We start from the raw sequence: 144,179 nt of genomic DNA on the forward strand, positions 1-144,179 counted from the left end.
GAAAGTATAAATTGATCCATCAATATGAAAAAATTCTGTTTGGTGAAAGACAATTCTGTTAAGAGAATTAAAAGACAAGCCACAGTCTGAGAAAAAACATTGGCAAATTACATATCTGATAAAGAACTTCTATCCAGAATATAGAAAGAACTCTCCAAACTCAATAAAAAAGAAAATAAGTATCTCAATTAAAATAACGGGCAAAAAATCTGAATAGATACTTCACCAATGAAGATATGTGAATAGCATATAAGCACATGAAAATATGCTCAACATAATTTGCCACTAGGGAAATGCAAATTAAAACTCCAATTAGATATCACTACACATCTAGAGCAGTGGCTAAAATTAAAAAGCCTCACATCCCTACCAAGTGTTGTTAAAAAGGTGGAGGAAGTGGAACTCTCATACACTGTTGGTGAGAATGTAAAATGGTACATCAACTTTGGAAAACAGTTCAACAGTTTTTTAAATGCCAGACATCCATCTACCAAAAAATTCAGCCATTCTACTCGTAAGCATTTATCCAAGAGAAATGAAAGCATATGTCCATTTGAAGAATTTATACAAATATTCATAGATTTATTTGTAATAATCAAATACAGGAAACAGCCCAACTGTTCATCAACAGGTGAGTGAAAAAAACCCCACAACACTGTGGTATACCCATGCAATAAAATGCCACTCAGCAATAAAAAGGAATAAACTATTAGTACAAACTACAACATGGATGAATCTCAAAATAATTATATTGAGTGAAAGAAATCAGACAAAGAAAGCGAGTACATGATATACAACTGCAATTGTATAAAAGTGTTGATAATGCAATCTGTCGTGACAGAAAGCAGATTGGTGGTCGCCTGGGAATGGGAGCTGCAGGGAGAGTCAGGGGAGGGGATTGCAAAGGGACATGGAGAAACTTTTGGAGTGATGGAGATGTTGTTATCTTGTAGTGATGGATTCATGGATATATATGCCAAAACATCAAATTATACACTTTAAATATGTGCATTTTTATGTCAATTATACCTCTAATAAAGCTATTTTTTTAAAAAAAATCTTATGATTCGGCTTCAGGCACCTAGAGCAAAATATGTTTGGGAGCTGCAAAAATCACAGAACATCAAGATATTAACTATACTTGGTTCTAAAATGTGACTTTGTCTTTAGGTGTGAAATAAAATATCAATTGTTCATACAGTCCATAATGAGGCTCTCTCTGCACACGCAGATCGAGTGGAGCAAGTCATTTAAAACATGTTTCACCATCCCCTTTTTTCTCTTTCCTCAGCTCGGGGGAAGGAGAAGGTGGGAATGTGAAAACAGATTCAATATAGTACAAGATACACAACAGGTTGTTGGAAATTTATGATGTAAAACCAGAAAACGAGTATCGATAACCAAAAAATAAATTCAAGCAAAGATTTTTCTTTACGTCTGCTCTCTACTTTTTCCTTCTTTCCTTACCATCCCTCTCTACTGTTCTTTTTTTGCATACTCCCTTCCTTCCTTTCCCTTCCTTCCTTTTTTCCCTGCTCTCTTTCTACCTTGTGTATTTTACTTCCTACCTCCCGACTCCCATTTGCTGGCAGGATTGCACAGTGCTTCACATACCGCATGGACTCTGCAGCAGACTGCTCAAATTCAAATCTCATCCTGTGTTAGGCATGATATTTAATATTTTGTGCTTTAGGTCCGCTAGCTGTAAACAGAGTAACGAGGTACCTGTAAACAGGGTTGCTGTGAGGATTAAATGAGTTAAAATAGGTAAAGCACTTACAACAGGTAGAACTGTGCAAGGGGTACCGCTCTCAGAGCCCCCAGTCTACGCCAGGCGTACTGGACTCCAATCAGTTAAATGTAAAAAGCCCTGGGCTCAAAGAAGAGTGCAGAAGACATGAGATTCCAAGACCTGGAACCCATTCCTGGGGCGGCCAGTCTCCAATTCTCTGACCCTGTCCGTGTTATTTACGCATCAGAGTTTAAACTGTTTATTCGTAAAATGAGAAGGTTGGTTTCTAGGGTCCCATCCAGCTGTTAACACTGCTTTTTATAATCCAAAAGAATACAAATACTATCAAATGAAAAGCTTTTTGAAGCAATTTATACAATCAAGACTTACATGTTACAATGAAGGTCATTTGTTATTAAGGAAGGTAATTAACACTGTATTTGTGTGGCACAATTGTTAAAATTTTAGTGGAACACTAAGTTACTTCTTTAACATTTTATGAGAAATTTTAACATACAGTTTATTATCTTCTGAAATTGAACATATCCAAAGTTCTGGATGAGAACTCCCCCTTTCCAAAGTTGTGCATAAAGTCTCTTGAAAAGTTAGCAGTTTGTGTACTTTGTCCGTGGTGGAGGGTGTACCATTAGTGACCCACTGGAGAAATCATTTCAGAAACACTCTGCAGCTGTTCTGTTTTCTACCCGGTCAGCAGCATGAGGGGTGAGAGAAGTAACCATGGAAAGCTACAGTCACACGGTTCACTTTGTGAGATACTCACTGAAGCAAGTATAATAAGCGACGTACAGTGCTGCCATCCAAGAAAAACATTCAGCTTCCAGAATGGGGGAGATTTAATGTGGACACTGTCTTTAGTTGGTCTCATCACACATCGACCCTTTGATTATATAACGACAAAGACTAGATCTGACCAGGCGTGACCCTGGGAGGGAGCACATGGCAGGGCTTTAACGTTAATTTGAAGGGGACAGACTATTACCATGATGAGGAGGGAGATCTCCCGTGTTAACATCCTGCTGGAGAAATTGTCAGATGTGTCAGAAATTTCTAACACTTCAAAGATTCAAATAATTTTTAGGAGAGTTACACTCCTATTGGGTCAACTCGTTATCCAGAAACTGATCACTCAATCAAGCGACATCAACTTGTCCAATGAAGACATACTGACTACAGGGACCAAATAGGAATTTTGTTAAAACAAATAAGATTGATTAGATCTTATGTCATATTCTGGTCATGAGTACCAAGTCCCAACATTACCCATGAAGAACATTCTGGATGTTCCTCATAATTCCTAGCGGAAGTCTGTGTACTGCTCTCTGCCAGAATGAGCTGCTCCCACAAAGCCTACAATGTGGTTGATTCTATGACATTTGCCGCTAGCTGGAATTGCCTGTTTCAATTTGCACATTCTTTTAGCTGTTTAGAGATAGTCAGAGGTATCCATAGCCTTGCAGACACTGTGTTTCTGTGAGGATACCTGCAAGACTCTTGCCCCTTTTAGCTAGTAGTTTCAATGTCAGACCAGTTGTCAGAGTTTGGGCAAGAATCAGTTGGACCGATTCAGGTATCCTGATTGGATAGCTCAGTTTGATTAACTGGCTTCACTAGGTCAGGGCTTGAAATTTTGAGTTGTATAGATGTGTGTGTGTTCATCTATTTCAGATAGCAAACGGGAAATCCAAGTTTTGACCTGACTTCCAGGATGAGGCTGGTTAAAGTGTAGCAGAGAATCTTTATAGATCATTGCCAGCTAAGCTTAACTTTAAAAAAAATCTAGGGGGCCAGCCTGGTGGTGTAGTGGTTAAGTTTGTGTGCTCCCCTTCGGTGGCCCATGGTTTGCTGGTTCAGATCCTGATCGCCAAACTATACACTGCTTATCAAACCACGCTGTGGCGGCATCCCGCAAAGAAGAACTAGAAGGACTTACAAATAGGATATACAACTATGTACTCGGGCTCTGGGGAGAAGAAAAAAGAAAAGCCTGGCAACAGATGTTAGCTCAGGTGCCAATCTTTAAAAACAAATCCTTTTAGTTTATTGTTAAAAATTGGAAAATAAAAGAAATAACACACAGCTCCACAGAAATATGTTCTACTACCATTTTAGTGTATTTCCAATAGATGCTTTTCTGTCATATTTTCATAAAGTTGAGGTCATATGTATATACTATTTTGTCTTATACTTACACTTAAGATGCTCTGTGTTTCCCTATATCATTTCTGTAATTATTTTTAATGTCAAAATAATATCCTATTATAGTTATATTCTAATATGGTTAACTGCTTTCTTAATGTTAGATATAGTGTTTTGCTGGAATAAATAATGCTGCCAGGAACATTTGTGCATAATTAATAGTACTTTTTCTCTTTAGGACTATTCCATGAAATGAAATGACAAGATTAAAGACAATACATTTTGAAGGCTCTGGATACCTTTTACCAAACATTGTTGTCAAAATCCCCTCCCCTGTGTATGTATGAGAATGTTCCACCTCATGGCATCATTGCTAGCATTGAATGTTTCTTGAAAGAAAAAAAATTCTTGCTAATTTGATGGTAAAACAGAATCTTATTGTAATTTTATTCCCAGTGCTCTGATCACTAGTTACAATATACTTCCTCTTCTGTTTTTTCTCTTCTATCAACAACTTAGCCAGCCTTGGTGGTCTAGTGGTTAAGATTCAGCACTCTCACTGCCGCAGCCTGGGTTCATTTCCGGGTCAGGGAACCACACCATCTGTCTGTCGCTGTCATACTGTGGTGGCAGCACATTACTGTGATGCTGAAAGCTATGCCACCAGTATTTCAAGTACCAGCAGGGTCACCCGTAGTGTACAGGTTTCAGTGGAGCTTCCAGGCTAAGACAGACTAATAAGAAGGACCTGGCCACCCAGTTCTGAAAAAATTGGCCATGAAAACCCTGTGAATAGCACAGAGCACTGGCTGATACCGCATCAGAAGGTGAGAGGATGGTGCAAAAAGACCAGGCAGGTTTCTGCTCTGCTGTGCACAGGGTCACTGGGAGTTGGAATAGACTGGATGGCACTAACAATCAACAACTTATTCATGTCCTTCATTTTTTCCCATTTTTCATCCACATTAATGAAATTATCTTGTTTTGTAGTCTCCATTGAAGCAACAACAGAATACTTACTAGAGTTCATTTTATTGGATTAAATATTTTATTTAAAGAAATATTCTGAAGACCATAGTTTACTGATAGGAAAAATATAAAGCATACATGTTTAAAGATCGTTTTGTACTGACATTATAGGAAATAGATTTCTCCAAACAACATGATTACTTTCGTAGTGCTACTAGTGGAAGGCATTCTGCAGAAATGTGGTTTTACTTTCAAATCTGAGCACATTTACCCTTACATCAAAAAAGAAAAAAATAATAAAAAAAAACACAACTTTGATTAGTTTAAATTTTAGGAGACCACATCTGATTTGTTGAAGAGCAAGTTCTTTATTTACCTCTTCAAGAAAGTGCTTATTTTCTTCACCTCTTTCTGTGCTTCTCTATCCTGTAAAGAAAGTACAAATACACAGTGAAATTTCATTCATACACATTCAACCTGACACTCTAGGTACTTTGAAACAGATTTTTGTGGAGTGAGGGGATACTTTTTGGAAGACCATTGTACAGAAACTGTGGATTTCTTAGGGCCAGGCATGATTCAGATCTCTGACAATGTGGGTAACGTGGAGAGCTATTTTCAGGCTCTTCCTCCATCAGGTCTGGGGCGGTGGGATAGGAAGCAGAGCCTTCCATGTAAGCTGACACATGGGATCCCACCAGCGTGTAATGACAACACTGTTTTCTTCCTCAACTATAAGATGTGGAAGAAGTCCTAGCCCGAGCAGCAGGATTTGAAAAAATGTGAGATTCCACTGTAAGATCCAGACAAGCAAACACACATTTCATTATTGACTTTATCAGGTAGTTGACATTTAAGATTAAAAATCATGTAATATACTTTATAGGACTCCGCATGTATTGTTATTTCATTAAAACAAGCGTGGAAGTTAAAAATAGTATAGGATACTCCTGTGCATTTTTCCACTTAACCAACATTTACTGAGCACCTGTCAGAAAGGATTTAAGGAATGTAACAAATTTAAAATAAACAGAAGAGGAAAACTGGACAAAGCAGATTTTGGAAGTAGCCGTTAGCTAGATTTTTTTTTAAACTGGAAGTTCTTCAATAGTTTTAATCATAAAATTTAATACACGATTCTATTGTAGAGTCTGGTCAACTAGAAGTCTACCTCCCATCAAATCAATAGTTTTTGAAGGTTGTAAGAAAATACGATTAACGAATCTAGGATGTTAATGTATTATTTAAAAGAACTTATAAAAAAGCCATAATTCATATTTATCTTTGTAACCCCAGGGCTAGCTCAGGGCCTGGCACCTAGAAGGCCCTAAATAAATGCCTGCTAAAGAAATGGTTAGATGCTGGACACAGTAACAGTTCCCATATCCAGGAATCAATTTCTCACTGAAGAACAATGTAGATAAGAGAATTATTTCAATGAGATGGCTAAAGAAATGAATATGCACAAACTATAATAAAAGATTTAAAATTAAGATCATGGCTTAGTAATATTTGCACTCATGCACCACAGAGAAGAATTCCCCCACCCCTCACCCCAATCCAACTGCCAACACACACACACACACACACACACACACACACACACACGCGCACCTTCTTTCCAGGCCGTCTGCCTGAGGATTTCATTTTTTTATGTATAGAGAGCGCTGGCAGGGCTTTTTAGCTCAAAAAGCCAGCTAAAATCCCCACCTCCAATCATTTCCTCTGTCATTGTCCAAAATGTGCATCTTTCAGACCGTAAATCCTCTTTGCTATTCACCCAATACTGCTCTTCTCTGCCTTCTCTGCCTTGACTCAACCTCCCTCTCCTCCTCTCTCTCTCAGGCACTTCTACGGAGCTCCCTGGAACTCCTGTTAGGAGATTTGTTTTAAACTCACTTTTGCGTAACAAGTAATATATTTGCTAAGAGAATATTTCTTAGGGGGTAGGGGAGAAGATGAGGGATATTATTGCGGCGGGGGGGGCGATTAGAGCTAATGGAGAATAATTGCCTTCCACCATTTCTTACAGCTGTTAAACTCCTGGTCACTCTCTTTTTATTTTTACTTATTTTTTATGACTTGGCACCTGGGTCACTCTCTCCACACCAAGTTCTGCCACCACTGTTGGAAACTTCATTGTTCCCACAGACCGTGTATCCTAGGCTTTTGGAAGACTGGGTCCATCCCAACATGGACCGTGTATGCCAGCCTTTTAGAAGGTCATCCCCTCACCTCTCATGTCCTTTCCCACCACCCCCGTGAGCACCCCCTGGGCTGTGTGGTGATCTAAAATTGCTCTACCTCTGAAATAGGCATCCTGTTCCTTGAACATAACTGTCTATCTTTTTGGGTCATTTATCCAATTACTCTCAACATGCCAATTTTTCAACTTCAAGAAGTTCATTAAGTGACTTTTTCCTTAAGGTTCTCTATCAGCTTTCTCCTGCTTTGACTTACTTTCTATCCACCTTCGGTTCCCCATCCAAACACCCTCTAAAACCCTTTCTCCCTCTGTGGTACCTACCTAGTTCACTACAAATTCACAAATCTACAAACCCACTGACTTCTCTATCTAGCCTGTGATGAAGAAGAGGACTCTAATGTGCTCTGGATCCCATTCTCTCTGGCTTCCTCAGGACCTCAGTCTGTCAATCATCTCTCTCCAGTCTTTCTTGAACCCTTCCTTCTTTGCTGGTCATTTCTCATTATCATTTAAATATGCTTCTGTAGTTCCCATCCAAAATAAAACTATTTCTCAACTCAAGAACCCCTTTAACTTCCACCTTACATCTCTCCTCTCTTCACTATCAAGTTATTGGAAGAGTGTCTCCTCATACTGACTGCATTTTCTGACCTCTGGTGCCCTGCCCTCTCTCCACCTCTACTGCTCCACTGAAACAGTCTGGGTTAAGATCACCAATGAATATACACCATTAAATTCAACAGACTCATTCCAGTCCTGACTTCTCCAGACTGTCTGACCACTTCCACTGTCCCTTGGCTTTTGAAGCCTCATCCTCTCTGGCCACTTCTTTCACCCTCACTTGTAAGTTCCTTTTCCTTGCCCATTCCATCATGTTGGCATTTCTCAGAGGTTGATCCTTTTGGCCCTCTGCTTTTCACATACTACATAACCTCACTGGGTGATCTCTGCCGTACTTGTATCTCCAGACATCATTTACATGCCAAATATCCAATCACTTTATGGATTTGAAAATCTCACAAACAGAAACTCAAAATGTCCAAAACTGAGCTCACCTTCTCCACTAAACCTGGTTCTCCAATATTGTCTGTGTCCATAAAGGGTACCTCCATTTACCCTGGTCAGTTTCCCAAGCCAGAAACTGACATGTCATTCCTGAGTCCACCAACTCCCGGATATTCAATCTCCGAGTCTTGTAAAGAACCTGTTAAATCTGTCCTCTCCTCTTCATTCCTCACTGCCATCCTCTTAGTCCAGGTCAACATCTCATCTCTGTGTGATTGCAGTAGTTACCTAAATGGTATTCTTACTTCCAATTTTGCTCCCCTCCAATCCAAATCAGTCTCTACATGGTAGCTACTGTGCCCTTCTAAAAAGCTCATTGTGTTACTTGTTGCTTAAGACCCTATGATGGTTTTCCCTTGCCTTTAAGAAAAAGGAATACAAGGGTCTCATCTCTTTTCTCCCTCTAGAACCCAACATTTCAGCCATGTTGTACACTTGACTCAGTGCTTTTATGTGTTATATTTCTTAACTCCAAGCCTTTGTTTTCTAGTGTTTCATAAAGTATGGTGTGTATACCACCCACGTCAGTTATCACCTGGGATATCTGAGTCATTTACAAAGTATGTGCTTATCTGTCCGTGTTTCCCTTCACCCTTCCCATGTAGATATATATTTCAACACTAATAATTAGAGCACATTATTTTGTGCTCTATATTTTTTCTGTTACATTAAAAGTTGTTTTCTGATTGAGCAAAGTCTTTGCAAATACGTTTAGAGCTGCACAAAAAATAGAAACTGATCAACAGTTATGTAATACAGGAAAAATGCCCCAATTACTAGCATGTTTCCTGATTTTTAAACACAAATACCAATGTGTCAGATTTTTTATCAACAACTTTTATTCATCCACTGAAGAGAGAGGTTATCTTATTGCTTACTAAGTTTTATTAAATTCTGCATTCAACATTTCCAAGAATGTATACAGTTCTACATCTTTACACTACGTTGTTTTCAGTTATATGCCCTTTGGCAAAAGTCTCAATTATATGTTGAAATGTGTTCTAAAGGGCTCTTGATAGAGTATTTTCCCCCCAGTATGAGTTTTCTTATATAAATTCCAGATGAAGGCATTTCTACACTGACGAGGCCTGAGGAACATACCAGTGTAAGAACTTTAAGGCTGACTAAGGTATATGTGACCACTGAAGACTTTCTTTCATTCATGACACTGACAGTGTTTTATAGAGTGAGAATGCTCTGATGTCCTGGAGTGTGGCCGTATGAGTAAAGGTTTTCACATATTTATTTCACTGAGTTGCTTCTCCAACATGAATGATCTGGTATTTCCTGAATGGCTTCCTCCTTCTGGTAAAGACTTGCTGCTTTCATTCCTGTTTTACTCTGAGTAGGCTTGAGGTCTGGCTGAAGGTTCTTCCATATTCATTACATTTACAGGGTTTCTCTCCAGTGTGCATTATCTTATGAGGGCTAAGGTTCGAGCATCAACTAAAGGCTTAACCACATAGATGAAATTCACATGGTTTCTCTGCAGTATGAATTCACCCATGTCATTGAAAGGAAGAACTGTTACTGAAGCCATTTCCACACTGATCACAGACAAAGGGTTTCTCTCCTGTGTGAGTTCTCTGGTATGAACAAAAGGGAGCTGCCTGGCTGAAGTGTTTCCCACATTCATTACATTTGTAGGATTTCTCCTCACTGTGAGTTAACACCTGGTGAGTCAATATGGAGCTGTGAGTGAATATCGCCCCATTCTCATTATACTCAAAGAACTCTTCTCCAGTGTGAAACCTCTGTTGCCGAGGAAAAGAGGAGCAGCTGGTAAAGGTTTGCCCACATCCATTCATCTATTCATTTTTCTACACATGAATTCTATGCTGGTCACTCAGTGATAATCTCCAGTTAATGTCTTTGCTACATTGGTTACATTCACATAGTGTGTTGCTCTCCTGCATGTACAGAAGATTTTCCTTTGTAGTATGTCAACTGCATAGCTATTTGATTAATTTTGGGATCTTCATTATGTTTCAAGCTCTTGATATATTGACCATGTTTGTGCAAATGTCCTCTTATCAGAACTCAGCTTACGGTTTTGAGCTCAGGTTATTCCTCTCTTCTCCAAAGTCAAACTACCCAAGCCTTTCTGCTGAGACAGCACACTTTCTCTCACCTCAAACTGAAGGCACATGATTGTGCTGCATTCCTATCTTATCCCAGTCACAGGGCTCACCCTCACGAATCTCACCATCACATGAGACGGTCCTTCCTATAGATATCTATATGGAAGTTATGTCTTGGTTTGTAAGACTTTCCTGCCTGGATTCTGGCCTTTCCCCCTACAGCTCTTCCCCTGGCACCAACTGTGAAGTTACAGTTGATTTTCAGAGCTTATATCCCTTGGGAGACCAGATGACTGATCTTCTCCAGCATTACCTCTCTGCACAGCCTCCTCTGAGACGGGTCCAACAGGCCCACTCCTCCTGAGGAGTCCACCAACGTCACCATTTCCTGTAGCTGCAACGTCAAGAATTCAGCCATCACTTGTCTTCCTGTTTTCTCACCCAGGGACAGTCTGAGCACTAAGCCAGCAGAGCAGAACTCAAACAGATGGAAACTTGAGTGAGATCACATTGATATTGTGGTTGGTGTTACCACACTCTCCAGCTCAGAGCTTCTTTCTCTCTCCAGAAAAAGCCTAGGAATCTGTATTTTTAATAAGCCTCCCACTCCCAAGCAAATCTTAAAGATTTAAATCACTGGGTTTAAATTCTAATTTCCTTAGAATCTCAGGTTACATATCAAAACCTCAAGGCCTTTCTTAGCCCCTGGTCCAGGGTGCAGTCCCAGTTTTATTTTCTCATACATCTCTGTGTTTTCATTTCCATAACACTCATCATACTTTATTGCTATTACTTCTTCAGGGCCTGTCTTTCCCACTAGACCACAGAATTCAGGGTGGCAAATACAGTATTTGCTTTTTTCTCATTGAATCTCAAGCCTCTAGAAGAGCATCACCATATTTGTATTAGAAATGAGTAAAGATAATCTTTTTCACTCAATCAAACATACACATTAAAAAATATAGATTTATTTGATCTGAAAGTATTGGGAGATAAATGTTTTTGGAAAAGACATCAATGCTGTCTGCTAAAGACTTTGGATAAATAAGAGACAGACTTATTTATATTAAATTGTTATACTCGTAGCATTTAGGTAATGATTATCAAACATTACCTTTACTAGACTGAGCACTGGTTAAGAATGACTGATCCCAAACTGATGCTATGTCATGAGTTATTTTAAGAAGATTAATTAAAAGTAGGTCTAAGAAATTTCTTTAACGTGTTTTTAAGATCAACTTAAAGAATACAACCAAGATCATTATACCTTGAGAAAGCTTAAGAAACAACATAGTTTGAAGGTAAATGAACAGAAGGTAAGAGCCAAAGAGTAGAAATAGGAGGTTGTAAACAGAATAACACCCCTGCCTGCAACTCATGAAAATGTCTGTTCAGACAGCGGGAGAATTCTGTCCATCCTGCAACAGCCTTATTAACTACTTTTAAATGTAGAAGGAAGAATAAATTCTCCAGGCATGGATAGCACACATAAGTTAATCTATAAGAAATAAGTTCAAACCAGAAAGAAATAGGCAAATAAGAATTTCTATTAAATGAGACCCTGGACCACCTTGATGGATTTCTGTAAGTGACCCCACTCCTCACTCTGAGCTGCAGCATTCCTGTCTAACAGGGAGGCAGGGTGAATATTTGCGGACTAATTATATTTCCTAAACATATCTGAAAAACCAATGTCTTAATTAAGATAGTCAAATATGAGGTCTTAATTAAGATAGAACATTTAAAGCAGGATTAAGATTTTATCACTAAGAGTGGTTACTAATAAGAGGGATGATTCTAAATCTAACAGGTTGGAAATGCAGCCCAGGACTGTAAACAACAGGCGACTTCACAGACAACCATCCCGCTTGCTAAATATGAAGTATTCTTCCTTTCAGCACTCCCAGAGTCCACTTCTTCCTGTGGTTGTTGCTGATACATTGTATTTACTATCCTGAGAGTTTGTCTTATGAGAGCAATTAATGTCACTTCAAAATATTACAACAATTTTAAAATAGTTTTTTTCTTTACCAGGTTAGCACCTCCTTCATCGTAAAACAGAATGTTACATAATGCTTTTCAAATTTTGAGCTTTCTCGGTATACTCCAGGTCACTAACTTCAACACTTCCTCCAGGCAAACAACTTTCAGGCTGTGGTGTAGTCATGATTTCTTTCAGCAATCATCCTCACACTGCCTTAGACACAGGAATCCCTTTTATTTTAAGCAAGGCATGTTTCTCAGGACCTGAGATTACCTTCCCAGGGTCAAGAAAAGTCCACATGAATAATAAAATACTGTAGTTTCAAGTTCTGCTTCCATGCATGAACCTGGGCTCTAACTGACATTCTCAATATCAAGTGCAGGGTGATGAGCTGAGAGGGAAGGAAGACATGTTCACAAATGACTACAAGACCAGGAAGAGGTTACAAGTGCCACAAGAAAGAAACAAATATGTTATGCAAGTTCATGTGAAGGAGAGAAAATTAATGGCTGGGTTGTTGTCATTGTAATTAGTGGCATTGCTAGACATCTTAAAAATGAATAAACTGGTCAGGAACATCACTAATGGGGTATACTTCAATTTGGAAAAACTTTATAGAGACAGGGGCTACTACAGATAACTCACCTCATTCTATTTTCTAATTGAAAACGAAATTGAGATATTCTTGACAGTACATTTACTACTCGAAATAAAAGTGGTAGGAATACAAATAGAAACATTACTGGAAAAAGAATGTGGGAAATATTTGCTAATGCTCTTTTGCTTATTACATAAATATTTCCACAGTGTCCAGCTTTCTTAGTTACTTTTATTACTAGTCCTATTTATGATTACTATTCACACTATTACTTTAATTTGCATGGTATTAGTCTTTTCTTCCTAACAATACTATCGAGTGCTCATCACATGCCGGGCATTATCCTTGCACTAGGAACAGAGTGGTGAATGAAGCACATCCAGCTGCTACCTTCATGGAACAAGCATACAAATAACTATATAATCACAATGGTGCTAAATGTGAAGAAAAAGGATGAGGTATTCTCTTGCCTGGGGAGTGTCAAGGAAGTCTTTTCTGAAGAAATGACCTTTACGATGAGATTTGAAGGATGAGCAGGATTAAAGGTGGTGAAGGGAGTGGAGGGTTTGGGTGGGAGTGTTTCAGGAAGAGGGGACAATATATCCTAAGGCTGCTAGGTAGGGACGAACATAGTGCAGAGGGGAGGAGAGGGGGGAAACATATGAAGCTTGAGAGATTGGTAGGAGCTAGATCAGAGCCTTGAATGGCATGCTAAAAATTTTGAACTCCATCCTAAAAGCAAAGGATTTTAAAGCAGGGAAGTAACATGTTGAGGTTTATGTCGAATCTGTTGCTTTGGCTGCTATTGAGAGCTAAGAATGACCTGGCGGGTGGCAAGGAAGCTGTGAGGAGACCAGTTGGGGGCTGGCACAATTGTAGTTCAGGTGAAAGCGGGTGGGTGCCCTGCTCAGTGTGGTGGCCATAGAGAGAGAGCAGGTAGATGGCTCAAGGCATGTCTTAGAAGAGGAATTCTAAGAATTTGGTGACTGAGTGGATGTCTGGGTTGGGGGGCTGAGGGAGAAGGAGGTGTCAAGGATGATTTTCAGTTTTCCCAATTAGTGGATGGAAGTGCCATTTACTAAGAGGAGAAGATGGAGGAAAGCAGATCCAAAGGCTTGATGATGAGTAACTTTGAGATGTCTGCAAGACAGCCAAGTGGAGACATCAGCAGGAAGTTGGATAATCAAGACAATCAGGTCTAGAGCTCAGAAGAGAGGTCTATAGATATAAATTTGAGGACTCCTGGCAGGTAGACAGAATTTGGAGCTTGGAGGATAGTTTTGGGGAGGCAGGGAGGAGGAAAGGGGAGAGGAGACCATAGACTTAGGGACTAAGGACCAAACCCTGAGGATCATCAACATTTAGCTCTTCTGTGAGAGCTCTAAATTTTATGCATAAACATTTGCATGTCAAACCAGGTATTATATTTCATAATCATATTGTATTCTAATCTCACCTTCTAATAAGAATGCGTAGACATCTTGCTTAAAATGACTGCATGTGACCCAACTGATACCATTCAGGTAAAAGACAGTAGGATCCCAGTCACCAATATGGAGCAAGCAACTAGAGTGACAAAATCTGTTTTCTGCTGAAAAAATTACACAAACTGTCTTCTGGAGGAGCTGTTGCTGAGACTGTGCTGTTTCACACCTCCTGTTAACCAAGAGAACCAACTGAGGGATTTGAGTTAGAATGCCAATCGATCCTGTAGGAGATCCCAAACATCCAGAAAACACACCTAAGCAGCCCAAGACCTCACACAGGTGGTTGCTGAAAGGCCCAGTGGAACCTTATCAGCCCTGTGTGAAGACACAGCATCCCTGAACGCTGAAGCTCCTGGGCAGGTCTTGTTTCACTTCTCCTTTTCAGCCTTATTTCCCATGACCGCCCTGAGCATTCCTTCCACTCCAGGCAAACAGATCTTTGCTTTTCCACCCCTGTGCCTTTGTTCACAATCTGCGACGTGTTTGGCCCACACCTCCACATTATATACATCTTCAAAATCTACCTCTGATGCTACCCTGTTTCTTCTACAAGAAAATAACCTCTCCCTTTTCAATATCTCCATAACCAATGATTTTTACCTCTCTTAGCACTTTAGGCTTTCAACTCTGAGCTGTAGTTACTTGGATATGTAGCTTATGTTCTCTTCTGGGGTATAAGCTCCTAGGGGCAATGGGTACGTCTTTCATGTTTATATTCCAGATCACAGCAAACGCTGGAGCCTGTACTGCCCTAACAGAGAAGAGTGTTTATGTCTGGCTATTTCTTTTCAGTTGTGACTCAGAGGATGATAATGTTTGGTGGTATGAGAAGGGAGCAGGAAAACATTTATCTATTTCCTTTTGTTCCCCCAGTATCAGTAAATGACTCACAGGAACAAAGACTGAGCTGTTAACTCTGTGAAATTCCTAAAACTTAGAGCACCTCCAGAATCCTGAAATAGTGAATAAAAGAGCAAGAAGTAATGTGAGTTTCTTTTTTCATTAATGGTGTTCAAAGACCAAGAAAATGTTAATACATATTTTTAATCTTCTTCTTGGCCTTGGATAGGATAGCCACACCCTGCTGTGAGTTGGGGATTGATGATGGCAACCCCAGGACACCACTCTTGCTCCAATGTGGGCAGCCTGTCCAGCTCGTTGGCTGCCTATGGTAGTTTAATCACCAGCTCCCCAGAATTATGCTGTTCTCTCTCCTTCCTAGTGGGGCTTATCTCATCCCCTGCTGTCTAACACCTCACAAGCATCAGGATGTTTTAACTGCTAGCCCATGATTTGTATGTCCCTAAAGATAACCGGGATCTCCCCGTGAAGGGTTACCTACAGCAACCTAAAACTTCATAGCACACGTTAAATCCAAGTCAAAATGTTTTAGGATAGAAGAAAACTCCAGATGTGTCTAAGCCAGTTGTTCATATTTGAAGCTGGAATAGTACTGACAAAATAAAGGCACTCACTGGGGCCAGCCCAGTGGTGTAGCAGCTAAGTTCGTGCACTCTGCTTCAGCAGCCTGGGGTTCGCCCATTCGGATCCCAGACACAGACCTACACATAACTTATCAAGCCATGCTGTGGCAGGCATCCCACATATAAAGTAGAGGAAGATGGGCATGGATGTTAGCTCAGGGTCAATCTTCCCCAGCAAAAAGAGGAGAATTGGCAGCAGATGTTAGCTCAGGGATAATATTCCTCAAAAAAAAAAAAAAAATGGCACGCATTGTCACCATTTGGACTTACTTCTCTGCTTACACAAGGAAGCAACACTGCCAAATCACAGAACTTCACAGCATCATTAGTTTGTTCAAGGTCGATATAACACTAGAAATAAAAAATAATCAATATTAAAGGTAATCACATATTTATGTAAGGGATTCAAAGTGATCTTAAAAAGAATAGTTTTTATTACCTTGGCCAAGAACATGTAATTGGACTTAGAAAAACCAGGGTGTAGTTCTTCAACCTGATTTTCAGAGAAAACAGAAAAGAGAATAACAGGGCCATATTAAAACAACAACAATAACAATAAGTGAAGAGGATATATTTCAATAAATCAAATATTAACGAAATTACCCTAAGACTTTAGGTTGGTTGTCAGATCTGAATTGTTTTATCAGTTCAAGTATCCTTTGGGTGGAAATACAGCTTTTAATTTCATTAAAATGAAATTATTACTATGGTCAGAAAGCTTACAACGCAATGAGATAGTTTAAGGTTTGGGGATTCCTTTGTGTAAGCATCTTCCTCACTTCCTCTTCTCTCTCCTTTCTCTCTTTTCCTTTCAAGAACAAGAACAACTGGTGATACATTCTCCCCAGGACAAGTCCTCTATGTTTCACAGTCTATTTAAGGAAAGGAGAGTAGAGCGTGACAGCTATCCCATGGCAAGCATCTTCCACTACATTAATATTTGATTTCTTATGATTTCAACACATTTCATAAGAGCGGAATAATATGTGAAGTCCCTCACATCAAGTACTTCCAAAGAAAAGTGATCCTTGAAACAACTAGCCCAAATAGTAGATGTACTTGCAGATTTTAATAAGTGAGTGTTATGAAGGTACTTTACTCCTCATCTACTAATCTCTTAGGTACCAGTTCCTTTTCTTTATCCCTGGTAAATGAGAATTCTTTCAGGTAGATGGTATTACTGCCAGACAGCCATTCTTAGAACCTAAGTCAATCTCTGCATCAGAGTCAGCTTTTGCTATTGTAAAGGTCTAGGCAAGTAACCTGACCCCAGTCCCTAACCCAGAGGGATGCAGAACACAAAAGAAGATGAATATTTTTAAAAACTTACAAAAAAAAGCTTGTTTTACAAGATACGACCAGTCCAGACATTTCCAAAATTAAAAAGTGAAAGTTCTTGCATTCTAATTTTATCCTCAACTTCAATCTCATTCCCCAGTGGTAACCACAATTCACACGCATCCTACCAGATCTTTTACCAAGCACAGGCAAACCAAAAAAAAGATAATTTTTTTTTTTTAAAAGGGGACCATTTTCTACATATTAGTCCAAAACTTTTTTTCTACAACATATCACAGCCACATTTCATGTTAGATACACAGATCCACCTCATTGTTCCTAAGAGCTGTACTTCATACTACACATTATACCATAATTAAGCATTCCCCATTATACTTTTAGACTTATTTTTCAATATTACTAATAACGATCAAAGAACATACTTGCTCTGATATGCTTGTGTACATGTCTGATTATATCTGCAGGAGAGATTCCTAGAAGTTGAATTGATGAGCGAAAGGATATATACATTTTAAAGGTAGACACTAACAGAGGGGAAGCCAAGAGCCAGAGTGCTGAGGATTGCTCCAACACCCTGCCAGAGCACATCCCTTGTAAAGGACATTTACCATCTACAGAGTCAAAGGGAAGGGTCCTGGGAAGAGGGGGACCAAGTCTCTCGGGCTGGGGAGCCAGACTGGGCAGAACTCTTTAAGATCAAGTAGATAAACAGTGTGTGGATCTGGCCTAGAACCTGCTAGTAAGACAGCAAGGCTGCCGACAGATTGAAGGAAGTTGTCAAGTTCAGTCCTAGCTGGAGCCTTGAACGGCCTCTCGAGCCATCCATGGTGCTGATGGAGGCTGGCTCTCTTGTTTCTTCTCTCTTATCCAATTATTTCCATTTCTACTCCAGTTTACTCAGTGCATTACTTGAGCCATTCTAATCCGAAAGACCTAGATTAAACTTTGTTCAATTGTACCTTCTTCTATGTCCAGTAGCTGCCCCAAGTCTGTCCAAATCCTATCTGGACAACTTGCCCCAACATATGTACATAAGCAGCTTCTTATTTCTTTAATGTTGGCACTTTAATTCTGCATATATACCTTAACACTTAATGTTTAATTAACCAGAATGATCATAAATCAGAACATCTTTTTTGTGCTTATGGGTAAAAAAAAAAAAAAAAAAAAAGAAGCCCAGGGGTCAACCTGGTGGCTTACTGGTTAAGTTTGTGCGTTCCGCTTCAGTGGCCCGGGATTCAGAGGTTTGGACCCTGGGTGTGGACTTATGCACCACTCATCAAGCCATGCTGATGTGGGCGGCATCCCACATACAAGATAGAGGAAGACTGCCACAGATGTTAGCTCAGCAACAATCTTCCTCAAGCAAAAAGAGGAAGATTGGCAACAGATCTTAGCTCAGGGCCAATCTTTCTCACTGGGGGGGAAAAAAAAGAAGCACAAAGGAACAGGCAGGCTCCTAACACCACCAAATTCCTCAAATGGAGCAGATTCTGACCTTAAGGCCTTAGCTGAATGACAAGGAAGGTAGCATTACACAGGACAGTGTTCTAATTAAGGGGCAGTCTCTAGCTAGGCTCTTAGAACACTCTATCATAACACCTGGCAGGGACTATTGTACTTGTCTACTTAGTCTTGGCTGTCCAATTTCCCTCAAAACAGGAGCTTTGTTGGTTATTTCTGTGTTCCCTACATTAGACGCTGTGTTTGGTACCAGGTATGTGCTTAACAAATATTGCTAAATAAATTAGCTTTGTTTTAGAACATCTCATAACCTCATGCAGCAGCCCTCCATCACATCAAGACACAGAAGGCTTTGCAGTTGGTGAAACCACTAAGGGAGATCCAGGAATCACATGTGGGTGAGATCAGTGTGGCCTGTCCCCCAACACTGCCACACCTGTCACCAACTATGCATACCCATCCACTGGTCCAGTGGTTCTCAACCATGCCATGGGCTGCCTTGAGAGCTTCAAAAACACTGACCAAGCTTTCAAAACACTTACCATACTGACCTAACAATTCCATTCCCAGGTACTTACTCAAAAAAGTTAAAAATGTCTCCACACAAAATCTTGCATATGAATGTTCACAAAAACTATTCATAGTAGCCCCAAACTGGAAACAACTCAGATGTTAACCAATAGGTAAATGCCTAAGGAAATTATGGTATAGCCATATAATGGAATATTACTAGGCAATAAAAAGGAACTACTGATACACTCATTAAAATGAATGAAGTCCAAAACATCATGCTGAGCTAAGGAAGCTAGATATACACAAAGTACAAGCTCTATGATTCCATTTATATAAAATTTTAGAATAGGCAAAACTAATCTAAAGTGACAGGAAGCAGATCAGTGGTTGCCTGGGGCAGGGAGTGGGGGAAACTGACAGCAAAAGGGCAAAGATAAATCTCTAGGCTGATGGAAATGTTCTATATCTTGAAATGGTGGTGATTACATGAGCATACAAATTTGTCAAACTTCACTGAACTAAACACTTAAAATGGGTGCATTTTATTGCATATGAACCGTACCATAATATATTCAGAGATTCTGAAATAATTAGGCTGGATTGTGGCCTGGGCTGGCATGTTTTAAAGCTCTCCAGATGATTCTAATGTATGCCACGGTTGAGAACCACTGTCTAAGGGAATCAAGCCAGAATTTTGGATGAGGTGGAAAGCATGCTATAGTTTGAAACAATTCCCACAGGGGATTCACAGGTGACTCCTGGTCTAAAACCACCCTCCTAGATGCTATGAGGCTGTGGAGGACCAGGTTTCACCTGTTACAAGAGCAAAAGAATAGCAGCTAACATTTATTTTTAGTTAGAGCACTTAGCATGCTAGACCCTGGGCCTAGAAAATGACATATGTTATTTTATGCAATCTTCACAAAACCATATAAAGTAGGTATTATTATGCCTACTTTACAAATGAGGAATTTAAGAGTAGCTGAAATAGAGAAACATGCCCACGTCATACAGACAGGAAAAGGCTCAGGTCTCAAACTGTCTGATTCTAAAGCCAATGCTCTTGACCTCTACAGGACCAAAGTGGATGGCTCTGGGGATACCTTCCTGGCCCCTGTGAACCCTCTTTGTAGGGACAGAGTGAGGGCAAGGAGTCCTAGAGTCTGGGTTCCAAGAACATGACCTCCTGTCAGGACCAGGCGTTGCGGACTTTCCCGGGGGTGGGATGCAAGGTCTGTGCTGCTTGCTCTTCCTCCCCTCCGCCTCCCAGATTTCTCAGTTCCTCCACACTCAGCCCTCAGCACTCTCAGTACCCTCAGTCGTTGCAGTAAATACGGGGAGAAGCACTCCTGATGCCTTCTCACTTTTTTTTTTCCTCCCCAAAGCCCCAGTACATAGTTGTATATCTAGTTGTACGTGACTTCTCACTCTCTTGACAAACACTGTGGAATGCATGTTCAGACAGAATCTAAGTCATGACGGAATAGTGAGGTCCTCAAGATGGTCTGCCAAGGTGTTTGCATTTTAATGAAGTTAAAATTTTGTGAGCTTTCATTGAGCACTTACTGGGTGCTGGGCACCCCCTAAGCCATTTACTTGTATTAACTTACTTAATCTTCACAATAATACTATGAGTCAGGACCTATTACCTCCATGTGACAGACTAAACTGAGAGAGAGAGGATTTTATCAATGATGAACCAGTGTTCATCAGCCGGGAAGGGGCAGCACTGAGTTAACCAGGTGGTCTGTTTCCCGAGCTTGCAGTCCCCACCTCTGCATTACTGTGCCTGTTATCATTTTGATTTTATCTGTGCAATAATTCAGGTACATTAGCACCTTAAGAACTTCTGTGCAATGTCCTGAAAACCCAACTCCCCAATTATAATTTTGATACTATGAAGAAATGAATTTCAAGTTCAAGTGACATTTTTGCTAATTAACTTAGAGCCTTTTATAAATCATTTATCTTAAATATACCACGATCTATATTCTTATAAAATTTAAAATGGGAGAAGTAATTCTCAGTGGTGGAAAAAAGTGAAGAATGGGGATGATGACGTCTTAGGCTTCATTCACATTTTTGATTTGCCATTGTATGACACTGGAAAAAACTGAGCTCCTGAGGTCTTGATTCTCTTTTTCATAAAATGAAAAAGATCATATTAAATAAAAAATAAGAAACGTATGGCCCTTGTGCTTCTATTTCCTGCATGTTTTTCTGCTGGGCTCATGCTTAATCTCAGAACACTTATTTTTTCACAAAGCACTCTAGGCAGCCACTAGCCCTTGTTCAGAGATGGAAAGTGTGATGAAACCTATTTGCCATCTTAGACCATATGATCTTAAATCCCTTCTCAGTTTTACAAAATCGATCCCTAAAATATAACAAAAATATTAACATGCACAATATGTTGTACAAAACCATTCAGAGCCTGATTTTGTCTATATTGTTACACATCTGCAACAAGTAGATGGGGAAAGAAAAAATATCTGAGTGTGTATAATTCTATAATTGGTTTCAGAGAATGTTAGCCCAACAGGAAGTCGATTATATGGGTGGGATATTACACATTTACATCTGTACACACACACATATTACTGTTCAGCATTTTATTAGCATAGCAATTATACATTTTTAAGTCAGGAATGAAAATACTGGTTTGGTTTGATGCCCCAAGAATGTTCCATAGAACTGTCTGCAACTTATGGGATGGCTTTTAAAATAACTCTTTCTTTTGGCATCTTTCAGCTCTTTAAGATTAACCTGTTTCTATATTAGCTAATCAGGAGTATTCGGGACCAAGCCCAATAATCAGGGCATGAATGCTTTTGCACATACTCACGTGCCCTGCAGAGCTGCTCTCGGATGTGGTAGTAAGGGCTGCCGCACCAGGACCTAGGGCATAACTAGCTGCTCTAAGAAGTAGTTTGGATTTAAAACATAACTCACATTATGAGAGGCTTAAAACAGAACATGCCAAAATTAGGATTCAAACTGGGGCTTCAGTTAGATCTACCCAACGAGAACAGAAAGATTTCCTTGAAAACAAGGGTAGGAGGGACTGGTGCAGACAGTAGCTGGCTTGACACTAAAAGAATGGATAGACAAAAGATACCTTAAGGAAATTTTGCAAAGCTTCTTCTACAGTTGAGGATGGTATTTTTCCAAACAGAGTAGCAGCCATTTTTTTCTCAATCCAGCTCAGTTTCGAGACCTGAAAATATAGAGCAACATCACTCTTAGAAAACTGTTCACCTTTTGAGTGAATAATCTCTCCCCAGTTAGATGTGTGTGTGTATATGTACATATATGCATATAAGTATAAATACTTATCCATAAATAATACATATGAGAGATGTCACCTTTATGGTATTAATATTTTGCCTTCCTTTTTCATAATTCTAACAAACTATGAGCTCTAAAAGCACTGGTTAAAACATCAATTTGAAATACTCAGGATAAGATTTGTGTTCAACCAGAAAAAGGGGTGGAGGTGGGGAACTCTGATCTTGTTTGTTCATCTGATTCATGATTCTGAGATGACCACAGAGCAGTATTTCTTGGCACCGAGTGCAGCAGCCAGAAGACCCTGCCTTTGCTCTCTTCCTGCCTACTCCATGCTGCCAACCTGACCCAGAGGGCAGCATCTCAGAAACATAACTAGAATGAGGATCCGCAACCCAGAGGGAGTGTAAAGTGAGGGTCCCGTATACATATTTACAATCCAGGAGAAATTTTTTTAACCAATAACCACCAAAATTAAATTTCATATTACTATTTATTTTTTGCTTTCTTTTTAACATTTTCCCAAAGATGAGTGTTAGACGTTTATCATGAAAGACTAAACAAATTCAGAAACGAATACTTAAAAGGGCATTGATGCAGTGGATGCTCTCCCCAACCCCATCAAGTGTCTTCCTTCCCAATCCCTTCGTCAAGGTTTCTAGGTAGCCATTAACCTCCATTTAAAAAAAATTATGCCCTTGCTTTTCTACATAATGTTACTTACTGCTATGCTTATTTTTGTTTTTGAACTTTAAAAAATAATATCATGTTGTTTATTTCTTTCTATGACATTTTTTCACTTAACAGTATAGTTTTACGATTTCATCCTGGTTGACGAGTGTAACTGAAATCCAGCCTTTTAAATATCTGTGAAATATTCCATCACTTAAACATACATCAATGATTTTTCATCCACTCTTGTCAATGGACATTTGAGTCATTTCCATTTTTTTTTCTCTTAAGAACAAGGCTGCTACAGGCATTCTTGAACAAGCCTTTAGAGCACATTTGCAAGAGTTTGCTAGGGTAGGCACCAGTGTGGGTCAAATGGTAGCCATCATTAAATTTAAAAGATAATACCCTATTGTTCCCAAGGTGGTTGCATCAGTTTATGCTCCCACAACAATGTAAGAACTTTTGTTGCTTCAAATTCTTGCAATATATCATACTGATATCTTTAAATTTTATCAAATGAGTAGGAATAAAATGGTATCTCCTTGTGGTTTTAATTATCATTTCCTATTATTCCTAGTTTCAAGATTTATTTTTTGTTTTGTTTTTGAATTTCTAATTTAATTGCATGATGATCAGAAATTCTGTATGATGTCAATTTTTTGAAATTTATTAAGATTTGCTTTATGACTTCATATATGGCAAATTTTGTAACATTCTACGTAGGCTTGAAAAATGTGTATCCTCCAATGTTTTGGTACATATTTTCATATATGTTTATTAGATCAAGTTTATTAAATGTGAGGCTCCAATGTTTTATATACTTACTAATCCTTCTTTTGTTTTTTGTCTTCTTGTTCTATTAATTACCAACGGAGGTGGGTAAAAATTTACCACTCTGTGGTGTCCTTACTTACCTTCCTTGTCTTTTTACCTCTCCTTCATATTTTCTATTTCTTTGTTCCTCTGTGCTGCACTCCAGGTAACTTTTCCAGATTTATCTTAAAGTTCGCGAATTCTGTCTTTAGTGGTACCTATCTAGTGCTAAGTCTTTCCATTGATTTTTCTTTTAATGTCAAATAATATACTTTCTATTTCAAAAGTTGTTTCATTTTTTTCAAATCTACCTGGTCATTTTTGTAGTCTCATGCTCCTCATCCATTTTTTTCCCCAATTCCTCTTACTTTTAAAAAAACATTATATAGATAGCTGTTTAATATTCTGTGTTCCATGTTTACAAAATCTTAAGTCCTTTCAATCTATTTCTGGGTTTTCTTTTTTGTTTCTTTCTGTTGACTATCATTCCTGATGGCTTATTTCTTTGTATATTCCATTATTTTTTACTGTGAGCCCCCAGCGTTGGGCCACTCTGTTAGAGTTTATGAGGCCTGTGTGAATGTACCTTCCTCCAGGGAGGATGAACAGTAGCTTCTGCCATTTGTCTACAGCATGAAAATCAGGTTCTATTTTGAATTAAAATTTCCCTCTTGGGTTTTTTAATCATAAACAAACAAAGCACATTCAAGCCCCAGACTCACGTGTGGTTGGGTCAAAGGTTTTCAGACCATAGAGGAGTTTCCTACCTTCATGAAAACTCAGATTCCTAACATTTAAAACTGGTATAGTAAAACTGCTTACAAGGCTGTTAGAGTATTAAACGAGATTAGAAATATAAAGTATAAAATGTACATCTGACATATAACAGATGTTCAATAAAAGTAGGCATCCTTCTTCATCCCTAAACCTCTTCAAGCCTCAATTAAAAAGCTTCCTCTTTTGCCTACGCTAATTTTCTCATCCAGAAATAGCATCTCTCTTCATGGTAATTTTGTCATGTGTCTCTTAAGATACGTTTTCACATTCTGTTAATTTCCCATAAACGAATGTCATTTAAGACACTGGGTCTTAGACTTACCAGCTGGCTTTATTTATTTCTATACATCTCACGTCCCCTTCTAAATTAAGTTCCTTAAAGACAAGGACAGGGTTTTATCTATCTTCTGGCCAGTGAGCACATAATTTATGCTCATTAAACTCTCATAAATGACAAAAGTCCTCCTACAAAACAGAGAGTAGTGCACTGATACAGGGTGCGCATGTGTGTAGGTGGCTTGATCACTACCCGAGAGAGCATGAAGGGAGACAATGTGACTGTTTCAAGGGGAAATGGAAAGGCAGGAAAGGAAAAAAAATATACATACATATGTAAAACCATATGTTGTATATAACACAGTATATAAATATATAAATTATAAACTCATAAAATGTGTTGACTTTATCATTTTCCCCACAGTAGGCACTAGATAAAACAGTAAAAGAATGAATGTCACTGAAAATACAGCATATAATCATAGTATATTCAAATAAGATTTATAGATAAAAGCAATCAACTTACAGTATAACAGTATCTTCCCTTTAGGTAATACAAAAAGGGTTCTTCAGGTAAAAATTGGATTGCTTTATCCAGATGTTCCTGAAAGAAAATGCAAAAGAAATATCATCTCCCCAGTTTCAGGAGGTGCTGAATGGAACTGTGCCCAGTAAATTCAAAGGAGCTTTACAATGTTGTTTCTTTCCCTCCCCAATCCCTATCATTAATACAATTAAGTCTTATCGATAATTCAATTATTAAAAATGATTGCTACAACTAAAACCAAAACTGTGACTATGATTTAATAAGACTACAGATAATTTAAAGCCAAAATGTAACTATAAAAATAGAAAACATCCAAGTCACATTTTTGTCTGCCCATGACTTGCCCATGACTTACTGAGTCAGAGGCAAGTATCAAATGATTAGGGTATAATGGGGGAAAAAACAGTAGAACTGGGCAGTAGAGGAATTTACTCCTTTGACCTTGTCAAAATGGTTACAGGGAGCTGGAAAACAAAGAATTCTTTGCCCGTCCCAATAATTATTGGCCCCAAGGGGTTATTTATTGAGCTATTATAATGAGAGGCCTATTATAAATGATGTATATGTGCATTACTAGAGTAATAATATCTTCAATCACCCAAATAGTTTGATTTTCTTTTTGGCACAGTACTATTTAAAGACTATCATTTCACTTAAATGAAAAAAGATAAATTCCTAGAGATTAATTTGTTGAATAATTTGGTTTGTAACTGTTAATGGAACATATAGCTACATTAAAACATTTTTGATACCAAGAAATACCTTGAAGCGATGTCCATAGTTGATTTTGTTTTGTAAGCCTTCAAACTCTGATACGTAGCCACACAAAATCGCATACCTGAAAAGGATAAAAACAGTGGATATCATGTGAACTTTTAATCAAATACAACCAAATGTAACATTTAAAAAAAAAATCTCTGAATCACTCACTAATATTTAACAGAAGTATTCATATAGATACAGGGGCCCTAAAGATAATAAATACTTGACATCAACATGAGGCCAGTTTCCTCATCTATAACTGGGGATTCTGACACCATCTGTCTCATATGCACATTGTGAGGGTAAAATATCTACAACATGCAATCGCTTAGAACAGTGCTTGGCGCAGAGTGAGTTTCTAGAAATGTTGGCTGCTGCCACCACTATCAGCAACATCAAAGTCACCAAGAGGCTCGCAGAAAAAGTCTAATCACATAAACATTAAATTGAAAAATACATTGTGTCATCAGATCCTTGTTCCTTGTTACTAAAAATAAAAATAAAAATTTCTTAGCCTCTTTCAATGTCATTTGAAAATAAAAATAAATATCATGACTATAGACAAAGTTAAAGGTAATTTTAGAATATGTTTTTTCAAAAAATTTCCCATGTCCTTCAATCCTTCCTTGGAAACACTGCATTACTCTAGAATAGTGCATCCCATGGATTATTTACCTTTTTTCCATGGGGAATATAAAATTTATATAAATAGTTATTTGACTATAAATTGGGTACAATATTTGATCAGCAATTCGCTTACTCTAAAAATTGGGGGATACATGACTTTTCACAGAGTGTTTCTCTCTATGCAAAAGTCTTTGGGGTATTTCAGACTGTTTCTGCCTGAGGCAAAATATTCATTTACTTAAATATTTCAAGACTAGGTGTTAATTTTTACTTGCATTGTCATAACTGAAATGAAAAATGTACTTTCAGGTGTTATCTCAATCGTTTCTGTGGATAATCATAATTTTCAAGAACAAAAATGAAGTGAAGAATTTTCTTAATTTGGAACCGTAAGATCATTCCTGGACACAAAAGATCACATAATTCACATACTTTATGCCCAACCAATAAAATGGCCACTTTTCAGTTATGACTTCTTTGACCTTTTAATTTTCAGTTTTTATATAATCAAGGGAACCCACTACTGTAGAAGCCAGAGTGATAACTAAATCAACCTACTAAAAGTCATTTGAGAATTTAACTAGATTAGGAGATACTACTACTCACAAATTCTAAAATCAGACTGTATTTCACATACATCTCTGCACCACCAGAGATAGAGTATTTAGAAAACATTACTGCAAAAAGACTCTCAGCTTCCTGGTGAAAACTGTTATTGTTGACTCTTGGCCTCACCGTGTTCTTTCGAAATGGGGTCTGCTGTTCTGTTCTATCACTCCTCCCGCAGAGTTGAAGACCATGGAGCACAATTCCACAACTACATCCCCAAACTCCCCATTTTAGTTATCACATTATCATTTTCCAACTTATTCAGACTTAAAAAAAACCTTAGGCCACTTTTTAAAAACATAAACTTTTATTATTTTAAAATACCTTGAGATTTACCGGAAAGTTGCAAAGATAGTACAGAGAGTTCCTGTATACCCATATCCGGTTTTCTCTATTGTTTACATCTTACATTATTATAGTACATTTATCACAACTGTACCAATATTGACACACAATATTGATACATAATTTTCACAATGAACCAATATCAATACATTATTATTAAGTAAACTCCATACTTTCTTCAAATTTCCATCTGCTCTTCCTAATATCCTTAAATTTTGACACTTCTTTCTATCCCTCCTTCCATATTTATCCCTAGTAACTAACACCTTGTTCAGTATCTCTTTCAACAAATGAAAATCTTTTGATGTACTATTGTCATCCATCATACACCCTGTTCCTCCTAATTTTGTGTTATTTGCAACTTTTATAAGCATACCTTCTATATCTTCACCCTCTGACAAAATTACTGAACACACTAGTGTCTAAGATCTAGACTTGGAATCTAAGAATCGTCTCTAGGCTGACAATGATATTGTCAACAGATAGGCTGTTGAACAAGTGAGGCTCAAACCCTTCTGTCAGCATGGTTAACCCAGAAGCTTGCCCACATTTCTGCATCTTGTCCACAACAATGTAATGAGTGAACTTGCCTTAATGTCTTGCTTAAATCCAGATATATGAGCTCAATTTCCCTACTCTATCAATAGCAAAGGAACAAAAAACAGATCACGTCACATTTTTAGAAAAATCTATATTGGGCCTATTTGAACTTCCTCATCCAGAGATTCCTAGAACAACCCAACTAACTATTTGTACCACAATCAAAGGAAAAGATTCTATGTTCTCGGATCCAGAGTGGTGGAATCAATCTTCTATTTTCTGAAAATCAGAACTACTTATGCACTTCTCTAGGCCTTTATAGCGCTCTCTCAGCACATTCTCTCCAAGTTACTCTGACTGAAGACAAAAAGGAAAAAAATGATTTATGAATACTATTATATGAAATATGTACTTTTTCCTTATAATCTGTCACTAGAGTTATGTTTTTCACAAAATCACTTTTTCCCAAAGGATCATCACTTTTTTTCCGGCAATTGATTCCACCTATGTTTGTATGTGTGTTGGGTTTTTTTTTGTATTGTTCATCTTTAAAATGTAATTTAAAATTTTATTTCGTAAACTCTCAGGTTGATGGGAACTCTAAAGAAAGTTAATTCATAATATGGTCTATTACCTCCATCTAGAGGTTGTTCTAACTACATGCCTTGACGAAAATGCTGTATTTTTTTTTGCATTGATATTGAATATATCTTCAATAATTGGCAAACATTCTTGTTTCAACATTACTACAACAACTCCATTAGTTTCCCTGAGGGACTTTTGAGTCAGCATCAATGCTCTTTATACTGTGAGAAAGCAGAGGAAGAATAACGTAATAGAAGAAATATCAAGTACATAAGAATATAAGATATGGCTTTTGTTTTTCCACTTATTGTGTGGCCCTTGGTTACTAATCAACACACCACACACACACACACACACACACACACACACACAGAGCTTTGCTTACCTTCTCTATAAAATGGAAACAGGTTGTTCTGTAAATGCCTATAAGGCATGTGGATATAATTTGTGACTGGTAGAGTGCAACAAATACCTAAGACATTATTTATAATTAAGGTCAGGCCTATTTGGCTAACAAACTCCAAATCCATCAGTGATTTTACTCTCTTGATTCTACAAGTATCTTAGGCTGGTACAATAAAAACAACAGAATTTTATAGAATGCTTATGTCGCCTTAAAGTTAAAAGGTAATTTCGTTTTGGAAAAGACAAAGATGAAAAACATGTCTTTTGTTTTTCAACTGTTCCCTCAATGTTAATCCTTTATGATCGTTATTCCTAAAGATTGCATCTTTTATTTCAAACTGAAGGCTTATAAACCATCAAGTAACCCTGTAAACCATGGGTCTGCAAACTTTTGCTGTAGGCCCAGGCAGCAAACATTTTAGGCTTTGGGGTTGACAGTCTCTGGTGCAACTACCCAGCTTCACCGCTGTGTACAAATGCATGGGTGTGACTGTACTCCAATAAAAATTTATTTAAAAGCAGGCAGTTGGATTTGGCCTGTAGGCTACAGGCTGTCATTTATGCTGAATGAATGAGAAAATGTCTTAACATATTGAAAAGATTCCAGCAGAATAAGACCTTTTTGTGCCATTTTATTACAATTGATGGAATCAATTAATCTAAATTTCACCCATTGATTCTCAAGACCAAGTTTTAATTTCTCTGTTTTCATCACCCTAAACTTCTACTATTTAATTGAATGAGAACTCTTGTATTCAGTAGATATATGATAATACATTCTAGGAATTGAGATAAGATTGACATTCATATTTAACACATTTTATCAGCTGATTAAATTTTAATATATATATTTTTGGTGAGCAAGATTGGCCCCGAGCTGACATCTGTGCCAGTATTCTTCTATTTTGTATGTGAGATGCTGCCACAGCATGGCTTGATGAGTGGTGTGTAGGTCTGCACCCAGGATCCAAAACTGCGAATGCCAGGCCACCGAAGCAGAGTGCACAAATTTAACCACTCCGCCACAGGCCTGGCCCCCTAGATTTTAATATTTTTTTAAATTAAAAACCGATACTGAATAAGAAATCATGTGAAATATAATTGCATAATTTCTCTGTGTGTGTGTGTTTGTGTTGATAAGATTTAACCTTGGGGTTAAATCCTCTGGTTATAAACAGGGCAACTAGTTCACAACAAAATGTGAAAGAAGATGAACAAAGGAGCAGTAACCAGATGAGTGGAAGATCCACAGGAAACCCACTGAGGAAGAGTTAAGCATAATCTGTCCTCACACGATGGATTTCAAGGTACTTATGAAGCCCTCAGAGAAGATTCAACACTGTTCCTCTGTGAAAATTTGGAAGCTCAAACTGGTAAGTGTCCTCAGATTGAGGATTAACATTACATGGACATTTTTAATGCGATTCTTCACGGACGCAGATGCAGTTCGAGCGAAGGAAGAGCACAGCAGAGGAAGAGCAGCCCAGCAGCAGCAGGAGGAAGAGGAACAAGTGGGGAAGAAGGAGGAGCGGCAGCAGCGGCTCAACGTGAACAGCAGGACCTGGGTGCTCCTTCTGCATCCAAATCTGGCTAACCAGCTCCCAAACACTTCCAACATCAAAGGAGATGAAGAGATTGTGGCTTGATCAGGGTAAGTTTAATACAGTTACGACTAAGAGTGGAAGAACAGAAGTGCCTTAATGCATACAGATGTTAACTTCTTAATATTAGTATTATGCAAATTAGAAGAAGGCAAAGTTGGCTATAGAAATAATAGCCAAAATCATTATATACTGAGGAAATAGTCTTAAAGATATGTATCAGAATGTTAACCGCAAAATTACCTTTCTCCTAGAGTTTTGGCAAAGGCACCAAGGGCACAAAATAATACTTTATCTGTAGGTACTCCAATCCCTAAAGCAAGACTCTCTACTACCCATGCATGACACGCTAAGGAAACGATTCACAGGTTCCGCCAGGCTTAGCCCTTCGCCCATCTCCAGGCGATACAAGAGAAGGCAAAGAATTCACTGGTGGAGGCAGGGACCTGGAGTGGGGATTTCTGCGGATAGAACCGTTAGGGTACTTGGGTTCCACCTCCCACTTTCTCATGAGAGAGTGCAGAAGGTAGGCTCACATCTTATCTTAAGCCAAGACAGGGGAGCTTCAAAAGACCTATTCTTATTTTGGTACGTGTCCCTTGGAGTCTAGGGGACAGGAAGTTTCAAGATGCTTATGTGAGTAGAGCTCCCCCTGCTGGTGACAGTAGAGAAACAAGTCTGCTTTGGGAAAATGGTTTGTACTTCAGAGCTGGTGAAGCAAAAACAAATTTCCTGTGGGACAGATGTGGACCTGCCGAAAGGGAGCCACTTTGAGAGAGATTTTTGCCTAAGAGTGCCTCAAATAATAAAATAATCCCGAAGAGGGGTGGATTTTTAGAAACCTAGGTCTGAGAGAAGGGTTATAAATTATTACTGTATCTTCCTAGCATCTAAAGTATCTGTACTGCTGAGGAGAAAAAAACTAAGGAACTAAAAAATGTAGAAATGCAAATGCGGGAAAAAGGAAGCGTTAATTAACAACAATATATGTCTTATTTGTGATTTATAATTCTAAACATACAAAGGATCCAAAACAAAATGTACTCAAGAATAAAATTTTTTGCCCCAAGGATATTCACCTATGTCCATCCAACTAATTACATTCCCTTTGTTTGAGCTTTCTTATAAGTGGTTTTTCTTTGACCTGTGGAATTTGTATCCCTTGACACATCAAGGTTTAAGAAATGGCTGATGTGCTTTTATTCTTTGAACCACTCTTTCTACTTCTTATTTAGAAACATGGCATCATTTTAGTATTTGTTTTCAAATGAAATGTTATATTAAATTAGATTTAATTAGAATTTATCATGTTCAAAGCCATTGGACTTGGTAGAATCACTTATGAAATCTTCAATGAAAGTTTACCTTAAATAAATATATACTGAAAAATACATGAAGATAAACAGAACAAGAACAATTACTGTGCTATCTACTAACTATTTTTCAGTGAATGTGACAAGTTAAATGGGTCAAAAATATTTTTAAAATCCATTATAATTTACAAAGATGCATATTAGCATTTAAAAAGGCTGCATAAATTCTACATACTTACCACAGATGGCAATGTCCATTCATGGGTGCTCTAGTAATAGCTTTTTCACCTAATGTCTTTCCTGAAAGATAAATGGACTTACACTTAGTACCTTCATGTGAGTTGGTGCGAGGTAGATTATTGAATTAAGTCAGTGATTCCTAAAGTAGGCTCCCAAGACCAGAAGCATCACCTGGAAATTTGTTAGAAAAGCACATTTTTGGCCACACAGGAGACTTCCTCGATCACAAACTCTAGACTCAGCAATCTGTTTAAAGCAGCCTCTAGTGATTCTGATGGTGCTCAAGTCTGAAACTCACTGGACTAAGTGATTTAACCAAGTATAAGAAAAGTCATTCAATCATTATTTAAAAGTGTTAATAAAAATTGTTTTGTAATTAAGTCAACCAACATTTACTGAGTGCCTTCTAAGCGCCACAGGATGTGAGCCTCTGAGAACAGAAAGTCAAGTAAGACACAGTTCTTGCCCTCCAAGGGTTTACAGTTCAGTAGACAGCAGGTATAGAAAAAAACAAATTACATGCAAAAAGGTAAAAGTAAGATAAAAAAAAGAGAGCATGGCAGAGAAGAGGGTGAGTAACTCTATCTAAGGAGGAAGGGAAGGCTTCCCAGAGAAGTTCTTGCCTCATCACTCACAATAATGAAGAGGCTCAGTACAGAAATAATTCTCCCAAATCATTTCTCTGAGTTTTAGAATAACTTTTTCTTTCTTTTTTTTTGAGGAAGATTAACCCTGAGCTAACATCTGCTACTAATCCTCCCCTTTTTGCTGAGGAAGACTGGCCCTGAGCTAACATCCGGGGCCATCTTCCTCTACTTTATATGTGGGATGCCTACCACAGCATGGCTTCACAAGTGGTGCCATGTCTGCACCTGGGATCCAAACTGGCGAACCCCGGACTGCTGAAGCAGAAGTTGAGAATTTAATCACTGCATCACTGGGCCGGCCCCTAGAATAACTTTTAAAAGTGCAATAATTACTTTTTTTTTCTTTTTTGGTGAGGAAGATTTGCCCTGAGCTAACATCCATCACCAATCTTCTTCGTTTTTAGCCTGAGGAAGATTAGCCCTGAGCTGACAATCTTCCTCTACTTTGTATGTTGGTTGCCACCTCAGCATGGCTGATGAATGGTGTAGGTCTGTGCCCAGGATCCAAACCTGTGAACCCTGGCTGCCAAAGTGGGGAGCACCAAACTCAACCACTACACTATGGGGCCAGCCCTCCGTAATAATTACTCTGGATGGAAGTTTGTCTATTGGTTTAAACAATCAAAATGCTTGCAACAAAACTGAACCACATTCTGAAAATCTTTCTCAAAAAGAGGCTTTGCTTCTTACCCTCTCCTTTTCACCCTGCTCTATTTTTTTCTTTGGAGAGAATATCCAATGATCTGCAAAATGCCCTTCTAAATAGGTAGTTGAGATAATCTTTATAAACAAGAATCTTTTATTCTAAAACCATTCTCTATTTGGTAATTTATTAAGGTGGTACTTTATAGCTTTATCCATTAACAGAAGTACTCTGTGTAGAAATTTACATAAAGTGGAAAAAATCAAAGTGAAATATTTTAATAATAACTAATGTTACATTGTGGACACCTACTAAAAGTTAGCCATTTGTAAACGAATGATTGAAAAACGTAAATACTTTCTAATGTACAAACATTAAACACTAAATCAACATTTTAGCACACTACTGCAAGCCTAAACGAGAGGAGCAGCCATCACTCCGAGACTACAAAAGGACGCTGAGCAGTACACAGTCTGGTTTCGCAGCCTCATTTATGCAGCTGAAGCCCGAAAGGAAAGCTATTCGCCTGACAAAATTATATTTTGAGATGCATTTGAGGCATTTGTACCGATCATTTAATTCTGGATATTATAATAATGTTTCTTTAGATATAAGATTCATATTTTATTTGGAATACAAGTTATGGTCAGTTGCAGTATTCAAAAGTTGTACCGCATAATGATACATCCCGTTTTGAGTTTTATGAAAGAATTTTGCACTTTCCAGTGATCAAACCATCCCTCGGCATAACAATTTCAAATGTACTATTATGAACAATAACATCCAGCACTCTTCTTCCCTCATACTGAGTTCCCTCCACAGCCGGTCTCAGCTCCACTGTACTTTGTCATCACCTTTCGCCAGCCCTTACCAACTGCACACCTGTACGATCTGTCCCCATACTCATCTACACAGTAAGTCCCCTAGTGCAGCCCTGTCTCAGTCACAGTTACGTCCCTCCTCCTCTCGCTCTGCTCCTTCCGTCCACCCCTCATTTTAACATTGTTCCTGAACACAGTAATCTTGAGTAAATGTTTCTTAAACAGATGAAGAAACAGAATTCTTTTAAATTTATTTCAATATTGGAATGAACATATCTGAGGCTTCACTCCTTTTTCTTTGATACTATAAACTTGTCTCTTTTTTTGGATATATCCTATTCAAATTTATGCTCCATTCTTGTCCCCAAATTTCCTCCAGCCTATTTCTTTTTCCATTTTCACCATCTCACACATTTACTCAATTAAACTCCCACTCCATTTTAAAACAGAGATCCCAGGATGTGAGACTGTTACTTCCCGAGGAAAGATTTCCCCACATCGCCCCCGACCCCTGCCCTCGCACCCTCCTTTCTGTTACACTCGCAACACTCTGCAGCCTCCTTACTCACAACTTATTTCCGTTTGTTTCTTTATGTGTATGATTATCCGAATAATACTCCCTCCTCCACAAAGCCATAAGCTCCCCTGCATTCTGAGAACATGTCTATTTTGCTTTCATATTTCTGCCCCCTAACACAGGAGGAGCCCTAATGCCCAGGGTACAGTAGGTACTTAAGAAAAAAAAAGTGTTTCATATCGATGAATGTTGGAACAGTTTACAGATATACTTTGATTTTTCTCAGTAGATATGAAAATAAGTCAGTTTGTTCTCTTTGGTTAAATTTTTATTTACCTTCAAGTTAATACATCTCTTCTCTAGAAATCCGTTTTGCTTATGGCCTGCAAGACAGATTGCTAGAGAAAAACTGCCCCACAAAGGTGATGAAGAATATATAAAGAACAAAGAAGGAAAATTTCTCCCATCCTCCTCCCACTTAGAGAGAATTAAAGTGCAGAGGTCAATTGGCAAGGAAATCTACAAGTGGAAGAAATGTAATTACAAGGAGTTTGGAAATACTTCCTTCTTGGAAATAAAAATGACAGCAAACTAGACTGAAGGGAGATCTGCAGAATCATTATCTTCTTGCTGCTTCTCCCTTATGCCATCCAGAGAAGGAAAGCTTGGAAAAGAGAAGACTTCCAAATAAAAGAAGAGTTAAAGAAGTTTTGATGTCAAATTACTACCCTGAAACTCAGAGAGATGGAAGGTAAGGGGCTTTTTGCAAGAAAGAGTTTTGATACTCAGTGAGAGTCAAGGTGAGATATATACGTGTAGACGTTTTGACATTGTGGGTTTTCTTTTGTTGCTGTTATTATGGAAATTTTTTAAAATATGCAAAAAAGTATACAGGACAGTATAATGAACCACCTTGTACTCATCACTCAGCTTAAACAATTATCAACTCAAGGCCAATCTAGTTCTACCAAGACAAATTTTGAAAAAAAATTTGGAAGCCTGAATGGTTATTTCTTCATGGTACCTGGAGCTCTGCATTACAGGAAGTAAGGAGGGTTAGTTTAACTGTGGTGAAAGATGACCGCTGGAGACAAGTGTCTTCTGCCTATTATTGCTTCTCAAACATTACCACTTACTGTCTCATCTTTCTTTTAAAAGCTGAAATTTGAGATTTTCGGTTGCCTTTTCTACTATGCTCAAATATTTTTAAAGAACATATTCTTTAGTCCAAAAGAAGCTTTTTGTCCTTAGACTGTGTGTATTTTTCAGTACCATATATTGATATAGATTAAACATACTGGTTTTAGCTAAGATAATATAGCTTTAATTAAAATTCATTAGAGGTTTATTATAGATAATAACTGTCACTTGAGGATAATAAATCTTTACAAAATACTTACCAATATTAGCATAATGTTTCTTTTCTTGAGTATTTGTAGATAACTCATACATATCTCCATAAGCACGAGCAAACCGCCAAATAAACTCTATTTCATCTCTATACTGAAAAGGAAAGAGAGAACTGCACATTAGATTAACTCAGTAACTTTGACCAGACTATGTTTTTCACTGCAACTTCTACAAAATTAGGCAGCTAAACTAACACTTACAGATGACTGAATCTACTCATGTGCATATAACATTTTATTTTTATTTTTTATTGAAGTATAGTTGGCATACAATATTGTACTAGTTTCAAGTGTACAACATAGTGATTCGACATTTATATACGTTATGAAATGATCACTCTGATAACTAGTAACCATCTGTTGCACATAACATTTTAAATTCAAATATTCATGGCTACAAAATGTGATTTTATATAGTGTTACATTTGGATCTCAAAACCAATGAATATTATCCAGACAACAGCTCCACACCTCCAGAGAAGGGAGAAGTGACGGGTGCCAGAATCTATAAATTCTCTCTGGGTTGTGGTATCCTCTTCATATTTTCCCTTCTAAGTTATCTACTATCAGTATGCTGATACTGGTCACAAAGTAGTTCAAAGTATCAGTATGCTGTTTCAGTGAGCATTTCGGATAGTATCTGTAAGTTATTACAGATCATATATTCTCAAAAGAACAGAGTTAGAGTTGTTAAATCCTCAGACAAAGGTTAGACTTAAATTGCTCATGGGAAAGAAAGAGATTTATTGCTCCTTTGGATATTGCAAACCCTCTTTTGCTTTTTTGGTAGTGGTGGTGGGAGGGATGGGCTTTCCCAATTCTGCCTAACATGAAATACTGACAACTAACCATTGGTAGAAATAGACTGAAATACTGATGGTTGTTCTATTAATAAACATAAGATAGAAAACTTAAAATGTAGCTTTCCCTCCTCACCAGAGAAGCAGTATGTCTTGTTCTTTATCTGTTAGAAAATATTTATTAAATATATCAAGTTAATAAGAATCAAAGAAAAGTAAAAATGTATAATCATTTCTCTGGTTCTCATTTTTATGATCTTAGAGCTCAATAAACTCATATTTACTTTTATTATAGAAAAATTTTGCACCAATCATTTAGCTTGTGTAAACTGTGACACAATTGTCATGGTTATAACATAAATGGGACAGTAGGTTAAATCAAAAAGTAAACCTATACAAACATACTACCATCACATGTCTCTTACCTTGTCTTTGTGGTCACAAAGTAGTTCAAAGCTCTCCATCTTGCTAGACTCCTCCAAACGCAAACGGTCCGCCTTCTGAAGAAGGACATCTAAATTTAAGTCTTCCACGTGTGTGTTCAATGCCTTAGTGACAGGAAAACTCTGTTCTTCTGTGTCAGTATTAGCTGTAATATAACTAAAATGACAGAAATAATCATCAACTCCCTCAAAAGTTATACTATAATAGCCAGAGTGATCCTTTTAAAATGCAAGTCAAATCATTTCCACTCTTACGCTTGAAATCCTGCAGTGTGCCCCCTGTCACTCAGAGAAAAAAACTTAAGTCCTAACAACAGTCTACAAGGCCCTGTGAGATCTGTCTCCTACGCCCAATATCTCTCTGACCTTGTTTCCTACCACTCTTCCCACTCATTCAACTCCACACTGGCCACCTGGCTGGTCCTTAAATGTGCCAGGCACACTCCTATCTCAGGAACTTTGCTTTCTGTTCTCTCTGATGAAACGCTCTTCCCTTAGAAGGGCACATAACTCATGCCCTCACCACCTTCAAGTCTGTGCTCAGATGTCATCTTCTCAAGGTGGCCCCCCCAGATCACTCTATTTAATGCTGCAACCTCCACACTCCAACCCACCCACATTCCCTTCACCTCCAAGCTCCCTTACCATGCTTGACATCTTTTTCTGTAGTATGGACCACCTTCTAATATAGTATAAAACTGACTAATCCACTACATGTGCCATTTGTCAGTATCTCCCCCAGTAGGATGCATGCTCCCTGACCAAAGGATTCTTTGTTTTATTAACTGATGTATCAATGCCTAGAACAGCACCTGACACACAGTGGATACTCACTAAATATTATTGAATGGATGACACAGAGTTGTAGGAACTCAGTAGGCACTCGAATATATAATATATATATAATATACCTATGTAATATATACACACCCATATATATTTATAGCTCAAGATGATATTCTAACTCTTAGCTTAGTTTTTAAAAATTCATGCTACCTCCCACAATTCCTTTTTGGTGGCATATAATGCAAACAATTTGTCTCGATTTATTCAAACCCTGTTCTGAAAACATTTTAAGGAAGTATATAAGGATACATAATGTATAAAAAGACAAATTAGAACTAGTGAGAAAAGATAAAAACAAAGCCAAATGTGAGTAAGGGCAATAAAAAAAATACATACACGTTAGATATCTGTATCTTTGCTACAAGGGACACAACGTGGTTCTACACTTTCTAGCAGCCAATGTAGTCACAGTCCCCAACAGATACTAACAAAGATGAAAACAAAGCAAGTTCTTGAGAGAAATGTAACTATTTCCAATAGTAAGAATCAAAATAAATTTCTTTCAAAGTCCTTATAAAGATGACACTATATTCAAACTCTTCAACATTAATGGAAACACCTTCCAGTTGCTCGAACCGAAAAACTTAGAATCATCCTTAACTTCTTTTTCTCTACTAAACAATTTCCAGTCTGTTAGAAATTCCTCTTGGTTCTTTAAAATATATCCAGAATCTGGCCACTTCTCACCATCTCAACCCACTGCTACCCTGGTCTAAACCACCATCATCTCATCTGGATTTCTGCAATGCCTCTGTCACGTCTCCCTGCTTTAGGCCTTGACCCTTACAGTTTATTCTCAACACAGTAACCAGAATGGTCCTTTAAAAACATGAATCAAATTATGTCACCCCTTGCTCAAAACTCTCCAATGGACACCCGAGTCAGAGTGAAAATCTAAGTCCTTACAGGGGTCTACAAGGCCCTACGTAATCCAGTCCAGTACCTCTGACCTCATCTCCTACCACTCCCCTGCCCGCTCAGGGCACTCCAGCCACTCTGGCTTCCTTGATGTTCCTTGAACACATCAGTCATGTTCCTGCTTTACCATCTTTGTATTTGCTGCTCCTTCAGCCTGGTGTGCTCTTCCTGGACATCCACATAGTTTACTTGCTCACCTGTTTCAGAGACTATAGGAGAGTTTAGCAAGTTGGCTGCATATAAGATTCACATATGAAAGTCAAAAACTATATACCAGGAGCAAAAAACCTAAAGAGCATGATTAAATAAAATATTTCATTTATAATGACCTCAGAGAATATCAAACACATAAGAATAAATCTAATAAAAGATATGTGAAGATTCTATGGAGAATATTATAAAAGGTACATTAAAAGATGTTTACAAAATCTCCTAAATTCTTGGAAAAATACATCATGTTCATGGCTGGAGACACCCAATGTTACAAATATATAAATTCTCTCCAGATTAATCTATAGATTCTATATAATTGATTTCCGTGAAATTTAACAAGATCATTCGAAAAGTTACACAGAAAAGTAAAGAGCCTAGAGTAGCCAAAGCACTCCTGAAGACAGAGAGCAGGGAAAGCAGACTTCCTTCACCAGATAGTAGGACCCATTAAAGACAGTGTGCTATTGGTGTGAGGTAGATGCGTGACTGATGGAACAGAACAGAGCACAGAAACAGATCCATATATACGTGGAAGTGTAGCACACGACAGAGTTGGCATGTTAGATCAGTGGGAAATTAAGGGATTGAGGTGAAAAAAACGTGGTTATCTCTACAGAAAAGGATGAAATTAAATCTCTACCTTATAATATTAAAAAAATAACTCTAGATGGTATAAGCAATAAAGTATTAAAAATAGTTTTTTTAATTCTTAAGTAGAAAATATAGGTGAATATATTTTAGTCTTTGGGATAAGAAATTTTCTTAACCAAGATACAAAAGCATTAACTATAAATAATTATTAATTATAAATAAGTCAATATGACTATATTAAATGAAAAACTGCTGCTAATCAAAAGACACTTTCAAAAATGCAAAAACAGAAATTAAAAACCAGGAATAGATATTTTGCAACACATGCAACTGGAGAACATTAATAGCAAGAATAAATATTTTCTAAAGTTCACTAACAAAAACACAGTAAACTCAATAGAAATATACTCAAAAGATACAAGTAGGCCTCCTCAAATGAGAAACTACATATAACCAAAAAACACAAGAAAAGATGTTCAACTTTCACTAGTGATCAGAGAAATACAATAAAGACCACAAAGAGATACTGTTTTATACTTGTTTCATTTACAAAATTTGAAAAGTCTGATAATACCAAATATTGAAGAGGAAGTCAATCCATAGGATCTGATACAAATGCAAATTGGTGAAACCGGTTAGGAAAGCACTTTGGCATTATCTTTTAATATTGAACTTTCCATATCCCAGGACCCAATAATCCAAGACTCTTGCACATGTACAAAAGGAGATACGTGTAAGAACAGACAAAACAGTACTTTCACAATAGCAAGTACCAGGAAACAATCTAAAAGCTTATCAAGAGCTTACACAATCGTCAAAATGAAAGAAATACAGTGATATGCAAAATACGGAGGAATCTGAGCAAATTTAAAGTGGAAAAATAAGCTCCTAAAATTATATACAGTGATTCTCTTTCTATAAAAACAATGAAAATTAAGTGTTATTTTTAAGGAATACGCATGTAGTAAAATTATATAAAAAGGAAAGCAAAGGATGAACAATATAGATTATAGATTTAGCATGACAGTTACCTTCAGGTGAAGTGAGGCAGGGGAGCCAAATAGTTTGATGAGGATTATTGTCTAGGTCGTAGCTGTTGTTTTAGGAGGTGGTTTCATGGATGTTTATTATATTATTCATAATCAATAAATAAATGAGTAAGTGGCATATGTATGATGAAGCTAATCCCCAACTTCATCAATGCTAGAAGACCTTCTCCAAGGCATACAATAGTAAAAATGGCAAAAGTTTGTGATAAAGAAAAAATATGAGAAACAGCAAGGCAGAAGAAAATAACCTACAAAGAAAAACCCTATCAGGCTTTCAGCAGATTGCTCAGAAGAAACCCTACAGGCTAGGAGAGAATGGAATGATATATTCAAATTACTGAAAGACAAAAACTTTCAGCCAAGAATACTCTATCCAGCGAAACATTCCTTCAGGCACGATAGACAAATAAAAGCTTTCCCAGATAAACAAAAGTTGAGGGAGTTCATCGCCACTAGACCTCCGCTACAAGAAATAATTAAAGATGCCCTCAAACCAGCAAAAAAAGGCAAAGGTCTACAAAGCTCTGAGCAAGGAGATAAATAGACATGATCAGAAACCTGAAACTCTCTACCAGAACAGGGAGGCAAAGACTCAGTTACAACTTAAAAGAGAAAGGGAAATAAAGCATCAAAAGTAAGGATAAACACTTCAACTTAGCCACCAACTCACAAAATTAAAAACAGAACAATTTGTAACAGCAATTACTCAGAAGAGGAGAGGAAAGGGAAGTAACCTGCTTAGGTTAATGGAGATAAGAGGCTATAAGGAAATGGACTATCTCATCTCCAATATCTGTCATACAGCCCCACGGTGACCACCAAACAAAAAATCAGAGCAGAGCCACAAATCACAAAAAGAGAGAAAACTGAGAAATCTCCCTAAGAAAACCAACAAAATGAAATGGCAGTCAGAAATACAAAGGAAGAGAAACAGTGGAAACATAGAACAACCAGAAAACAAGAGATAAAGTGGCAGCATTAAGCCCTCATATAACAATAATCACTCTAAATGTAAATGGGTTGAATTCTCCAATCAAAAGACACAGACTAGCTGGATGGATTAAAAAACAAGACCCAAAAATATGCTGCCTCTAGAAAACGCACTCAGCTCCAAAGACAAACATAGCCTTAGAGTGAGGGGATGGAAGACAATACTCCAAGCTAATGGCCAACAAAAGAAAGCAGGTGTTCCCATAGGTTTAGCAGACAAAGCAGACTTCGATTTAAAAAAGACAATGAGAGACAAAGAGAGGCAATATATAATGATAAAAAGGATATTCTACCAAGAGGTCATAATGCTTCTTAATATATATGCACCTAACACAGGGGCACCAAAGTACATAAAGCAATTATTAATAGACCCAAAGGGAGAAATTAACAGCAACACAATAATAGTAGGGGACCTCAAAACCCACTTACTTCCATGGACAGATCCTCCTGAGAAAAAGTCAAGGAAATAGTAGATCAAATGAAACACTTGACCAGATGGACTTAATAGATACATAGAGAGCATTCTATCCAAAAACAAAAATATACTTTCTTCTCAAGTGCCCATGGAACATTCTCAAAAATAGACCATATGTTGGGTAACAAGGCAAGCCTCAACAAATTTAAGAAGATTGAAATCATCCCAACAATTTTTTCTGACCACAATGCTATGAAGCCAGAAATTGACCATAAGAACAAAACTGGGAAACAGAGAAATATGTGGAGACTAAACAACATGCTATTGAACAAACATTGGATCATTGAAGAAATCAAAAGGGAAATTAAAAAATACCTGGAGACAGATGAAAATGAAAATACAACATACCAACTCTTATGGAATGTAGCAAAAGTGGTCATATAACAATAGAGGCCCATCTCAACAAGCAAGAAAAATCTCAAATAAGTAATCTTGAGATGCACCTAACAGAGGTAGAAAAAGAAGAACGGACAAAGCCCAAAGTCAGCAGAAGGAGGGAAATAACAAAAATCAGAGCAAAATAAATGAAAGAGAGACTAAAAAAACAGTAGAAAGGAACAATGAAACTAAGAGCTGGTTCTTTGAGAAGATAAACAAAACTGACAAACCCTTAGTCGGCCTCACCAAGTAAAAAAGAGAGAAGGCTCAAATAAAATTACAAATCAAAGAGAAGAAATTACAACAGATACTGCAAAAATACAAAGGATTATAAGAGAATACTATGAAAAACTATATGCCCACAAACTCAATAACCTAGAAGAAATGGATGAATTCCTAGACTCATACAACCTCCCAAAACTGAATCAAGGAGAAATAGAGAATCTGAATAGACCTATCACAAATACAGAAATTGAAATAGTAATAAAAGACCCCCAAAAACGAAAGTCCAGGACCTGATGGCTTCTCTGGAGAATTCTACCAAACATTTAAAGAAGATTTAGTGCCTATCCTTCTCAAAGTATTCCGAAAAATTGAAGAAGATGGAACACTTCCTAACACATTCTATGAGGCCAACATTACCCTGATACCAAAACCAGACAAGGACAACATGAAGAAGGAAAACTACAGGCCAATATCACTTATGAACTTAGATGCAAAAATCCTCAATAAAATGTTAGCAAACTGAATACAGCAATACATTAAAAGAATCGTATGCCACAATCAAGTAGGATTAATTCTAGGGATGTAGGGATGGTTCAACATCCGCAAATCAATCAATGTGATACACTTCATTAACAAAATGAGGAATAAGAATCACATGATCATCTCAATAGATGCAGAGAAAGCATTTGACAAGATTCAACATCATTTATGATAACTCAATAAAATGCGTATTGAAATAAAATATCTCAACATAATAAAGGCCATATATGACAAATGCACAGCCAACCTTCATACTTTATTGTGAAAATCTGAAAGCCATCCCTCTGAGAACAAGAACAAGACAAGCATGCCCACTCTCACTACTCTTATTCAACACAGTACTGGAGGTATTGGCCAGAGCAATTAGGCAAGAAAAAGAAATAAAAGGAATCCAAAATGGAAAGGAAGAAGTGAAACTTTTGCTATTTGCAGATGATATGATTTTACATATATAAAACTCTAAAGGATCCACCAGAAAAGTATCAGAAATAATCAACAACTACAGTAAAGTTGCAGGGTACAAAAATCAACTTTAAAAAATCAGTTGCATTCCTATACACTAACAATGAACTGGTAGAAAAAGAAATCAAGAATACAATCCCATCTACAATCGCAACAGAAAGAATAAAATACCTAGGAATAAACTTAAAGAAAGACCTGTATGCTGAAAACTATATAATATTATTGAAAGAAATTGAAGAAGACATAAAGAAATGGAAAGATATTCCATCTTCATAGGTCAGAAGAATAAACATAGTTAAAATGTCCATACTACCTAAAGCAATCTACAAATTCAATGCAGCCCCAATCAAAATCCCAATGACATTCTTCACAGAAATAGAACAAAGAACCCAAAAACTTATATGGAACAGCAAAAGACCCTGAATAGCCAAAGCAATCCTGAGAAAAAAAGACAAAGCTGGAGGCATCACAATCCCGGACTTCAAAACATACTAGAAAACTATAGTAATCAAAACAGCATGGTACTGACACAAAACAGACAAACAGACCAATGGATCAGAACTGAAAGATGAGAAATAAAACCACATATCTACAGACATCTAATCCTTGACAAAGGAGCCAAGAACATACAATGGAGAAAGGAGTTTCTTCAATAAATGGTGTTGGGAAAACTGGACTGCCACATGCAAAATAATGAAAGTAGACGATTATCTTGCACCACACACAAAAATTAACTCTAAATGGATTAAAGATTTTAATGTAAGAACTGAAACTATAAAAATCCTAGAACAAAATACAGGAAGTACATGCTTCAATATTGGTCTTAGCCACATCTTTTCAAATACCATGTCTACTCACGTAAGGGAAACAAAAGAAAAAGTTAACAAATAGGACTACATCAGACTAAAAAGCTTCTGCAAAGCAAAGGAAACCATGAACATAGTGGAAAGACAACTCACCAAGTGGGAGAAAATATTTGTAAATCATTTATCAAAGAGGTTGATCTTCAAAGTATACAAAGATCTCACATAACTCAACAACAACAAAAAAACCCAAACAACCCGATCAAAAAATGGGCAGAGGATATGAACATACATTTTTCCAAAGAAGATATACAGATGGCCAATAGGCAAATGAAAAGATGTTCAACATCACTAATCATCAGGAAAATGAAAATCAAAACTACACTAACATATCACCTTACACCCATTAGAGTGGCTATAATCACCAAGACAAAAAAATAACAAATTGGAGAGGATGTGGAGAAAAGGGAACCCTCATACACTGCTGGTGGGAATGCAAACTGGTGCAGCCACTATGGAAAATAGTATGGCGATTTCTCAAAAAATTAAAAATAGAAATACCATATGATCCAGCCATCCCACTACTGGGCATTTATCCAAGGAACTTGAAATAAACAATTCAAAGAGACTTATCACCCCTATGTTCATCACAGCACTATTTACAATAGCCAAGAAGTGGAAGCAACCCAAGCGCCCAGTGACTGATGATTGGATAAAGCAGATGTGGTATATACATACAATGGAATACTATTCAGCCATAAAAAAGACAAAATAGTCCCTTTTGCAACAACATGAATGGACCTTGAGGTTGTTACGTTAAGTGAAATAAGCCAGACAGTGAAAGAGAAACACTGCATGATTTCACTTGTATGTGGAAGATAAGCTAACACACAGACAAAGAGAACATTTCAGTGGTTACCAGAAGGAAGGGGGTTAGATGGTAGGCATAAGGGGTAAAGGGGCACATGTATACGGTGACTGAGAAATAATAATGTACAACTGGAATTTCACAATGTTATAAACTATTATGACCTCAATAAAAAAAAATTAAAAAAAAAAGAAAAAGGACAAAAACTTGAATATTCCTTTAGCCATTAAATAAATTAAATCAGAATTTATATATCTATTACAGACACACACACATACACACACAGAGAACATAGTTTTACAGTGAATTCTACCAAACATCCAAAGAATGAGACTTACTCAAATTTTTCTAAAGATTTAAAAAACAGGGAAACACCCCTTAGCTCATTTTATGAAGCTAGTAAAATTGATACCAAAATCAAACAGGGGTAGTATAGGAAATGAAAACTACAGGCCAATTTCACACATAAACACAGATGTGAAAATCCTCAACAAAATATTAACAAAAAAACTGCAAGAAACATGGAAGAATGAATCATAAGCAGACTGAGTTTATCCCAGGGATTACAAGCAGAGTTTAACATAGAAAACTTCTGTAGCACAACAGACGCAAGGAGAAAAACATATGATCATTTCAGCGGTTACAAAAAATTTTTTTTCCAATAAATTCAACACAATTTCAGGAAAAAAGAAATACCAAACCCATAAACAAGGAGTAGAAGGGGACTTCTGCACTTGATAAAGGTTATATACCTAAAACTATAATACATTTTACACTTAAAGATAAAACATTAGAAGCATTCTCCTTAAAATCAGAAATAGAGAAGGATGTCCAATATAGCAGCTTCTATTCAACACTGTACTGCCGGTCCTGTTAACACAATATTAAAAGAAAAACCAATAAAAATTATAATAATTGGGAAGGAATAAACAGAACCATTTGATAATTTGAAGATTATTCAATAGAATTTTAAAACCTAACAAAATTTACAAATAAGTAAATAAAACTAACATTTTGAATCAAGTTTTGAAAATCAACTGTGTTCTTATATCTATAAAACAAGTCAAAAAACATAATTTTATAAAATACAACATTTATAATAAGAAAACACATGGTACCTAGGAAAAATTCTACGAAAGTTTTTTATGACTTTTCTATAGAAAATTGAAAAAAATCATCAAAGGACATTAAAGGGTACCCAAATGAATGCAAAAAGATATCATATCCATGGACAGAAAAACATAACATTAAGACAATCTCACATGGCCCCAAATTAATCTACAGTTTTAAAACAATTCCAATCAAAACCACAATGGTGTTCTCCTATGGAAGTTACCTGAACAGAAGGGCAAGTACAAGAAGAGCTAAGACAATTTTAAAGAACAGATATCAGGACTACAGTATGAAGGATAAGACTCTACTAAGTCAATGTGGTATTGATATAACAGACTAACTAGCCAACAAAACAAAAGAGAATGTCTAAGCTGGTCTGTTTCCCACATTAAAAAACATCTAAGTGAGCTGACCCGGTGGCACAGTGGTTAAGTTTGCATGTTCCGCTTCTCGGGGGCCTGGGGTTCGCCAGTTTGGATCCCGGGTGTGGACATGGCACCGCTTGGCAAAAGCCATGCTGTGGTAGGCATCCCACTTATAAAGTGGAGGAAGATGGGCACAGATGTTAGCTCAGGGCCAGTCTTCCTCAGAAAAAATGAGGAGGATTAGTAGTAGTTAGCTCAGAGCTAATCTTCCTCAACAACAAAAAAAATCTAAGTGTGAAAAAATTGTTTTCCTACTTTGGACAGAAATCTTCTACTTAACTAGGCATTTCAAAAAAATTATGAGCAAGTTTTGAAAGCAAGTTTAAAATAGGGCATATCTAAATACGCCTGGGAAAATTCAACCACATGTATTAACTTTGGGTTAGAGCTTAGATTTGTACTGGGGCACACACACAAAAAGGGCATTTTATAGATTATATGATGTCAAACAGAAGTTTCCAACACTTTTTTAGCAGGCCTGGAGAATTTCACCCTAAAATGTCAAATTTACTTACAAACATTCATCTCCTCATGTACTTTTCAGGCCCTACTTTCTGCTCCCAATTTGAGTAAGAACAATGCCATTTTCCCTATTCCTTCATTTCTGCACAATTACTTGCTTCAATAACAACCATAGCATCTCTGAGGGCATGGCTGTATTATTTAAAGAGAAAATTATATTATTTACTGTGAAAATAAAGTGTGTATCTAGAGAAGTTTATCAGTAGTGAGTTGTACGAGAATATGCAAAAACACACCTGGCAACAGCACTGTGGCCTCTCCCCACATCACGCACCCAGATTCAGTTCCTTTTACTCAGCCTAATCTGACACCTCACTCCCCTTTGCCTCTTTTTTTCCAAAAGATACATGCTAAAAGAGACTGATGTCAGCAAGATGGAGACTAGGAAACTCTATGTCCTCATTCCTCCAAGGAAACAGTAAATGAACAACAATAGAAAGATTGAAACAGCTTTGTGGGAAATCTAGAAACTAGTTAAGCATTTGCAGCAACCAAGCAAATGTCCAATCAAGAAAAAGCCATACTTAAAATGGTAGGAAACTTGACGGTGTTTTCGCTCACCCTTGTCTCACCCCTCCCTGGCAATGGGCACAGGATGGCTGGGAAGAAGTTGTCCAACTCCTGGTTCCTCCTTTGAGACAGAAGGAAAAGAGTGGATTTTCTTTGCGATGTTCTGGTATGTCTAATGGCTTCTCAAGAGACTGGTTTCTGTCTCGTTTGCCTCAGAGGTCAGACAGAAATGAAGGCATAGTATGGACATCAGATTGGAGGCTGCTGAAAGTAGTGACAGGCACTGTGGAATGTGAGAGCAACAGAGGGACTGCAGACGCACGGGTGCTCAGGTGCAAGAGATTATGGGGAAAGAAATACAATAGGACATTTAAGGCATCAAGAAGAACAGGGGTGTGACTCTTACTGACATTAAGATATTTAGAAACAGTTGTATATATGGGAGAATTGGGGGAAAAGCACGTACATAGGCCCAGGGAAAACTAGTGCCTACAAAAGACTTGAGAAGAGCACAACCCCTCACACAGGGCTAATTAGAGAGGTCTTCCCCTGCATGGAGCCATTCTACAAAGGCTACAATAGGTGGCTATTTTTTCAAATGTGCCATTTTGAACAAAAGATCACAAAGCATACTAAAAAAAATAGGAAAAGATGGCCCACACAAAGGAACAAAATGAATTTCCAGAACCTGACCCTAAAGAAATATAAGCTTTGGACTTACAAGTCAATAACTTCAAAACAACAGTCTACAAAGAGCATAATCTCAAAGAGCATAAGGAAAATCAGGAAAACAGTATACAAACAAAATGAGAATATCAAAAAAGAGCTAGAAACTATAAACAAGAACCAAACAAATTCTGGAGCTGAAAAATACAATAACTAACTTGAAAAATTCACTAGAGGGCATCAACTACATACTCAAACAAGCAGAAGAAAAAATCAGCAAACTTGAAGACAAGTCATTTAAAACTGTTGAGACTGAAGAATCAAAAGGAAAAAGAATGAAGAAAAGAGAACAGAGGGGGCTGGCTAGGTGGTGTAGTGGTGAAGTGTGGCATGCTCTGCTTTAGGGGCCCAGGGTTGTGGGTTCAGATCCCAGGCATGGACCTACACCACTCATCAAGCCATGCTGTGGTGGCAACCCACAGAAAAAATATAGGAAGCACAGATCTTGGCTCAAGGCCAATCCTCCTCAAGCAAAAAGGAGAAGATTGGCAACAGATGTTAGCTTAGGGCTAACCTTCTTTACCAAAAAAAAGAAAAGAAAAGAAAAGGAAGAAAGAAAAGTGAACAGAGTTTAAGAGACTTTATGAATCATCACGAATCAGACTAATATACATATTATGAGAATCCCAAAAGGAGAAGAAAGAGAGAAAGGGGCAGAGAGCTTATTTTGAAGAACAATGGCCAAAACTCCCCAAATCTGAGGAAAGGCATCAATATACAAGAAGCCCAATGAATTCCAAGTAGGAAAAACTCAGAGATCTGCACCAAGACACACACTCAAACTGTAGAAAGTTAAAGATAAATCTTAAAAAGCTTGAAAGCAGCAAGAGAAAAGCAACTCATCACATATAAAGGATCCTCAATAAGATTCTCATATTTCTCAGCAGAAATCTTGTAGACTTGAAGGAAGTAGGATGATATACCTAAAGTGCTGAAAGAAAAAACTGTCGATCAGGAATTTATATCCAGCAAAACTGTCTTTCAAAAATGAGAGAAAAGGGGCCAGCTCCGTGGCCAAGTGGTTAAGTTCGCATGCTCTGCTGCAGCAGCCCAGGGTTCAGATCCTGGGCACGGACATGGCACCACTCGTCAGGCCACGTTGAGGTGGTGTACCACATCCCACAACTAGAAGGACCTGCAACTAAGATATACAACTGTGTACTGGGGCGGGGGGGGGGGGAGGGGGAGGGCGAGATAAAGCAGAAAGAAAGAAAAAAAAGGATTGGCAACAGTTGTTAGCCCAGATGTCAATCCTTAAAAAAAAAAAAAAAAAAATGAGAGAAAGTTAAAATATTCCCAGATAAACAAAAGCTGAGGGAGCTCATTACCTCTAGACTGGCCCTAGAAGAAATGCTAAAGGAAGTTGAAATGAAAGGACATTAGGCAGTAACGTGAAGCCATATAAAAATATAAAGTTTTCTAGTAAGGGTGAATATATGTATAAATATAAAAACCAGCATTATGGTAATTCTGGTTCATAACTCCACTTTCTATTCTTTTACACTACTTAAAAGAGAAAGGCATAAATGAATCTATGTTAACAGTTACTTAATATACAGAAATGTAATTTGTGACATCAATAACATAAATCGGGAGTGGAGCTGTAAAGGAGAAGAGTTTTTGTATGCAATTGAAGTTAAAGTTGGTATCAATTTAAAAGAGATTGTTATAAATTTACGATATCACATATGATGCCCATGCTAAACAGAAGGAAAATATCTATAGAGTACATATAAAAGGAAATGAGAAGGGAATTAAAATGTATCACTACAAAAAATCAACTAAACACAAAGGAAGGCAATAAGGGAAGAAACGAAGAACAAAAATGCTATAAGACATACAGAAAACAAATAACAAAATGGCAGCAGTGAGTCCTTCTCTATAAGTATTTACTTTAAATGTAAATGGATTAAATTCCCCAATCAAAAGAAAAGGTTGGTAGAATGGATAAAAAAACAGAAACAACTATATGCTGTCTATAAGAGACACTTTAAAATTAAGGGCACACACGGGTTGAAAGTAGAAGGATGAAAAAGATTTCATGTAAATAATAACCAAAAGAGAACAGTGGTGGCTACACTAATATCAGACAAAATGAACTTGAAGTCAAAAACATACAACAGACAAAGAGGGACATTATATAAAGACAAAAGACTCAATTTGTCAAGAATTTATAACAATAGGAGTGATGTCAGCATCATGGCAGAGTGAACCTGCCTGGGACTCTCTCCAACATACAACGAAAAGGGGCATACATACTCCAACAGAGGACATCCTAACACTACACAAAAAACATCGGAGAGACACACAGCCACATGATGGAAGGTGGAGAGGCTGGAGCCCTGCTCAGAGTTGGAATGGGGTAAGAGAGAACTTCACTCGTTCCCCTAGAGCCTGCAATTTGCAACCGTGTCAGGATCCATGAGGGAAGGAACGGGGGAGGGGACACTGGTTCACAGGAACACCAAGGACTCCTTAGGGCCCTTGCAGCCTAGAGGGAAGCCCTCTAATGCAGTGAACGCTTTCATGGGGGTGACCTCATCAAGCCAACACCCCAGGAGACCAGACAGCAAGAGCAAGAAAGCCCAGAGAGCACGCAGGAGAAAGTGCCCCTCCCCCACATGCCCAGCACAGCTCTACTGCCTGGGATCTTGGCTGAAAGTGGAGGTCTCAGAATACACAGCTCTCAACCCCCACCCAGTGGAGATAGGCAGTAACTGCAACCAAACAATATCAGAATGTGTAAGACTCAACCTACCTCCTCTAACAACATCAGACACTACATCAAATCTCCAGACCAGAGAGAAAATGACAAGCACCCAGAATTCAGTCCCGAGGACACAGAAATATGTAATCTAAATGACAAGGAATTCAAAATAGCTATCATCAAAAAACTTAGTGAGGTAAAAGAGAATGTAGAGAAACAATTCAAAGAGTTCAGGAGCTACTTCACAAAAGAGATTGAAACTATAAAGAAGAATCAATCAGAAATATTAGAGATGAAAGACATAATGGAAGAGATAAAACAAATATAGATTCCCCGAATGCGTGAGTGGACATCATAGAGAAGCATATCAGTATAGTTGAAGATAGACATGTTGAAATACTCCAGACAGAGGAGAGAGAACTAAGACTAAAAAGAAGTGAAGAAAGTCTCTGAGAAATATCCAACTCAATGAGGAAATACAACATAAGAATTATAGGTATTCAAGAAGGAGAAGAGAAGGAGAATGGAGCAGAAAGCATGTCCAAAGAAATAATAGCAGAGAACTTCCCAAACCTAGGGAAAGTGAGGGAAATCTGTGTGGAAGAGGCTTCCAGATCTCCTAGATTTGTCAATGTAAAATTACCTACTGCAAGGCATATAGTAGTAAAACTGGCAAAAATGAATGACAAAGAAAGAATACTACGGGCAACAAAGCTGAAGAAAATAACTTAGAAAAGAACCCCTATCAGGCTTTCAGCGGATTTCTCTGCAGAAACCTTACAAGCTAGGAGAGAATGGAATGACATATTCAAATCTTTAACAGACAAAAATCTTCATCCAAGAATACTCTATCCAGTAAAAATATCCTTCAGATATGAGGGAGAAATAAAAACTTAACCAGACAAACAAAAGCTAAGGGACGTTGTAGCCATGAGACCCCTCCCTACAAGAAATCCTCAAGAAGGCCCTCATACCTGAAAAAAAAAAAAGGGAGAAAAGGGTCACAAAGCACAGATTTAGGAGATAAATAGTTAGACAGATCAGAATAGGACAGCAAATACTTAGGTATAACATTAAGCTAAAAGGAAAGGAAACACCAAAAACAAACATAATCCTGTCATTTTAACCACAAACACAACACAAGATGGAATAAGATATGAGAAAGACAACTTAGGAAGGGAGGAGGAAAGGGACTGAAGTGGTTCAGACTAAGGAAATAAGAGGCCATCAGAAAATGGACTAATCTACACACGAAATTTTGAATACAAACCTCCGGGTAACCACTACACAAAAAAGCAGAACAGAGACATGAATAATAAATAAGGAGAAAACAAAGAAAGACAACATAAAACACTACATAATTCAATGGGTAGACCAAAACACCCAGGACGAGACACAAAGGAAATGGAGGAAAACCAGAAAATGAGTGATAAAATGGCAGCATTAAGCCCTCATACATTGATAATCACAGTAAATGTAAATGGATTGAATTCTCCAATAAAAAGACACAGACTGGTGAGATGGATTAAAGAATAAGGCCCAACAATATGCTGCCTCCAGGAAACACATCTCAGCTCCAATAACAAACATAGGCTCAGAGTGAAGGGGCGAAAGACAATACTCTAACCTAATGGCAAACAAAAGAAAGCAGGTGTTGCAATACTTATATCAGACAAAGTAGACTTTAAGATAGGATAGGTAAAGAGAAGCAAGGAGGGGCAATATATAATGATCAAAGGGACATTCCATCAAGAAATAACACATAAATATCTATGCACACAACAGGAGCACTGAAGTTCACAGAGCAACTATTAACAAACCTCAAAGAAGATATTAACAATAACACAATAATAGTAGGGGACATCAACACTCCACTTACATCAATGGATAGATCATCCAGACAGAAAATCAACAAGAACAGTGGAATTAAACGAAAAGCTAAACCAGTGGGACTTAACAGACATATACAGAACGCTCCATCCAAAAACAGCAGAATATACATTCTTCTCAAGCGCGTGTGGAACATTCTCAAAGATAGATCATATGTTGGGAAACAAGGCAAGCCTCAACAAATTTAAGAAAATTGAAATAATAACAAGCATCTTTTCCAATCATAATGCTATAAAACTAGAAACTAATTACAAGAAACAGTTGAGAAAGGGACAAAGATGTGGAGACTAAACAATATGCTATTGTTTGAACAAGCAATGGATTACTGAAGAAATTAAAGGAGAAATCAAAAAATATCTGGAGGTAAATGAAAATGATAACATACTATAGCAACTCATATGGGATGCAGCAAAAGCTGTATTAAGAGGAAAATTCATCACACACCTTAACAAATAAGAAAAATCCCAAATGAGCAATCTCAAATTACACCTAACTGGGATTAGAAAAAGAACAAAGCCAAAAGTCAGCAGAAGGAAAGAAATAATAAAAATCAGAGCAGAAATAAATGCTATTGAAACAAAAAAGGTGGTATAAAGAATCAATAAAACAAAGTGCTGGTTCTTTGAGAAGATAAATAAAACTAACAAACCCCTAGTCACACTTACAAAGGAAAAAAGAGAGAAAGCTCAGATAAACAAAATTAGAAATGAAAGAAGGGAAATAACAACAGACACCACAGAAACACAATGGATTATAGGAGAATACTGCAAAAAATTATATGCCAACAAAATGGATAATCTAGACGACATGGATAAATTCTTAGACTCTTACAATCTCCCAAAGCTGAATCGAGAAGAAACAATCTGAACAGACCAATCACAAGGAAAGAGATTGAAACAGTAATCAAAAGCATCCCCAAAGAATAAAACCCCAGGACCAGATGGCTTCCCTGGAGAATTCTACCAAACTTTCAGAGAGGATTTAATACCTATCCTTCTCAAGCTATTCAAAAAAATTAGGGAAGATGGACCACTTCCTAACACATTCTACGAGGCCAACATTACTCTGATACCAAAGCCTGACAAGGACAACACAAAAAAGAACTATCGTTCAATATTGCTGATGAACATAGATGCAAAAATCCTCAACAAAATTTTGGCAACCCAAATTCACCAATATATCAAAAGGATCATACAGCATGATCAAGTGGGATTTATACCAGGGACACAAGGGTGGTTCAACATCTGCAAACCAATCAATGTGATACACCACATCAACAAATTGAGGAATAAAGACCACATGATCATCTCAATAGATGCAGAGAAGGCATTTGACAAGATCCAACAGCCATTTATGATAAAAACTCTTAACAAAATGGGGATAGAAGGAAATTATCTCAACATGATAAAGGCCATATATGACAAACCCACAGCCAACATCATACTTAATGGGCAAAAACAGAACGCCATCCCCCTGAGAACAGGAACAAGACAAGGATGCCCACTCTCAACACTCTTATTCAACATAGTACTGGAGGTTTTGGCCAGAGCAATTAGGCAAGAGAAAGGAATCCAAATAAGGAGTGAAGAAGTGAAACTCTCGCTGTTCGCAGATGACATGATCTTATATACAGAAAACCCCAAAGAACTCATCAGAAAACTAATAGAAATAATTAACAACTACAGTAAAGATGCAGGGTACAAAATCAACTTACAAAAATCTGTTGCTTTTCTATACTCCAATAATGAACTTATAGAAAGAGAACTCAAGAATACAATTCCATTTACAATAGCAACTAAAAGAATAAAGTACCTAGGAATAAATTTAACCTAGGAGGTGAAGGAGTTATATGATGAAAACTATAAGACATTACTGAAAATGGACAATGACATAAGGAGATGGAAAGAGATTCCATGCACATGGATTGGAAGAATAAACATAGTTAAAATGTCCATACTACCCAAAGCAATCTACAGATTCCATGCAATCCCAATCAAAATCCCAATGACATTCTTCACGGAAATGGAGCAAAGAATCCTAGAATTCATTTGGAGTAACCAAAGCCCCCTAATTGCTAAGGCAATCCTGAGAAAAAAGAACAAAGCTTGAGGTATCACAATTCCTGACTTCAAAATGTACTACAAAGCCATAGTGATCAAAACGGCATGGTACTGGTAAAAAAAAAAAAAAAAAAAAAACAGGCACAGAGATCAATGGAACAGGACTGAAAGCCCAGGGATAAAACCACACATCTACAGACAGCTAATCTTCAACAAAGGTGCCAAGAACATACAAAGGAGAAAAGACAGTCCCTTCAATAAATGGTGTTGGGGAAACCGGACAGCCACTTGCAAAAGAATGAAGGTAGACCACTATCTCATGCCATACACAAAAATAAACTCAAACTGGATCAAAGACTTGAAGGTAAGTCCTGAAACCATAAAACTCCTGGAAGATAACACAGGTAGTACATTCTTTGACATTGAACTGAAAAGGATCTTTTTGAATACCATGTCTTCTCAGACAAGGGAAACAAAAGAAAAGTAAACAAGTGGGAAGTTCATCAGACTAAAGAGCTTCTTCAAGGCAAAAGAAACTAGGATCAAAACAAAGAGGCAACTCACCAGTTGGGAGAAAATATTTGCAAATCATATATCTGACAAGGGGTTAATCTCCATAATAAATAAGGAACTCACACAATTGAACAATAAAAAAACAAACAACCCGATCAAAAAATTGGCAGAGGATGTGAACATTTTTCCAAAGAAGATACACAGATGGCCAATAAACACATGAAAAGATGTTCAACATCACTAATCATCAGGAAAATGAAAATCAAAACCACACTAAGATACCACCTTATGCCTATTAAAATGGCTATAATCACTAAGACTAAAAATAACAAATGTTGGAGAGGGTGTGGAGAAAAGGAAACCCTCATACACTGCTGGCAGGAATGCAAACTGGTGCAGCCACTATGGAAAACAGTATGGAGATTCCTCAAAAAACTAAAAATTGGACTACCATATGGCCCAGCTATCCCACTACTGGGTATCTCCCCAAATAACTTGAAATCAACAATCCAAAGAAACACATGCACCCCTATGTTCACTGTAGCACTATTCACAATAGTCAAGACAGGGAAACAATCCAAGCGCCCATTGACTGATGATTGGATACAGAAGATGTGGCAATATATACACAATGGAATACTACTCAGCCATAAAAAAGACAAATTCATCCCATTTGCAACAACATGGAAGGACCTGGAGGGAATTATGCTAAGCGAAATAAGCCAGACTGAGAAAAACAAACACCAGATGATTTCTGTGATATGTGGAATATAAACAAACACATGGACAAAGAAAATAGTTCAGTGGTTACCAGGAAAAGGGGGATGGGGAGTGGGCACAGGGGGTGAAGGGGAGCACTTATGTGGTGATAGTCAAGAAATAATGTACAACTGAAATCTCATATTGATGTAAACTACTATGAACTCAATTAAAATAAAAAAAGAATATGTAACAATAGTAAACATAAATACATTAAACATTAGAACTCCCAAATATATGAAGCAAACACTGACAGAATTGAAGGCAGAAATAGATAACAACTGAATAACAGTAGGAGACCTCAACACCTCACTTTCAACAATGGATAGAATAACCAGACAGAAGATCAATGAGGACCTGAATATCACTACAGACCAATTTGACCTAATAGCAATACAGAATACTCCACTCAACAATAGCATATTCTTCTCAAGTGCACTTGGAACATCTCCAGGATAGATCATATGGTAGGCGACAAAACAAGTCTTACTGAACTTTAAAAGACGGAAATTATACAAAGTACAGGAATACCTCAGAGACATCATGGGTTCAGGTCTAGACCACTGCAATAAAGTGAATATTACAATAAAGTGAATCATATGAATATTTTGGTTTCCCTGTGCATATAAAAGTTATGTCTACACTATCCTGTAGGCTATTAAGCAGGCAGTAACAATATGTCTAAAAAAACAATATATATACATTAATTTAAAAATATTTTATTGCTAAAAAATGCTAACCATCATCTGAGGCTTCAGCAAGTTATAATCTTTTTGCTGGTGGAGGGTCTTGTAAAAAATTCAGTATCTGTGAAGCACTATAAAGCAAAGCACAGCAAAACAAGGTCTGGCTGCATCTTTTCTGCTTACAATGAAATAAAACTAGGAATCAACAGCAGAAAATAAAATGAAAAATCCAGAAATATGTGGAAATTAAACACCACATTCTTAAATACCCAATAGGTCAAAAACGAAATCACAAGGGAAGTTAGAAAATATCTTGAGTCAAATGAAAACAAAAATACAACATACCAAAACTTAGGAGATGCAGCGAAAGCAGTGCTAAGGGGAAAATTTATAGCTATAAATGCTTACACTAAAAAGAAAGGCCTCAAATCAACAACCTAAATTTACGCCTTAAGGAACTAGAAAAAAGAAGAGCAAACTAAACTCAAAGCTAGCAGAAGAGAGGAAATAATAAAAACTAGAGCAGAAACAAACATAATAGAGAACAGAAAAACAATAGAGAAAATCAATGAAACCAAAAGTTGGTTCTTCAAAAAGATGAATAAAATTGATAAACTTTCAGCTAGATTAAGAAAAAAGGAGAGAAGACTCAAATAACTAAAATCAGAAATGAAAGAGGAGATATCACTACCAATTTTACAGAAATAAAAAGGATTAGAAGAGAGGATAAGAAGAGAAGGATAGTATGCCAACAAATTGGATAACCTAGATGAAATGGACAAATTCCCAGAAACACACAACATACCAAGACTGAATCAGGAAGAAATAGAAAATCTGAACAGATCGGTAACTAGTAAGACTGGAAAGTCCAGGACCATAACAAGGCTTCACTGGTGAATGCCATCAAACATTTAAAGAAGAATTAACACAGTACTACTCAAACTCCAAAAAACTGAAGAGAAAGAACACTTCTTAACTTACTCTGAGGCCATCATTACCTTGACATCAAAGCCATACAAATACACTACAAGAAAAGGAAATTAGACCAATATCCTTGATGAATATTGACTCAAAAATCCTCAATAAAATACTAGCAGAATTCAAACAGAATTTGAAAGCACATTAAAATGATTATACACCATGACCAAATGGGATTTATTCTGGGAATGCAAGGATGGTTCAAAACATGAAAATCAATCAATGTAATACAACACATTAACAGAATGAAGGGGGAAAAAACCCCTCAAGATCATCTCAATTGTTACAGAAAAAAGCACTTGACAAAATTCAACACCCTTTCATGATGAAAATGCGTGACAAACTAGGAACAGAAGGAAACTTTCTCAACATAATAAAGGCTGTATACGAAAAGCCCATAGCTAATATCATACTCAATGGTGAAAGAGTGAAAGCTTTTCCTCTAATATCAGGAACAAGACAAGAGTGCCTGCTTTTGCCACTTCTATTCAACACAGTACTGGAAGTCCTAGCCAGAGCAATTAGGCAAGAAAAAGAAACAAAAGGCATTCAAACAGGAAAGAAAGAAGTAAAATTATCTCTTAGCAGAAGGCATGATCTTATATGTAGAAAACTCTAAAGATTTCACAAAGAAATCCTGTAAAAATTAATAACAAGTTCAGCAAAGTTGCGGGATATAAAATCAACTTGCAAAAATCAGCTGTGCTTCTGTACATTAACAATGAGCAATGTGAAAAGAAAACAACTCTATTTATAATAGCATCAAAAAGAATAAAATACTTAGGAATAAACTTAACCAAAGAGGTGAAAGGTTTGCACACTGAAAACTATAAAACAATTGCTGAAAAAATTAAAGAAGACACAAATCGAAGTCCTATGTCATGGGATTAACATTATCAAGATGTCAATACCCAAAGCAATCTATAGATTCAATGCAGTCACTCTCAAAATCTCAACAAAATTTTTTGCAGAGACAGAAAAATCCACCCAAAGATTGATATGGAATCTCAAGGAACCCTGAGTAGCCAAAAGAATCTTGAAAAAGAAGGACAAAGTTGGAGCCCTCATACTTCCTGATTTTAAAACTTATTACAAATCTACAGTAATCAAAACAGTGTGTACTGGCATAAAGTCAGACATATACATCAACGGAAGAGAACAGAGTGCCCAGAAGTAAACTCTCACACATATGGTCAAATGATTTTTGACAAGGGTGCCAAGACTATTTCCTGGAGAAAGGACAGTCTCTCCAACAAATGGTGCTGGGAAAACTGGATAGTCACATGCAAAAGAATGACATTGGACCCTTACCTTATATTCTATATAAAAATTAACCCAAAATGGATCAAAGACCTAAATGTAAAATCTAAAGCTATAAAACTCTTAGAAGAAAACACAAGGGAAAAGCTTCATGACATTGCATTTGGTAATGATTTCTTGAATATGACACCAAAAGCACAGGCAACAAAATAAAAAACAGATAAACTGGAAACCAAGATCAAAAACTTCTGTGCATCAAAGGACACAATCAACAGAGTAAAAAGGCAACCGACACAATGGAAGAAAATACTTGTAAATATACATCTAACAAAGGATTAATATCCAGAATATACACGAACTCCAACAACTCAACAAAAAAACAAACAACCAGATTAAAAAATGGGCAAAGGGCTTGAATAGACATTTCTCCAAAGAAGATATATAAATGGCCAATAAGCAGATGAAAAAACGCTCATTGTTACCAATCATTAGGGAAATACAAATCAAAACCACAATGAGATACCACCTCACATCCATTAGGATAATTACTATCAAAAAACCAGAAAATAAACAGTATTGGCAAGGATGTGGAGAAATTGGAATCTTTGTGCACTTTTGGAGGAACGTAAAATGGTGCAGCTACTATGGAAAAATTATGGCAGTTCCTCAAAAAAATAAAAATAGAATTACCATAGGATCCAGTAATTCCATTTCTCAGCATATAATCAAAAGAATTGAAAGCAGGATCTCAAAGAGATATTTGTACACCCATGTTCATAGGAGCATTATTCACAATAACCAAAAGGTAGAAGTAACGAAAATGCCCATTAACAGATGAATGGATAAATAAAATGTGGTGTACATGTATAATGGAATACTGTTTAGCCTTTAAAAAGAAGGAAATTCTGACACATGCTACAACATGAATGAACCTTGAAGACATTATGCTAAGTGAAATAAGCCAGTCACAAAAAGACAAGGTACTGTATAATTCCACTTACATAAGGTACCTAGAGGAATCGAAATTGCCAGAGGCTGGGAGGAGAGGCGGATGGGGAGTTAACATTTAACGGGTGCCGAATTTCACTTTTGCAAGATGAAAAGAGTTCTGGAGATGGATGGTGATTATGGTTGCAAAATGATATTCATGAATGTACTTAATGCCACTGAACTTAAAAATGGTTAAGGTGGTAAATTTTATGTGATGTGTATTTCACTACAAATAAAAAACTAAAATAGAAAAAAAAATTTTTTAAAGACACAAGCTAAAAAGAGGAGAAAACCAAAAGAGTAAAAATAAGATCTTAGCCCAATAATAGAGATTTAGGGGGCATTTTATTATGACAAATAACTAAAAATAATGCAAATTCCTTTCCTTTACAAAGACTAATTATAGTATAACTTAAGTATTTTTAATTGCCTATATGCAGTTTCCATTCATTAGTTATTCTGATATATATTTACAAACTTTAACATAATGGAAAAAATGTGAAAAATAGTCAAAATTTTTGGAGACACTTTTTTAAATAAAAATTTTGGAAAAAATCTGAAAAATATTCACTTTTAAAAATAAAATAGACTAATATAGACACTTTTATCTCTGATTTCAGAGTTCTCTGAATTCCCAGATATATGCATACACAAATGTATATTAAAATTATTTAGTTAAAATATCTGGTTTCAATGTATTCTACATATTTCCACCACAATATGTTCTGACTTACGATTTGACCCTTGCATTAGTAAAAACATCAACTGTCAGTGGGATGTCTGGCATGAGAAATATAGCTAGCAAGGTTAATATAAATGAAAATTTGTGAATTGACGAATATAGCTCTGTAGATCATACAGGAATACTATGTCTAATGATCAGAGTAGGATAAAAGAAGATATTGAACTCTCAAAGAATGCAACACCATTTAGAAGAATATATCAAAGCTTGCTGTTATTTTCAGACCACATAAGTATTAGAATAGTCATTCAGAAAGTTAGTACTGGCCAATCTATAAGCAGTAAATCTGTTAAAAGCCTGAAACAGATGAATAATCTTTGACTTCCATATTCAAATAATGTTAACCATCTTTCAAAAAATACAGCAATTAAAGTTAAATTTAGACTGCAACGTAGAGATCTTTCTCAGAAAATGCAGTGAAGCTTCATAAGGGAAGGTACTTCTATGAGAACTGAGCAGTTATCTCTACAGACTCTAGAGTGTGCCTGGTGGGAAAACTGATTTGAGCTGTCCTTCTGAGAGTGGGTAAAGTCTGAATTGACCTTATCTTAAGAATTTCAATAGGTGAAGATCTGTCTTCATCTTGAGATGAGAATGTTGAACATGTTTTCATGTTCAAAGGGATCTGAGGTAACTTCATTTTGAGCTGGGGTAAAGCTTACAAGTATTTCTACAAAACGAGGAAAATCCAACATGGAGAACAGGGGAAGTCACACTTTGAGAGGGATGCTGCTGATCACAGGGAGAGGATGATTTGTACCGTGCCTTTTAGGAGCAGGATGAAGGGAAGCTTTCCTTAACTGCTCTCTTTCTTGACTATCAACAGCACGTCCACTTTGTTGATGGGAATGGGAAACAACAGTTGGAAGAGAGAGGATGCTTGCCGCACTTTGTTGGGAGGTGTCTTTATTAACAGTGTTCTGATAGGTGGAATTATCTTTTGTTTCAAAATTCATAAAATGTTTAAAGTTATATTCAGGAGAAAAAGAGTTTATATATTTTTCAGCATTAGCAATACTTGAGTTTTTGGAAATCACTTCAATTTCATCTGGATTAAAAATGCTCTGATTACTTGATCGAAGATCAAAAAAAGTGGCACTCTCATAACAGGTCACTATACTTAGTCTAGGGGCAGAGAAAGGTCTTCGGGATCTAAAACCAAAATGGTCTGAGGCAGATTTTAAATCACTGAAACTTCTTTCTTGAGCATCAAAGTTGGCTCTACTTTGTTGATGATGAAGGGAAGCATTGCTTTTCTGAAATTGAGTAAATAAAGAACGTCTTCTTCCAGAGAAAGATGAGGGAGTAGATGTATTTGAAGGAGAAGAAAACTTTCTATTTCCTCTAGGTGAAAGGACTTTGCGTATTGCAGAAGGACGAGTTGCTTTAACATCAAGAGATACAGTCCATTTGGTAACAGAAGAGGCTTCACGGTGCAGGGGATCTGAAGTAATTTGATCCGCAGGATGATTTGGTTGCAAGCTCTGGTCCTCTTTGTAGCAGCTAGAGTGAGAAAAGTGTCAAATGAGGGAAAAAAACAGGGCAGAGCTGGAAACCTGTCAAGCCTCTTGAAGAATAATATTCACCTTATCAATATGGAAAGAACAGGGAATAAAAAAGCCATGGCAGCTGAAGTTGATGGTCACACAGATATACCCAAAAGAATGCCTAAGTCTAAAAGATTCTCTCTAACTACCTACACAGGACCTGCCCAATCTATTAAACCTTGGGACGATAGGTTGAAAGATTCAGGGAAGCGGGCAGAAAAAAAGATCAGGGGAAACACACGCCAGGGCACTAGAACTAAAGGGGCCCTTGAAGGAAAAGGTAGAACTTGCTGTTTTAAATATAGTAAGTCATAATATCCGTTTGAGACTATTAAACTCCTATATTTAAAGGAGTTAAACAGAATGAATTTATTCCCTGTTGACTAATGCATTTTAAAATACTAACCATGGATGACGCTAAAGGTCTCTGGAGAAAATATTTCAGATAAATATCTCTATATTCCAGATATTCAGTTACTGTGGGAAACTAAAGGAAGCATTAAAGCTCAGTTTTCAATGTTCTTTAGCACACGAAACATAGAGGACTGCTTTCTCTTTTTAAAGGCTTACCTTAAGCATTTTCCCATATTGAATTTAATCCAAAGTAAATCTGTCCGTTCCTTTCTAAGCCATCATCCTTAAGTCATAAAACGCCCTGTGCAGGTGGAACAGGTCAGAAGACTGAATGCTGAAGCTGCACGTGGAATTAACATGGCAATGACACAGAATCTGATGACAGCAGACTCTAGAATCTAATGACATCAGTTTAGAATAAAATTGTTCTGGGGCTTGCCCTTCTGAAAAGCTGCAGATCACAGGACTGTGGAATGTACATTCTAACTTCATTATGCTCAAGAAGTCAGCCAACAAATCAAGGGACAAGAAAGCAGGAAGATGTAGGCAATAACATATATGAGATCTGCACAGTCCTTTACCTGAGACTGTCTCTTTCACTAGCTGCCCTCCACACACCTGGCCTACTAACTCATTCTTCTTTTATTTGAACACTCTTTACGCCAAGTTCTTATATCCTCCAGTGATAGGGAAAAGTGACTATTACAGACTTTGGTCCAAAGATATATTGAGATGGAAAAAAAAGCCTAAATAGCAAATGTCACTGTCCCCCAAAATGAAACATGCTTCATCTACCTTAGCAGTAAAGAGTGCCATCTGATTGTGTGGGCCACATGCACAGATTATGGAGATCTACTGTACCACTGTTTATAATCTTTTGAAACAATGTACACTCATTTAAAGGTAAGGTTAACAGAGTCATTAGAAAAGAAATATTGCCCTCTCCTTTTCCAAACCAACCTCAAGCACTGTCCATATAATAGGTGTATGTGTATAGTCACTTATGACATAAAAACCTCCTCAAATATATATTTTTTTACTTCTCAATATCCTAAATACCCTACTACAACTTCCTGTTTTTGTCTGCTTCCTAACAATCTTCTTTGGGAAACCTTTGAACACACTCCTTTTCAGAGGCCTAAAGCTCTCTAATTTTCACCATATAATTGTCAGATTGTAATTTGATTTTATCCTAAATACAAGCTAATAGATTAATCTGTGACTATTTCATGGATGCTAGTAGAAGACACAATTTTGGGGTCACAGAGGACTTTATCACTCACAGCAAATCAAGCAGTATGAATACAGCATATTTGTGTTGGTTCTCCTTGACTCAGGTCCCACAAGGGCAATGAGAGGGCCCACTGACTCTTGCATTCACAGTGAGTTGTATTACAAAGAAAGGAATACTGAGCTCATGGAATCCACCATTTTTACAGCAAGCAGTAAGCAAATCTGCTAAATCTGCTATTGGTCCTGGAGGGAAGCATGATCTCATTCCTTAAGGTTTCTCACCACAACCCTGAGAAATGGCCTCGATAAAGAGTAATCATGCGGACCTTATACCCTTCACAAAAATTAACTCAAAGTGGATCACAGACCCAAATATAAAATGTACAACTATAAAACTCCTAGAAGGTAACACAGAGAAAACCTAGATAAATTTGGTTATGACAATGATTTTTTAGATACAATACCAAAGGCAGGGTTCACAAAAGAAATAAATGATAAGCTTCTGCTCTGCAAAAGACAATGTCGAGAATGAAAAGCCACAGACTGGAAGAAAATATTTGCAAAATACACATCTGAAAAAGGACTGTTATCCAAAATATACAAAGAACTCTTATAATTCAACAATAAGAAAACAAATAACCCAATTTAAAAATGGGCCAAAGACCTTGACACCACACCAAAGAAGATATACAGATGGCAAATAAGCATATGAAAAGATGCTCCACGTCATATGTCACCAGAGAAGTGCAAATTAAAACAATAATGAGATACCACTACATACCTATTAGAATCTTCAAAGCCCAGAACACTGACACCACCAAATGCTGTCAAGGATGTGGAGCAAGAGGAATTCTGATTCATTGCTGGTGGGAATGCAAAATGGTACAACCACTTTGGAAGACAGTTTGGAGGTTTCTTATAAAACTAAACATACTCTTACCATACAATCCAGCAATCACATTCCTTGGTATCTACCCACATGAGATGAAAACTTATGCCCACTCAAAAACTTGCACACAGATATTTATTGCAGCTATCTTCATAATTGCCAAACTTGGAAGCAACCAAGATGTTCTCTAGTAGGTGAATGGATAAATAAAGCACGGTATATCCAGACAATGGAAGACTATTCAGCACTAAAAAGCAATGATTATCAAGTCTCTGAAAAGATATGGAAGAAACTTAAATGCATATTACTAAGTAAAAGAAGCCAATCTGAAAAGGCTACATACTGCATGATTCCAACTATATGCCGTTCTGGAAAAGGCAAAACTATGGAGACAGTAAAAAGATCAGTGGTTGCCAGGCATTGAGGGGTAGGGAAGGATGAACAGGCAGAGCACAAAGGACGTTTAGGGCAGTGAAAATACTCTGTATGATACCATAATGATGGATACATGTCATTATACATTTGTCCAAACTCAAAGAATGTACAACACCAAGAGTGAACCATAATGTAAACTATGGACTTTGGGTGATTATGATGTATCAATGTAGGTTCATTAACTATAAGAAATGTACCACTCTGGTGCTAGATGTTGATAACGGGGGAAGCTATGGATGTGATGGGGTAGGAGGTATATGGGAAATCTCTGTATCTTTCCCACAATTTTGCTGTGAACCTAAAATGGCTCTAAAAAGGTAAAGTCTCAATTTTTTAAAAATCAAGGGGAAAAAAGAGTGGTCAAGGCCCTACATTCTTGGCATACCTGGGAAGATGTATAGGAGAATAAGACGACCAAGGAGGACCATCTCTCACTGAAGCAATCTATTGTTTTTTTTCCCTTTTTTGTGGGTTGCTGTCTATTGTTCCTAAGTCACAGCCAGATTCATGAGTACCTTTTCCAAAAGGACATCTTTTGTAAATTGAAACAATAGAATATGTAAACTTATAAGGTTTTTATAAGAAACTTCTCTTTCCAAAACTGGGCCATCTTGTTGTTCAACACACCCACAAAAGGCCTCCATAAGAAGCACTTGCCCACTGAGCTACCCCAAAGGAAATGATGACATTATGAGTAGATCTCAATGGTGACAAATATTTCTGCCCAAAGGAGGTGACAAATGAGGTCAGATCACTTGCCCCCAACCTGCCCTCACCACTGAAGTAAATCTACGTTGACCAATTTTAAAAAAAGTGTTTGGGTGTGCTTGTCTAGGGTATGGGGAAGAAGATCCAGATCTGCCTAGACATTTGAAAGGGAAAGAAATCATACACTAGAATGGGTAATATCTAGAAGTGTCACCAGCTCCCTTCCCCGAGTTGCTTAAAGAGTTGCTTGTTGCTTGGGAGCTTGAAGAACGGCTTAACAAACGCCATCAGTATTTAATAGGTCCTCAAAGTCACTTTTTAGGGGGATGAACAGTCACCCACCAACTCAGACTGGCTCAGACCAGTCCAGACCACAAATGCAGAACAACACCCAAGCAGACGGACAAAAAATTGTACTACAGTAACTTGCTCTCACTAACATCCTAAATTCTCCTCCTCTAGAAGGGGCAAAGTAGCCATTTTTGGAACATGCGATATAAGTAGAGGCATGTAGCTAAACTGCACATGTGCCAGCCTATGTCTGCCTCTACAGAGAATGACAAAACTTCCTTATTGCATATTAATTCTCTACCCCAAATAAAAGGCACCCACACCCTGTGCTCAGGAGACCATGGCTTTGTGAAACTATTCTTTATGGTCTCCATTTTCTTTGTTGGATGCCGCAAATAAAATTTTCTAGGGCCAGACCCATGGCCGAGTGATTAGGTTCATGCGCTGGCTTTGGCAGCCCGGGGTTGCGCCGGTTCGGATCCTGGGCTCAGCCGTGGCACCGCTCATCAGGCCATGCTGAGGCGGCGTCCCACACAGCGCAACCAGAGGACCTACAGCTAGAATATACAACTATGTACTGGGGGGCTTTGGGGAGAAGAAGAAGGAAAAAAAGAGAAGATTGGCAACAGATGTTAGCTCAGCTGCCAATCTTTAAAAAAAAATTCTGCCTCGTGTGACAATTACTTCTGGTGTAGTTTCAAGGGGAGTTTACTCCAGTGTCAAAAGCTGTTTAACATTCTTCTGGATAGAGTATTTATCTAAACCTCTAGTCCTAAAATTTCTCCCTTATTGCTTATTTTTAAGAAAACCATAATTAGAACAAGCCCAAAAGAGGTTAATAAAATCTCATAATGGCAGGCATCTAAAACATGCTTCTCTTTCAATCCATTCCCAACTCTCTTTATTCTACTAATTCCATGATTCCAGGCACTTTCTGCATTCATCATGTCGTATGGCCACTACAACTGCTTTTTTTTTTTTTTAACCTTAGCCACTCTGTTCCCACCAAGACCAATACTCCATCGTTATATACCTCAATACGAACATCTTGTTTGCCTGTAACCATAATTACCACTAATTAAAACTACAATTTCACCATGATATCTCAGCTGAAGTTTAGAAAATCTTCTAGAACAAAGCTTCTCAAACTTTAGGGTACAACAGAGTCACCAGGAAAGCATGTTAAAATGCAAATTCCTGCGCACTGCTCCCAGAGAATCTGATTCACTAGGTCTTCAGAATGTGCATTTCCATCAAGCTCCCAGACTGGATGGAAGGTTGATGCTGCTGGTCCACAGACCAAACTTTGAGCAGCTGTTCTAGAACACCTGGGTAATGAACAACTCCCAGAGTGAAGGTTAAAAGGGGCTTCTGAGGTACCTCACGGCAGCTTCCTAGCTGAGCTGGAGGCCAGTAAGGACAGGGAATGATTCGGGACTGAACGTCCCTTCTCTTGATGCCTAGATGATAAGTCCCTTCAGGAACCTAGATTACACCTGGGGAGAAGTAGGAGGGGAGCAGAAGGGAGAACCCTGAATGTGACTGAATCTTTAACACAAAAAAAACTAGCTCTAAACTAGAATTGACTGAGTTAACTTGAACGGGCAAATTCAAAGTTTTCCCACATTATCCAGAACAGAGATAACGAGCTACTCCAAATTCAGTTACAGAGTAACATACAGTTACATCTGTAACCAGTCTGAGTGTAGTGAATGGAAATTATTCAATCTATTACATTAATTATAGTATTTGTACAAGCGGCTTACAAATATACTTAATTATGCAAAATAACAATGTTCGTTGCTAAATTAGCACCAGGTCAACTCTGTTACGTTTTCTTTCATTGCAATATTAAACTCTATCCACAGAGGTTTGCTGTTTGTAGTTTGTTACTCAGACAGCATAGCTATCTGTATGTGACTTGAAAGGTGGAAAAAATATTGCTTGGGGATCATCAAATAATTTCACAGGCTATTTCTACAACTTCCTTATTCACTATTAGCTCATTTTGAAAGAAAGAAGTTAGTAAAATTAATTCACTTCTAAAAAAAGTGTTTGGGTGTGCACACCTAGGGTATGGGGTGGAAGATCCAGATCTGCCTAGACATTTGAAAGGAAAAGAAATTGTACACTAGTATGGGTAATATAGTTCACTAGACAGTAGTTACCAGATGCAGTCTAGTAAAGATTAAGAAACAGTACACAGTCAAGGGTTTGAACGGATCCAATAACAAACTGGAAGTAGTTTTAAAAACAATAGAAACAGAAAAGCATATATTTTAGGTCACCGAGTAAGTACAGATGTGTGCCAGCAACATTAGATGACTTGTTCCTTATCTGCATTCTCAACGTCCTCAGCTTTTGGCCTCTCTCTCAAACTCACCCTGCAAATCTCCTAATTTGCATTAATTCAGTCCTCTGACTTCTCTATTCTCTTATATGAATGCTAAGAATTAGTGAAAAAATCATGCAATGGTGCATACTGGTAGACAGTCTTGAAACTCAACTGAGGCAACAGTCTGCAGGGTAATCCTTATCTTGTTTCTAGTTGACCCCCTCTTCCACTCCCCACAACTGCTGTTCCAAACTTTCTTTGTTCATATGTTCATTCATTAATTAACGTAAATATTTAATGATCTTTTATAATGTGCCAGGCACTGTGCTAAGCACTGGAGATACCCCGTAAACATATTAGTGCAGACTCTTAAGGAAGTCAAAGCCCTAAGACTTGGAAATTGACAGAGGATGGGAAGGGTGGTGGTACAGGGAAAAGAGAAGTCCCTCAAACGTCTCAGTGTACATCCACCTCCACTCTACAAGGTGACCTACAGTCCTTCGTTCCTGAGAAAACCAGGGTTATAAGGTAGGAACTCTTTCAACTTCTGGCCCTCGCACCCACAAAGGTACCTATTTCAACCCCGTATTTCAAAGAATCAAAAACACCATCAGTTATAAGAAAGGGGAAAAAACATTGCCAGTTAAACAATGATGCAGTGATATGATCCTATTAATTGGTGGTAAGACACATCATGATTTAGGAGATGTTAAAATGTGAAAAAATGTCCACCTTGTAAGCAGTGACACAGTATGTCTGAACCCACGTACTCCTCCTTAGTCAGGGTAGGCTGAAAAGGGCACTTGGATGGAATTGAGTGAGTTTTATACTTCAGTACCCACCTTGGGAGGTAAAGTCTGAATTCAGCAGGTATTTCATACACATGTTGGCCTTATCCCTCCTAAATGTATTCATCTTAAAGTGGAGAAGTGGAGTTACATAGCCAGTTAGAAGCTGAGCCAGGAATCCTACTTGCGTCAGAATGATTCAAAACCCGCGGCCTTCTCCACTGTTCTTGACACCTTGTCCTCTCTCAGTTTCTATGACAGCTTTCTCTTCTGGTTCTTTTCCCACTTCTTTGACCAGTCTTCAGTCTTTGTTTTGCGGGTTCATCCACTTCTGCCCATTCCCTCAGTACTGGTTCCAAAAGGTTCTGTATTCCATCCTCTTCTGTCTTCCCATGCTACACATTCTGCCTGAGCAACGTCATCCATTCCTACAGCATTCAGCATCACACACATACTTGTAGGATGCCCAGCACATGAAAACTTTCCCCGAAGAAATGCTTCTCTCAGCCCTTCGGCCGCTTCCTTCCATAGGCTGTAAATGGGTGACTGCGCATGCTAGCAGTGGCTTTCATCTCTTAGCAAGTCCTGCCCAGGAGGGTCTAGCACTTGGCTCTAGGATTTGAGGGTACTTGGCACTTAATGCTTTGTTCTTGGCCTTTGGGGCTCTAGTTAAAACTGAGACTGAGAGCATCTCTCTTTAACATTCTGTTACATTTAAAAATAAAATCTGTTTTGACTTGTGAGACTTTGTTCCCTGCTATATATCTGGAGAGCCTGTACAGTGCCTAGCAAAGAGAAGACACTCTCATTGAATGAATAAAGGAGATTTCAACTGTTAGTGTTATCCTTCCTTTAGTTTTTGTTTTTTAAAGGAATTCATAGACAATAAGACCTAAATGGCAAATAAACTATGAAAAGATGCCCAATCTTATTAGTGTTCAGGGAAATGTAAACTGAAATAATAATTAGTTACCATTTCATCTCCATCAGATTGGCTAAAATTAAAAACTCTAACAAGATAATAATTTGTATGGGGAAAACAAGAATTCTCATACACTACTTACAGGATTGTGAACTGGAACACTCTAAAGAATAATTGAGTAATATATAACAATATAGTCAACCCAGCAATTTCACTTCTAAGTATACACTTTCCAAATATTCCACATGTGTCTAAGGAATTATGAAGAAAGGTGATCAATAAAGCATTACTTCTAAGAGCAAAAAAATGCTGACCTAAACATCCATCAATAGGGCAATAAATTAAGGCATATTCACAGAATGGAATGCAACATAGCAACTGCAAAGAATGAAATAAGTTTGCTTATATCGATAGGGAAAAATCTCAAAAAACATTTCATACAAAAGCAAGTTACAAAATGTTATGTACCATATAATGCCATTTATGTAGATTTTAAGAACCGAAGACCATTTATTCACTGTTTATGTAAACATCCACAGGTAGGAGAAACATTAAAACTTTCAAAGGAAGAATGCACACCAACTTCAAGACAATGGTTACCTCTGAGAGAAAGGAATACAAAGAATATTTCAATTATATGTATAAAATTTTCTTACAAAAAGATCTGAGAAAAAACACTTTTTGGGCAAATTTGTACTAATACAACATGAAAGAACACAGAATCACCATAAAATGAATATCTGTATTTGTCTCTCTCAAGGCCTTGAAAATTGACGTTCAATACTAAAACCGACTTGGCAGAAGTAAATAATGGTAAGAATAAAAATGTAAATGCACAAAAAGCAAATTTTATATTTTGGCTCATGAAAATGAAAGTTTATGGAGCTTTAAATAAAACTTCAAAAGCCTGTCTCGGTCTGTGGTCTCGCCTCCATCACCCTCCTCTATTACGCATAAAGTAATATCATACAAGGTACTAGGCATTATGGTTGGCATTATGCTGGTGTTCTCTTGGGGGTAGATTTGTGGGGTTTCTTTTTCTTTTCAAACAATCAGTATTGTGTCTGTTGATACTATCTGAAGGTATCATATGAACTTAACACAAATGAAAAAACCTAAGTCAAGAAAAAAGAAAGACGGCCCACAGGGTCACTATGCAACCCTGCTTTACCGAACAGAATTGTCTAATTTTAAAACACATGTATTCTTCTCAAAGCCCACACAAAATGGAAAAACAATGAATTTATTATGGGGTATACTTTAAACTGGAATAAGATTTAACCTTCGAAAGGGAGGATTCCAAAGCTTTATATAACATTGTGATTTAAACAACACTTTTTAAACCCACAGTTTGATAGAGCAATACAGGTAAAGGATGACAGAGAAAAGAGAAGTGGGCAGCTTGAAAAAGAAAATGAATCAGAAAGTTTTCAGAAATAAGGAAGGACTTAAATTTAAACTAAAAACATCAATGTGAACTAATAACCTTAAAAATACTTAAAACTACTTATCTTTTACCCTGTCCCACAGGGGGCCAAAACAGCCTCTGGTATCATCCTGCTGAAAAACAGTATCTCCCTGTACACCCAGATTTTGGTGTTAAGTACCATTTCTCACTGAAAGGAACCAATGCGGCCAAGGTCACAGCTGATTCCAAGTCTTGGAGCAGGGGCAAAACCAAAAGCAGTCAAAATATAACATTCCCAAGAAGCAAAGATGCTTTCCAAGACATTCACACTAGTGCTAAGAAGGAAAAGGAAGAACCTTGACAGGCTCTCTGACGGTCACAACATGAGAATTTGAGCTTCAATCATCATCACCTCCACAAATAATTAAATGAAATTAGCTGAGTCCCAAAAAGGCACAAATTCATAAATCTGTGATGATACCGAGTACTAAGAGAGGAATGCAAAAGATTCTAACAATGCTTACAGAAAACACATTCTAGGGGCCAGCCCAGTGGCGCAGCAGTTGGGTTCACACATTCTGCTTCAGCAGCCCAGGATTCGCCAGTTTGGATCCCGGGTACGGACCTACGCACTGCTCATCAAGCCACGCTAGGGCAGGCGTCCCACATATAAAGTAGAGGAAGATGGGCATGGATGTTAGCTCAGGGCCAGTATTCCTCAGCAAAAAAAAAAAAAAAAAAGAAAAAAAAAGAGGAGGACTGGCAGCAGATGTTAGCTGAGGGCTAATCTTCCTCAGAAAAAAGAAAAGAAAAGAAAATGCGTTCTACTGATGAATCTACTCAAGTTTTTGAGAACTCAGGATATAATTAGATTTTTTTTCTTTTCTTGTATTAAACTAATAGTATCTGCAAATTGTGACTGACAAGTGTTTTAATAAAAGAAGTCAAAATCTCTAGATACCTATTGCAAAAGATAAATTTTACATGTGGAACATTTAATTGTCCTTTGATCTTTTCATTTTGCTATCAAGGACACTACGTATCAAGGATACATCCATCTCAAATGTGGTAATGGGCTATGACTATATCCTATCAGGACCAGTCATTCTGCCCCATGGGAGGTTATAAAAGGACAGGCAATCTAAAATTTACACAAATATACTTTACAAAGATCTTGTTCTTAAAAAATTATTTTTTTATTTAAGAAGTTTGTTTCAAGGTATCCATTTAGAAAGATCTTTTAAATCTTCCTGTATCTTTTCTCTCAAAAAACCCACAAATTAAGCTTCTGTTTGTTTGCTTTTATTTTTAAAAAAAATTTTTTTTGAGGAAGATTAGCCCTGAGCTAACTGCTGCCAATCCTCCTCTTTTTGCTGAGGAAGACTGGCCCTGAGCTAACATCCATGCCCATCTTCCTCTACTTTATATGTGGGACGCCTACCACAGCATGGCTTGCCACGCGGTGCCATGTCCGCACCCGGGATCCAAACCGGACAACCCTGGACCACTAGAGCAGAACGTGCACACTTAACTGCTGCACCACCGGGCCGGCCCCTGTTTGTTTTTTAAAAATACAGTTAACTAGGAAAAAGTTTCCATCTATTCTATTAAATGGGATTCACTGTAATCTAGTTTAAGGCATTAGGGCTCGATTACATCTATTCTAGTATTCCATTGCTAACAAAGATGCCCGGGAGCAGCAAGAGGAGGGGATGTCTTACCTGACATCAATCTTAAAGTTTTCCTATGTCTAGTTTTTCTTATTAGCCATCTGTCACTGTTACTCATAAATTTCACAAATCCTTCCTGAAGCCACATAAACAATTTGTGCCTATACATTACTTGAAATTAACTAAGTCCCATAAGTATCTTCCTTTTATTTGTCCTAAACTTATCAAAGTTTGCCTCTCTTTCCAGAATTTTAGAATTTCCTGTACAAGCCTGTGCTCAATTTAATCAAGGTCTTTTTAGATTAAGAGTCACTCATCCTTTTGGCCTACACTCCTTTACCAGGGCTGCTAGCCCCCCTCTCAACCTAGTGGATCTTCTTGGCTAGTCCTAAATTCCATTACGTCCTTTCTAAGATGTGATTGCCAAAATTGCACACAGGACTCCTGATGAGAAAATGCCATGGATTTACATAAAGGCAAGATAACCATTGATTTGTCTTCAATTACTCTCAGTGATGATCAATGTTATGCTAGGATTTTTGTCTTTACTAAATAACAAGTCTCTTTTCTGAGTTATAGCTCTGAATTATTTAGAACTATTTTAGATTCCTCTTAAACATTCCATTGCCTATTTTAAAACCAGCCTGCAACTTTTTTTTTTTGTTCAGGAATACAAATTTTTAAGACCTTCCTGTTATCTAGGTCTGTCATTTGCGGCTCTTCCTTATCTGAAAAACTTTTCATATGGTTATTTCTCCAGTTCACATATAAAGGCATTGAGATCAATTCTAGGACTCGAATTACTTAAAGAACTGATCAACCATTTCCATTTCTTTATCTAGGAAATCACCCTTTCATCCCTATCCTTTGTTTCCTCTCTCCAGATCCCTTCTCCCAATTCCATGGTAATTTAGCAGATCACTCATCATTGAAGAAATATTTGTTGGCATCTACCCTGTGCTAGGCACAACAAGGCGTTAGGAGTACAATGATGAAAACATAGGGTCCCTGCCCTGAAGAATTTCCGGCTACGTCATATTCACTAGCACTTCTTTATTTACTTGCTTATTTACCCCTCAAAAACACTAGTCAGGCACAATTTCTTTATTGATAAATCATTTGGTTTTCTCTAAAAAAATATTATTTATCTTCTTGCCTTTAGAATTCAGTGGATTACCCCACGCAAGAATGAAACTGAATCACTTATACTTTCTCAAATCTTTTCAGGTCTGCATTGTCCAATTTCAGTAGCCGTTAGTCCCACGTGGCTATTTAAATTTAAATTAATACGGCCAAAAAAAATTAAAAATTCAGTTTCTCAGTTGCCCTAGCTACATTTCAAGTGTTTAACAGCCACACGTGGCTAGTGGCTACCACAGCGGGCAGCAGAGATTTAGACAATTTCCATCATCAGGGAAAGTTCTATTCGACAGGACTTATCCGACAGTTCTTACACAAGGTGTCACATAGTGACCACAAAGAAAAACAGGTTACACATTTTGGCAAACAATTACTGTCTTATCCAATACCCACTTGATGCCACCTAGCACTCGTAAGTCACTATATTCTTTTCGTCAAGGCAGTCTAAACTACCTTAAATATTGACCTCTATGGAATATGGTTTTAATTGTAATGTAAGCCAAAATAATGACTCTGTTTTATGTCTTGTTAGTTGCAGAATATATGACCGAGAATGCCTAATAAAAGTACCTAAATAAGAGCAATAATGCAATAAATAATCAATTCAACATGGGAAACATCTCAAAGAAACTTACCCTCCTTCACTTTCTGCTTCCTCTGAACTATTATTACTCGTTGTTGAACTTTGAACTGGGGCAAGCCTTCTTTTCCTAGCTCTGTGCTGAGGACTTATCTTATGAGCAGTTATCTTCCCTCCAAGTTCACCTTGTATATATTCCTCCAGCTTTGGAACGGCTTCTTTAAGAACTCTGATTTCCTCTTTGAGTTCTTCCATATTTATCAATAATTCATTTAACTTCTCCAGTATCTGAAGTTGCCTTCGTTGAAAGATTGCTGTCGGTCCTTGGCCGTCATGCATTTCATCTTGCAATGTCACTGAATCAAATGTATTACCCAGAGAAAGGAATTTAGGCAAATTCATTGTTGTCCTTGGTCTACGAACCTTATGGTACCACAAAAGAAGCAAGCTGATTCCAGTAGTTCCCACCACGATGCCAAGTATCAGTCCTTTGTTTGTGGAATGCAGCATTTCTTGGTTTTTGTTTCTAAAATTAAACGCATAAATGTAAATGAAGGTTGATATTATTTTTGCCCAAGATAAAAATATTAGAGCTTTTTCAATTGACAAAAGTCAAGTCTACATCAACACACACAGAACTTCATAAATCATAAACTAAAATATATTATGAGTAATTACCTTTACAATGTATGTGGCCCAATGGAAATATTTACTTTAAGGATATAACTAAAATCCAGTGTAAAATATCATCTTTAATTCAGAATTTGTATTCTACATGACTGATCTGAAATTTACCCTTTACCATCTATTTTTAAAGGGTGTGATAAATAGAGGTAAAAGCATCTTATAATTTTCTGAGAAAACTGCTTCAGAATTCAAATTGTGCTTAACTACGTCTGAACCTTTTATTTGTATAAAATTAATTAGTGTGCTGATTTCCGGATCTTATCTAATCTTTAAGGAAGGCCAAGAAGAAGCTCCACCTTAGCAACTAGTTCACTTTTGTATTTAAATTTAAAGTGACAACATTTTGAAAGCCGAGGGCTTTGGGATATAAACATATTAGAGATCTTTGGCAAGTTTGTAACCCACCCCATCTCTGCTTTATTCAACACAGAAAGCAGAAATGCCAACATCTGTGCAAGCTTCATCTCCTTTCTTCTTCTTACTCAGAATTGCTCTGTTCCTTACGTTTCTATTTCTGCCTAAGGTCTTAATGTTTTTATTTTCTTTCAAACTTCTCCCCCTCTTTTTTTTAAGTAACAAAAATTTACTTCTTTGACTCCTTTCTTCTTCTGAACTTTAAATATTTTGCATTCAAAGTCCAAGCTTTGGCCCACCTAATTCCACATAAGCTCACCTACCTTGACTAAATGCACCATAATCTTTCTAAGTATATCCCACCTTCACCAGTTTTATTGCTTATCTCTGTTTTTAAAATCAGAAGATCATTAAAGGAAAACAATAATATAAAGCCCCCTTTCCTTCTGAAACTTTAAAATGGCACTAAGCATATTAGTATTATGATAAACTTTTGCAACCAGAGTAAAATATAGTAAGGATGTTTTATAGACTTTGAAGTTCCCAAAACTGTTTTCCCATCAATTTCTCCTATTTTGTAAACAGGTCTATTAAATTTTGTTAGCAACTTGGGGAAAATGTTACAAATAATGGTAAACCGTCCATTACAGAAAATTAAATTTGCAAATTTTTTGGTTTGTTTTTCCTGACACTTTCTCAAGGAACAGATTATTATACTAATGCCCCCTATGATCTCTGAGGAAAAAGAAACAAATCAGGTAAGTCTCAAGATCTCCCTAGGTTTCCAACTGCAGGCAATTTCTGGACTATGGCACAGGGAGGGAAAAAACAAACAGAGCCTGGTAGTCTCACTGAGTTGAACAGAGATCAAACTTCAGAGAAACTGAAGCCCCTAGGAATTTGTACAGCATGGTACTGAAGATGAGGGAAAGAGAAAGAACTCCAGAAATAGCACAGGGGTCTCCTTGAATGTTTAATTGAATACCAGTCCGCACACGCATGGAGTGAAGCCCCATCAGACCAGGCAAAGAATAATTTCCAGGGAAAGACCAATTACCAGGAAGCTATAAGCTGAACTATTCCTAAAGATTCCACAGAACTGGGAAGTGTTCAAGTTCCCACCAGCCAGAGAGGAGAGTGTTTATGAAATATGTGAGGCTTTCAGGAGAGACCTCAGAAGGGTCATGCCTTGGAAATGGGGCTAAATTAACCCTAGAGTTAAGGCTATTTAGACTTGCCCTAAAATAGATTAAAAATGAGACTCCAAAGGATCAAAGCAATTTACAAGTAATTTAACTGCCTTCAAGAGAAAGTCCAACACTCTTTAAAGGAACGGAAAAAATTCAGAACTCAACAACATAAAATCACAATGTTGATCATGCAATCAAAAATTATTAGACATGTAAAGAAGCAAGAAAATGACTGAGATGATGTAATTAGCAGACAAGGATGTTAAAACAACTATTACAAATATGTTGACTATTTAACATAAATATTAAAAATATGTTAAAGGAAACCACAAACACGATTAGGAGGTCAATAGAAGGTATTAAGTATAATTAAACAGAACTTCCAGGGATAAAAAATAAAATATCTGAAATAAAATTTTACTGAATGAGACTAACAGCAGAAAAAACACTGGGAAAAAACAGTCAGCAAACCTGAAGACATAGCAATAGAAACCATCTGCTATAGACTAAGTATTTGTGTTCCCCCAAAATTCATATCTTGAAATCCTAATTCCTAAGGTGATGGTATTTGGAGGCAAGGCTTTCAGGAGACAGAGCCCTTATAAATGGGACTAGGGCCCTTAGAAAAGAAACCCCAGAGAGCTCCCTCATCCCTTCCACCATGTAAGGTTATAGCAAGAAGGTGCTGAACCAAGAAGCGAGTCCTCACAAGACACTGAATCTGCTGGCTCCTTGGTCTTGGATTTCATAGCCTCCAGAACAGCAAAACATAAATTTTCATTGTTTATAAGACACCAGTCTATGGTATTGTTATGGCAGCCCAAATGGACTAAGATACCATCCAAAACAAAGCACACAGATTTAAAAAAAAAAAAAAGACTAAAATTAAAATAAAACAAAAAACCAAGCAGGGCCTATGAGGCAATAGAAAGCACTCTAAAACATACACAAGGTTACAGAGAAGAAAGGCGGGGTGGAGGACAAAAAATACTGGGAAGGAAAAATGGCCAAAAATTTTCCAAATTGGACAAAACCTATAAACCCAGAGATCCAAGAAGATCAACATAATTCAAGCAGAGTAGGTAAAGAAAACCAAACCAAGCCACAACATTATTAAAATGCTGAAAAACACTAAAAAGAAATCTTAAAAGTAGCCAGTGGTTGGGCCGGCTGAGTGGCACAGCAGTTAAGTTTGCACGTTCAGCTACACCAGCCCAGAGTTTGCCGGTTTGGATCCCGGGTGCCAGCATGGCACCGCTTGGCAAGCCATGCTGTGGTAGGCGTCCCACATATAAAGCAGAGGAAGGTGTGCATGGATGCTAGCTCAGGGCCAGTCTTCCTCAGCAAAAACAGGAGGATTGGCAGCAGATGCTGGCTCAGGGCTAATCTTCCTCAAAAAAAAAAAAAAAAAGGAGCCAGTGGGGAAAAAAGATATATTGCGTACAGAGAAGATAAGATTACAGCAGCTATTGTTTCAGAGACATCACCTCAGAAACCATTCAAGCAAGAAAACAATGGAGACACATCTTTAAAGTGCAGAAAGAAACTGTCAACTTACATTTCTATACCCAGTAAAATATTTTTCAAAAAGAGGGTAAAATAAAAACTTTTTCAGACAAAGAAAAGTTGAGAGAATTCATTGCCAGCAGACATGCACTACAAGAAATGCTAACAAAGGTTTTTCAGGCAGAAGGAAAAAGATAACAGAAACCTGGATCTACACAAAGGATGAAGAAGGCCAGTTCCCAGGTTGGAAGGGACAAATTGAATATACTGTTGGAAGGGTCTTAGATTATAACACGGAGTTAATGTTAAAGATGCACTGTTGTAAACCCCAGGGAAAACATTGAAAAAACAAACAAGAACAACAAAAAACTCCACAGAGGTATAAATAATAAGCCAATAGTGGAGATAAAAATGGAATACTAAAGATATTCAATTAGTCCAAAAGAAGTCAGGAAAGGGGGAAAAAAGAACAAAGTGGCAAATAGAAAACAAATAAGGACAAAAGAAATGATGCCATGACTACATGGGAAAATGGCATCCAAAGATGGAGAAATAACAGTATTTCTCTTGGCCAATGGAAAGATCCAATTTTTTAAAATAGGAAGATAAATTAATGAAGTAAAAGATTAGAGAAATGCTGCAGCAAAAACTTGAGAAGGCAAAGCGGATGGATGGTTTCTAGTGCACAAGGACAGAAGTTGACCTTTGATGGAAACACAAACAGTTCATTCAGAGTAATGAAAGAAAAGGCAGATTATGTGAGCAGATTCAGGAAGGTGGGTAGATGGGATGGTGGAAGCTTATGAAAGTTCTCTTTGATTGCTTCATTGTTCTGAATGAAATAGGACACAAAATAAACAGCTGAGTGAGAATGTGGGAGAGTATTGGAAAGATGCAAATTCCGAATTCAGTTGAATACCTGAAATTTGCCTTCCTATGGCTTATATCCTATGATCCCACATACTCAAGCAAAGCATTATTGTTTCTTCTACTCTAAATAGCCAACTAAATGTGATGTTTCGAATGATGTCCTATGGAACAGAAGAATACGAAGAATCTACTTCTAAGAAGTCTGCTTAAAGGAATACCTCTCTGTAGATTCCTGAGTAACAAACTAGACTACGTGCATTGAACACAGGAAGTATTCTACTTGGACGCCCTATTTCATTAGAGGTCTAAGTGTAAAAGAGAAGGACTAATGATTTTAAAATAATTTCCAGAAATTACCTCAGGTGTTGGTGAATATTATATCCACGAGAATTAAGAACCCCTTTTCCTGAAGCCAAAGGTTCCAGTAGAAAGCCTGTGTGCTTAATCTGGCCTGCCTGACAGGGTACAGTTTGCCTGGAATTAATTTTTTTTTAAGCAATTAGTCTTTTTTACCTAATTGGTGTAACTGTGAACTGTAAGTCTAACCATCTGTCCACTGCCATCCCATCCAGGAGACAGGCCAGCAGTAGATTCAGATCAATTTGTAACTTTAGCTGAAGTTGTAGGTAATTATTATTAGTCGTTCAATTTTATTTCCACAAAATTATACCACAAAACAAACTTATTTTGAAAGATTATTGCAAAAAGGTGATAAGAAAAGCCACTATTTGCTCATGACTTATATTTGCATGATCTCTAACAGTCATGCATCAAGCGTGATCATCTTGGCTCTTTTTGGTCAATAAAAAAATTAATGCTAGATGTTCATATGCTGATCTTGAGGCCTATTAAAAGAAATCTTCCTATTCTGATTGCTTTCTTGGCTAATTCCTGCTGGGCCTTCCTTGAATTTTACATTAAAAAACAAAGCCTAATATGAAATTTTTTCATTTCCTAAGTAAATAAATGGAAGTCAAAATGTACTGGGAAGGAGGGGCTGGCCCCGTGGCCGAGTGGTTGGGTTCTCGCGCTCCGCTGCAGGTGGCCCAGTGTTTCGTTGGTTCGAATCCTGGGCGCGGACATGGCACTGCTCATCAGACCACGCTGAGGCAGCGTCCCACATGCCACAACTAGAAGGACCCACAACGAAGAATATACAACTATGTACCAGGGGGCTTTGGGGAGAAAAAGGAAAAAATAAAATCTTAAAAAAAAAAAAATGTACTGGGAAGGAGATCTTATCCCTGAGAGGCTACCAGGTTTAAACAGGTGGGAAAGAATATTAATTTCTGTTTGACCTTTTCTTTAGGACTTATACCAATCCCAAATTATCTCTTTGAGGCAGGTCCTATCATTATCTCTATTTTGCAGATAAGCAAACTGAGGCACGCAGCTGTCAAATCATTACCCAGGGATCATCCAACTAGGAAGTGAGACCTGCTACCCTGGAAGTGAGAACTGCTGGATGCACTGCCACATGACGAAGAGTGAGAAAGCAGCCACAAGGACATGGAGGAGAATGCTGACCGGGCACAAATGCTCAGAGCTGATAGGACTTCAAAACTATAAAAAGCACTTTGGAAAAAAACTGGAATCAATGGACTAGGTATTGGTTTTAAATAACCATAACTGGAGAGAAATAGCTCAAGCTATGTTTGAGTTTTATATCAGTATAAAATGAATGTGCTTCTAAGTCAATAATTTGAAAAATGGCACTCATTAAAAATAGCAATGTAGAAAAGTAATAAATCACAACACTTGCTCGCCTGCAGTATAATTTCAAAGGTTATAGTATATCATTTATATAACTTTCATACATTTAATTATCAAATTAGTAGTATACCCCTGCACTAGAATATAAAAACACAGTAATTAAAAAAATCTATTGACTAGATAATCAGATGCTATTATTCCTGTTACAAGTTTCAATTTGTAAGGTGCTAGTAATAACAATGGAAAATAATAAATTCTTTTAATATAAATTATTGGCATCTAAAAATTAATGTATACTACATATTAAAGGTTATTTACAGAGATGAGAATCAAGAATTCTACTGAAATAATAAATTATCAAAATGTAGACTAAATTTCTACATTAAAATTCCTTTGTAGAAACTGTCATGAAAAATTAAAGAAAACGTTTAATTTTCAAGTTCTAGTTTTAATTAAAATTAATTTTTAGATACGAAAATTATGATCAAGTTATGTATGATGCTTTCAGCAATATCTAGCATATAATCACTTAAGTCAGCAGATTCATAAGAGGAAATACGTAAACTACGTAACTTTGATAACCTCAGGTATGTCTGAAAAACTTTGCAAGGAAGGGTAAAGGGACACTAGGGGTTACACACAAGCCTGGGGTTTAAGTTTCCCAAGGGAATAGCTCTGAGACCTTGAATTAGCGATTAGATTTCCCACAGCGACCAGGATAACCTAATACTTTCTAGGTGAATTCTGATACTCATATTTCATCAGGTTTTCATTACTTTTCCTACTTTATAATTTCTTTTTTATTTAGGCCGCCCTGATGTTTGACCTATTTGCAAAGGTTTGTCGCACTGAAAATGTGGCTTTCGTTTTATGCAAAATAGGTAGAGAATTTGAGTTTGAGGAAAACAAAACAGAACAAGAACGTCTGCTGGAGGGTGAAAGCTAAGAGCCAGAGAGCCAGAGGTGGCGCGAGCCAGCGCCGCCAGAAACTCCTCGGGGTGTGCGGGGACCTGCCAGGTCGGGCGGACACTGCCTGCGCCCCACGCCCCCCACGACGGGCGGCCGGCGCGCAAATACCGGGCACTTCCGGGGCTGCAGCTTCGCAGGCGCCGGCTCTCCAAGGGCTGCGCCCGGGAAAGCTGCTGCCAGCCCGCTCCGCCGCCAGAACAAGGCACAGCACCGCCCGCCCGCCGGCGGGAGAAGACCCGCAGGGCTGCGGCGTCCGGGAGCCCGCCCGCGCGCCCGGAAGTGCGGTGGCCGCCGCCGGAAGTGCCGCCCGAGCCCTCCACTCGCCCCCGGCCAGTCCCGGGCCCCCTGCCCACCTGCGCACGCCCCTGTCCTTGGTGCGCCGGCCGCTCTTCCGTCGGGGACCGGGGACCTGCGGCGGGGCGGACGCAAGTGGCGGACGGAGAGCAACCCGCAGCCTGCGGGTCCCAAGGTCCGGCGCCGGGGCGGCCGCGTCCTGACCCAAATAGCGGAGGCGCCGGGGGAGGAGCCCGCGGCCGCGCGCCCCGAGGCGCCCGCCTCTTCCCGCGGGGGCTCGGCGCACCTTTTACAAGACAGGCAAACGGCGCTCCGCCGGGCACCTCGGCCCGCGCCCGCCTTTCTCGCCCGGATGCCGCCTCCCGTGGAACCCCGTCTTCCCCCGAGATCCCCGGCCCGCCTGGCGCGCGGCTCTCCCAGCACCTTCCCTGCCAGCGCTGCCGCTCCCCAAATCTCCCTCGCCCCGCTTCTTTCCCGCTCCCCCGTTACCCTTCTTTTGTGCCCCTTTCTAGGCACAGCCTTGAACCTTCCTCCGCGTGGCAGTCAAACGCGGACGTCTTGCACCAGTTAGTAATCACGTCCACAGCCATGTTTTCCTAACTTCATTGTAACTCATATTCCCCCTTAATGAGCAACTCCCCTCCTCCCTTTGTCTCCTCACCATTCTTAATTGCTTTTAGATGAAAACCACTGTCTTCTCAGATGCTTAACATTCCCGAGTTTACCCGGCTTCACTTTCTGTGGCTTGTATGATGAAAATAAAATTCTGCCAAATAAACTCTCACAAGCTACACAGCCACTCCCTTCTGTATTGTCCTCACTTGGAGCTTTAAATTTAGGCTTGCAGAGGTCTTAGTCTTGATTACTAAATTCCCCACCAAGGTACTGGATGGAATTAAAGATGGGTACACTCCTATTTATCAAGAGAACTCTTCTGGGGCCGGCCCGTGGCGAGTGGTTAAGTTTGTGCGGTGCGCTGTGGCCGCCCAGGGTTTGGCCGGTTGGGATCCTGGGCGCGGACACGGCACCGCTGGTCAGGCCACAACTAGTAGGACTCACAGTTCATATACAACTATGAACTGGGGGTATTTGGGGAGAAAAAGGAAAAAAAAACTATGAAAAATCAGAAGGCTAATTCTACAATACATACAATACTATCTGTTCATGGGGATTCTGTAGGATCTTTAAGACCATAAGATGTATTCTGAGCTTTAACCAGGCTGCATACAAGAAGCCTAGCGAAACTCACTTCTTTAAAACTAAGTTATGTTTTGGAAGGCAGCAGACCTTAATCTCTAAAAGTTGAAACTTGTAAATCTCTCCCTTCTAAAAACTACTGTCACTCCCATTTTATCATAGTTTGCAAAGATATTGCGATGTAATGCTAATATTTGATTTATTTAACCAGAACATAATATAATGTAAACCTGTCATACAGAGATAATTTTTTTTAACAAGATTTGGTTACAAAAGAAACTTAACTGTCTCTTTCATAAGACTTCAAAGAAGCTTGACACCTTAAGATTTAAGCTTTTCCAGAAGGAGCACACGGCACAGAAGAGGTCCTTAATAAAAATACAGCGCGTGGGCTGAGAACAGGGCCTTACCCATCTCTGCTCCAAGAGGAAGATGGCAACTGATACTGACTTGGTCTTCAAGTTCAGGAGGTAGGGTAAAATAGCCGGACTCTTCCTATATGCCTGTGTAGCACGTGTTTCTCTGCCTGCCTCCAATACCTTTGATTGTGTTCCTTGATTGGTAAAAATTATCTGAGAGGTAGAAACTCTTATAGTGGTAACCATTGACCTTTGGTAAAGTTAAAACTAAATAGCACAGAGAGGAGCTATCATTGCCAGGCACTGTTGTAGGGATGACATAAAAAAGAAGAAATGACTCCCCCTGCTCCTACTAGGAGTATACAGTCTTAAAGGAACTTCTGAGTAAAAAACATCGCAAAACCACTGGGAATCTCAAAGTTGCTGTCTATCACGGACTGAATATTTGTGCCCCCCCCCAAACTCACGTTCAAGCCCTAACCCCTAAAGTGATGGTATTTGGAGGTGGGGCCTTTGGGAGAAAATTAGGTCATGAGGTTGGAGCCGTCATGAATGGAATTAATGCCCTTAGAGGAAGTGAGACCAGAGTTCTCAAGAAGCCAGCTATCTGCAACCCAGAACTCAACCATAGTGTCACTATGATCTCGAATTTCCAGCCTCTAGAACTGTGAGAAACAAATATTTGTTCTTTAAGCTGCCGAACCTATGGTAATTTGTTATAGTAGCCCAAACTGACTAAGACATTTTTATTCATCACAGCTAGCATAGCATTACAATCATCTGGCCTCAGTGGCCTTCAGGCCCATCACACTTTGTCCCCACCCACTTTTCCAGCTTTTTCCTACCATTTCCACCAGGCAGTATCCTATACTTCAGCTGTAGCCAAACTATTTCATCTTCTTTCCATAAACCACCCATTTTCTAGTCTCTGTGTCCTTTTCGGGCTGCTGTCTGTGCCTGGAATACCCTGCTCGTTGCCACCTGTCAAAAACCAGTCTAATCTGCTTCACGTGAGAAGCTACTCTACCCACTCTCCTCCTCCCCACAATAAGTGTTCATCCATCCCCCATCAAGACTTTTGCGGAAGAACACGAGTTCAAATGAACACAAAGCCCCTCCCTACTGTCTCTCAGCACAACTCTCATTTCACAGGAATGTTACTGTTTGGCCAGTGACTGTTGTGTCCGTGAGACTGAACATCTTCAAGGCAAGAATGGATTTATCTTTGTATCCCCAGTACCTGGCACAGTGCATGTACTCTATATTAACTAAATATTTGAAAATATTTCTCTGAAAGTAATATGTACACTCAAGAGGAAAGCATTAAGAAATCTGTAGTCTTTCATGTAGTAGTAATATGAGAAGTGTGTCAAGGGTTTGTGTTATGCTTTTTTTTCCCTTGGGTTTTATCTAAGTGGTTTTATTTCCAGAAAGCAATTGAATGACAAAGTTAGTTTTGTTACCGGCCACAAACACAGTTTCTTTTACATGCCACACAAGAGACAGACCAAAAGAAAAATGGGAACACCAGGCTTATGGCAAGAAAAGAGTTTTATCAAAAGGTAGCCAGATGAGGAGATGGGAGTTAGTTAGAACTCAGATCCACTGCCTCAAAGGAACAAAGGTAGGAGTTTTTATTTGAGGTTTCAGTTAGGGGAGAGGGAGCATGCGGCCTTGCTGGTCAGCACTTTCCTACCAGCCTGCGTTTGGCCTTGTCATTTGGCCTCTAAGGCTGCTTGCAGGAAGGAGGCTGCGTGGGTGTCCTTGGTTGTCTGCCTCCAAGGTGGATGGTGGATTCCGGTGCCAGGAAGCCAAGGAGTTGGGGTCTGGGAAGCTTCGGCTTCTTGATATTCTCTGGCTGTCAGTTTCCCTGTAATAAAACTTCAAAGGAGCCCTAACTAGCCAAAATGTTAACATGAGGCCACCTGGGCGCTAACAATTTGTAATTTCTATTTGCCTGAGAAGTTCAGGGATACAAAGGTTTAAAGAACACATATTTACATATGAATGTAACTTAGAGAAGCAGAGGAAGGGGATGGGTGCTTTCAGTTTTAACCCCATATACGCTGGGTTTAATGTAGGGGAACTGATATCAGGGCCAGTATCAGTTTTAGCCCTATAACGGTTAGCAGTATACTCCATAGCTAACTATTTTTGTAGTTCCTTGTTGTGTAATTTTTTCCTAATCCTTTTATCACCTGTCAACTTACTGAGTCAATAGACCATTAAGGGAAAATGAACTGTTTAGTTAGAAGGCAATCAAGAGTTTTGCCTCCATTTCCTCGAGAAGATATACTCTTCTTTTTGTTCTAGAAATTTGATCTGCATTTTACTTTAAAGCTCAGGAACTGGTGATGGTCAGATAGGACAGTTTAGATTCCAATACATTACACCTTTGCTCTTCAAGTTTTCTAATTTACAGCCTGAATTTCTTCATTTGTAAACTGAGGGCTGAGCTGTAAGTATAATTAGTACCGTTACGTCATACCCAACTCCCACCCCAAAACACCAAAATCTTTTCCAGGCTAGGGTTAAGGAAGTATTTTATTGTTAAATAACTGAAGAAATTATTTTAAAATTAAGAACTCACTAACCATTGAGAGAGAGAGTGAGGAGAGGTTCAAGGCTGGTTGTAGACACAAAGAGCAGGAGTGGAGGGAGGAGCCAGCAGGCATCACAGAAGCTCCAGGTTCTCCTATGAACTGTGATGAGAGCAAATAGCAGCAGGAGCAGCTGCAGCAAAAACATGGAGTATTATACTCAGTTCCTGCTTCGTTCTTCACATGAATGATCTTATTCCATATTCCCAACAATCCAGTCAGGTAAATATTGTTACAGGTGAGGAAACCGAGGCTTAAAGAGATGAAGAAACTTGTCCCAGGCCACACAGTCAGTTTTAGAGGCAAATCAAACCTAGCTTTGTCTGAGAGCCTCCCCTCTTAACCACGCCTTCTGAGCCAGGCTTTGCTGCCTGTGATAGAACATTTGAAGGGGACCCTTCATAGCACCCTTCATAAGCACATGAGAGCCCTTCTCACGTGATCTTTTTCTGTCTGCACCTCTAGACAGAAGAATACTTGGGGTTATTGGGGTTCAGCCTTCACTGCTCCTCTTACAGGAGGGGCTGAATCACCGGATCAGAGCACTTACCCCATGGAGGACTTCCCTGTAGGGATTACCAGTATCTCTAAGCCACAGGATATACAATTATGGTGGGTCTATCATATTCAGGTTAGGCTAGAAATGGAGTTTGGATAAAAGAGGAAAAATAATGCTGTGTATAATGTAAACAGTTTTTTGTATTTTTTTTAACTTTAGGCGATCCCTAGAACACAGGAAAATTACCAAAAAAAAAAGAAAATCTGAACAATAACTATGACTAAATTAGACTTTCCAAGGCAAAAATGCTTTCTTTGAAAAAGACATGAGGATAAGTTTATTAACTATTTCCATAAGACTAAGTGATTAGTGTTGTTGATGCAAATAATCAATAACTAATCTACAGATAAGAAAGATAGAGTGATATTTAATGAGCTAATGCTGAAGACTAGCCCAGAAGTGTTATCTTCCCCAGGGAAGAAAGCACTCCAGAGAACTGTGGTTTACAGTATGGTTATATACCATTTCAGAATAAAGAACATACATCAAGCATGACAAATACAATTCCCCACCCTCCCGCCCCCAAGTCACAAGGAGATATTTTGCCGAAGTGCAGCACATACACAGCAGGTCAACTTGACCCTGGTTCTCTTGGCAGAAAAGCTTATCTTCAAAGAAATACTGATATTGGCATCAGAGAAGGGGAGACATTCATCTCTATGTTTAAAAGGTGCATTCTTTGCTTTGAGAAATATTAGAAGCAGACGTACAATGCGTGTTCCGTGGGCCATAAGTCACGTTGTTCTGGGAAAAACAAGTTTTAGGCTGAATCAGATTTAAACCAGAATGTCTTCCCCACATACCTCAATATGTGAAAATTCTTACTATTCTTATCAGTGTAATAAATTATTAATCACTTAAATACAATAAAATAGTTGAGCCAATATTCCTGAACAAATCAGAAATGATATTTTAGAAAGATGCACATGAAAGAAAAGTTAGTAACAATATATATGTAATGCTACTTAGCAATTCAATGTTGAATCACTTTACTAAAATATACCTACTTCATTAAAATATAGAATTCTTATTAGAAACTTTCTGTTTGATTAGAAAAATTAAGTTTTTGTTCGATGAAGAAACAGTCATTTTCCAGAAAGGTATACACCTTGCCTGATTGATACCAACCTTGCTCAATGATTATCAGCAATTTTTCCCTGACGCTTCAAGATACCAATGATGTTTCTTCAGAAATGGCAGATTTTGTAAGTCACATTCTTACAATGATTTCCTATGGTCAGCCTGTTCAAAGTACAGCCTTGGATACACTCTAAAATGGAACTCAAGAGATTCAGAGTAAAGGGTAATTTTGCCCCTCCCTTCTGCATTCTTTCTTCATCTTGAGAGAAAATGTTCAGGGACATCCTTGACCGTATATATGTCAACTTCACAAGCAAAGGTCAGTTTTATCGTTTGTGGCAGATTAAAAATAAAGTCAAATGTTCATCAGTTACACAAAATATTCTTACAATACGTGTATGCACAAATTAGTTAAAAACAATTTAATTATATATAAGTAGAACAAAAGATTTCACTTTGGACTTGGAGGGTAAGTCAATTTTGTACAAGAGTCTGCTGGGAAAAATTTAGGTTAGCAGTTTTCCAGTCCCACTGTCCTCAGACTGTACAAAAATGAGTTATTTTCCCCTTAGGAGTGGATCTCTTTCAACAAATTGTTCAGTGGATAGAGACAGCTTCTTGGCAGTATGCAAAAAAAATCTACAGAGAGAATCTATTCTCGTGCTGCAACGGAGACACGGTAATTAACCAACCATTGTTAAAACTTTTTCTGTTTTGTAAAAATTGTAACCCAATCGTTAAAATTAAGACATATTTGGATTCTCACTCAGAGAAGGGAATCTAGAAAAGGATGAAAATTGAAATTCATCAACTGTTGTGATTTTAGACGAAAGCTTGCCTCATAAAGCAAGTAACCAACCCACACGTACTATGATCCAAAATAATTATAGTTTGGTTGTTTAGAACTTGGAACATATCTTATGAAAATCATGCTATAAATTGTGGTTTGTTTCCTAAGTAACCCCATAAAGTCCTTCGTAATCTATATGATAAGATACTGTATGGTTTTCAGGTGAATTCTAACTCTGAACTGCTGATGTTAGGAAATCATCAGTCTCTAGCGATGGCTTTGGCTGTTTCCACTTAAAAAAACTCATGGACTTTTCCTTGCCAGCTGCAGCAGCTAATAACCGTCCAATGAAAAGAGAGACTTACCTTTCAGCTATGGCATCTACTTACTAGCTAATTAAAAAAAAAAAATTTCTTCCTGCTCCTAGCCACAGACTCCGCCAGGTTTCTAGCAATAAAAGAACTACCCATTTAGCCACAGGGCTCCTTAACTTTCTCACTTGAGGCAAAAAAAAAAAAACCCTTCCACACTCCTTGGGGATAAAAAGACAATTCTGACAGTAATGACATTTACTCCCTCTCTTAGTAATGGAAACCTCCCATTTCTCAAACAGAAGAGCACTGAGTGAACTTTTCTGGACGTAATGACAGGCTAGTCACTCCTGGTACAAGAATCATCACTGAAAGGTGTCTGTATTTAATAAATGGAAGACTGTTAACAAACTAACTTGAATAATTTAGATATTTACACACAGAAATGCAATAAGACTTTATACAGTGAGGATAGCTTCAAAGATTTTTATAAAATATTTAATTGTGAGAATCCAGTTTTAGACATAAAGGCACTGTGATTATTTTCCTTTGCTAAATGTTTGCGATTATGGAGGCACGACTATTAATAAATAGTATTATTTTCTCCCCTTTTTAAGATGTAGAAACTATAAAGATCTTTCACCAAAATAATATATTGCTACTGTGGCTTAGGTTATGGCTTCAAGGCATCAAATATCTAAATGAAAAATGAAAATTTCAGTTGATCCAAATACTTCAAAATACTTTGGTACCACCAGTTATCCTTCCTAAAAGAACTCCCATTAACCCTGCCTTCCCTCTTGTATTACTATCTCAGCTCACACCCTTTACTGCCAAAAACTTTGAGAAAAATTTCCACTTGCAGCCTTCAGTTCCTGAATTCCCAACCATTTATCAGCCCACTGCAGAAAGCACTAAAACTGCTCTCACCAAGGAGGTCAAAGGTCTCCTGACATCTCAAATTAGTGGCTTTTGATCTCTTTAGACCAGGGTTTCTCAACCTCAGTCCTGTTGACTTTTTGGACCAGAGATGTATTTGTCCTGGGGGAATTCTCTGTTGCAGGATGTTTAACAGCATCCCTGGCCTCTACCCACTAGTTGCTGGTAGGTCTATAAATTAACCTGTAACTTCATAGAACCTCAGCCCTTAATTAACAGTAGATAGCACAGTCAAACACAAGCACATCTTCCTAGAGAATTAAATAATGCTTGGGTGGGCTTGTTTAGCAATGCTCCGACATTGAAAGAATATAAGTTCTTAATTTCTAAGTTTGGATAATTTTTCTTAAAAGCATTTTCTTATTTATTCAAATTTCTCTTAAAAGTCTTATTAATTTTTCTACCCTCAGTACTTGACATTCAGTAATATATATCTTGAATGAAAAATAGATTGATGGATAAACTAAAATATCTAGGTATCTGAATTCTTTACTTTTCAACCAGAAGTTTTGGCAAGTTTGCACATGAGACCAGCATATGTGATAGCTTAAGAAAATTTTTTTTAATTGGCTAAAGTCAGGTAAGGTAGCTTAGCTTACAGAGGAGAAAGGCCCACTGATGATGGAACGTGGAATTGTAAGAAAGCTGAGAAAAGAGAAACGAAGTTTCCAAAATTAATGGAAACTTTTAACTTTACCTCAGTAACCTAAATTTTGCCTAAAGCCAACTCTTTTTATCAAACTAGTTTTCTCATCGGAATTATACTATCTAATGTGTGGAATTCTTTCTAAAATGTGTATACTTTAAAATGTTTTAGTGTCACTGGTTTCTGCTTTGCAAGGCCCACTACATCTTTTAGGTAGCATTTGTAATCAAGGTGGCAGACTGAAACACTGGGATATTTATGTGCATATAAATCAACTGGATTTCTTGCTGACTTTATAGATTCTCTGACCACCAAAACTTCATATTCTTAGTTCTGAGAGGAGGCCTAGGAATTAGCATTTCAAAATATTATTCCAAGCAGATATTGCATGGAGCACCCTTTGAAAACATTGCTTGTGGCAGTATGGGTCATGATTTACTACTGAATTTCTGAAGTAAAAATGAGATCAGGCAGCCTTATCCTGGAGGAACCACTGTTGAATTCTTTATTCCTCTCCGGTCTTTTACTCAAAAAGAGGTTCAAAGATCGTTGGTTAAAAGGAACCAAATGAAATTCAGGTTTTGGAAACTGAGTACTTCACTAGGGGTTCTCCTACAAACTACAAGTTTCTCCTGCCAGAGCGAGATTAGAAAACAGTTACCTTTCTCAGCAAGAGACGAAACTGCCCTTGCTTTGCCAACCTTTTCTGACAGGTGCCTTCTTGGCTCTGGATCCTGTTTGGCAGCTCACAGAGCCCACGTGTTCTAGAAGCCTTCATGGCCTGAAGTGAGGCAATGATCACATGAGCAGCACCTGCTCTTTCATAATTGGCCAACAGGTTAATTGCTATCATCCAGATTAATCATTTGCGTCACAATTGTTCTCTGCTTGCAAAATTCCTGTTCTCCCACAAGTTAATTCTCAGGATGTATATATCCAGTGTGCACAATCAAAGATTTGTTGCAAGAGAGTGAGAATGCTTTCTGCCTCCCTTATCAGACACATAACACTTTGCTTTCACGGGGCACTTTGGAGCATTCAAAATACTCTTGAGCACTTGTGTTTGATTGTCACCCCAACCTCTGAGATGGACAGAGCACGGATTTTCATTTCCATTTTGCAGATGCAGCCTCTCAGAGATTAAGTGTGACTTATCTAGGTCACACAGTAAATAGAAGCTCAGACCTCTTCGCTTACAAATGATGGCTCTTTCTCGTCTCTCCTGCTCGAGCCTAGTTGCTAGCATATTTTTCTGCTGTATGTTGGCTGAACAGGGATAGCAAGCTTAGGTTCAGACAATGAGTGCACAGAAGGATAAGATAGTGCTAGTTAATGTCACTGTGCAAAATGAGAAGTTGATTTTAAGTTTCCCCCTTGTGCATTATCTATTTTACTTAGTAGGAAAGAAAACTTTAAAATATTAAAGAACAAAAATTCTACCCTTTATTAATAAGTGACTAGCAAAATACTAGTTGCTTTGTAGAAATGCCAAGTTTTTTATGAAACATCTGCAATATCTTAAAGACAATAAAGCACATTTAATATATTTGTCTAGCATTGATTTCTACTTATCTTCACGTTTTCCAATCCAGTGCTCTTCTGGAAAACATAGTTTGTTCATGTCTTAGCTCTAAGGTTCTGTAGTGTGTTTACAAATTCGAAGACTGAGAAGGGACTTAGGGAGGTCACTTAGGTTTTCAAAAACCTTCAGATGACATCTCCAGGAGCATTTCTAGTGTTCTACAAATAAAGTCAGAGGCCTTGCGGGGGTGGGTGTGCTAGTGACCTTTATTAGCACAGCTTGGGGGAAAATACGTTGCGCCTGTACCCAGATAGAGCAAACATTTACACTTTCAAGTGAATGTTTGGACTAACGGACAAGGAAAATTTAAGTGTGCAGGTTCAAAATACTTGAGCAATTGGAAGCTCACTTTTCAAAATTACTGCCTCAATTTCTAACAACTATTCTCACACAAAGTAAGAGCCTCCTGAGGTATATCTCAGATGAAATAAAAGAATGATAAAATTTGGCAGCCTTTGAATTTATGCCACAACCAGCAAAAATAAGGAAGGTCCACATTTGCATTAAGAGTTGCCTGAGGAACCATTCTCGAGATTCCAACTCAACGGGAATAGCCCTCTTAGGACTTCTTGCTTATCTTGAACACTATGGTTTTGGGCACTTATTAGATTGACTTTCTGAGATCATCAATCAGATCATTGAAGGAAATCACAAGGGGATAATTTGTTAAGAGTTGTGGTAGGAAGAGGAAAAGGGTAAAAAATGAAAATCTAGGTGGAGATGAGGTCATGAAAAATAGTGCGGGGCTACCCACTCTGTCCCCATGTATGTTTGCAATATGTAAATATCCAGGATAATAAGTAAGTCTTTTATTTCATCTGTCATGGTACTATGCAAAAGCACAAACAAGGTGCCAGAGAAATCCGTATTAGGAGCAGAACTAGAATTGGAGGCAAGACACGAAGAGGATGGTACTGAGAGGACAGAGGAGAAGGAAGTAGAGCGAAGGAGCCAATGGGATCATTCTTGTTTTTCCTGGGGTTGGTGATAGGACCCTTAGCTGAAAACAAGACATGCTAAGTAACCCACACTCTAAGTTGAAAGAACAAAAGCCACTTCCCTATTTGGCTTGTGAAGAGCGGCCATCTCTGCAACTGCCAGTAGACCCTCTCCCCCCATATACACACTTCAACTTGTTTCTCGAGCCTGTGGAGGGAGGAATACCTCCCCGGAGAGTGCAGTGCTTGTAAAGAGAGGCTAGATGCTCCACATCCCTCTTACAGCTGTGGGGCTTGTGAACGGGTGGAAGTTTGCCAAGAGAATTGCCTGTGATGCAAGAAAGGGGGTCTGTTCTCTTTGTCTCCAGCTGGACATCTTTTGAGCCAGCGTTTGCTGTCCTGCCCCCAGTGCTAGCAGAGTCTGGGAAGAACCCTGAGGAGGATGGCAAAGTAAGGTGGCCAGGTGAAGATAGAGAAATGTCCCCAAGAAACACTGAAGAGAGACCTTATCAGTGCCCACATTCCCCAGAGTAAGGGATGTGATTAGGGGCTACAGGCATGCTGGGGACTGTAGCAAGGAGGAGGAAGGGCAAGTGTGTCACAAAAAATGTGGCATTTGGCCTTCAGCTGGGTGGTGAGCCGAAATATGCATTCAAACTGAAAAAGAGCTTGCTATCACCTAGAGGAGCTATTTTGGGTTATGTTCACACCAGTAGGGCCAAGTATGCCCTCCACCTGCCCACACCCAGGCTGCAATGATTCAATGAGTTAGATCAGTTGTGATGACTAAGAGACGGGGGGCAGGACCTGAATTGCCCCCACTGGCCACTTCCAACACAAGCAGTTTAGGTTGAAGAGAGCATAAAAACCAACTAGGCAGAAGGCAGCCAGCATGCCTTGGGAGCCACATAAGAAAGTATCTGTTCTCCTGCCCCTCTTACTTGTGCTGATAGCAAAGGAGCAGGAAAGGGAGGTTGGAAGGAGAGGGAGGATGGAGAAGGAGTGGTGGAGAACAAGGCTAGCCTGCCCTGTAGCAAGGGGAGGGCTTCTGGACAGAAGACTGAAATGTTAACTGGGCTACATTTCCATTTCCATATGGGGTCGGGCTGCAATATGGTTAAGGGAACCCACTATGCAGTAGAAAAAGGGAATTTGATGGAACACAACTGACAGAAGTTTGGAGAAATAAATTAATTCCACATTTGTATGCAGATGAGTTGGCATTAGAGGAATCTATTTCTGGGATGTTTGGAACTTACCATAAGAAGTTACTCTTCCTAGTCCTGATTCAGCTCCCTGTTAAGACCTGGATGTGTTGGTGTTCATAGTGTAGGACTATTGGTATTCTTCTGTATAGGAAAAAGAAATGGATGGTGCTTTCCCAAACTTAATATAATCCACCATCAGTTAGTTACCTTAATAGTTTTCAGAGACTCCAATGCCAATATTTCACCCAAAGGAAAGATGGGGAAGATTGTTTCCCTCTCGGCATTCTCTGGGGACTGTTACCTGAATCAAATAGCTTCCCGGAGGAATGGCCAAATTAAATTAATTTATTTTTTACAGTGTAACAGCACTAATGAGCAAACTTCCTTGCATTTCTAACCATGGAGAACAGCATTGTTAATTTTTTAAAATAAGCCTTATTTGTTAATCATAATTTTAGAATGTTTTTAGTAATGAAATCAGTGATACGCTATGTAGTCAAAAGTGATGATACAAATCTGTGGTTTCCAAACTTTAACATGCATCAGAATCACCTGGAGTGCTTGTTAAAACTCAAGACTTGGTTCTGATTCAGTAGGTCTGCTGTGGGGCCTAAGGATTTACATTTCTCAGAATTTCCCTATGCTGCTGATTTGGGGACTGCCCTTGGAGAACCACGTCTTTGTATATATATGAAAATTCCAAATGGTGACAACACACTGTTAAGGGGTTAAAAACCTGGTTGATTAAATAGAATTATCTCCAAATCCTCACCCCCACTCCCCGCCACCTGGAGAGGTGACCAAGGACACTCCAGACAAATGCACACTGTGGTCTGTTATAAGCCCTGCCCCCAATCCCTGTTACTCTCTGCGAGCTGGACCTGACCACATCTGTGTAATCTGCAGGGACTCCTTTTGCCCTGAAAAGTGGATGTAAAAACTCCCTTACTTCGATTTCCTCTTGGTCTTCTAAGGGTAGTGGCAACCCTTTGAACATGAAAATTTGAACTTCAGTAAGATTGTCAAATAAATACAGAGATTGTGTACCAAAGAAAGACTTCATAGACTTGATATGTTGGGACTGCTAAAATCTCACTCTATAAAAACACCACCAAACATTTCCCAACTTGCCAAATGAGTTCTGTCCTTAGAGCCCCCTCATCTCCCTTTCTGCACCACTTCCTGCTCCAGTGCTCAGACCCGTTGAAAATAGGCCCTGCAGAAAAGATTTCACAAATCCGCTCTAGCCTTCCTTGGCCCCCATACTTCCTCCATCACGACCTTTGGCCCTCTGGTTAGCACTTGTCTGTTTCTCAGTCTGAGACCCCACGAGACTGGAAGTGCTCAAAGGCACACCCTGTGTCTGTCTCCATTGCTATTGTATCTCTGGCACTTATTTCTGATTCTGGTCCATGGTACCCACTGAATAATTAATAGTTGAAAAAGTGAGAGAATAATGAAGTAAGAGTAAAATAAGACCACTTTGAGAGGAATTTGCGTTTTAATAGCTCTGACTAAGCGCTTTTCACCTCAATAAACCCTAGGTAGTTCTCAACCCAGTGACAATTTTGCGCCCTCAGGACAAATTCTGCAGACGTTTTTGATTGTCACCACTGGGGAGGAGCTACTAACATCTAGGAGGGAAAGTCAGGAATGCCACTAAACATCTTTCAAACGTCCAAGACAGCCATCCATAACAAAGAATTGCCAGGCCCAAATGTCAATAGTGCCAAGGTTGAGAAATTCTGCCCTAGATGAATTTTAGAGAGGGAAGGGGTAGTATCATAACCCCTGAAATCATATCATTTAGACACTTGGTTAAAGTTGTCCTTATATCCAGAGTTACTTAGTACTGGATCCTGTTCATGGAAATACTTCCCTGATTTCTTTATGAAGACTTTATATAAACGTATTCCACAGTATGCCCTTTTGGGCCTTAAAAGGAAAAAGGCATTTTTATGTGACTTAAAAGATTTTGCTGCAAGTCTATGGACAGAGGTTGTATGTTTATGTCCCAGGCTGTATCTGAGGGTCCTCTGTACACCTACTATTTGCCTGGCATTCTTCTGGGGTCTGGGAATGCAGCAGTGAGCAAGTCATGCAAGGTGACTCAGGGCAATGACATTCTCATTGGAGGAGAGACAATAAACAAACCAGTGACTCCCACGTGATAGCAGAGCTAAGGGCTATGGCCAAATGAAACAGAGGAACATGACAGAGGGGCAAGTTTAGACTGGATGGTCAGAGAAAACTTCATGGGGAGAAGACCTCTAAGCTGAGATCTGAATGCCATGGGAAGATCTAAGCGGAGAACAGTACAAGCAAAGGGAATAACTAGGCCAGGGCGCTAGGGTGGAGGTGAGCTTGGCATGCTAGATGAGCAAGAAGAAGGCTGGCGTAGCTGTACCATAATGATGGAGGGACAGTGTACAGGATGGGGCTGGAGGTGTAGGCAGGGGCCGCAGCATGGACACCGTAAAAGGAGTTTGGATTTCATGAAGTACAATGGGAAGCAGTGGTGTGCAAGGATCTGATTTTCATTTTTAAAGGATTATCCCAAAAACTCTGAGAATGGAATGGGGGACGAATGTAGAAGCAGAGGGTCCAGATGGGAAGCTGTTTAGTTTATCCCATGGACAGCTGTGGTGGTGTGGACTGGGGAAGTAGCAGAGCATGTGGAGACAAAGTGTGCTGGGATTGGGCAAGGCTGGGCTTATTTTGTGAGCTAATAGGGCAGGCCCTGAAGAGTTAATATAACAATAAAACTCTGTTCATACAAAGTAGGAGGGAGGAGGTTGGGGACCTAGAGAAAGACGAGATGAAAAAGTTGGACTGGTGTCTCAATATTCTCTCTCTAGGGGCTGGCCCCATGGCCGAGTGATTAAGTTCGCACATTCCACTTCAGTGGCCCAGGGTTTCGCCGGTTCGGATCCTGGGTGTGGACATGGCACCACTCATCAGGCCATATTGAGGCGGTGTCCCACATGCCACAACTAGAGGGACCCACAATTAAAATATACAACTATGTACTGGGGGGCTTCGGGGAGAAAAAGCAAAAAAAAAAAAAAAGAGAGATTGGCAACAGTTGTTAGCTCAGGTGCCAATCTTTAAAAATATATATATATATTATCTCTCTAGCAAAGGACTTCATGAAAGAAGTACAAGTGGTGTTCTTTGGTCCTTGACAAATGTGATTCAGGGTGAAGGGCATGAAGATTACCTCACCACCAGGAAGACTCTAATGTATATAATATGAAGTCTGGAGGACTAGGGCTGAATCCTGGGGGTATACTGAGTCCTGGTGTCCACTGGGAGATGGCAGAGGATCTGTGGACATGGTCATACTCAGAGGTGGCCCAGAGTCTTTTCTAAAAGCATAAGTGATGTGTTCGTAATGATATATAAGACACCTCCTGGGAACTTCCAGAAATGCCTAGGGTATCCTAATTTTTAGGGAATTGAGATCCTGTATCAGCAACTGGGGACAAAGAACCATCAAATGAGTACTAATATTAATGCGGTGTTACTTATACTCACATTTTGGGCAGTCTTGGTGAAATTTGGGTTATATATAGGCTAATATGTTGAGTCAATAGATCTACTTCATTGTCCATATGGATGTACCAGGTCTGCCAGTGTCTTGAAAATGATATGATATTCAAGATAATGATGTGTTTTCCCCAGCCCGTGGGACTTCCTCTTTCTAATTTCAGTAGTTGGAGTACTTTTCTTCCACCTTTGAATTCTATTTATGCAGTAAATTTCACTGGTGAAAGTCACGTGCTCACCTTTAGCAGTTGTAGATCTCTAGTAAAGGATGATGATACCAGGAGGTAGGAGGCACACAGGAGGAATTATACATCTCAAGTTGATCGTAGACAATTATTTGATACTTTCGTGGGTTTGTTTGGTCACGTGCTCTAAATATAATGAGCTGTATGAATTTTTGCCTGAAGGAGAAAGTGGAAAAATATGTATCTTAGGAACACTTCCAACTACAAGGCATAACAACAAAATAATCTGACAGTAACTTTGAAAAAGAGACAAGTGGTTGCTGGCATTGACTCATCAATCAATGATACCATCAAAGGCAGACTCTATCTTTCTGCATTATTACCTTTAGAGTTGGCTTTTGGTCCTAATGCTTGTCTTGCGCAAGGCAGGAGGAAGGGAGAGAGAGACAGAATGTCAGTTATCGGGAAAGAACAGCTGTCTCAGAAATTCCCATGAACCTTATGCTTGCAACTCGTTTGCCAGAAATGGAACACATAGCCATTTACAGTTGCAAGAGAAGCTGGGAAAGGGAGTATCTGGATTTTCAACCTCCACAGTAAGAGAATGAAAGAGTGAAGGGGGTTGGGAATGGTTTTGCGTTAATCAGCCAACAGGGTCTGCCATTCTGACCAAGTGGGAGGTGGAGGAGCGTGTAACCAAGATCCAGATGTAGAACTCTGCCATACCCAGCAGTGGATCTAAAATGCCTGGGGTATGTATTGGATAACGTCTTCTTCTGTCTCTCTTGTCTTTGTACCATACTGTCTTTAATGCTTCATGTCATACAATATTACCATAACCATATCGAGACCTCTTGTACTGAAGAATTTTTAAGCAACATCACTGTCTATCCAATCACAGTATCCTAATTTAATGCTCCCTTTTCATACACTATGGAGTCTAAGAATGTCTTCATAGGAACTGCCAATTGCTGGCAGACTCAGGCAAGATGTTTTCCTGAAATAAGAATTCTTACATATTCCATGGTTGATGTAAATGCCTATGGTTTGAGATGCCTTCAGCAGGATTGAGAGAGATGGATTAGGAGAAAGAAAACAGGAGAAAATAGTGACCAGGTGGGTGAGCACTTTGGGAAGAAGAGAGCTCTCAGGACTAGCACTTTGAGGGTGTTCTAGAAGGTAGACTCAATAAAGCTCTAAGGAAAGGAATTGAGCCTGAAGAGTAGGATTTTTTTAAGAAAAAAGGAACTATAACTTTTAAAACAAGTCAAAGCATTGAGAATTATTATAGGTAAACTAAAATTTACTTTTTTGTCTTTAAATGTTTAAAATAATTTTAATGAACATCTAATCATAGTATCTGAATACTCACCTGTGTGATTCTCCCTGTCCTATTTCTCCAGATCCAATAGAATCAGCAGCAAGACTCGAACACAAACTAAAACATTTTTATTCCATTTCACAGCTAATGGGAATTAGTTCTTTTTTCAATGACTTTTAATGTATCATTTGGATGCTTCTGGCTGTAAGTAACAGAAAACCAATGAGAAGTGTCTTAAACCCTAAGGGTTTTTATTATCTCACATCTCCAAAATTCTAAAGATCAGGTTGATTCAGCATCTCAACAGTGTCTTTAGGAGCCCAGGCACTTTCCATATTTCTGTGCTGCCACCCACAGCATATTGACTTTCATTCTAGGTCTGTATCCTCATGGTTGCAAGATGGCTGCCACAGTTCCAGCAATCATGCCCTCTCACAACTGCTTCAAAAGGCAGGAGGGAAGAAGGAGGCTCTTCTCATTCATCTCTTTCTTTTTATGAGTGAGGATTTCCCCAGATGTTCCTTATGTCTCAATGGCCATAACTGATCCTACCCATGTCATAGCTGAAAGGGATCTATTTTAGAAAAATAAGTGACTGTCATTTGTACCTCTGTTGAGAGAAGCAGCCTCTCTCAAACAGCAGGAACAGGGATGGGAGTGGCTATCGTGCAGTAAACTTTGTGGGACTAGAAAACACAATTGTTTCACTAACAGATTTGGTATCTTCCTTTAGATGTTTCAATAAAAGCGAGTCACATTTCTAAACCTGATTTCCTATCAGAATAGTTCAGGCCCAGATATTTCCTACCTCCTGACAGTAATTCTGGCTGATTAACTGACTTCCCTGAAGAGCTGAGCTGGCTCTCCTGCTAACATGCTTTAGCACTTTAAGGAGTAATGCCCGTATTAAAAAGGAGAATGTGTTCCAGTAACATATTATATTGCCAGAAACATCATTAACAGAGGCCTAAATAATATAAGAGGTCAAGAAAGGGTTTGTGTGTGCGTGTGTAAACCACATTCTGTATTCATACAAAAACAAGTTAATGTTTTTTCTCTGACAAACTACATATAGAAACAAATTTCCAATTGGACCCAAAATATTTGTAGAGGTGCTCCCTGTCTCATGGCATTAAAAAAAAGATTCCAGCTTTTATCTTCACAAAATAATGTGGGAATTAGGGAGTTAGTGGATTCTTGTAGAGATCCACTGCAGCATCCTTCAGTGAAACAAAACGTGGTAGTACAGCAGGTAAGCCTTTCAATCACAATATTCAAAAGAGCAGAAATGCCACATTAATCTGTGACTGCATTTAATGGTGGAACCCTTAATTCTGGCTAGCATTGCAATGGAAGAAATCAAAATTGCCTTCAAGCTAACTCAGTTACTTCCAGATTTTAAGTCTGGACTCTTCCCATCCCTGGCCACAGTCACCTTCTCTCTTTTCCCTGAGGGTGAGCTAAGCTCTGGGGGAGGCTCATGTATCACCCTGGCATCCGGCCAAGGTGGCCATGCTGTCTTCTTGAATCGCTTCCCATGACAGGGAGTTTGTTTCACCCCCCAAACCCCACCCCCGCCCCGTCTGGGTTCATGCTCTGGCTTCAGCTGATGATATCTGTGGTCGTTTCCATGGCCTTTGGTTTCAAGGCCCAGCATTTTGTTTCTTCTGTGGCCCAATCATAAGCTTTTTCTGGTCTCCGGCCCTCTCAGCACCGCTGCCTCCCCCACCCCCTCTCCATCCTTCAGGATGGAGCCTGCTTTCCTACCTGAGTGGGGTATGCAGAACTTTCTAAGACAAATTGGCCTATTTGTAAAAATGATGGTGACACAATTAAGCATAAATATCTAAAAAGAGACTTCTGACCAGGAGATCTTGCAAAATTCCTAATTTCCTTTCACAAAGTTGCGTGAGAGTTGAGATTGAGAAATCAGCATTGCTTCCAACAGTACTGCTCTGGGAAAGCATGATGAATTCGATCCTCTCTTCTCAGATAAGGCAAAAAAGTCAGAGATAAGATAATGTTGCCTTGGGAAAGACTGTTTGCTTTCAGTAGTTTTCCCTCTGGGAAACCTGACTGGTCTTTGGGGATTTAAAGCCAGTGTGGGTTTCTGTGCCAGTGAGCTTCGTGTACAAAGCATTGAGCTTCTGAAATGAAGAGCTGTGAATACTAAGTACCCCAGGTCAAATCAGTGCCACCAGGCCCTGAGTACCTTGTGGCTTGTGTATTTAAACTGAATTTTCTTGTTAAAAAAAACACAAAACATTGGGGAAAAAAGGCTGATCGATAAAGTTTCACCATAATTTCTAAATGTTTTCCTAGGCAGGTTTCATGCAGGTTAAAGGAAGAGTTTTGAAGGATAGCAATCTACATGTTTAAATATACACTATTGAATGATGACAATCTACATGTTTAAATATACACTATTGAATGATGACAATCTACATGTTTAAATATACACTATTGAATGATGACAATCTACATGTTTGAATATACACTATTGAATGATGACAATCTACATGTTTGAATATGCACTATTGAATGATGACCATCTACATGTTTAAATATACACTATTGAATGATGACAATCTACATGTTTAAATATACACTATTGAATGATGACAATCTACATGTTTGAATATACACTATTGAATGATGGCAATCTACATGTTTGAATATACACTATTGAATGATGACAATCTACATGTTTGAATATACACTATTGAATGATGACAATCTACGTGTTTGAATATACACTATTGAATGACGGCAATCTACATGTCTAAATATACACTATTTTGAAAGTTAAAATTTAAGTTAAGAAATTTTGCATGGATGTAAATCCATCAAGAATTTTTGTGGGGGTGGTGGGGGGGCGGGTTGTTCTTGTCTGGGGCTCTCTTGAAATAAACCTGGGAGGGAGAACTGGGTTGCTGTTTTGGCCTCCAAAATTGATTTACTTTGTGATCTCAAGTGAGTCATCTTACAGGATCTGTGTCTTAGATGAGGCAAAGACCTAGACTTGAAGTTGTATTGGGGAATAAAGCAGACAGACATATCATCTGAGTGACGGGAGCTTCCCAGAAGGGCAGTGCTGCAGGAAGAGCAGGTGTGACATTCTTGTGCACTGGTGAACCTGATGTTGACCCATCAGAGCTGGAAGAGGCCTCTTAGACCATCCAGCCTAGCCCTCTCATTTGGCAGATGAGGAACCCAGAGAGGGGAAGATACTTACCAACCCAATGAGTGCAGGGTTAAGTCCATATTTCAGGTTCCTATGGTTGCTGTGAGGTTTTCATTTTCCCCAACGTCTAATTATAAAATAAACAATTTATTTTATGATTAAATGCAAGGTGAGTGTGCTCACAGGCTCAATGCTCTAAAACTCCAGGCTCCATGTCCTGGAGAACAGAGGGATGACTTAAGGAAACATCCCCAGTGAGTCAGACAGAGAGGCTGCTTTGGGTGTAAATTCTGGTCAACACTGTCATCCCTAAGAATGGGTCATCTTGGCAGACAGGGCTGCTGCCTTCAAGTAGGAGGTAACCCAAGGAGTGGGACGTGCTCCTTACCACAGAGACTTGACTTGGGAGGGCAGGAGGAAGGAAGCACTGAGTAAGCCAGGCAGGGTGGAGGGTAGGAGCATAGGTCTGCTGGGGGTGCTGAATGTGTGAACAGAGGACTTCACAACAGAGTGATATCAGGCACTTTTTTTGGTTTGTTTTGTTTTCTGGGGCTGCTCTGAAGAGTTTCTTAGAGGGACTCAACTGCCACATTTGAAGCATATAATTATGTGACACCTGACTAGAAAACCGTGTTCTCTATATTAACAAAATGAAGAATAAAAACCACATGATCATCTCAATAGAGCAGAGAAAGCATTTGACAAGATACAGCATCCATTTATGATAAAAACTCCAAATAAAATGGGTATAGAAGGAAAGTACCTCAACATAATAAAGGCCATCTATGACAAACCCACAGCTGATGTCATACTTGATGGAGAAAAAGTGAAAGCTGTTCCTCCAAGAACAGGAGCCAGACAAGGATGCCCACTTTCTTTTTTTTTTTTTAAGATTTTTTTTATTTTTTCCTTTTTCTCCCCAAAGCCCCCCGGTACATAGTTGTGTATTCTTCGTTGTGGGTTCCTCTAGTTGTGGCATGCGGGACGCCGCCCCAGCGTGGTCTGACGAGCAGTGCCATGTCCGCGCCCAGGATTCGAACCGACGAAACACTGGGCCGCCTGCAGCGGAGCGCGCGAACTTAACCACTCGGCCACGGGGCCAGCCCCAAGGATGCCCACTTTCGCCACTCTTATTTAACATAGTATTAGAATTCTTAGCCAGAGCAGTAAGGCAAGAAAAAGAAATAAAAGGGGTCCAAATTGGAAAGGAAGAAGTGAAACTGTCACTATTTGCAGATAACACAATTTTATATGTAGAAAACCCTAAAGAATCCACTAAAAAACTTTAAGAAATAATAAATGAATATGGTAAAGTTGCAGGATACAAAATCAACATACAAAAATCGTTTGTTTTTCTATACACTAACATCAAAATAGTAGAAAGAGAAATTAAGAATACTATCCTGCTTACAATTACAACAAAAAGAGTAAAGTACCTAGGAATAAACTTAACCAAAGAGGTGAAAGATCTGTACACTGAAAACTATAAAACATTGTTGAAAGAAATTGAGAAAGACACAAAGAAGTGGAAAGATATTCCATGCTCTTGAATTGGAAGAATTAACACAGTTAAAATGTCCACATTTCCTAAAGCAATCTACAGATTCAATACAATCTCTATCAAAGTTCCCACGACATTTTCACAGAAATAGAACAAAGAATCCTAAAATTTATATGGAACAATAAAAGACCCCAAATAACCAAAGGAATCCTGAGGAAAAAGAGCGCTCCCTGATTTCAAAATATACTACAAATCTGTAGTAACCAAAACAGCATGTTACTGTCATGAAAACAGACACACAAATCAATGGAACAGAACTGAGAGCCCAGAAATGAACCCACACATCTACAGACAGTTAATTTTCAACAAGGGAGCCAAAAACATACAATAGAGAAAGGAAAGTCTCTTCAATAAATGGTGTTAGGAAAACTAGACAGCCACATGCACAAAAATGAAAGTAGACCATTATCTTTCACCATACGCAAAAATTAACTCGAAATGGGTTAAAGACTTGAATGTAAGACCTGGAACCATAAAAATTCTAGAAGAAAACACAGGCAGTACAGTCTTCAACATCAGTCTTAGCAGCATATTTTCAAGTACCAGGTCTGACCAGGCAAGGGAAACAATAGAAAAAATAAACAAATGGAATTACGTCAAACTAAAAAGGTTTTGCACAGCAAAAGAAACCATCAACAAAATGAAAAGACAACCTAACAATTGGGAGAAGATATTTGCAAACCATGTATCTGACAAGGAGTTAATATGCAAAATATATGAACAAGTCATACATCTCAACAACAAAAAACTAACAACTCAATAAAAAAATGGGCAAAAGATCTGAACAGACATTTCTCCAAAGAAGATATACAGGTGGTAAACAGGCACATGAAAAGATGTTCAACATCAAATCAAAACTACAATGAGATATCACCTCAGAATACTGGTCAGAATGGCTGTAATTAACAAGATAAGAAATAACAAGTGTTGGAGAGGCTGTGGAGAGAAGGGAACCCTCATACACTGCTGATGGGAGTGCAAACTGGTGCAGCCACTATGGAAAACAGTATGGAGATTCCTCAAAAGATTAAGACTAGAACTAACATAATATCCAGCTATTCCACTGCCGAGTTTTTATGCAAAGAACATGAAAACACGAATGTGTAAAGATATATGCACCCCTATGTTCATTGTGGCATTATTCACAATAGTCAAGGCTTGGAAGCAACCTAGGTGCCCATCAAGGGATGAATGGATAAAGAAGATGTGGTATATACACACAATGGAATACTACTCAGCCTTAAAAGAGATGAAAACTTGCCATTTGTAACAACATGGATGGACCTTGATGGTTTTATGCTAAGCGAAATAAGGTAGAGGAAGAAAGTCAAATAGGGTACGATCTCACGCATAAATAGAAGATAAAAACAACAACAAACAAACACATAGAGACAGAGATTAGAGTGGTGGTTACCAGGGGGGAGGTGGGGAGGGAGGACGGCAAAAGGGGTGGTTCGCACATGTGTCTGGTAATGGATGGTAATTAGTCTTTGGGTAGTAAACATGATGCAATCTACACAGAAATGGAAATATAATGATGTACACCTGAAATTTTTATAACGTTATAAACCAATGTTACCACAATAAAAAATAAATAAAAATTAAAAAAAAATAAAATATATTGGGCCATCCTTAAAACAAAAAAGAAAATAGTGTTCTCTGAATGAGGAAACCTCAATCCCCCAACTCTGAGTGACAGTAGATGGGTGTGGGTGAAACATCTCATTCTAGGCAGGCTGAAGGTGTAAGGGAGAGAAAAGCAGTGAGGAGGAGGGAGAGAAAGCCAGCAAGAGAGTAGATGAGAAAGGGGGTTGACTCTCCCGAATGAGCATGGCCCTTAGCTGACTTGACCGACAGGTGTGATCCCTGGTGGAAGATTCCAGGTGCTGGGCAAGAGTTGTGATAGAGCTTGGAGGACACAGTCCGAATGGACTCAAACTGGAGCATTCTCTAGAGAGTCCGGGGAGAGCCGGCTGTTTCCAAGGAGCCTTTGGGAACGGATGTTGTCTGGGGTTCCAAATGACTCCACCCCTAAGATACAGCCTTTTGAGCCCTGAAAAGTCTGGACTGCATAATAAATAATAACAAATAATATTTATTAAGTACTTCCACGGGTACAAAATGTGATGAGCATTTTTTAATGCTGTCTCGTTTGATAAGCACAATAAACTTTGAGTTAAATATTATTATCCTCATTTTATAGGTGAGGAAATTGAGGTTTAGAGATGTTCAAATAATGTCCCAAGATCACCCAGCATATAAGCAATCAGAGATTTCAGTCCAATTCTTATTCTAAATTCCTATTTTTCATCATTACACTATGCTGCCTTCCACTGGGTGGGTGACGACCTCCTGGGGAGGAAGCAGGGACTTATTCAGTCCAGGGAACACATAATACATTCACAGTGGCCACATATAATAACAGGGACTAAATTCAGGATTCTTTACAGGGTGGGAGGTGGGGACAGAGGTGTGGCAAAGTGAATGGGGACTCCACACACTTGCAATCTGCCCCTGGGATCTGATCTAGGCTCCTCCTTTGAGTTACACCAATTTCATGATTTTTCTAAGTGAACCTGCCCGTTTTGAGCTCAATGTCAGGAATCAGAAGCTCTGACCAAATGAGGAGGGGAGAGAGAAAAAGGAGGAGGAAGGAGGGTGGGGGTGGGGGAAGCAGCAGGCACTGAGCATGTCCACTGCAGCCTGAGAGCATTTACTTGTCTGAGGGCTGCATTTCTCTGTGGCTTTTGATTCTTAGCCTCTTATTAGCCCTGGTCTTGCAGAAGTCACAGGGCAGGGCAGGGTCATATGGGAGAGCCCAGGACCAGGGTTCTACTTAGACTACCAATGTTTGTTGAGGCAGAAAAGGAGACTAGCTGATGTAGGGCAGGTGTGTGTGGATGGTGGGTCCAGGTGGGGAAACAGGATCCGGAGTTGGGGCATCTCTGTGGGCAGGGAGGACCGGGTGGCATGAGGGTCTGGAGCAGGTAGGAGGGGTCTAGGGGTCTATGAGATCATCTCTGTCAAGAGGAGCACAGGTAAGTTTCAGGCAAGTAAGCCAGGCAGGAGTACTTAGGACTTCAACAGAAGTGCCAGACAAGCTTACTGGTTCTAGACGCTATGTTTTTGGCAAGTTCAGAGCCACCACCAAACTTGGACAGATCACTTCCTGTGACAGAATCCATCTGCTTCCATGCTCTTCTTAGCTGGCTTCCTCTGCTCAGGTTGGGTGGAAAACCTTGCCACGAGAGGGCAGTAGGGAGCCACTGATGCCTTCAGGAAGATGACTGCGGACAACTGAGTGCTCTGGGGTGGCCCGAAATATCTAGGGAGAAGATTACCTGGGCACAATGACACCGATTCCTCCGCCCCAGAGTGGACAGTCTGATTCTGTAGCCTGGTGGGGGCTGGCAGTCTGCAGTTTTAACACACGACACACGTGATTCTGATTGCCACAGTTCCAGAGCTGGCTTGTGAGAAGGGCTCCCTTAAAGTGTTCAGAATCTTCTATTCACCTCCCTTAAACCAGGATGAGAAATATGATTGTTAGAATAATATCTGTTAAAATGTTTTATTTGGAAAATAGATCATACGACAATGAGTATATAAGTCTACGGTCATTTCAAAGAAGAATAAAGCAAACAGCTGTGCAAACACCTCTTAGGTTAGAAAGTTGCCAGCACCTTCAAAGCCCCTTGTGTGCACCTCTCATCTCACAACCCCTCTCTCTCCCCTGAGATAACCTTAATCCTGAATCACTCCTTTCCTTCTCTTTAAAGCTTAACACCTCTGTTTTTAATCTCTAAATAATATATTATTTAACTCAAGCCGATTTTGAATTTTTCATAAAAGGAATTATTTTTTCAGTTGACAGTATGGTTGTGAGACAAAGCCATGTGGATGCACGTGTTTGAAGTTCATCTCTTTGGATGGACACACCTATGTGGATTTATCTTCTCTCTTGGTGGACATTTAGGGAGCTTCCAGCTGTTGTTTTATTTTGTTTTGTTTCCTATTAGAAACAACGCTATTAGGAATATTCTTGCACCTGGAGAATTTTCCAAGAGTTTTTCTAGAATGTATACCTAGAAGTAGAATTTCTGGGTTTTAGTGTAGGCACAATAAGCACTAATCATTAAAACAAAAGTGATAAATTTGATTACATCAAAATTAGGAACCTTTTAAAGATAGTGAAAAGGCAAGCCACACACTGGGGTAAGACATTTGCAAAAGATATAACTGGTAAAGGGTGAATATCTAGAGCATAGAAAGAACCATGAACCAATAAGAAAAAGGAAGACGACCTAATAGAAAAATGAGCAAAAGTCACGTGCACTTCAGAGACAAGGAAATCCAGAAGGCCGCTAAAAATACTAGAAGATAAACAACCTCATTAGTTATCAGGGAAATGCAAATGAAAGCCACAAGGAGGTATCAGCCATAGCTCACAGATTGGTCAAAATTTAAGAATCAGCCAATATCAAGTGTTGTTGAGGTTATGGGGCAATAGAAACTTTCACTCATTGAAAAGTAAGTGGCCTAATCACTTTAAGAAATACCAACGTTGTCTGACTCATCCTCTCAAGGCTCCAGTATTGGAGGACAGGTTGGAGAATGCAATGGAATCTGAGAAGCCAAGTGTCCAGTGCTGAAGTGGGGCTCTGAAGGGGAGCTTGTAGAGGGGTCTGTAGGAAGCTCTTGCCTCAGTGTAGCTGCGGTCTCTGTGGGTTCACAGCTAAACATCTGATGGGAGGCCTGGGGCTGCTACAGGTCAGCAGGGCCTGCAGTCTAGAAGAAGGGCTGGACATGGAGCAGAGGAGAGTGAGGCCAATCTGGACCCTACAGGGCATTTTATCTCATCACAAAGACCCTCAGAGAGGAATGTCTCCTGCTTCATTCACTTCTGCTTCCCAAATCTTGTCCAAGTTTTTCTTTTGGCCAGCTCTAACCAGGACATACAGGAAAGGGGATTCTAGGAAATGTAGTTTCCATCTGTATTAGTTTCCTATGACTAACAAATCACCACAAACTCAGTGGCTTAAAACAATGCAAATTTATTAGCTTACAGTTCTGGAGATCAGAAGTCTGAAATGAATTCAAATCAGTGTATGGGCAGTGGGCAGTGCTGGACTCCTTCTGAAGACTGGGAGAGAATCCACTTCTTTGCCTCGTCCAGCTTCTAGAGGCTGCTTGCATTCTTGGCTTGAGACCCCTTCCACCATCTTCAAAGCGCACCGCTCCAACCTCTCCTTCTGTTGTCACATCTCCTTTCTGATTCTGGTCCTCCTGCCTCCCTCCAACAAGGAGGTTGATAATATTTAGGCCACCTGGACAATCCAGGATAATCTCCCCATCTTAAGATCCTTAACTCAACTACATCTGCTACCCCTCCCTACCACATAAGGATACATATTCACAGGCTCCAGGGGTTAGAACGTGGACATATTTGGGGGTTGAGATTCACCTTACCGCCAAAACACAGTCCAGACACCTTCCCCACCATCTTGGAGCCTTTCTCACTGGAAGATTTTCCAGTTTGCTCACCTAGGTTCTCCCACAGTGTGTGGTCCTCTCCTTTCAGGGTGTCTTGCTGGTAATTTACCAATCCTCTGGCTCATAAGAGCTTTCTAGACTTTTCTTTCTCTCTCAGGCCCCGCTGCTGTCTCATGTTTTGGCACACCGCCCATATTCTGGGGTTGGGAGAATTCCTTTCCACCTAGTTTTGTTGACGATGTCCTCAGTGTTTTTCTTTTATGGTTCTGGAAGCCATATCTGTTTTTTGTGACTTTGGGAGATGAAATAAAACTATACTGCCACCAAATTCTTGCTATCTGAGTGATCTGCACTCTTGCTGTGGATTTGAACCCATGAAGAGGACACCATTTCTTTCCATTGAAGTTCGAAAATAGGCATGATGATAAAGGTTAATGAAGGTTTTCAAGAGGCTCTTTCTGAGAATGGATTTCCTAGCCAATCTCTTTCCAAACCATCCCCTAAAATAAGGGCACTAAACTTCTAAGCTGAGTGGTTATTTGTACTACTAGAAACAAAATTGGATATAAGGGTAATGTGGCCAAGATATCCCTCCATTATGGTCAGAAATGAAATTGCAAAAGTTTAGGGTCAAGATGTTTTCTCAGTTGAAATATCAGTTACAAATACATGTATAAAGACTCTACAGCAAATTGATTTGATTTCTTAGTGTCTTAGAAGTGTTTGGCTTAACTTCATCTCAAATGAGATTTCAGACTGTGACCCACAGTGAAGGAATCCCTTGGACCACCTACCTCAAAGCTTCTGCTGGCAACCACAGAAAACACACACAAATGCACACATAGCATATCATTTGACGTGTCTGCCTAGCATGTGACCATCTCTGTGGTTATAATTTTCAAATATCTATTTCTGTACCCTTTTATGGAGAACTCAAATCTCTAGCAGAAAATATTCTCCAAACTAAACCTACTCATTGCATTTGGGCAGCCACAGACCACCTGGAGGGCCTTCAAAGACCAGATTTTCAGAAACTGTAATTTAGAGCATACAAAGAATTATGGTGTCTTGAATTGAGGAGGACCAAAAAGATACCTGGTACAACCTCCCCCGAAATTTAAAAACTAGTAAAGCAAGCAATTTTTATTGATTCATATATAAAAAGTCTTAAAGTGATTAACCATGGAACCCAGATGTCAGTGACGCCTCCCTGCCCTTTGGGGACTCAGGAAACTTTCTAACGGAACTCAGAACTCGGCTAAGCTCCTGCATTCACAAATGTTTCTGTTTTGTCTCCCCTCAACCTGGAAATACAGCCCTTGGAGGCTTCTGTAACTGGTCTTTCTCCTCAATCATCTCTTGAAGTTAATGACGTCACAGAGGAGTCTTAGGGGGTCATGTGACATAGTCCATATTCTGCCAGTTCTTGTATCCTCCCTTCTCCTCTCCTCCCTGCTCCCTCCTCTTTTCCTCCCTTCTCCACTTCCTAACTCCACCTCCATCCCTCCAGTAGGGGGCAGACAATCCCATCTCTTTGCGCTGAACGCCCTTCCGGCACTGCCTTGGTACCAGCCCCTACCCGCAACCCGCCTGAGACTAACTCCTGCGAGCGGCCCTGCTGAGTACTTTCCCCACAAGGATGGGACTTCTGTGACGAGGAATTCATCTACCAGCCGCTGATATAAGAAGAATATCTTCATCTCCTTACATATATGGCAGACAAAAATCATAAAATAATGAAACGTGAAAAGTTGTTCAGTCTCTTCCTCCGCAGAGGAAAACCATGCAGAAAAACCCAGACAGGTGAGGACAAATGTAAGGATGTCCATAGGCTTCTCCTCATAATTTCTTTCCTTAGCGGGTTCAGCAGACACTCCTTACCTGAATTTTATGCCTCTCCCACGGCTACAATCAGAATAGGTTGCTCTTCCTGCTTCCCTATCTTTTCCAATCTTGGGAAAGCCTTCTTCCCCATTAACTAAATCTGTCATGCTGTTCTTTCTCTGGTTTATGGGTACACATCCAAAAAGTAAACTTTCTACTGCAGGGTTTTGTATTTATTTCACTTGCTGTTGAAATGCCAACCTTGCAGCGAACTGTACTCATTTGATATTCCCTATAAGGAGAAATTGGTATATTCCTATGGCAAAATAAGATGGATTCTTCTGTTTTTCCTTAAGAGTTTCGTGTGCATAGGTGTTGTTTTTACTGACAAGGCAGCAAGGTCCCCGGAGCCTGCTTTATATTTCCTTTCAGCCTCCACCCAATCCAGCCTGCTGCCACCTACTTGCTTCAGAAATAAACATAAATCATTAAGCTTCATTGGGCTGCTTCCCACTAAGTCAGACAAAAGAGGGCACTGTCTTTATTCAAAGGACTTTGAGACCCAACATGATGTAACGGGAAACGTTGAACATAAAGTCTGACGGCCTGACTTCAAAAGCAGTGCGGTCAGGTTATTGAACCCCTTTGAGTTTCTCTGGTTTCCTTGTTTGTAAAATGAGTAATAATAATTACTGCCCAGCGTCGGGCTGTTGTGAGAATCAAATACAGTTGGGCATGGTAAAGTTCTGTGCAGACTGCAAAGCATTTAGAATATTGAGATGTCAAGCCAGGGTTTAGCCATAAATATGAGTGCCAAATAGGATATGAAAGGAAGGAAAAAGGGGATCCAGTCAATTCTCTGAGTCTTCAGGTGCATTTCTGTGGACTTGAACTTCAAATCCCTTCTTCCAGCTCAATTTTGCATATAAACCTTTCCTTTATCTGATGTGGAGGCAGACAAATGGAGCCTGGTAAAGAAACGCTCATTGGAGAAAAGATGTGTCTGTGGATATTCAGGTAAAATTAGATGAAACCAGAGAACTCAGCATTGAAAGCAGATGCAAATGGTGGCAGTCGAGTAGGGAGGTAGTTTTCCAGCTTTTCTTAGAAGTAAATCTTATGCCAATGCTGAAAATAGAAAATGGGTTAAGGCAGAACTGCAAAGTGGGGGTGGGGTAGGATGCAGAATACCATGGAAGGCAGGGCTCCAGGAGCACAGTTTGGAAACCACTGGTTAAAAAGAACGCCCCACTGGCCCGTGGCCGAGTGGTTAAGTTCGTGTGCTCCGCTGCAGGCGGCCCAGTGTTTCGTCAGTTCGAATCCTGGGCGTGGACATGGCACTGCTCATCAAACCACGCTGAGGCAGCGTCCCACATGCCACAACTAGAAGGACCCACAACTAAGAATATGCAACTATGTACCGGGGGGCTTTGGGGAGAAAAAGGGAAAAAAAATAAAATCTTAAAAAAAAAAAAAAAGAACACCCCAGGTGGCTCGCAGAGCTTTGCTGCATGGCTCCTGCACAAGTCACCTCTTTCCAGGGTCCCCACAGGGAAGGCCTCAGACTCCTCAGACCCTCAGAGACTGTGGTTAGAGACTACCTTCAGGAGACTAAAGTAAACAAGATGTCAACTACTCGGTTCCCAGTGAGAAAAACGGGCTGGACTATGGGCATATTTTCCCCGTAGTTAAGCTATATGGCAAACTAAACCATAATCAGAAGCCACTTTATTACTTTAGCGTAAGAAATCATGGTCACTCATTTTCATGAGAAATCTGGTCTGGAAATATTCAAAGTCTGTATCATTAACATTCTCTTTCCATATAGATGTACGCACGTGGCAGGATATAATCAGGAGGAATTACCACAAGGGGAATTAAAGAAATTAAATCTTTAATTGTCTCAGGCTAAAATATCCTGATACTTCTATCTTCTAATCCAGTGGACTCCAAACTTTATTGATTGTGTACCCCAATTGCGAAACTCTTTAAGCCCACATCCCCAGTGTATGTATATTTATTTATGAATTATGTACACCTTCTACTAATGTTTTGAGTATTAAACATTAATAAAATTTAATTAAAAATGAAAGTAGAAGTTCTAGTATTTTCTTCCCTCATTACATTGGAATATTTAATTGATCCTTCAGGGAAAGAAATGGATTCCATATCCATGGACTTCCTATGTGTGAATCGTCTTTCAATGGAAAAATTCAAAACATTCTACCAAACGCATAAGCTGTTTGGTGATAACTTTTCTCCAGTTTGCTATATGAAGATCATCATCTACCTTCCTTGTAATTACTGTCATCACAGTGTGTAGGAACTGTGATTCCAAGATTCTAACATTTGTGCTTCCTCTTGGATCTTATCTACCATTGGAAAGCATGCCACCTTCCTTCCTTGCATGGAAGTATTATGATCATTAAAAATACTGAGAACATCAAACAAATAAGCAAGTCTGGGTGTCCAGTTCACATCTACAAAAGCTGGAACTAAACTGGCTTCTTATCTTGCAGAAACACTATGAGTTCACTTCATAGTGCAAACATTCTTGACTTGATAGAACTTTCCCCCTCGATAACCATCATACCTCGTCAAGAAACGATGGTTATTGTTAGGGATCAGCATCCTTATTAACCCGTGATAAAGAGAACAATTTGAATTGAACATGTTGGCCTTGATGTCATTCAGCTTTTACTATGTCACTGAGCACACTGTGTAGTTCAGCCAACTTTTAAAATATTTTTAATAAGATTTTCTCGATGAGTAAAGCAGTGAGCTGATTCACATTCACTGGTGCAAGCTTCCTTGCACCAGTATGAAAAGTATGAACTATGAAGTATGAGATTATGAAGAAGTATGAAGTATGAAGGGAGTATGAAGAAGCTTATTGTCTAACCTACTCCATCAGCTTCCTTCTTTCTCTTTCCTACATTTCCCCAGGTCTAAAGAGAAAGACCTTCCTCTCACTTCTTTTTTATTTCCTATATGTACTTTTACGGTCCTGTGTGGAACTTTCACACGTTAAAGAAAGAAATACAAGAATTTGGAACAACTTTCTCTTGCTCTGATTTAGGCCTTGTTTCTTTCTTTTTTTTTTTTGAGGAAGATTAGCCCCGAGCTAACTACTGCCAATCCTCCTCTTCTTGCTGAGGAAGACTGGCCCTGAGCTAACATCCATGCCCATCTTCCTCCACTTTATACGTGGGACACTTACCACAGCACGGCTTGCCAAACGGTGCCATGGCTGCACCCGGGATCTGAACTGGGGAACCCTGGGCCGCCGATAAGCAGAATGTGGGAACCTAACCACTGTTCCACTGGGCTAGCCCCCTGTTTTTAAGACTAGTGTTTTGCTATAAAATTCTGTTTTGAATAACTGAAGCTGTTATTCACAATATCAATTTTTTCCCAGTTTGTATTCCTGCTGTAACAGTCTTAATCTTAGAGACGGATGACACCTCAGGTGCCCAGGGAGAAGGGCATGTACCCCCAAAATTTAAAGAGAAAGGCACATTAAGATTTTAAGACTCTGTCTTTCAGAGCCTCGTCAGTTGACTTCTACTGAAGCCTGGCAGTGTGTTCCTCAAAGTGTGGCTCGCGGCCTTATGTTTTCACAGCACTCACCACGCAGCGCTGTGGCTTGCAACTCTCTGAGGACTCTGTCTGGCTTTGCTGTCATGATTGGTGTTTCCCCCATAATGTTCCAGCGACAGTAGTTCTGGACTTGCTCTTTAATCTCTTCCTGCCCACTGTCACCAGGGACGCTCTCATCCACCACAGGAAGTCTCCAATTCATGAATGGCCTGTGTTCGGAGCGTCTGTCAGTGTAGCATTTGAAACCCACAACTCGTTTTTCTGTAGAGAGAATGTTATAAGTGTTTGTTGGGTCTCCAGGTCAAATCACAAAGGCCCATTCAACCCCTACTACAAGTAATGAATTTTCCCTTTGCTCCTTCTGTATATCACAGAAGTATAGAACGTCAGAACCCAAATGGGATTTAGAATATCGTGCTATATACACTGGTAACAGAGGTGTTTTCCACTGTATTCTATTACAAATGGCATACATTCCATCTACATTAGACACTAAATAGGGTCCTAAGGTTTAGCCTGGAAACCCAGTCACCCTTTACAACATGGTAAATCAAACAGTCATAAAGCAGGACAGGTCTTGCCACGGAGAACTTCAACTTGGCTACTTTTCTTTATATTCTTTGAGGCACACTTGCAAAGACTAGGTCTTTGTCAATGATTTCCTTACATCTACATACAGACATGGCCAATACTTATGCACCTTAAATCACTATGATCATGGGAGCCACCACTGGGAAAACCAAAAGGCTCAGGTATTGGAGCAGAGGTGGGAAGGAACACCTTTTAGCATTTACTGAGCCAAGCAGACTTCCATCTTAGGGGGCCCTTATCTCTCCTGTCCTCTCGGACTGAAATGCTTTTCCCCCGATATCTCCATGGAGCACTCTCCCACTTCATCAGCTCTTTGCTCAAGGATCACCGCTCACAAGACCCTCAGTGACTGATCTATCTAAACCAGCACCTCCTGGAACTCTGACCTCCCACCCCTACCTGACTTTTCTCTATAGCACTTTTCACTTGATTATTTGTCAGATTCCCCACCTGCCATTCCACCTCCACCTCCCACGGAAGCTTCTTGAGGGTAGGATTTTGTCTCTCTTGTTTACGGTCGTCCCCTCAGTGTCTAAAACACTGTCTATCCAGCATACAGTAGAAACTCAGGAAATATACTTTTAAGTGAAAGAAAGAAGTGACTAAGACCTATGCAAGATGCTCTTCATATGTTATTTCACATAATAGCCAAAACACTTCTATGCAGTAGGTTTCTTCTTCTTTTTAACAGATGAGAGGCAAAATTCCCTTAGTTTTAAAAGAAACTTTAGCAATACAATTTTGTGATTTACATATGCGCTTTATCAGTTTTTAATTGTTGATATTTTTAAATCTCAGTAAAATCTTCTTACATTCCCCACAGAAGAAATCTGAATTAAAAGAAATACTTTTTGGATTTAGTTACTAAACGGGATAAAGAATGGCATTCTAAAGTGGTTTGTCTGCAAAGAAATACTTTGAGGACAATTTTTAGGCAATCTGATTCAATTTCAGTGAAGAAATCTCAAATAATAATCACTCTGTGTTGGAGTAGGGAGAATTTAAAGTCTCTGTCCTCAAAGACCTTACAGAGGCATCATCTCTTTATCCTGGGAGAAATAATATGTAATCATTTTTCATTAGTCCATTCATCCATTTAATGAGCGTGAATTTTGCCCATAAGGAATTCTATTCCAGAAAGAAAGATAGCTCTGTAAAAAATTTTGCTAACACAATGAGATAATAGTAACAGAGAGCTCTGTATGAAATGCTATAAGAACATGTGGAACTGTAGATTTATCATCCTTTTTGTCCTTGATTATGATCAAGGTTGCATATGAAACTCTCTGAGAGTCTTTCTGAAATTCCTTTCTTAAACATATTGAATGGTTAGGCAAAGTTGGCACATCTACACAATGAGACGTGCATCGGACCACAAAGGATGGGGCCCATACATGAAAAGCATCTTCTCATTGATGGCCTCAAAGCGATTGTCCACAGAAATAGAAGAGGATTCAGAGCCATGTTTTGTGAATTAACGGGAATGAGAACAACTTTGGAACTAGATGAAAAATTGGATAGAAACCTGGCCCTGACTTAAGTATGAAATCTTGGACACGATACCTGCTCTCTTGAATCTCTCTGTCTCACAGGATTGCTGTGAAGAAAGTTCTAGCACAGACTGAGACTTAACATGTGCTCAGGAGATGTCATGTAACAATAGCTACCTTGTTGTTCTAGCTTTGGGTTAAACTTTACACATATCGCTTAATCAACAAAATAATCTTTTAAGGATAATTATTCCTATTTTACAAATGAAAAGACAGGGTTAAAGAAGTCACATATCTACTAAGTGACTGAGTGACTTCAGCTGCGAGTCCATTTTTACTCCCCTTCCAAAGTTAAGCATTACATAAATAATGTTTTAATATCATCTGGTCCTTTCTGTAAGTTGCTTAAGGATGTCATAATATAAAATGAAAATGTGTGTACACAAATCTATATCAGTTAAGTTCCCGGGGTTATAAAACTGTCTTTCCCTCATGAAGCGCTAATTTTCATTATGTTGCTGTAATGCTTCACAATTTTATTTCTTGACAGTAGATGGCGCTGCTGATCGTCAAAAGAGACAAAGATGCCGTCATGCACCACACCCCTACTCCTTTCCTTGGCCATTTAAAAAAAAAAAAAAAAAGCTAGTGAAAAGAAAGTAAAGATTTTCATTCCAATGAAAGGTTGAAATTAAGAGTTTGGAACTGCAGTGTAATTGAGCTGGACGTGTGTATGATCCATGTGTATTTTATTTGGTACTCTAGGGGAAATCTCTTAGGCTATTCACATGATTTCATTAACAGGATTAAAACAAAATATAATAAAATTTAATTATCCAGACATACAATAAGTGTAGAGTTTTTTTTTAGACAGGTTTTGTTGTTTGCACCATGATTTTAGGAAGAGGTGAATATTAAGACAACTAGGAATTTAGTTTAAAATGGATGTAAGTTCCGTTCCAGAGTCCTCAAGATGTCACACAGGAATATGGCGGTCAAGATGAAAAAAAACCAAACAAATTAATTATCTGACCTTTGATTAAGTTACTTAACGTCTCAGGACATAAGTTTTCTCATCTGTAAAACTTAACTATTTCCTGCCTAGTTCTCAGGACAGCTGCATGGATCAAATTCAGCAATGTAGCATAAACATCTGGGGAATTATAATGTCCTATATCCAAATGAGCCTTTATTTATTTTTTCCATACGTTCAACCCCACCTCACATAGATATGAACATAACACGATGAAATCTGAAATTCACAATAAAATTCAATTTCCTTATTTGTCCACGAACAACTTAATAATCTTTGGTATATTAGATTCACATATGAAAAGGGACTAAGGTATTTTCAACCATAAAAGGAATGTTTAGCTTATTCAGCTACCCAGAAAGTTAAATAAAAGAACACTTAAATCTGAAGCATATAAGTTATTTGAGGCAGCCTATATACTTGCCTTCCCTGACGGTTTTCACTGTCCTCTGCCTTGCAGGAGTGTATGTCTGTGTGTGGAGGCAACGGGGGTGTGCGTCTGTGGTGGACGTGTTTGTGGGGTGCTGACTAAGCAGGCTAGCTGGGTACACTTAAGCTGCAGAGCTGGTCATAACCCTAAAGAAGTCTGTCTGGAATCTCTCCTCTGACTTTCACAAGAGGCAGACATTCCTTCTGTGCCTCTCCTTATTTTGCTTTTTTAACAGCTAATTAAAATATTTTTGACATATGAAAAAATAGACACTTTCAAAAGAAGACATTCAAATGGTGCTCAGCATCTCTAATCATCAGGGAAATACAAATCAAAACCGCAAGGAGATAGCACCTCACACCCGTCAGGGTGGCTATTATCAAAAAGACAAGAGATAACAAGTGTTGGCCGGGATGTGGAGAAAAGGGAACCCTTGTGCACTGCTAGTAGGAATGTAAATTAGGACAGCCATTGTGGAAAACAGTAGGGAGGTTCCTCAAAAAATTAAAAACAGCAACACTGTGTGATTCTCTGATCTTCTTTTAGCAAACGATTCACAATTATTTGCTGCTGATGCTGGGTATTGTCATTTCTGATTCAGGAGCCTGGGTATCTCCTGGCCCTGGTTGCTGGGCCCCAAGCTGCTGCCCTGAAAGAAGAACACCCCCCACACCAGCCACCTTAGGCAGCCAGATTCAGCTTCTCAATTCCTCCCCGGAATAAGTGACCCATTTTCATGCTCCACTGTTTGATCTGGGCTTTGGGGACCTAAAGCATCCTTGCTATGGCATAACAGTGACTGGCCAGCTTCTAAAAACCCAGGGGACAGATTCCTGCCCCCTCCCTCCTGCTTTTACAGATTCTATCACTTCTGCAGGCAGGAATCCCTGCCTGGCTTCCATCAGGACCGCCATTATATGCCCCGGGAACATTCCCTTAGAGCCTCATGGCAGTTGTGATTACAGAGGTGTTTGAGTGATTGTTTAATTTCTCCCACTAGACTCTAAGTTCAGGAGGATGTGAAACAATCTTCCGTCTTTACTGCCATGTCCCCATACCTGGCACACGGCCGACCACAAAGTAGGTGCTCAGCAGAGTTGTTGAATGAGTGAAAGAATGCTTGGCTTTAACCTTCCCTGGAAAAAGCTGGCAGCCGTCTATGGGTTACACTAAGCCACCGGCAAGCGCCCAGACTGACTGCCTTTAGGCCACTTCTCAGGCCCTTCCAGGGGACAGACTTGAGGAGGAGAGAGGAGAGATTCTAGCTGAGAGAGGCTGCGTTTGTGGGCCTGCAGCCCTGCCACGCTGCAAGCTCCCCAGAGACTTTCCTACTAACCCCCCCTCCACAGGCGCACCTGGGGTACCCTTCCTCCTCTTTCCTTCATTGCTCCCTGTGGGCGTGGGGCTGGCATGGAGCTCAATCCTAAGTAAAAGTCTGCCCTAGTAGGAAGCGAGTCATGTTCCTCTGATTGAGGTGTTTCCTTCCTAAAGAAGTTACAATGGGCTCTTTTCAGAGAGAAAGGGGGCGGGCATAGTGTGTGGCCACACTGCCGACCGACTTGTGCAGAGTGAAGCACATTCTGGAGTAGGGGGCCTCTTTTCCCAGAAGAGGCACCGGGCTGAGCCCTGAAATGGGGTGGCCCAGCCTTTCTGAGCCTCAGTCACTTTGCCTGCTGGATACAAGCATCCTCTGGAAGCCCTCAGGGTCATCGTAAATCATTTTCTTTTCTTGACCTCCAGGACATAGCCGCCTGGGTTCTCTTCCTGTTTCTCAGTCTCTTTGCTGGATCCTCTTCCTCTTTGTAATCTCTTCATCTGGGTTCCCCAGGGCTCTGGCCTGAGGCCCCTCTTCTCCAGACACACTCACCCCTGGGTGAACACTCCGAGTTTCATGGCTATAAATTCCCTCATGTGCTGAGGAATCCCACAGGCTTAGCTCCAGCTCTGCCTTTGCCCCTGAACTCCGGATTCTCATAGCCAACTGCCGACTCCTCATCCCCACTGGCACGTCTAATAGGTGTTTCACACTCACTGGATCTAAAGCTGAACTCTTTCTTTTATTTATTTTTTTAAGAGGTCACTTCTTTAATAAGTGACAGAACATTAATGCAGACCCAATAGTCAACACCATGTACAATAGTGAAAAAACAGGGCACTTCACATTACAGGTCAGGGAGAATGTAAGAAGTTGGCCATCTTCATGCTTTTTAAACAATGATGAGGATGTTCCAGCCAATTTAATAAAATGTGGGGAAGGGGTTGAAGACAGGAGGATGAAATTATTGTTTGCAGGTGATGAGATTGTCTACACCACAAACCAAAGAGGATCTGTTGAAAAAGAAAATAATATAAAAGAGATCAGATAATAGTCAGTTAGAAAATAAATATATGTATGCTAATATCTTGTCCTACCAGTAAAAAGTTCAAAGATAAATGAAAAAGGTGCCATATACAGTAGAAATTTTAAAAATATATAAAATACCTGAGAATCAACTTCTAAAAAGGTATAATATGTATATTTTAAAAATTAAACATAAACTATATTTAAAAGAAAATGAGAAATCAGGAAAAAATTCCAAGTATATGAAATCAAATTTTCATACCTCTAATATATAAAGAGTTCTTACAAATAAATAAGAAAAAGGTGGAATTCCAATTAAAAATTGGCAAAGGGCAAATAATTCACAAAAAAAGAAATAGTCAATAAGTCTGTTAAAAAGGTTTGGCCTCATTAGCAATCAAGGAAGTGCAAATTAAAACAATGAAATTTATGGGTAGTCAAATTGTAATCTTTTTCTAAAATACTGTTAGCATTGGTAAGATGTAAAGAAACTGGCACACATCCATTGCTGGTGGAATGTAACTAGTGATTTTCCTGAAGACAATTTGACAATATGTATCAAAAGTCTTAAGCCATCCTTTGACCCAGAAATTTCAGTTCTGGAAATATATTCTAAGGATATAATCATAATCATGGATGTATAAAAAGCTTTGCTGTAACAAAATTTTGATAAGAGGAAAATTCTGGAACCAACTCAAATGATGAACAACAGAGGACTGATTAAATAAACTGCGGTCCATCAAAAATTAAAGAGATTATGCAGCATTACACATGATGTTACTGAAGATAAAGCCGAACTCTTGATCTCGGCGTCCCCATGTGCCAACTGGTTTTTCTCTTAATCTTCCCCATCTCAGTGAGTGGCTCAGTCCCAAAAACTTGCACTCATGCTTGACTCCTTTCCTTTGTACGCCACATCTAATCCACAGTGAGGCCTGTCAGCTCCACCTTCAAAGTATATCCCTCATCTGACCTCTTCTCACCACCCCCACCTCAAACACCCGAGGCTTCGATAGAGACCAAGCCACGCCGCTTTGCTCCTGGACCACCACAGTAGTCTCGGATCTTTCCACTTCCACTCTTGTCCTGCTACCAGCTGTTCGCCATATAGCATCCAGAGCGGTCTTTGTAACTTCCAGAACATGTCATCCCTGCTCAAAACCCCCAGGGGCTTTCCTCACACATAGAATGAAATTCAAACTCCACGCACTGGTCTAGCCAGCTCTAGCCCCAGCTCCGGCCCCTGCTGACCCTTCCGACCTGAACTTGTATCTCTGCTGTAGGCACGCTGGCCTTCTTGGCAGTCGTCAGACTCACAAGCTGGTTATGCCTCGCATTTGCACTTGGGTCCTCTCTCTGGAGTTCTCTTTCCCCGGGTTTTCACGTGGCTTTGCTCTCTCGCTTTCTGGAGAGACTTAAAAGTCCAGAGAGAGGCTTGTTTGACCACTTAAATAAAATAGCCTTCCATCCTTCTCCATGACCTCATCTACCTTTGTTTTTGTCACTGCTCTTGTAACTACCTGTGTTAGGTGTTACCTGTCCTTAGGTGAAAGTCTGAGAATCCTTGGCTAGTTTAAGCAGAAGAGGGATTTATTAATAGACTTCAGGAGCTCAAGAAATACTTGGGAGGGCTCAGTGGTTCATAGCCAAGAAAATGCATGATTCACACCAGCTGGTGAGAACTCTACTGCCCCTGTTGCCACAGGTTATGTCACCAGTGCCACTGTCCCAGACCCTAGCTCTGCTGCACCCCACTGCCTCCGGTGCCCTGGAATCTCCATCTCACTGTAGATGCTGCCACCACCAGTAGGGGTTTTCTGCAGGCCCTGTGTCCTTGAATCACTGCTCCTGACCCAAAGTATGGGCCGGGGTGTCTGACTGGTCAAGCCTTGGCCTCAGGTCTTGGCTCATTCTACAAGGGAGGCTGATCAAACCACTATCTTTGGTTTCTACGCAGTGGGCTGTGGGCTCTGCATCCTCATAAGACTCCATGAGGTAGGGTATCTCCAGACACAGGATGGAGGTTCAGATTCTGGGCAGCCAAAAAAAGATGAGAAATGTCCAGTACACTAGCTGGCTTTCTACCGTATGTTTGTTGTCTGTTGCCTGTCTCCTCCACTAGAATGGAAGCTTCATGAGGTTGGGGACTTTGTTTTTTTCCCTCTGTGTCCGCAGAGTCCAGAACAGCGACTGCACAGAGGTGGGCCTCCATACTGATTTGTTGAATGACTATCAGATACTGTATTGAAAGTGCTTGCAACTGTAAAGATTAACCAGTCCAGTGGATATCATTCCTCCTTTTGGTGGTCGATGCTCCTACCCCTTTTCTGGCCTGTCATCCCTCCCCCAGCCTCTCAGGCCGAAGCAAGCCAGTCTAGCCTGCTGTGACTTGCCAGTCAGAAAGCAGACAAGTACAGGACTAGGTGCTCTGTACCAGGGGTGGGAACTCAGTAGCCACAAAAGAGAATCCCAGGGGATTTCGAGGAGGGAGGACATGGCTAATCAGGGATAAAGGACCAGAGCATAAGCAAATGCGATTGCTGAGATGATGGGAATGCCCTATCTCGTCAGCAGCTTCCCTGAGGGGAAGAAGGTAGAGTCCCAGGAATTAGGGCTCCTGTTAGCTACCCTGTGCTTTCAGACTTGGGGAGCCCAGTGGAGGGTAGGGCTTGGAAGGTGGGGGCGCAGCGGCTGCAGGGCAGGAGCGGTAAATAGAAAGCATGTTGGAAAAAGTCCCCATTTTACCTCCTGAGATTTCAGAAACCTCTTATTGTTTTCCAAGCCCTATAGCTGCCTCTGACATACAACCTCAGGGAAGTGAAGGTGTCTGAGTGTGTGGTTGTGCACGCACACATGTGTGGGGAGAGCAAGTGGAAGGTCTGAGGCAGGTCAGGAGGGCAGACGGGAGGAGGTGAGACTCTTGGGCTGCCCAGGGGGCGTGGTGCGGTCTGATTACCCTCCCTCGGGCTCTACTTCCAATGCTCAGTAGCTTCATCCTCTCTTCTCAATAACATTCAACCTCTAAACATTTTGAATCTGCGTGTCGTTAGAGGTGGGAACGGCTGGCTAGCTTCTCCTGCTGCAGCTCTGCGTGAGCTATGGGTGGAGCAGTGTTGTAAGAGCTTGCCTTGGCCGCAGCCTTAAACTGTGCTGGATCAGGGCCATGGGGTTAATGCTCCGAGGGACATAGGTCTCCGGGCCGGCTGGTTCCCTCTATCTATTCTCCACCGCTGTGCCCAGCTTCCTTCCTGCCTGCCTCACTCTTCCCCGACTAGTGTATGGGGGTCACGGTAAAGAAACGTCTGCTATAGTTCTGTCACCCACCTCCCGCCCCCGCTAGCCCTTGGCCACCTGGACTCCTGAGCCCACCTGCTCCCTGCAGGGCTGGGGAGTAGAGACAGCTGGGGTGCCCTTTTGGGAATCTTTAAGAAGGAAGACTTGGGCACATGGAACTCTGACTGCTTGGTTGCGAGGGGGGGGGGCTCAGATGCAAAATATTTCTCTTTTAATGAAAAGGAGAGAAAAATTGAGAGTGAAAAGCACTATTTGAGGGGGATTGGCTGCAGGAGAAAGATGGGTGGAGGAAGGAGAAAGAAAGGGAGTGGGGAGTGGAGACAGAGAAACAAGGAAGGGTCTCTGTGGGGGAATTAGACTGAACGTCGGGGGATGCTTCACATATTCTATTTATAGTGTCTAGAGAAATTCTAAGAAGAGACACGGTGAGTTGGTTTAGCTGTGTTAAAAGATCACTAATTACAGTTATTTATGAGGATCGCTGCTTAGCGCTTCTAGCTAATCACAGGCTGGGAGTATTATCCATATCGTGAATATCTGTCAGAGTATCTTTTGTTGTAAATTTTATTTGATTGCAACACCTGCTCGTTAAGATTCACTCTATTTTGACGCAGCATGTCTGCTCAGAACTAAAACTAAACAACCCAGAAGGAATGCTTTCTAAGAATAAAGGGAAAAAAAATACATGCCTATGAATATACCACATAATTACTTTTAGCTATTTGGGGTAAAGTTTGGTTGAAGAGGGTCAACAAAGCGCTAAGAAATTTTTAAAAACTATTTTTGCAGCTTCCTATACCCCTTCCCTATCCTCACAACCATCACACACACACCCCCCCACACACATACACATCCCACTCTTTGAACATGGGATGCATGACAGTTTTAGAAACTGCAGCCTCTTATCTGCAAACCTATCCGTTATGGTGCTTTGCAGATGAACAGAAGTTGTTTTTCCCATTTTACAAAAAAGGATGCAAAAGCCTAAGTGCCTGTTACTAATGCTGCCTCGGTCACTTGGGAAATCTGTGCCATATCAGGCCATGTGGAGTTTGAATTAGAATAAAAGAAGGTTAGGTTAAATGCAAGCAAAAACATCTAGACTTTCATCTCAGAAACGTGTGTATTCCCTGCATTAGATTCACAGTTTTGCAAAGTAACTTTCCAAATTGTATTTTGTGCCTGTGCGTAAATGTGTAAGCCTGTGAGCAGTTTGGAAAGAAGCAGGTCACCATGACCCCACTCTCAGCCCCAACGCCTTCCACCACCATCTCTGCATGGAGGTGATAAACTGGAGCAGCTGACCACGGCTTCGCTACCAAGGTTGGAATGCAGACAGGGAATTGCAAACAAAAACAGAAAACAGATTGGCATCACTTAGTTCCTATATAAATTCATCAACTTCGATCCAGTCAACATTTGGCATCGGCACTGGGGGATCGACCTTTCCAGGCCTGTTGTTCACATGAAGACATTACAAAACACAAAAGGCATGTCAAGTCCTCCAACACTGCAGAAGGCCCGAGATAAAAACCAGACTCTGGAGTCAGATTGGGAACAAGCTATACTGTTTTAAAAAATGTTACTTACTTACTCTTAAAAAAAAAGCAAGGAATCAAGAATCAGAAAATTAAATATAAGGATAAGATAAAAAAAATCAAGCATTTTCTCCTTAAAAGTACTACTTCTATGTAAAATTATGTAAAATTGGTCCTTAGTACCTACAAATAACTGGGTTATTGGATAAGAACAAAATGATGAAAACTTACAAGGCATTCAGTGCAATTCTCATCTGATATTTGAATCCTTTCTTTGTGCCCTAACATTTTGTCATCGTGCTTCTCTCTTGAAATTTCAAGTGGCAACAGCGCCATCACCTGTTGGGCCCCCCCCCCCCACCACGACCCTGTCTGTTCTTGGAGCATGCTGACTGAGAGGCAGAACATGCTGCTACTGTATCACCCTGCAGCCCTGGCGTGGCCTTTTGAAGACACACAAGTCCAATCTCTCTTCCATGGGCAAGCCCTTCTTCACCAGTAGGAAACCTCAATTGTGTGACTTTTAAGCCTTACGTCCCCAGGTCCACAAATACCCCTGAGTCATGGCGTCAGGCTCCCTCACCATTCCTGCTATCTTGGTTCCAGTTTGCGAATGCTCTCTTCAGTGTGATACTGGCAACCGAACCCATGCCATTGCCTGAGCTTTGACTGGGTTTAGTAGATATCTGTCATGTTTTTGACCATCCAGCAACTTTTGAGCACTCCCCTTGGAGTCTGCTTGTCCCTAAGGAAGAAGTCAGAACTTGCTTTCCAAGTAGCTTTCCTTGTAGCTAGGGTTTGGGCACGTGACCCAGACTCCCCTGATCACATGCAACCATTTGAGACAGTGATTTGGAAGCTGTGGATGTGAAGAAGGCCTACACTGAAGCCATTCTGGTAAGGGTGGATGTAGTGACATTTCACAGACAGGGATGAGGTCCTTTGGGTAGAGGCCTGAGGCCGGAATTTGACAGATAAGCTACTGTGGTAGGCAGTAGCCTTCCAAAGATGTCCATGTCCAAATCTTTAGAACCTGAATATGAATATGTGACCTCATGAGGCAGATGTGATCAAGCTCAGGATACCAAGATGAGGAGATTATCTTGAATTATCTGAGGGGGCCTGATGTAATCTGTAGAGTCCATAGAAGAAGGAAACAGGAGGGTCAGAGTCAGAGAAGGCAATGTGATCTTGGAAGCTGAAGGAGAGAGGAGATGTGTCAATGAAAGCACAAGTCAGAGAGAAAGAGAGATATGAAGATGTTACTCTGCTGGCTTTGAAGATGGAGGAAGGGGCCATGAGCCAAGGAATGTGGGCAGCCTCTAGGAGCTGGAAAAGGCAAAGAAAATGACTCTGTCCTCAAGCCTCGAGAAAGGAACAAGGCTCTGCCGACATCTTCATGTTAGACCAGTGAGAACCATTTTGGCCTTCTGACTTTGAGAATTATAAGAGAATAAATTTGTGTAGTCTTAGACTCCTAAGTCTGCAGTAATTTATTATGACAGCAATAGGAAATGAATACCTAGGTGCCTAAGTTCTTAAACCCAATGCAGTTTGATGCAATTCAGGCGCTTCTCTGACCTGCAACAGCTGCAAATCTGATTCTCTGGCCCTCACAAAGACTCTGTAAGCTCTCTTATATCACTTAGCAAATTCATTTTCTTCTTAGACTAGATGGAATACATAGGTTCTGTGGGTTGCAACAAAGAACCTAGTAACCCGGGCCACCCATCACTCTGCATATATCCCTATTTTATTTCTGAAATCTCTCTCATCTCTGAGATCTTTGCTGCTCTGTCACTCCTGCCTTAGTTCAGGTCCTCACTATGCCTTACCTAGACTATTTTTAATGTCCTCCTAATTGGTTTCCTTGTCTCTGATCTCTTCCTACTTCAACCCTTCCTCCACATTCCTGCTGTATGGTTAGCCTTTTGAAACTTAACGACAGTGTTTCATTGCTTTGTTGAAAACATATTGATGGTGTCCCATTGCCAAGAGGATAAAGGCCGAAGTCTTTACTTGGCATGGAAGGACCCTCATCACTTGCCTGAACCTGCCCACACAGTTGCTAAGAGCAAAAGCTTTGGTGTTAGTGACACCTGATGAGCTCTGTGACCTTGAGTATGTCCCTTCACCATGTGGAGCCTCTTCTGTAAAGCAGCAACAGTAACACCTTTCTCACTTGTAAAATAATGATTTAAAAATTCCTACCTCATAGCATTGTTGTGAAAATTAAATGAGATCATGAATAAAATGCAATTGGCCCAATGCTTGGCACATAGTAGGCATTTGGTTATATACAGTCATGCATCGCTTAACGACGGGGATATGTTCTAAGAAATGTGTCGCTAGGTGATTTCATTGTGCAAACATCATAGAATGTACTTACACAAACCTACATGGTATAGCCTACTATGCACCTAGGCTATATGGTATTAATCTGATGGGACCACAGCCATATTTGCAGTCCCATTGTTGACCGAAACGTCGTGATGTGGTGCATGATTGTATGTGTGTGTGTATGATTCGTGAATTGCTACTCCCCACCTTGTACCACCAAATATTCGCCATATTACCCCTGCATTTGCATGCTGATATTTTTTTAACCTCAAAGCCCTTCCTTCCTTCTCTTTGGCCTGGCGCACCATTGCAAGATCAAGCTCAAATGTCATCTCCTTGTGGAAACTTCTCTGACTCCTTCAAGCAAGGTGATCAGGCCGTCCTCCGAGTGCCTCTCTGGCGGCAATCATCTGACCCTGTTGCAGTGATTTGTTTGCAAATTCACCTCCTCCACTGAGGGTCTTTTTCGTTTTGAGATCTACAAAGTCCAGTGTGGTGCCCAGGAATCAGGCACCTTGATAAATGTCAGACGAAGGCATGAATGAAGTAGTGTGAAAAGGAGAGGGCTGGAACTGCCACCCACCCTTTCTGGAAAGTGAGATTTGGCTGAAAGCGTGGAGGTTCAAACCTGAAACTGTACATGATTGTGTAGCAAACCTATGTAGGTGATTTGGGTCGGCTTTAAGGAAAACTACTTTAAGAAAGTTGAAGATGACATAATGGTGAGTAAGAGTAATTATTTTACAAAGGATTTTTAGGCACACAAAAGAATTGTTTTACAAGAAAACCCTGTTCTCTTTAAAGAGGAAGTTGTCCAGTTGCTATAAGCAATTATTTACTTAATAATTCCAAGTGTGGTCAGGGTAAATCCTCAGTGATAGAGGCCACTGCCAAATGATGTTCTATCTGAAATTAAGACAGAGTGGCCTCAGAGCGAGTGCCACTGGGAAAAAGAACATTGGCTCCGCATGCAACTGTTTACATTTTTGCATATAGAGAAGCATATCTGAGTGGTATTTGATGCTTTCTCACAAAGGTCAGGAAGAAGTTTCAAACCATCTAATGTATCTGTATTTTCAATGTCAAATCACAATTTATAACTAAGACCTCCAAGAAAAGGCTTATTTTGCAAGTTACCCAGACTTTCAAACAAACCATACAAAAATGGAGATAACCTGACTATTATTCCTCCAGGACCCTGTGCATTGGCTATTCAAATGTAGTTTATGACTCATTTGGCCTGTTACCCATGAGAGGCCATGTCTACCTTCATAGAAACATTTTCCCTTGGTGGAAATTGCAGCTAGAATTGCAATTGGTCAGCTCCTCACCCTGCTGACATCAGCAGCAGAGCCGCATCCAGAAGCTCAGAGACAATGTGAAACTTGGTTGGGGTCACTCAGGCCATGGAACCTTTTTAAGAGCAAAAGACAAAAGGTTATGACCTCGGTTGCATCTAAAGTAAAGACTTTCCTGTTTTAGGTTATAAACTGGTTTGGATGAAAACCAGCTGATGTGTGGACAATCTGATGGGTTCAATAGGCTTTTCAACTCTTGTAATTATCTCTTTGCTAAAGTAAATGTTAGCATAACCACTGACATTTGATAAGTCACTCTGTGCTACCCAAGATAGAAGATAAACTTTTATCATTTTTTTGAGTAGTTAATATACCTTTCTTATCATAGAACACTATTCTACTTTGTTGATTTGATATATAGAAATATATTCATGTACACGTGCAATTCAGTTCAAACAGTTGCACATTTATGCAAGTTGTTCTGCCTTTCAGTATGTATATAGTTTCTAAAACACGGTACTCCTTAGAAAACAAAGGGCAACTTCCCTTTGGAAGTCTGAAGATCAGGCAGTGGTAATGCAGAGGCTGGGATGAGGACCTACCGGGGAAACAAACCAAAGTAAAGATGAAGTGGTTTTGTATGGACCACAGGCCTCTTGGGATGTATTTTTGCTAAGACTGATCACATGTTGCCCTACTTCAGCATCATTTATAGTACCACGTCTCAGATTAATGAGAACGATCTTTCTCAAAAGATAAGAAACATGCCATTTCTCAATAAGGAGACAGCCTGTCAAAATTATGCATAAATAACACCACCATAGAGGGCCTCAGTCATTTACAGCCATGAATTTCTTCCATCTTCTTTGAAAAAGCCTGGAGGAAGAGGCAAGTGACAAGCAGTTCACACACAGAGACAAGGGCTTAGCAGAGAGTCCTGCCAACTCTGTATAATCTAAAATCTAAAAAATCTTTGGAAACCGAGCAAGGAATGGGTTCCAGGCCCCAAGGCAACTGTACATATCAGAGGAGTGGGTTCCCTCCCTCCAGCTGGGGCCCCAGCTAATCCTGTGGTCCTCTCAAGCAGGCAGCTCTGCTTTGAGGGCAGCCAACTAACACTTGACAAAAGCCAGCTGGAAGAGCAGCCCAGCCCAAGCCCATACCCACACATGGCTACTGAAAATGTTTTAAAGATCTCATAACATCTTATTTACTTTCCTTAGCAAGAGAAACTGTCAGTATCCTCCTCCCTCCTTTCAGAATAGGCAGGATTGCCCTCCCTCTGGGGATTCTTCAAAGACCCATGAATAGAAGTCCCTACCCCAGACATTATCAACTCGTGTGTGAGTTGACCAAGGCTGGTTTATTTCACGTTCCACAAACCTTTCCCGACCACTCAATATGTGCAGGGCCATGTGCTATGGCTTGGGAAAAAGTTCAGGGAGGAGCAATAATAATCACTAAGAAAAGAACGGCCCAGGGAGATGTGATAAAAATAAGAAGATCAGCTCCAATATATTGCATCCCTACTAAGTGTCAGGTCCCATGGTGTGCACTGTACATAATTGTCTCATTTGATCCTCAAAACAATGCTGCAAGGTGAGTATCTTCATTCCTGTTTGACAGATTAAGAAACCGAGGCTCAGAGAAATTAAGGGACTTGGCAAAGCTCAGAATTTTTTTTTTTTTAAAGATTTTATTTTTTCCTTTTTCTCCCCAAAGCCCCCCAGTACATAGTTGTATATTCTTTGTTGTGGGTCCTTCTAGTTGTGGCATGTGGGACGCTGCCTCAGCGTGGTTTGATGAGCAGTGCCATGTCCACGCCCAGGATTCGAACCAACGAAACACTAGGCCGCCTGCAGTGGAGCACACGAACTTAACCACTCGGCCACCGGGCCAGCCCCAAAGCTCAGAATTTTAAAGTTGTGAAGGAAATTGATTCAGTGGTGAGTGGGGAGTCCCTGAAGGCTGTTGAGCAGTGACATGACTTCATCAGAGACCAGAGGAGGATATGGAATGGCCGTAGGATAAAGCAAGAAGTAGGAAAATCAGCCAGGAGATCAGCCAGCATTTGGTGGAAACTGTGATGAAGGTTGACATGCAAATCTAAACAATATGTATATATACATATATATTTTAAGAACACAATCATATGCAATAAAAACTATAAAGAAAAGCCAGAGAATTGCAAATGCAAAATTCAGGCCAATAGTTACTTCTGAGAAGGGTAGACAGAAAGGGGAAGAGGATGTAGTTAGGGACGAAGTCTCGGTGGGCTTAAACAGTATTTATTTCTATTTAATTTATTTTATTTTCAACATTATTGAGGTTGATAATATAAGATAAAATAAGGTTGTAATATATTTAAAATATACAATCTGATGATTTGATATGCTTCTACATTGCAAAAGGATTCCCACCATCAAGTTAATGAACACATCCATCACTCACATATTTCCTATTTTTTTCATCTTTAGTGAGAACACTCAAGGTCTCCTCTCCTGACAAATTTTAACTATACAAAATTTAATTGTATAATACAGTATCCCTTGAAGAGCAGCCACAAAAGTTGGAGCACCAGGCCTGTGTTCAAGCTCCTTCCAGAGAGATGTTGGTCTTGTGGTTTAATAGTTGGAGTGAGCCAGAGAGAGATGGTGGTAGGAGTGCCCAGTGGCTCCTCTGGGTTCCTTGGAGGGTTGTAGCTATCCCCTAACGCATGCAAATTAGCACCTAGGTGTGGCAGGATGTAAAGTATACAGTCCTTCTTCTTCCAGGGAGAGACTGGGAGCTGGGCACTTCTGCCTGCTCCCCCTTGCTGAGCCCTGGGACAGATAGCCTCAGTGAGTGCTCATTTGCCAGTTAAGAATTGCTTCTTTGTTTTCTATAGCCTGTCAGTCTTGTGGACGCAAGCCCCATTGGCTTTCAGAGATAGGTGTTTTCTGGGCCCGTCTCTCCGGTGGGAGCCTTAAAGTTTGTGGTGCTAGATAGGGGATCCAGACCTTTCACTCCACAGGGAGAAGGTGGGAGTTGAGCGTTCCCTCCCAATTGCATGGCATTGTGCCAGGGTTGGGAGTTTATGGCACAGAACATGGAGAGCGTGATGACAACTGAGGGCGGAGACCAGAGAAATACCTACATGTTTGCACAGGTGAAGGGGGAGAAAACAGAAAGAATCCATGCAGGAGTTATCAAAGAGAGTGGGTTATCAGAGGGCCCCGAGGGAAGAGAGCAAAGTGTGGGCAACTTCAGAGAAGTCAGTGGGGAAGAGATTCCAGAAAGAGGTGGGGATAGGGGAGGTTGTCAGTGGAGTCTAATGTTGGGGCAGTCACAGAGAAGAAAGATGGGTAAAAGCCACTGGAATGGACGATCACAAGGTCATGAAAAACACATGATGGGTTAATTTAGCTTTTTCAATAAATTTGAAGGGAAAGGGAAAGATGGAAAACTTGCTTGAAGGGATAGAAGGGGTCAAAGGACTTTTCGTGGTCGTTGCTGTTTGTAAGGAATGGAGCACCTGTGCTCACTTATAGGTAGAAAGAATGAAGCCGACGGAGCGGGGAACTTTAAAACAGAAAAATAGAAGGGACAATAACTGGAACAAAGTTACAGAGGAGACAGGAAGGAATGGGGTCAAGAGCACAGGACAAGAAAGACAAGTGCTCCTTCCTCAGAGACAGGAAGAAAAGGGAGGATGACTGAAAGATGACAGGAGAGACACTGAGAGAGGTCCTGCTTGATGGACTTGGGGGTCTCGGAAAAGTAGGAGGTAAGCCTGAAGGAAGGAGGTTTTGTTGGCTGCTTGAGGAAAGATTTGGAGACCCAAGATGAGAGATGTTGGAAATCCACAAAAGGTTTTCAAAGGATTGTCCCACAGCCCTGAGGGCCCGCAGGAAGCTTCAACAGTCTGTGTCTGGTGGCTTCAGTGAGTCCAGCTCTGGCTGTCTTCTATCAGTGCTCAGCAGCGCAGGAAGGAGTGCAGAGAGGACTGGGGTGGCAAGGTTAGGGCTGGTGGGGCAGAGGTCAAGAGCATGAGGGCATCTCAGAGGTGTCAGATGATCATCTGGAAGGTAGTGAGGGCCCTGAAGCAGGGAAGGGCCAAGGGTCTGACAGGTGTGAGGAGGATGGGGTGCAGGCTGAGGAGGAATAAGGAACGGGAGTTGAGGGACTGTGTACTAGATGGGCTACCCAGCTGCCAGTGTGCTCTCAGATCCATTTCCATTCTTCTCAGGCTCTCTAGACCTCCAGGTTTCAGGCAGCTTATACCCCGGAGGCGTTGGTAGAATACTGGAGGGCAGAAGAAAGGGAGACTGAAGGTCATTTCTCACTTTCTAACCCCCTTCCTCTGGCATCTCCAGCATTGGTTGTGTTTCTCTTTGGCTCCGGGTCCTACAGAGAAGGCCGTCCCTCCATGCTTCCAGGTCCCACTAAGCAGCCCCCCGCCTGATGGCCCCGGATTCTGGACTGGTTGAGTCACCCCCTCCTACTGTTCCTCCAGTCCTGGCAGTGGTGGTGGGGTAACATAGATGTGAGTATCTCTATAATCTGTGAACCAATTCTCCAGTTGAAATTTCTAGAGTGGTTTCTGTCTTCCTAAGTGGACTTTCAGGGACACATTAAAATAGAATTAAATAAAAACAAACCTCCTTTTTTATCTGTTCTCATCTCCTTCTTATTCCTTTGCCTCCGAACAAGTGAGGAACAATATATAGCTTTCAAATTATCCAGGGGAGCAAAATAAAGGCGATTGCCAGTGCGGACATAACCCTCTACTCAGGGAGTAAAGAGGGGGACCACGGCCTTGGGTTAGCTGGAAGAGCCAGCACAAGCTTCCTTGCCACGCTTCTGAGATAGAGGCAGTGTGGACACAGAGCTGGGGTGAGTATGTGGTCATCTACATGGCCCTCTGACCCTCTGACCTCTTACCCAAAGTAGCTCCTCTGCCATAGGTCTTGGTACCCCAAATTCCTAATTGTTTTTTTTCTTTTTCCCCTTTGAGTCAAGTTACTCTGCATCTCCAGGAAGCTTCTATTGAAATAGAGTAAGTAATACAAGAAAGCCACTCAGTTAGACCAGGATGGACTGGAAAGGGCGGGTAAGCTTTAGGGGATGGAGCCCTAACAGGAAGTTTGGGTTTGAAGAGGCAGAGAGGAAGGGGAAAAGCTTTTTAGAGACCGAAGAGCAGAGAGGCACAGGTTTGCTGGGGACAGACAGTGAGCTCCTCCACCTGGCTGGTGCTTTGGGCAATGGGGAGAGAGAAGTTTGGGCAGGTGGGCTGGAACCTGGAGGACCTCAGCTGCCATACTGTGCATCTAGACTTCACTCAGAAGGCAGTGGGAAACCGACAGAGATTTCTGAGCAGAGCTAGAGCGTGTCAAAAGTGGTATGTTAGGAAAAATGAAGCCCTGAGCTTGATGGCAGTGTGAAGAATGGACCAGAGGCGGGGAGAAATGAGCCAGGAAGACCGATGGGGAGGCTGTTGCAATAATCCAGGCATGATGTGATGAGGACCTGAACTAGAATAGTGGCAGGGGACCAAGAAAACAAAGGATGTGAGAGACATTAGGAAGGATTATTCCGTAGGATTAGGTTGATTGGGTAGAAGGGTTCGAGGAGATGGATGAGATTCAAGCAAGGTTGATTTGTTGGAAGTACTTCCAAAATGTCACTTTATTACTTATTCACAGATATTTATGTCTTCTCCAGTGTCATTACCTAACTCATTTGCAATCTGGAAACTCACAGCCACTTTATCCATCATGCGGAATTCCCTCCTAGTCTATGTCTTCACAGGTAGATTAGCCTGACCCTTTAAAAAAGGCTTTATATCATGATAACATGTAATTAATTTTTTTGAACCAAGACTTGTAGAATGCCGGGACTCTCAAATCCAGGTTTGGTCAAGAATTACTAGAGAAGCTTGGAACTGGGAGCTAAGCATTAACTTAGTTTGCCCAGCTAGAGGACCGACTGCACTGCTCTGCAGGCCAGCTCAGGCCATGTGGCTGCTCACAGCCCAGGTGCCTCATACAGAACCACTCCAGTGCAATCCAAGTTATCCTTGAATTACCAAGGAGGGTCTCGTCTGCTGGAAAAGATGACCAACCTGTCACTAAAGGAATGATTATTCTGCATGTAATTCAGGGTACATAGACCCCTTCCTAGAATTTTCCTTTGAGGTTAAATCAAGGCATTTAGATTTCAAGTGTGAATTAAATAGACCATACTGTGTGTATCAACGTAAGGATGTATTGGGAAGTAGACTATGTAAATGATACAAAAGAGAACCATAGTTTGATCCAATCTGTGCAAAGCAACAGAAATTTTACTGCCTTTGATGAAAAATTTTCTTCTATGCCATATGTGAGTAATGATACTATGGTTACATGGTCACTGCTACTTTTATTCAGAAAATAATTTCCCCACTAGTAACTATGACTATACCCTTAAAAGCAGAATTTCTATGTTAAGAATACGAAGCAGATGAAGGTCAATGAACAGCAGTATTCAGCCTGGTGAGTTTCCTTTATGCCCCGCACTTAGCCCCCATTATAGATGCTGGGCACCAACACTGTAAGCCCTCTGCAGACCCTGTCAGTTCACAGACCCAGTTCTCAACCACCTGCCTCAGTCCATTCTTTCGCCCTCTCCCTGTCCTGCTTCTGAGTGTCCAGGTTGTCTGCATCATTCTTCCATTTGTGTCCTTTCTTCCACAGGACTCAATGTTCCCTTCCAACTTTGACCTTGGTTCCTCTGGGTGACATTCTGATGCTCCATCCTGGCCATGCTTTCCATTTTCATGAGAATTTTTAATTTATTCAGGATTAAAGTAACAATAAGTTATCCTCCTCTTGGTTGAAACGTATGCTTCTGGCAAGGTCCTAGTATTCTGTTCCCTCATTTCATGAATGTGTAGTGAGCACCTGCTAAGGATCAGGCCCTGGGCTAAATACTGAGATACCACCGTGAAAGTTAGATCCCCACCCTCAAGGAGCTCTCAGGCTGGAAGAGGCAGAAAATTATAACATACAAGCACACACTAGCCGCAAGAATCCATGTTGATTTGGATAGGAATTTGCTGCCCTCAGTCCAATCCCAAAATAAAACACTGAAAATAAAACCCATCAGAAAGATTAGGCAAGAGCAAAATCAGTTGTGTTTTGAGGACTGAGGATGGTTTATATTCTTATTTAAAACTTCCTTTAATAGTAAAACAATATTTATAAATAAATACAAAAATAAATTTTGGATAAAGTGCACTGTGACCTTCAACCTCACTACCCACCTGCCACATCTGGTGAAGACATCTGACTGACCAGGTCAGACCCCCAACCGGGAGCTGAGGACATCGTCTGTTACTCCTCTGTGACACTCGCCTGCCCGGACTCAGCTGAAGAGCTCCCAGAAAGGGCTCAAAAATGATGAGCTACAAAAGTTCCTTCTTCCCCTCTCCTCCACCTCTCTCTGTTTCCATTTTGCTCACTCTCTCTGTCTTTGCACAAGCACTGCTTGTCTGCCTTTGATAACCCCAACGGTGTGTTGAGTGTCAGGGCAAATGCAAAGGAAATGAAGTCGCTGCCTTCCAGGGCTGTCATGAAGTGCGATTCCAGGCCCTGCCACTGCTGTGAGAGGGTGGGAAAGGTGGAAAGAGCAGGCAAAGGACGGGGCCAGCGGGGAATGTCCACGCAGCATTAAGCCTGTGTGTGGATATCACTGCTTCAGTGAATGGGGCTGGGCTGGGCCCAGAGCCTCATCTCTTGCTCAGCATAGGAACCTCAGGAGGCCGTTGGAGGGGTGAATCAAGGTGCCTGTTATGTAACCGGGGCCGCTGCCTCTCAGGGAGTTCACAGTAGGACACCCACGTACTGTTAGGGTTTGCTCTGTGGCAACTTCCAAATTAGGAAGCTCAAGTAGCCTGGAACCCCGGGAATGCAGGCAGAGAAAAGGGCATGTCCCAAAGAGGGGGCTGAGCTCATTGTGCCCCACAGCCTGGAAAGGAAGGGTCACAGCTTCTCTCTGCACGCCACTCGGATCGCCCCCTCCTCCAAGGGAGAGGGGACTTTTATTCCCTAAAACTCATTTGGTTTCACTTCTGAGTGTATTTATCTTTATTAAAAGCATCAGGAAAGAACATTTGCAGCTTTATACATTCTAACTCCATTCATAGTCTGTGATAGAAGATGATTCCAGGTCATCAGTGCCAATAAGCAAATTATAATGGGTTTGAGTTTCATTTGGTGTCAGGGACCCAGGCTCAGGCAATACCAGCCAATGATGATCATTTATGGTAGAATTTAAAATGGAATTTTGATTCATGAATTAAGTATTGGCTGTTTGGTCTTAAAACAGGCATGTTCGTATTTTTATATGGAGCTCAAAGACAAACAGCTGCTGGTCTCTTGGTTTAAGTTTTACGAGGACTAGTAAGGTAGGAGGGGTGAGGAGTGGGGAGGCAGGCCAACATGCTATCTGTCCCAAAGCCAGATGGGACAAGATGCAATTTGTCGGACCACAGGCCCCAGGCAGAACGTCTCAGAACTCTCAACTCATCCCTTCTTCTGTCTCCCTGTCTCGCTTTGTGTCCTGCCTTGGCCCCCAAGCTCTGTGAGGATGTTTGTGTGGGGAACAGAGAACAGTCTCTGTTCTTTGTATCCTTGGGTCCCTGAGAAACAGTTAATTGCTCCCCTGAGGTAAGAAGTATAACATCCCAGAAGAATCGGGGGAAACTTCCCTGGCCCCCGTGACTTACCTACTGGGTGATCCCCACCAGGCTGTTTTCCAGCACAAGCTTTCTCTCCTGATTGTGCTGCTGCATACCCAGCACCAGACCCCTGCTGCGTGTGATACAGCTGCTCAGAACCCAACACAGGAAGACGGGTAGGAGGTGGGAGCAGCCAGCAGCCCAGCTTTCCCCAGCCCATGCCGTAAGGAGGTCAACCATACAATGTTATACCTGTAGTTAACAGTACATATTGCACACTTAAAAGTGTGTTGAGGGTAGATCTCACGTTGTGTTCTTACCACAATCAAATAATTTTTTTTAAAAAAGGACTCTGTAAATCAAGCTGTCTTTGGTTGCTTTATTTCTGGGATTGTGGGAAGAGAAGAAGAGATGGAGAAATCGAGGGTCAGAGGGGCAGGAAACTGCCTGGAGGTGCACAGCGAGGTGGTGGCAGAGCAGGACTAGAATCCTGGGACCAGGTCCCAGAGCATCGTGTCTGTCCTCCACCAATGGCTGGAGGGAGCCTCGAACTGAGTAAAAAGCTTGCAAGGCAGGTATGAGGCATTAGTACAAATTGTTTTCTGAGCCTTTTGTTAATTAATTAATTCATAGCTTCTTTCATCTGACAAATATTTGTTAAGCATTTGTTAAGTTCCAGGCCAATGGCAAGAAAACACACATAGTGCCTGCGGAGCGTACTGTCTAGCTGGGAACAGAGGCAAGCATCAGGCGAGTGGTCCACATTGTGGTGGTGAGGGCTCTGGCAAGGGGGTCTTAGAGTGCTGTTGGAGGGAGCACCAAGCCTCACTTGGTTCGGGCGTCAGGCTAGGGGAGAACATATGTGGAAGAATGAGTAGAAGTTGGTCAGGCAAGCTGTGGGTTTGTGGGGGCAAGGAGAAGATGCTGGCGAGGGTGTTCCAAGCAGAGGGGACAGGAAGTTCAAAGCAACCGCCTGAGGCAGGAGGAAGGATGATGGATTCCGAGAACTGGGTAAGCCTGGGGCATGGGGCACGAGGTGGCGGGGGTGGGGAGAGACACGCGAGAGAGCACTAGGAGATTGACCTTGAAAACTCCAAAGTCAGGTTAGGGGGTTCAGGCACTGTCTGAGGGCCTTGGGGAACCATCGTAGATTTCAAGTGAGTAGCACTGTGATTGGATTTGCACCTGGAAATGCTCCTTCAGGCTGCAGAGTGGAGACTGGGTTGAGGAGGATGGGAGTGGAGGCCACAGACTAGAGAGGAGGGGTGGACAGCAATCCAGAAGCAAAGAGGGGTGGGAGAACCTGGGCTCCCGGCAGTTGCCCATGCCGACTCCCTCCTGCTTGAGTCCAGCTGGTTTCCTAGGTGCTCCGTGGCCAGGCCATCAGTCTCATTACTGGGATCATGGTCAAAAGTTCTGTGACCTCCTCTGGGCCTGGACGGGGCTGGGGGCTTGGAGCAGAGGAGGGGAGGGGAGAGAACAGGGTGAAGTGGAGGGAAGAGCAGAGCAGTTTCCCAAGGGCTGTGCTCTTGTCCCACTCTCTGTGGGTCACCAGGCTTGGGCAGAACGCCCTGTGGGCCAGTGGGTGGCAAGGCTCTTGATATATGTTTTCAATTTCCAGACTGCCTGACTAAATGTCACTCTTGTCCCAGGAAGTGAGTTTGAAGTTTCGCAGACACTCCATGCCCAGGATGGCAGAACAGCCTTTGCTGCGTCTCAAAGGGCTGCTCTCTGATCCTGATGGCCAAGATGGCTGTCGGGGTCTCCTGGTCACCCAGGCACTCCCTGGCCACTGCGCCTTGGCTAAGTCATTTAACTTGCCTGGACTCCTGCCCACTCCAGATATAGTAGAGACTTGTCTATAAATTATCCCCAGAGGGTCCATGCAGAGTGGTGGTACGAGGGTTTGGGGACATTAATGTGGGCCCAATGGGGAGGTGCGGGGAGGAGAGGGAAGAAGGTGATAAATGAAGCTATGCTGTCAGGGCTTGCTGAGGGTCCTGACCTTCCTTCAGCTGCGGCACCTGACCCACCTTCCACTGCTCTGTTGGCTTAAGGCACCTGTAAATGGAGTGAATACAACATGGAAGGTTTTTGTCCAACAGGTTTGTTTTCCTGTTTCAGACTCTGAAGGAAGAAACATTCTTGCTCCTCTGGCTCTGCCGTCTGCCCTCCCTGGACCCAAGCTGACTGTTTCCTCCTCTGTGGCTCCTGCCCTCAGACAGGCTGCCTGCCATCCTAGCCTGCCATCCGGCTGTGCTGCAGGACCGGCGGGTGCTGGATGCCACAGCCGGAGCGGAACTGCCTTTCCTGGCCCTTGGCTTCACTGCGTTGGCTTTGAGCCAATGTTTCTTTCTCTTTCTGTTATAAACAGTCTGTTCACCCACAAGACTTGACCAGAAGATGCCTCCTTTGCATAACGAAGGTTCAGGTGAAAATGATGGATGTGAAAAAGCAGCCTTGGGTTCAAGTGATCGGTTGACCCCAGGAGCCCCTGTTCCCTGTGTGTGGCATCTTACTGAGCCTTGGGAGCTCCCTCACTGCCTCCAGTGGCTCCAACAATAGGCATTGCTCCTGCCAAGGAAAGCTGGCTGAGATCCTGGAGGGCAACACCGGCTGCTCCCACCTCCCTGGCAGGAGGCACGGGGCACGGGCCGACAAGAGCAGGGGCAGGAGGCACAGGACCGACAAGAGCACACAAGCCAATTGAATTCCTGGCGGTTTGCCCTACTCCAGCATAAGACTTGCGTGCTGACTTAAGCAGGATAAGACACTCTGTAATCCAGTCCTGAACTGTGTGGCACAGGCTGTGGCAGTCAGAAGAGCACTGGCGGGGGAGGGTGATGTGGGCTGGAACGTCATGGGCCTTGTGGGGTCAGGAGGGTCAAGTTACTAGGGCTCTGTGCAAGGAGAGGTTTAAGTCTGCAGCAAAATGCAATTCTTTTGCTTCTGTTGAATCACTGTTTAGTAGGCTCTAAGGTAGGTGGTGTTCACTGCTGATCCGCAGTCCACCCCCTTGATCACTGAGCAGACATTTACTGGGCATTAACTCGGTGCTCTGCCCTGGCCAGGTGGTGGAGAAATACAAGGTGGAAGGGCATGGTGCCTCCCCACCAGGAGCTCACCTTGAGGCTGGAGGCCCTGAGGCTCAGGGCCATTGATGCTTGTTAAACTTTGCTCCCAGTGCCTTGGCCCCAGGCAACTAATCTCATGACCAAGGTTGACCCCACCAAATTGTTCCAATGACCCCTTGACAGAGAACAAGTGTTTCCCACAGAATTGTACGACACAAGTGAGAATCTTTTCATAATCTCTTGGTAGCAAAATTTTTGATCTCTTTCCCACATGGAAGGCTAAGGAAGCCACTTTCATCCCAGTTAACACCTCCTACTCACTACCATGTTACTTGGCACAGGATAATTAGGAGGCCTGCGCTTGAGTTCTGGCTTTGCCTCTTCCAATCTTGAGTAAGTCACCACTGTTCCGTGCCTCAGTTTCACAGTTGGAGATAAAACATAACAACCACCAAAAAAACCTGACAGCAAAAATAAAAAATAGACACTGCAACAGCAAGGTATTCAGTACTAGTAATATCGTAATACGGAAGAATCTGTATAAACTTATCAGAATGCTGCAGGATAATCAAGTTGTAGTGCACAGTTCTGAGCCACAGAACGAATGTCTGACCGTGCTGGTTTCTGATGTTCCCCAGCCCAGCCGATGCTCTATAAATTCACACAAAGCACCTTAGATGCTTAAATCATGACTAGCTTTCCTTTAATGCGTGTCGTGGCTTGGATTCCCAGGGAAGCAGACTCTGAGGTGGAGTTTAACATGCTGGATGTTTATTGGGAATTTATTTTTGGAACAAACACCTGTTGAAGGGAGGGGGCGGAAGCAGGAATGTCCCGAGGGGGAGGTGGTGCTGCAGTGCAGGCCCGTGGTGGCCTCAGCAGACCACACAGGCTCTGGAGTGAGAATGGCTCTCTGGATCTTCTGGCGTTGTGCCAACATGGCCAAGTCTTCCTAGGCCTGCACTGGTCTATTGTTTTGTTTTGTGTTTATTATATTTTACCTCCAACTGGAGAAACTGAGGCATAGAGCAGTGATAACCTGCCCAATATTGAAGGAGGTAGGGCCAGGACGCAAACCTGACCGAATATTCTGTGTCATATGACATGTCTGCCACAAAGTGCCTTAATCCCTCATTTTATCCAGTCATTCACTCAATAACTATGTCATATGCTTACTTTTCTACAGGTATTGGTGGTTAAAAATGAATAAGGTGCCATCCCTGTTCTCCACGGTCTCACATTTTCCCCCCTCTGTTACAGATGCAGACTTATTTTCCTACCA

At 40.0% G+C, this 144,179-nt stretch overlaps 1 protein-coding gene and 1 long non-coding RNA gene across 8 annotated transcripts; both read right to left on the minus strand.

The window, feature by feature from the left end:
• Positions 1–4,903: 4,903 nt before the first annotated feature.
• Positions 4,904–84,459, minus strand: RMDN2 (regulator of microtubule dynamics 2). 3 transcript variants are annotated; one of them, XM_070512243.1, is made up of 11 exons: positions 84,334–84,459; positions 76,317–76,787; positions 37,705–37,879; positions 36,471–36,573; positions 32,442–32,502; positions 26,178–26,253; positions 25,395–25,472; positions 22,158–22,256; positions 16,203–16,256; positions 16,034–16,114; positions 4,904–5,284 (listed from the first exon to the last, which is right to left on the minus strand). In XM_070512243.1, exons 1-11 carry the CDS (start codon positions 84,432–84,434, stop codon positions 5,231–5,233), a joined length of 1,353 nt encoding a protein of 450 aa, XP_070368344.1. In that variant the 5' UTR covers positions 84,435–84,459; the 3' UTR covers positions 4,904–5,230. The 3 variants fall into 3 exon arrangements, with proteins under 3 accessions (XP_070368344.1, XP_014688426.1, XP_070368345.1); XM_014832940.3 differs by having other exon boundaries at positions 83,904–84,377; XM_070512244.1 differs by lacking the exon at positions 84,334–84,459 and adding an exon at positions 83,659–83,818.
• A 4,628-nt stretch (positions 84,460–89,087) lies between these two features.
• Positions 89,088–120,373, minus strand: LOC123286317 (uncharacterized). Of its 5 annotated transcripts, XR_011504095.1 has the most exons (8): positions 120,309–120,373; positions 116,801–117,031; positions 110,920–114,298; positions 109,195–109,372; positions 104,344–104,419; positions 101,160–101,310; positions 99,842–100,003; positions 89,088–89,303 (listed from the first exon to the last, which is right to left on the minus strand). It is a non-coding gene; the product is annotated as an uncharacterized lncRNA (long non-coding RNA). The 5 variants fall into 5 exon arrangements; XR_011504097.1 differs by having other exon boundaries at positions 101,160–109,372; positions 110,920–111,139; XR_011504096.1 differs by having other exon boundaries at positions 101,160–109,372; positions 110,920–111,143.
• Between the last annotated feature and the right edge of the window lie 23,806 nt (positions 120,374–144,179).

This window comes from Equus asinus, chromosome 6, assembly GCF_041296235.1.
Source record: "Equus asinus isolate D_3611 breed Donkey chromosome 6, EquAss-T2T_v2, whole genome shotgun sequence".
Taxonomy (NCBI): Eukaryota; Metazoa; Chordata; class Mammalia; order Perissodactyla; family Equidae; genus Equus; species Equus asinus.

What these genes read in the sequence shown, in the direction of transcription:
- RMDN2 (XM_070512243.1), bottom strand. Translation starts at nt 84,434, where the DNA reads ATGGCTGTGGACGTGATTACTAACTGGTGCAAGACGTCCGCGTTTGAC. An exon ending in ACTATGGACATCGCTTCAAG is followed by an intron (nt 25,473 to 26,177) that starts GTATTTCTTGGT and finishes ATTTTCTTTCAG; the next exon opens with GAACATCTGGATAAAGCAAT. An exon ending in TTCCTTGTGTAAGCAGAGAA is followed by an intron (nt 5,285 to 16,033) that starts GTAAGTCCAAAT and finishes CTTTCTTTACAG; the next exon opens with GATAGAGAAGCACAGAAAGA.